This window comes from Camelus bactrianus, chromosome 14 (genome assembly GCF_048773025.1).
Source record: "Camelus bactrianus isolate YW-2024 breed Bactrian camel chromosome 14, ASM4877302v1, whole genome shotgun sequence".
Lineage (NCBI taxonomy): Eukaryota > Metazoa > Chordata > Mammalia > Artiodactyla > Camelidae > Camelus > Camelus bactrianus.
In genome coordinates, this window is record NC_133552.1 from 36,064,114 (window position 1) to 36,208,292 (window position 144,179).

General features: G+C 33.6%; 1 long non-coding RNA gene across 2 annotated transcripts; it reads right to left on the minus strand.

Moving 5' to 3' along the window:
• Positions 1-39,713: 39,713 nt before the first annotated feature.
• LOC141579815 (uncharacterized) lies at positions 39,714-114,259 on the minus strand. 2 transcript variants are annotated; one of them, XR_012511827.1, is made up of 3 exons: positions 114,124-114,259; positions 55,082-55,246; positions 39,714-41,176 (listed from the first exon to the last, which is right to left on the minus strand). It is a non-coding gene; the product is annotated as an uncharacterized LOC141579815 (long non-coding RNA). The 2 variants fall into 2 exon arrangements; XR_012511828.1 differs by lacking the exon at positions 55,082-55,246 and adding an exon at positions 98,190-98,314.
• Between the last annotated feature and the right edge of the window lie 29,920 nt (positions 114,260-144,179).

Consider the following 144,179-nt stretch of genomic DNA (forward strand, 5'->3'; position numbering starts at 1 on the left):
TTGTTCTTCTCTCTGGTTGCTTATCCATTATTGAAAGTTAGGTATTGGTATCCCCTATTATTATTCTGTTACTGTCTGTTTCTCCTATCAATTCTGATATTTGTTTCATATATTTGTGTGTTCTGTTGTTATGTCCATGTGTTTTATAATTATTTTATCGTCCTGGAGACTTGACCTTTTTATCACTATATAATGTTCCTCTTTGTCTCTTGGGACAGGTTTTGATTGACAGCCTATTTTGTCTGATTTAAGTATGGCCATCCATGCTCTCCTTTGAGTGCCATCTTCACAGACTAGCTTTTTCTATCTTTTTCACTGTCAGACTTTGTATTTCCTTATGTCTAAAGTTAGGCTTTTGTAGACAGCAAGTGGTTGGATCTGATTCTTTGTTTGTGTGTTTGTTTTTAATCCATTCAACTGCTCTGTGTCTTTTGTTTGGGGAGCTTAATGCATTAATCAAAAAAATTACTGATAGGTAAGAGATTACTTTTGCCATTTTGTTAATTAACTTCCATTTTGTAGTTATGTCATTCCTTTTTCCTCTTCATGTTGCTTTATTTTGTGTTTCATGATTGTTTTTGTAGTGACATGTTTTGATTCCTTGATCACTTTCCTTTGTATGTCTTCCACAAGCATTTTCATTGTCATTACCATGGGAATTACATGAAACAAGAAATTTTAATTTCAAGCATCATATAGAATTAAAACTTAATATATAATCCTAAGTGTACAAAGTATAGATATGTGTATTACATGTATTTCAAGATTGCAAATTTATACATATACCATTTTATTTAGAAGCCTTTCCTCACTATAAGAAAACCAACATTGTTTGGTGTTGAAGTCTTAGATTTTGGACCAAATTCATACAAACCAAATTTAAGTGTTAATTTCATGCTTTACTAGCTGTTGCACTGGACGTTGATTTAAATATTCTGAGCCTGTTTTTTTTCCTGAAAAATTAGTGAGAATCTCTTCTTTAAAAGAGGATTCTAAAGATCATGGAATAATATATTTCATGGTGAAGAACAATGAAAAAATACATTGGTGATTGTATTTTCTATTTTATTATGGATATATATGTCCTAGATACCATATGTGAAGATCAAGGTGATTTTAATTCATAATGTACATATTTATAGATAAATTACAATAAATTTATATTTAAAAAGGCATTTAAAAAGTTCTTCTTGAATGATCACCCTTCAGAAAATAGTTATGCAGGAAAATAAAATTAGAGATATCTACTTATTCTTACATAATCAATTGAACCATTAAAATTTAAATTTATAATTATAGTGTATATATACCACAGAACTTTTCAAATGTTTGTGACACATAGTGATTTTAATATTTATTAGTTTAGTGCAATGATTAAGTAAACATCAGGAAGTTATATAAATTTAAAATCAGCTAAAACTGATCACAGAGATAACACAGTAGACAAAAATACAGACAGAATTCAACATATATTTTTTAGTAAATTCATGTATGTATGTATGTACATATAAATTAATATAGCCATTGTATTACATGTATAAGAAAATCCTGAGTAAAATAAAACATGATTTCCTCCATTCATTCTTGGAAGCTCTTATACTGAGAAAAAATTAGGCATCTTGCTAATCTCCTAGGCCACATAAATGAAGATAGTTATATTATTTTTGGTATCACTTATGTTCTATATTTTTCATATTATATGAATTATTCATACATTAAAAAACATAATGAAAATTTTATTGATATAATAAAAATGTTTCTAGATTAACCAAATAGAAACATATTTTTCAGAATAGTGAATTACAAAATATACATTTTTATTTTAAGCACTTTTAACAGCAGGCATAAAAGTTCGGTAAAAATTTCCTTAATATTATATTACTGGTTATGTTTTTTTATTGTTCAAGAGAGTTATATAGTTTTTGCTATAGAACATAGGATTATTAAACCTATATCTAAGTCCTATAAGGTCTTTTCTACATTATTATATTCTCTGGTGATTGGCTAGAAATGAAGACAAAGTTAATAAATTATATTAAGCAACTTTATTGGTTTTATCATTGTCTTGATATAGTTATGTCACTTTCTTAAAAATTGTCAGGTTAAAAACAATCATATACTTGTTCAGAAATACAATACAAGTGGAACAGCAAAATATTAAGTGCATATTTACCAAATTCCATTAGTTAAAAATAGCATTGCCTTGATTATTGAACTATATAATCACATTTCTATATCTACATCTCTATTTCTATGTATCCATAAATACATCTATATCTATATAGGTGTCTCAGTCTGAACAAAGCAAGGGATAAAATCAGTAATCCAGAATACTGTGAATGAAACATGAAAAGTACTCATAAGAAAGAAAATACATATACGAATTGATAGGCAAACATTTAAAACTAGCAGATGATTATAGGATAATGGATAACATTTCTCTTACCCTATTTTTTATCCATAAAACCACAGTTTTCATGGATGCCAATGAAGTGTCAGCTGACCTCCATATTTTCATACTTACCATCCCCCAAAGTTCTTCCTCATAAGTTAAAAAAATTATAAAGTTCAAGGTTTAATTTTGTGAGAGAAGTAACATTACACTTGGACTATTATCCCTATTAGTTTTATATCTTATAAAAAAGCCTTTTTAAACTATGAATGAAATTGTTCCTCTAAGGATAAGACTGGAGGAAAGAATTTTCCAGAATGAATAGAGTTTTTCTTTGAAAATTTATGCCCAAAGACTATATTTCTCATTCTTAAAACTGTATTTAAAGGTACGATATGATGAAGACTTAGTAATTGAATTGGAGATGGAAGTTACATATATTACTTCCAAGCCTGCTTCATAAAAATCTTTGGTGCCATCCTCCATACTTGATTTCCCCATTTTCTAGCTGGTTGTAGGCACTCAGTGTTACTTTAAAAATTATGTGTTGCAATGCTGGAGAATTTATCAGCCTGGGTTCCTTACAGACTGACTGAAATAGAGTACCCCTTCTCCTCAACTGAGTGCTTTGTGTTGGGCTACAGGTGAGTTGAAAGAAAACACTTATTATGTTAAAATACTCATGTCTTGAGTTTACTCAAGTACAATAGTAGTGTCATTGAACTAACATAGAACTTAATGCATGTTTGATATTTTAACAGTTTTAAGAATAAAGAATATTAGCAGAGTTATATACAGTAGTCAGATTAGCTGGCTTCAATGCCTAACTCTGCCAATTACTAGTTCTGTAACCCAATACAAATTATGTATCAGCTTCTCATTTATAAAATAGCAATAACAATAATAATATCACAAGCCTGAAAGTAAAATCTTCACAGAAACTTGGTACTAGCAAAGAAAGATGTCACTTGCTATTTCTCTTCTGAGCTTCATAACCATATTTTAAATTCTGGGTAGACATATCTGGAGATGTAATTTTTGTCTAGTATGTCTCCCTATTGCTCAATTTCTTTGCCTGGAAAACTTTATAAAATATCCAGCTCCATCTTACTTTTTCTGTGCCTGTTCTCACTCCTGTAGCTAGAGGTAGCAGGAGGAGCTCCTGGTTGTAAGGAACATAGAATTATTCAAGTTATCCCAGCAGATGAGTAAGAATTGCAGAATAATTGTGTCTGTGCTGGTTTCCATTTTCTCCTAGAATCTAGAAATAACAGAAAATATTTCACTCATCTTTATACTCCCCCAGTGGAATATTATATGGCCCAAAACAAGTTCTTAATGAAGGATCAATTAATCAGTTGATATATTATTTAAACATACTTTTTTATGGCATACTTATTTTAGTTTGGTAAGATTGCTAATATCTCCTAGAGGCTGATCTAAATCCTCAAAAAAAAAAAAAAAAAAGAAGAAATTCAATCTCTGAAATCGTTAAGCCTGACAAATTTTTTAATTTGGTCACATACAAACTTTATTGTTTGTTAATTTTTTCTTCTTTTTAAATTTTGAATTTGTAATGAGATTTTTTAATTCTTAAAGGTAGAAAACATGTTACGTGGCACTCTTTGCCTCTAGGTCCAGCATAACACTTACATTGACTTTTCAATTATAGAAAATAAAAAGAAAAGAGGGAGAGAAAAAAAAGAAAACTGTTGGTGTAAAAGCAAAAGATAGAAAAATGCCAATGTACTGCTTACTTTGATGACCTTGACGTTACTGCAAAATGATACCCCAAATGTTTCTGAATTCATTGGTTGTTGCAGAGACTGTAAAGCATTTGAATAAATATATATCAAAAATATACTATTTATGCATACATATATAGTTATATTTTGTTGTATGTGGTCAAATATGATTATATAAGGATCTCACTTCAGAAGCTATTTCAATGTAGTTATGAAAAGCTCTTATTTTAAAAGATAGCATGATATATGTATCAATATCTATTTTATTTACTTCTTCTTGCTTCCCTATTGGTGTGACCCCAGAAATAAAATAATTTTTATGGAAGAAATAAATTGATTAGAAAATAAGAAATTAAGACAAGAATTTAGCAAAATGTGGCTGAGCCAGGATTCAAACTCAGGCTTGCTTCATCAGTGTTCATGATATTTCTTCTGTCCAGTCTACTGCTTCATATAAAGAGAAAAATATTTGTGTCAACTTATAAAACAGAGTAAATATTCTCTGTGTGATCCTCTGAAACCAATTTCAATTGTAAGCTCAATATGCTACATCTCTATCCAGTCTGATAACTTTATTTTATATGAATAAAGTAGTATTTCTTATTTTCCAGACTCTAAAATTGCTTTTATAAAATCAGTTTCAAGGATACTGGAATTATTAAAAAAACACAAGATCATTTACATAAATAATTTATTGTTGTACCTGGCCTGTAATTAGCACTCAATAAATGCAAACTATTACTATGGTAGTTTTCATCTTTAATATTATTTTTATCATTGCAGCTATCATGACTATCATTTCTTATTTTTAGATTTAATAGTCAATAATTTAAAGAACAAACAAAAATATTCCAAACACAAAGAATGGTTTATTTTGTTCCTTTTTGACACACTACCAACTACATGTTAAGAAGCTTTTGCCTTACAGAGGTACATGGTGCCACATTTGACCTGCCTGCTTCTTAAATATGTTTTCAACCATTTACTAGTGAATAGATTAAAAATTAAATATTGACCATATAGTTTTAAACATTTCTTTTCCTGATAAATAAGGTTGTTTTACATTTGGATTTGGAATTATTTTGCTATAATTCAAATTTTGAAACTATTTTAAAAAGGAAAAAAGCATTGAAGCCAACATGATTCACTCATAATACATTTTGATCCAGGAAACAGAAACAAAGATTATTTTTTTAATTTGAATTCTGACATTAAAGGTAGTGAGTGCTTTTATTTGTGATTTCATACGGTTTCACTGAAAGATAAAAAATGAGTACTACTCCATCATTTTGGCAGACACTTTAATGCCAGCCATTTAACTATCTTTCTGAAATGGAATGCTGCCTGACCTTTACTCCTTCCACCAAAAAGAAATTGTAAAAGCCCAACAAAAATGCAATTTTCTGGCTTTACAATAGGTGAGGAGAGAGAAGAAAAGACTAAGAGTAGAATCTGAAAATACAGTAGGAAAAAGTAGTATGAGGTGGAAGGTGTTTTTAGCTATATCTGAGAGAAAAATATATTTATGATTGATAACACATCTTGTGGTCCAAGCTCAGGGTTTCAGATTTTATATAGCAAGTAACAGTGCTTAAAAGAAAAGTAGAACTAGATGCTGAAAATCCTCATTTTATCAAAGGTATCCACATAATAAAGCAATTAATCAATTATCCCAGGTCATTTCAGTGCCATCTTTTATTAATTAAATGATTTGGTATTTAGAAAATCTTTTCACTTTGGAGGTCATGTGTCAAGTTATAATAGATTATTTTAGATTCTAATTTATTAAAACAATGATAGAGTGCTGCTGCTTCAAAATGCTACTAAATGTCACCATGAATCCTATATCATCACCTATGAAAATTTAAAGCTGTGACTGGGTAAACCATGACCTATTATAGACAATTTGAGTTATTATTAAAACAAAAACTTTTTTTTTTTGTCACTGTGATTTACTTTACTCATTATACACCGATTTTTCAATTTAAACCAGGACACTTGAGGGAAAGTATCTTTGTTCTTGAGAAAAAATATGCTGCAATTTAAATCATTACATTTTTTATTAGGTCAAAGTTACTTAACTACCAATAAGGTAATTCTTCTCTAAAAGTATATCAGTCATTCCTGGGAAATAAGAATAAAACAGGATTAGTGTGTTAATTTCCAAATAAACAAAAGATCAAATCAGATAGTTTTTAAATTGGGCAAACAATTTCCTTATATATAGTCTGGGTTTATTTTTGAAATCCATACTATGGCTGTAACAGCTGAAAGTGGACTTTTAAGTTCTTAATATGTCTTTCAATTTGTATAAATGATGTTAGTAGTTTAAGCATGTTTAACTGTATCTTCACATTCTTAGAGAAAGGTGAGCAATTCTTTTATAAAATTGAAGAGTTGGAGAGGAGAGAGTTCAAAACTGAATAACAATGCATGCGGCTTTCATTTATGATTCAAATTTGTTCTAAATATCTTGAAGTATAATTCCTTAAGTTTTCTCAGTTTACTTCACAATAGCCCAAGTAAAAGAGTTGCCAGCCATTGCCAACATCTCACAGGATGGGAAGTCTGAAACAAAGTTCAGTCATGATTAGTTTGGCTTTAAAAAATAAATTAGACTTCCTTTAATAGATTTGCTTTTACTGGACAAATGACCCTACTGATAACAATAGTAAACTCGAAAAAAAAAAGAAAGAAAGAAAGAAAGAAAGAAAGAAAGAAAATTGAAGGCACTTAATAAGCAGGTCAAAAGCAAGCAGAAAGGTTAGTAAATGTAACCCTTCCAAGAAAGGAACACATTGGATAAGATCCATACTTATATGACTGTTTCCATGAGATCCCTGCTAAGTTCACAATGGGGAACAATAAATAGATTTCAAGTGGAGAGTCAGGGTTGTATCGGTCTGAGAAGTCAGAGGATAGAGACTGAAGTCACCAGAGTTACTGGAAATTAAAATAGAACTGCCAGAAAGGAAGCCACAGTAAAAAGAAGGACCAAAATCTTATAAAACTCCCCTTCATCATTCTCTCATCACTGATCCGGAAATGCAAGGGCCCAGGGAGGAATCAACCAAAAGATTGTAAGAGCAGATGTCCAAGTAGCTGTCCACCATAAAGACATGACACTTGGAAGTTAGTGCTCCATCAAATCAGAAGACTTGGTAACTCAGGCTTTTTACAGAAACATTGAAAAAGTCACAATTTGGAAGTAAGGAACCACATGGTACAACCACCATAAACAAAAATGAATCTAAGCTTACACAAGACAAAGCTGAAATACCAATGAACTACCTTCCAGAATAAACAGGAGTTGCAGCCAAGATGGGGGAGTACAGAGAATCAGCTCACCTTCTCCCACAAATACACCAAGAATTACATCTGCAAGCTCATTGAATAGTGCAGAATACCTACTGGACTCTGGCCATGTCTTTCACTTCAAAATACAGGATGACTCTCACAAAATCCAGTAAGAGAAAAAAGAAAAAACGTAGAAAAAACTCAGTGCAGGACCAGTCTTCAGGGAGGGAGTGGAATAGGAAGAAAGTCACCCTCATGCTAGGATATCCCGTCTCTAGTAGGTAGGTCAGCAGGGACAGAAATGGAGCTTCCAAGGCTTGGAGGAGAAAGTGGAAGCCTCTTGGTAGACAGAACTAAAGGAAATGGAGGATCCCTGCAATCTCCAGCCCTAGATATGAGCTGGCAGGGATAAGCCAGGACTAGCTACTGAAGATCAGTAGGAGCCCAGGCAGAGGGCTAGGGCCATTGCAGAGAGGCAGCCTCAGAGGACTGGAGGGTGGTGTGAACTCTGGCTGGGGTTATGTACAGAACAGAACAGCCTGTGGCCCCCATAAAAAAGCACCACTGCTGTTGTGAGAGTGGGAGGAAAACACAATGCAGCCACACTTTCTCCACATGGCAACATTTTTGTTGTGGTCTTGGAAAAGGGAGATAGGGCTTGGTCATAGCCATCACTGCTGCATGGAGACAGGGCTGAAAGCTGAATCCATTCCTAGTAGCCCTGCAACCTCATAGGCGGGACTGAAATTTGTTTACAGCCTCAAGCAGGGAGAGTGGATTTGATCTCTCTAGACCCATTGTGGACCCACATCTCTGGGACAAACAGGTTGAGAGTGGAGTTCTGGCTCATGGTGGGGGTTGCAGTACAAGTATGGATATTTACAATAGGACAGCATACTTTACCATACAGGGAGGCAGGGCTGAGGGCTGCACTGACCCTGTGATGCATGAAAGATTCAGGTGTGTGACTGCACACTAGCTATAGTGGTTCAAAGGGCTTAACATTGGCAGATCTTCACTGGTGGATCCTGGGACACAGATCCTGGGAGACACCAGAGCAGGTGGGGAACATTTGCACAGCTAAGGTGGGGACAAGAGCGGTGTCAACAAAGAGTACCTTGTAAGCCCACATAACAAGTGACAGACAACGACACAGATGGCACTTCCCAGTGGATATCTCCTGATGAACCTTCTTCCCAGCAGAAGAGCTCCAACACTCCCTACTACACATGACAGGTCAGAAAATGGTCTAGAATCCTCTATTCCAGCAACAGGGGAGCAGACCTGGCCCCTGTCAAGGCTGTGACAACCACAGAACAAAAAAAGGAGGCCCCACTCAACAACAACAATCATGGCAGTCGCTGATCACCACAACATCAACTACACCCCCAATCAAAGGGATAGCAACAAACACACACAAAAGAAAGATGTGGCAACCATCCATACTAAGAATAGCCCTGTCAGCAAATCTATTAGAAGCACACAGTCTACATAGAAATGCTCCCACTTTAAATACACACACACACACACACCAAAAAAACAACCCTTCAGGACCACAGTAGAAAACTAATACTCCTAAATCCATAGAGACAGAGAAATATAAGAAAAGTGAAGAATCAGAGGAACTACTCCCAATTAAAAGAAAAAGAGAAGTTCCCCATAAGAACAAACAATGTGATAGACCTTGACAGTCTACTAGATCACAACTTAAAAAAGGGGGTGATAAAATCAATGAAGTAAATAAGAGACAGTATGAATAGAGACAGAGAATACTATGAAAAGAAAATAGAAACTATAAAAAGGAACCAATTAAAACAGAAAATGTAATGGCTGAGATAAGAGCCAAGCTAAAGGCAGTCAAAAGCAGACTAGATAATGCAGAGGGATGAATAAGTGACTTAGAAGACAGGATAAAAGAAGTCATCCAACCAGAAATGCAGACAGAAAAGCAAGTAAAAACCAGTGAAAGTAATAAAGGGACCTAAGGGATAATATAGAGTGTGCCAGCTAATTTCTCTACGCAAACACTGCTGGCCAGAAGGAAGTGGCAAAATATGTTCAAAGTCTTGAATGAGAAAAAGCTGCAACCTAGGATATACTAACTGGTATGACTGTCTTTTAGAGGAAAATGAAAGATAAAGAATTTCACAGTAAAGTAAAAGCTAAAAGAATACAGTAATACTAAACCTATCCTAAAAGAAATATTGAAATGTCTACTATATTAGAAAATAAATAGATATTGAAAAGAGAAAAACATGATTGGGAGTACAATAACTACAAAGAATTCCAAGAAAATAAACATGAAGATGCAAAACAAAAAAACAAAAACAAAAAACAAAAAAGGACATTAAAATAATGAAATATGGGAGAAGGGAGAAAGAAAATATAGATTTGTTTCTCTCTCTGTTTTTCTTTTTTCTTTTTTTCATTCCTTTTAGAATGTGTTTGAGTCTACATGACTATTAGTCTAAAGCAAAGAGACAGAGTAAAGGGTTAACATAATTGAAAAACAAGGTAACCACAAATTAAAAGCATACAGTGGAGTCAATAACAAACAAAAACCCCAAAAAACAAAACAAAACCCAAGCTAATACAAAAGGAAATTATCAAACAACAAAAAGGAAAGGAAAGGAATGAAGGAGATATACCAAATCAACTGGAAACCAAAGTTCAAAATATTAATAAACACATTTCTGTCAATAATTACTATAAATGTCAAGGAATAAATGCTCCAATCAAAAGACATAGAGTGGCACATTTGGATACAAAAGCTAAAGCCTATCATATGCTGCTTATCAGAGACCCACTTTAGAGTGAAGGACACACACAAATTGAAAATGAGAGGATGGAAAAAGATATTTCATGCAAACGGGAATGACAAGAAAGTGGGAGTACCAATAGTGATTCAGATAAAATAGACTTTAAAACACTGGCCATAAAGACAGTTAAAGATGGACACTACCCAATGATCAAAAGAGCAATACAAGATGAAGATATTACACTCATTAATGTATATGCCCCAATAAAGGAGCACCTAAATACATAAAACAAATACTAACAGACATAAAAGGAGAAATTGATGGGAATACAATACTAGTATGAGACTTTAGCAGCCCACTAACATAATTGGACAGGTCTTCCAGACAGAAAATCAATAAGGCAATGAAGATACTAAATGACACAATCAAACAGTTGGACTTGATTGATATTTTTAGGACATTATATCTCCAAAAAACAGAATATAAATTCTTTTCAAGTACTCATGTGACATTCTCTAGTATAGATGACATACTTGGGCACAAAAAAACCTCAACAAGTTTAAGAGGATTGGAATTATTCCAAGCATCCTCTCTGAAACAATGACATGAAACTAGAAATCAACCACAGAAAAATAGATGAGAAAAAAAGGGCAGCATGGAGACTAAACAACATGCTACTAAAAAGCTAAAGGTCCAACAATAAAATCAAAGACGTTAAAAAAATACAAAACAATTGACAATAAAAACACAAACACACAAAATCAATGAAATCCAGCAAAGCAGTCCTAAAAGGGAAGTTCATAGTGATAAAGGCCTTCCTCAGAAACAAACAAACAAACAAAAACAAATATACCACCTAAAAGAATTAGAAAAAAGAAGAGTAAAGAAAATCTAAAGTTGAAAGAAGGAAAGAAATAATAAAGATCAGGGAGGAAACAAATAAGATAGAGATTAAAAACAATAGAAAAAAAATCAATGAAACAAAGAACTAGGTTTTGAAAGAGTAAACAAAACAGACAAACCTCTAGCTAGGCTCACCAAGAAGAAAAGAGAGAGTACACAAATAAACAAGATAAGAAATGAAAATGGAGAGATCACAACCAACATGACAGAAATATAAAAACTCATAAGAGAATAGTATGAACAATTATACAGCAATAAATTGGACAACTTATCTAGAAACATACAGTCCACTAAAACTGAATCAAGAAGAAATAGATCATTTGAATAGACTTATCACTAAAAGTGAAATAGAATTAGCAATAAAAAAAAAAAAAACCTCCCTGCAAACTATAGTCCAGGAACAGATGGTTTCCCTGAGGAATTCTATCAAATATACAAAGAAGAGCTCATAACAATCTTCTGAAAGATTGAAGAGGAGGGAAGACTCCCAAACCCATTCTATGAAGCCACCATCACCCTGATACCAAAACCAAAGACACTACCAAAAAAGAAAATTACAGGCCAATATCACTGATGAATATAGATGAAAAAATCCTCAAGAAAATATTAGCAAGCAGAATCCAACAGTGCAAAAAAAAAAAAATCATACAACATGATCAAGTTGGATTAATTTCAGGGACACAAGGATGGTTCAACATATGCAAATCAATCAATGTGATAGACCACATCAACAAGAGAAATGACAAAAATCACATGATCATATCAATAGGTGCAGAAACACATTTGTTAAAATTCAACACCTATTAATGATAAAAACTCTGACCACAGTGGGTATAGAAGGGACCTATCTCAACATAAAATATATTTATGACATACCTACATCCAACATAATACTCATGTTGAAAAGCTGAAAGCCTTCCCCATAAAATTTGTAACAAGACAGGGCTATCCACTCTCACTACTCCTATTCAATATAGCATTGGAAGTCCTAGCCATAACAATTAGACAAGAAGAAGAAACCAAAGTGATTCCAAATTGGAAAAGAAGAGGTAAAATTTTCATTATATGTGGATGACATGATACTATATATAGAAATCCCTGAAGTCTCCACACAAAAGTAACTAGAGCTAATAAAATAATTCAGTAAGGTAGCATAACAAAAGATTAACATACAGAAATCACTTGAATCTTTACACTAACAATGAAACATCAGAAACAGAAAGTAAAGTTACAATCCATTTTCAAGTTGCATCCAAAAAAAAAAAAAAATACTTAGGAATAAATCTGACCAAGGAAGTGAAAGACCTATATGAGAACTACAAAACATTGACTAAGGAAATTAAAGATGACTTAAAGCAATGGAAAGATATCCCAAATTCTCTTACTGGTAGAATTAATATTGTTAAAATGGCCATTCTACCTAAAGCAATCTACAGATTTAATGCAATTGCTATCATATTACCCAGGACATTTTTAACAGAACTAGAATGAAGAATACCAAAATTTATATGGAATCACGAAAGATCCAGAATTGCCAGAGCAATACTGAAGAAAAAGAATGAAGTTGGAAGATTAATCCTCCCAGACTTCAGACAATACTACAGACCTATAGTAATCAAAACAACATGATATTGATACAAAAACAGACATATGAATCAGTGGAACAGAATAGAGAACACAGAAATAAACTCACAAACTTTTGGTCAATTAATCTTTGATAAAGGAAACAAGGACATATAATGGAGTAAGGCAGTCTTTTCAGCAAATGATGGAAAAACTGGACAGCTGCATGTAAATCAATGATGTTAGAATACTCCCTCACACCATACACAAAAATAAACTCAAAACGGCTTAAAGACTTAAACATAAGACGGGACATTATAAACCTCTTAGAAGAACACATAGGCAAAACATTATCTAACATAAATCTCAGCAATGTTCTCTTAGGATAGTCTATCCAGGCAATAGAAATAAAAGCAAAAATAAACAGGTGGGATCTAATAAAGCTTATAACCGTTTGCATAGCAAAGGATAGCATAAGCAAAACCAAAAGACCTATGGAAAGGGAGAAAATATTTGCAAAAGATGAGACTTACAAGGCCTCAATTTCCAGGATATATAAACAACTCATATAACTTAAAAAGAAAAAAAAAATCCAAAAATGGACAAAAGACTTAATCAAGCCATTCTCCAATGAAGACATTCAAATGGCCGATAGGCACATGAAAAATTGCTTAATACTGCTAATTATCATAGAAATTCAAATCAAAACTTCAGTGAGGTATCACTTCACACCAGTCAGAATGACCATCATTAAAAAGTCCACAAACAATAAATGCTGGAGAGGGTGTGGAGAAAAGGGAGCCCTCCTACACTGTTGCTGGGTATGCAGTTTGGTGCAGCTGACATGGAAAACAGCATGGAGATTCCTCAAAGGACTAAAAATAGAGTTAGCCTATGATCCAGCACTCCCACTTCTGGGCATATATCCGGAGGGAACCTTACTTCAGAAAGAGACATATACCCTAATATTCATAGCAGCACTATTTACAATAGCCAAGACATGGTAACAACCTAATGTCCATTGACAGATGACTGGATAAGGAAGCTATGGTATACTTATACAATGGAATACAACTCATCCATAAAAAGATAATAAAATAATGCCATTTGAAGCAACATAAAGGGACCTGGAGATTGTCATTACAAGTGAAGTAAGCCAGAAAGAGAAAGAAAAATACCATATGATATCACTTATATGCAGAATCTAAAAAAGAAGAAAAAAGTGAACTTATTTGCAAAACAAAAACAGACTCACAGACATTGGAAACAAATTTATGGTTACCAGGGAGCAAGACAGTGGGATGGGATAAGTTGGGAGTTAGAGATTTGCAGACACTAACCAATATATATAACATAGATAAACAAGTTTATATTGTTCTATAGCACAGGGATCTATATTCAATATCTATAGTAACTTACAGTGAAAAAGAATATGAAAATGAATATATGTATGTTCATGTATGATGGAAGCATTATGCTGTGCACCAGAAATTGATACAACATTGTAAACTGACTATACTGCAATTATATACATATATACTAATATATATATAAAAAAAAATATATATATATATATAGAGAGAGAGAGAGAGAGAACAAACAGAACACTTTGCAGAAGATAACAAAACCCAGGATTCCTATGAATTATCTATTCATAAATGTCAATGGAAAATAACTGTAGAATAAGTCAATAAAAATAGAACCAAAGACAATCCAAATGTTGAAATTTTCAGAAAATGTTTTCTAATAGTTTGAATAGATATTTTTAAATCTATAGAAGGGTATTAAATGGGAAATTCATAAACTGAAAAAATAGAATTGCAGGAAAATCCTCAAAACTGAAAAACTATAAAAAAATATTGATTCACTCACTGAGTAGACTGAAAACAACAGAAGAGAGGATCAGTGAATTTGAGCAGGTCAACAGAAGTCATCCAAACTGAAGTGCAAAAAAAGAGAAAAGAACTATTAATGCATTATATAAGTCAATCTCAGAAACATTATTCTGAACAAAATAAGCAAGATAAAAAAGAATAAAATTACCTCAGTGTTCCAGTTATTTGAATTTCTAGAACTAACCAATGATGTGCTGGAAATGAGAAGAGCGATTGCCTTTGTTGGCAGAAGTTGACTAAAAAGTGGCATGAGGAAACTTTCTGGAGTAACAGAAATGTATATCTTTGTGTATGTACAATAGTGTAGTCACTTGTCAAACTCATAACAATACACTTAAATTTTGTGTCCTTTATTGTATGAAATCATTTCACAACTGAATTTAAAAATGAATTATTGAAGAGATAATACTAGATTTCAAGATATCTTGATTCTCAATATATTTCTATTAAATGAACTGCTTTCTGGAAAATAAATGTGGCCAGAAGTATTGCACAGTGATGTTGAACCACTGATCTGGAAGAGAGAAGAAAAGCTTAAAGTTTCAATTTCTATCATTAATATACTTTAGATGAAACACTTGGCACTTCTCAACTTCAGTCTCCTAATCTGTAAAGGATTTATGTATTTTTGTTGTAAACTCTATATATATTCTAATCATTTCATCTGATTATAGCATTTGTAATAAACTATTAATATTTTCCATCATTTGATTGACACATAGGAAAAACTGAGAGATGAAATGTTGGTCCCCAAATTAACTCAATGTGCTTCATGCCACTGGTGGAAAATTTGAAGAGTCAATATCACTAAACTCATGTTAGTCCATCTAGGAGATATAAATGGACATTCAGATAATCTTCTAACCACTGAAGTCTTTATTATTCTGTAACATTTTAGACTAAGGTATAGATAGATTTGATGTGTCTATAGAAAGTAAATTAAATATGTATAGAAGTTAGAATTGACTAACATCTTATATAGAAAATCATTATTCTAATAATATGGATGAAATCTTCCAGAGTGATGACAGAATCAAATTCATAAAGTTGTACAATCATCCTTATTATTCCTGGATTCTGTATTTTCAACTTTGCCTGCTTGGTAATTTCTTTTTTTTTTTTTTTTTTTTTTTTTGGCTCCAAAATCAATACTCAAGAGCTTTTGTGGTCATGCAGGGACACGTGCAGAGCAATAAAAATTGTGAGTCCCTATACTGGCATATTCCCAGCTCAAGTCTAACAAGGTGCTAGTAGACCTTCAGCTTTCATACAGAGATGATCAGAGGATGGAGTGACAGAGGGGAGTGCAATGGAGTGCAAGAAGCTCTGGCTCTGGGGTCCAGTTGGATAGGGTTTGAATCCTAACTAACTTTGGCTCCAGTTAATGGAATGGCTTCAGGCAAGTCACTTCTGTACTTAATTTTCTCTTTTGTAAAATAAAGAAAATGGAATATACCAGGATGAGTTGATTCCAGGATTTAAGATTATAGATTATAACCTAATAGGAATATATATTTTCCCCCAGGAGCAACAGTTTAGTATTTGCTCATTCAGTATTAGCAGTGATTTTATAGGATATAGTGGCTGTAAATAACAAAAACCCACTGTATTTTAAAAATTCAGTCCATTATTGTCACTCTAGTTTTGAAATGTAGATTTTTCTAATGCTCAATACATGTAAATCTACATAATCATGTGTATGGTAAGACCACTGAAGATGGCTGTTCTCTTGTTCTCTGTATATCCCCTGTTGGACCAGTGCCAACAAGTGCCTGCTTCAACTACACCTTACTCACCTGACTCACCTTCCTACATACTTGCCACAAGCCCACAAGTTAGAATGATTGTTCTAACTTGAAATCAGAACATCTCCTCTATAATTGCTTATCAAAGGGGTGGTGAGGGATGTGCCCCTCTGCTGGTTCCCTCGTAACCTGTGAGCTGACCTGAAGTCAATCCCCACATAACTGGTTACAGACCCCTTCCCGTGGAGTAAAAATGGCCACCATGTCTGGCCCACTATCTGCCACACACATTGGGGTGTTGCTCCAGGACCTTGTTTCAGACATAAAAGATGTCCCTAATCATTAAACTATTGATGTCTCTGTTGCTGACTCTGGGCTCTTTTTTAAATTTTTTAAGCTGGGCAAATACAAGCTTTATAAGCCTCTGGGATGCAGCCAAACAATATGTCTACTTGAGATCCCAAATTTATCGAAAATAAAATTTTCATGTTCTTTCACTTATTTTGCATAAAATAAAACACAGCATGACACAGTAGATACTTAATGAATGTAATTTGTAGGCTATAACAGATATGAAGAAGAGTGTGAATTACCGTGAAAGCACTGAAATAAGTAAAAATGTAATAATATGTGAAAAATAGGCTTCACTTGGGATGATGCATCAGGCATACAAACTGGCCTTCAGATGTTGGTGTAATTGTTCCCAAAGCTACCAAGTATTTGAGTGTACACACTTCCACTTCCTGGAACACAAGTTTACTTTCAGCTAAAAGACTAATATCTATAATCACACCACAAAAAAATAAAATCATTCATTCCATTTAGCTCTCCCTAGGGGACTTTTAATATTGCTTTTACAGGTAGCAGAGTTCATCCTCTACCAAAAATATAGACAGCCATAATTTATCCCAACCAACTTCGTAAAAAGGTTTCCATGGATGCCAAAATTTATTTCTATGAATTTTTTTCAATCATACAAAAACTAAGGCTAGAGAATTAGAACTTTAGGAAGAAAACTTAGAAGGTAATTACAAATTTCAGTTGTATCCCTTTTCTTACATTCTATCCATGGATGAGTAAAGTAAGACACTTTAGAAAGTCCTTGGATTTTCTGCTTCCTCTTACATCTGAAACTTTGATTTGGGTCATGATCTTGAAATTTTATCTCAATACACTTCTCATTTAGTTATTGTCCAATTTTCAGATATTTACAGCTCAAAATTCCAACATACAGAAAGTTCTTGAGAAAATGATAAATTCAAAATGCCTTTCTTCAGTGATTCCAAGTGGTTATAATTCACTGTGTAAAATCTATAATGCTGTTAATCCATATCCTTCAATTATTAGTTTATATAACTACCATAATTTCCAACTACTCATCGTTCACTTCCATTTAGTTCTTCTTTTACTTAAGCCCATATTCACTTACCTTCTGACCCCTGTCTCTTTTTATTTGGATACACTCAGTATCTTTATAATATGGCTATCTCTGTGCTAATATGGGTTCAGATAGATAAGCAATGCAAGCCATTGCCTAGACTTGTGGTGTGCTAGCCTGTGATTCTTTGTGTCAGTTAGTCTAGTGATAGTCATCGAAAGTTTTCTAATTGCCAATTCTATGTTGCTGAAGATAAGGAGATGAGAACAAAAGCTTGTTCTCTGAGTTTACAATTTAGTGGACACCTTCATTAATCAACGAGTTATATCAGTATATGGTGAGAACATTTTCTTATGAGGTGAAGTTGAAGTTATTCCTCTGAGGAAGTAAAGATTGGTGTGAGAGCTGAAGAAAGAGTAGGAATTAACTAGGTAAGAAGGGATTTTAAAAACTTCCTCATAGATGTAGCAACATATATAAATGCCCTGGGGTTGAGGAGATAATTTGAGATTAGTTTAGGCTAGAGAGTTGGGCCAAATCCCATTATTCAGAGAATTGTTCTCCATGTCAAGAATTTATTATGTTTCTCTCAAGTAAAATGGAATGTTAATAAAACATTTTTAGCAGTTTCATATTAGATATATTGAAACTGCTTTGAAATATTTTTATATCTGAGAAAATAAGGCCAAACATACTTTAAAAAGTAGTCTATCCATAAAGGAATTAAAACTTTTATTTCATTTTTAAAATCTACCATGCCAAACACTTTTACTTATCCTTTACTTGCATAAGGCTTAGAGATTGTTAAGAGGAATAGGGCTTTGCTAGTACTTTCCAGACCCTTTTGTGAAGGGATACAGCAGTACATTGTAATTTCTGGTGACTTACTGCCAGGGGATTTGCTTTTCCTAATGTGTGGGGAAAAGAAACAAATTATTGCATCTGAGTAGCTAACAGGCTCAGAATTCTTTATGAAAGTGAAAATGATGCTCCTTATAGTATAAAAGGATCTTGTGGATGCCTAAGTGGGTAAAAGAGAGTACATTAACTTAAAAATGTTTTTATCTGAAAAAGATCTAATGGATTAAAGAGCGATGTGTACATTTTATTTTCTTTAAACCATTTTATTTCAGTTATTATTTATGACTAAACAAATTCTCATTCACAACTGAGCTTGACTTCCAGCAGTGAGGATGTTGCCAATGAAATAATGTCAACACAAGTACTATAGGTAAGAGTAGGATATATACTAAATTGGGGTTGAGGTCAAGATTGCCGCATAAGAGAGAAGAAGAAACCTGATTCCATGTTGGATCTATTTCTTTATCTCTAATCTCTGTGCTCTGTTGCCTGAGCTGAGCCATGCTGACTCTGCATCTTTGTAAAAGAATGTTGCCTATAGCTTGAAGTATACATGGTAACCCATTCTTTAGGCTCTGCTTTCCAGACTTGACTTTTAAAAGTATAAAACTTTTCACTCCTATAGAGATAAAAAACTGCAGAGCAGAAAATAACACTTATCTTGGAGGTTTACAGGAACATCTTGACTAGACTTAAATGGACAGCTTCAAGAAAAAAGGATTATCACCTCCTATGCGGGGTCTGGCTGGCACCAAGAAGTTTGCAACAACCAGTCACATCCTGCCCCCTGTTAGTATAAAAGAAGTCTGAATTCTAACTTGGGTAGGATGTTTCTTTGGGACACTAGTCCACCATCCTATCTACTGACTTTCCAAATAAAGTCCCTATTCATTGTCCCAAGACATCATATCTCAATTTACTAGCCTGCTGTGCAGTGAGAACTAAAGGCTTGAACTCAAAGACAGTAGTGTGGAACTTGAGGAAATGGAATTGGGCTAAATTAAATAAGTTAAAAAAAGATAAAAGTATCTAAAACAAGCTTAACCATAAAAATGATGGGAAAAATCTAAGCAAAGGAAAAAAGCAAGAAAAAGCTCAAAAGAAAAAAAGCATGTACATGGTTCCTGGTGGAAAATTAAAAATAGAACTACTGTATGATCCAGTGATTCCACTCCTGGGTCTCTATCTGAAAAACAAACAACCCCCCATTAACTTGAAAAGATCCATGCACCCCAATGTTCATAGCAACATTTACAATTTGCAATTGCCAAGGTATGGAAGCAGCTTGTGTCCATCAATAGATGAATGGATAAAGAAAATGTGGCATATATATATACAATAAAATATTACTCATAAAAAAGAATAAAAATTTTCCACTTGTAACAACATGGATGAACTTGGAGGGTATTACGCTTAGTGAAGTAAGTCAGACAAAGACAAATACTGTTCGTTTTCACTTATGTGTGGCATCTAAAAAATAAAATGAATAAACATAATAAACAGAAACAGACTCATAGATATAGAGAACAAATTATCAGTTATCAGTCAGGAGATGAGGAGGGGGAGAGCCAGGAAAGGGAAAGGGGACATACACACTACTATGCATAAAATAAATAAGATACAAGGATGTTATGTACAGCACAGGGAATACAATCAGTATTTTATAATCCCTTTAAATTTAGTATAGTCTATAAAATATTAAATCACTATGTTGTACACCTGAAACCAATATAGCCTTGTAAACAAACTATACTTCAATACAAAAGTAAAAGAAAAAGGAAAGAAAAAAAAACTTCAAACACTATAACTCCCTTGACCCTTCTCATTTAAAGCAAAAACAAACTAAAAAACAAACTCTAGTGAGATATAATTTGTCTACAATGGAATGCATATTTTAAGGGCAGAATTATACCTATGTAACTCCCACCACAAACAAGATAAAGAACATTTCCATCAACTCAAAACAATTCTTCATGCCCTATTCCAGTGAGCCTTCATCATACTCCAGACCCAGTCAACATCTGATTTTCTTTCTATTATTATAAATTAGACATTTTATGTTCAAAATGTTATACAATTGAATAATACAGTTTATACTCTTTTAAATTAGACTTCTTGCATTCAGCATGCTTCTGAAATTCAGACACATTGTGTGTATCAGTAACTTATAACTTTTTTTACTGTTTAATACTTTCTAATTATGTGAATACAGCACAATTTGTCTATCCATCTACCGACTGACAGATATTTAGGTTCTTTTTAGTTCAGGGCTACTGTGAATAAAACTACTATAAATATTTGTATACAAATATTTTTATGGACATTTTCATTTTTTGGTGTGTGGGGAGGGTCATAAAACAAAATTTGAATGGCTGAACCCTTTCCTTACATCCGCTTACTTTTGTAAAACTCTAATCTTGGTTATGTTTTTAAAATAAAATTTGACCACATCATTCAAATTCTGTAATTTACAAAATGACTTCATTTTTCACTTAAAATAAAATCAAGCCTTTCCTTCACTTTTTAAATTCTTACACGTTTTGATTCCAACTACGTGTTCAATTTCAGCCCCATCACTATGCCCTCTGTGCATTATGATTCAATGTCATTGCCCCTTTTTATGTTCCTCTAATAAAAGTTATTTCTCATTCATGTCTTTGTGCCAAATGGTCCACTTCCAGGAAAGCTCTGCTATCCTATTGTTGCATGACTGGCATCTTTTTCTTTTTTTTTTCTTTTTTCTATCAAATCTCACTTTAAGTACCATCTCAGCAAAGGGACTTCCCTCTCTTACAGTTTAATTCCTTTTATTGTACTTTTTATGTTCTGATATATTTGTTGTTTGTTTGACTGTGTATTGGTTTACAGCATGTTTTACCTACTAGAATTAAAGCTCCATGAAATAAAATATTATATGAATTGTTTATTGTACCATCTTTAGTGCTCATAATATCCCCTGGTCTATAGTTTCTCTTCAATAAATTATTAAGAGAGCAGCTGAAGAACATAACATAAAATGACTTAATTACAATGATCATGCTCAAAAGGACCCACAGTATGGCTTTATATACCTAATGTTTTCCTTAATATGCTTTTTCTCCACATCCTTTCTAGCATGGATAACTAACTCTCACTGCATGAATTCTTACCATCTTCACTTTTAATATTAGAAACCCCCGTCCTAGAGTTTTAAGTGAAGACAGAGCAGCTTAGCTTCAGATTGTGTTTCTCAGACATCCTTGTGCTAGAAGTAGCCACATTTCAAATTTAAACAGTGAAATATGTGTTACCAAAGGCAAATTTCTGTGCCCAATGTGTAATGTGGACAAACAAACTGAAAGAGAAACAATAGAGCTTGGAGCAGAGAAAGGTTTATTGCAGGGCCGAGGAAGGAGGACAAAGAGACTCACGTCCAAGAAAATCCCATACTCCCCAGAGGGTTTCAGCAAAGCATATTTAAAGGCCAGGTAAGGGAGAGGGTTACAGGGTACATGATCAGCTTGTGCACAATTCTCTGATTGGTTGCTGTTGAGGTAACTAGGTGGTTGGTACTATCAATCCTTAGGTGCCAGGAGGTCTAGATCAAGTAATTAATTTAGATCTAGGTCAAGTAATTAATTTCTAGATCGAGTAATTAATTTCTTCCTTTGGTTTTTAGCATCTGAAAGTTTTTAGCATCTGAAAATCTCAAGAAATACACATGAGATACTGTTATCTGGGTACTTCAGAGAGGAACTACTACAGAGGATATGGGGGAGGGTTCTTTCCTGGGAAGTCCCCACAGGGTCCTGCACAGTTACATGAGCACATCCTCAGAGTCGTGTTATCTACTTTAGACTTTTACTCTAGCCCTTCTGACAGGCTGGAAATTAGTAATGACTGAAAATAATGATTGAAATAATAGCAGAAGCTATGCATTGTCAGTGGTGGAACCACACTTCTAGCCCATGCTCTGAATGACTGCAGGCGTAAGGATCCACCCACTTGCCCAGATATATTACATAGGTTAAAACACATGCACACACATGCACACACACACACACTCACAATTCTATCTTGTGCAAGTCATTGTGTTTTAGGATTTTTGGCACAGCAGCTTAGCCAATATCTGGAGTCATATATTCCAAGAGGACTATTTAATACTGTCTTCCCTCAAACCTCTAGACCCTAGCCACTTTTGCCTAATGACCTATTTTTATTAAAAGTGAGCCCCTTTATCTTCCCCAGCTCAATTCTGTCTATTTACTTCCAACTCTTCCTTCCTATCTGTAGCAAATGAAGAAGAGTTCTGGCTGCAATTAAAGGAATTAAATCATTTCTGATATTCTAGATGCCATCCTATCATGAATTCTTGAGGACATCACTTTTGTACTCATTCTGTTTTATTGTTTCTTTTCCTTCTATCTACTGTATCATCCTAATTAGCATTTACATGTGTCCAATATTTGCCTTGAACCAAAACTCCATTTTTGTTGCAGACCCATTTCTCTGCTTCCCTCTACATGTAAATTTCATGAGAGAATAATGTATATACTCTGTCTATATTCCTTTCCTCTCTGCTGTTTCTTTAACACATATCAATCAGGCTTCTTTCCACTCCATTCTAAATACTATAGTTGAGCCAATAACAAACATCCTTGTGATAAATCTAGTGATCTGTTCTCTGTTCTCCTCTCTCTTAACCCTAAAAATAAGTATTGTTTCTTTAAAAAAAATGACTACACACACATAGGCACACACACACAGGTACACACAGAGACACATAAATGTACATGTGTGTGTGTAAATACATGTATAATTTTTAAACACAATGCACATACGCAGATTTTGTTTTGTGACAGCACACTTCATGAATTCTCAAAACACACTTAATTTTGTCTTCATCTCCTTGCTTCAATTTTTATGCTAAACCTATGAATTTTGGGAGTGATTTGAGGCTGATTTTTCAGCCTTTTTTCTATCCTTTTTATCTAAAATCTGAATAAACTTAACAAAGGAGGTGAAAAATGTGTACATTGAAAACATGTGACATTGAAGAAATAAATTAGATATGACAAAATAAATGTGAAGATAGTCTGTGCCCATTAATCAGAAGCATTAATATTGTCAAAATGTCTATTCTAACCAAAGTAATCTACAGATTTAGTGCAATTCCTTTCAAGAATTCAATGACATTTTTCACTGAAATAGAATGAATAATCCTAAAATTTGTATGAAACCACACACACATAAAAGACTCCCAATAACTAAAGCATACTTGAGAAAAAAATGTGACACTGGAGGCACCACACATCTTGATTTCATAGTACAAAGCTGTAGTAATCAAAACAGTATGGTACTGGCATAAAAACAGACATATAGATCAGTGGAACAGAAGAGAGAGCATAAGCTGATGCATATTTAGAAAAAAGGAGCCAAGAATACCCAGGGGGGAAAGGATAGTCTTTTCAATAAAGAGTGTGAAAAATATCCTTATGGAGTAGATATCCTTATGAATGAAATGACGTTGAACCCTTATATTATACCACTCATAAAAATGATCTTGAAATAGACTAAAAACTTAAATATAACACTTCAAACCATAAACTCCTAGAAAAAAAGTGAAGAAAATTTCCTTGACTTTGGTTTTGGCAATGATTATTTTGGATATGACACCAAAAGTACAAGCAACAAAAGCAAAATAAACAAGTGAAGCTACATCAAACTAAAAGGCTTATGTACAGCAAAAGGAATAATCAACAAAATGAAAAGGCAACCTACATAATGGAGGAAAATATTTGCAAACTATGTATCAGATAAGAGGCTAAAATCCAAAATATGTAAGGAATTCAAACAACTCAATAACAATGAGACTCTAGAAAGCCTGAATAGACAATTTTTTCAAAGAAAGTATTCAAATGATCAACAAGTATATGGAAAGGTGCTCAGCAACACTTATCATCTGGGAAATGCAAATCAAAATGACACCTGTTAGAATGACTATTATAAAAAATGACAAGAGATAGCAGGTGTTGGTGAGGATGTGGAGAAAAGGGAACATGTGCACTGTTGATGGGAATGTAAGTTGGTGCAGCCATGATGAAAAACATCATGGAAGTTTCTCAAGAAATTAAAAATAAAACTACCATATGATCTAGCAACCTCACTTCTGGATATTTATCCAAAGGAAATGAAATCAGGATATCAAAAAGATATCTACACTCCTACATTTACTGCAACATTAATCACAATAGCCAAGACATGGAAACAACCTAAGTGTCCATCTGTGAATGACACACCCACACACAAAAACACACATTCAAAGGAATACATATTATTCAGCTATAAAAATGAAAGCAATCTTGCCATTTGTGACAAAATGAATAGACATTAAGAGTCATAAGTGAAGTAAGTCTGACAGACAGAATGACAAATGCTCTATGATCTCACTGATGTATAAACTCTGAAGAAAGTTGAACTCAAAGAGACAGAGAGTAGAATGGTTGTTGCCAGCAGCTGGGGTGGGGAAATGGCAAAATATTGGTCAAAGGATACAAACTCCTAGTTTTAAGATGAGCAAGTTAACAGTATTGTATATATACTTGAAAGATGCTGAAAGTGTTGCCAACTAAAAATTGTCACTTGCCATCTGGAATGAAGTCACTAGCTCCTGCAGTCACTGATCTTCAACACACCCCATACTGATCAGGAAATTAGACACTCTGTGCTCTGGGAAAAACTGGCAGGACAGACCTTCAGGTAGATTTTTTTCAGAAGAAAGTTTTTTGAACCCAATTTCTTGCATCTCACATATAGTAAAGCACTAAAATCATTAATGAAGACATCTTCTCCTCATGACTAGCAGCAACATTCTTGTCACTAGCAGCAAGCCTCTGCCAAAATGTGTGCTTACTTGCATGTATCCCCCTTCACCCAAAATCACATATAAACTGACCTCTCCCCTCACTTACTTCTTCAGAGCAATTCTTCAGAGCTATCTGAGAGACTGTAGCCAGGGCGATAGTCCTCATTTTGATCCCAATAAAACTTAACTCACAAATCTCATGTTGTGCTTTATTTTTTTTAGTCAACAAAGTAGATCTTAAATGTTCTTACTGCAACAAAAATAATAGTTATGTGAGGCAATGGATGTGTTAACTAACCTTTTATTGTGGTAATCATTTTGAAATATATACATGTGTCAAATCATCAAGTTGTAAGCCTTATTTCACAATGTTATATATCAATTATATCTCAGTAAAGTTGAAGAAAAAATGACATTATACATAAGATTCCTTAGCTTGTAGATGCTAAATCCCAGAAGTGTTTATAGGGTCAACTTAATTGTAGTTTAGATGCACCATGATTTCTGTCATTTATTTTATTACTGATTATCCCAAATTTTTATTCATCAGAGATTTTTTTGAAGATTGCTTATAATATTTGCTCTGCCATGTAGAATACCTCATTTTACAAAGTGAATTTTAAATAAAATAAAAATAAAATTTAAACATCTAAATATTATTGACTTATTTTATTTTAATAGGCTTTATTGGGAATGGCTTTAAAAGAAAGCTAAAAGAGAAAGTTATAATCGTACAGTAGAACATTTAGTAGAGATTCAGAAAAGTCTTTGTATCAAGGAGTGAGCAGGGACTTCTAGGCTGCAGTAAGGGCAGTTCTTTAAAGAAAATGAAGTAAAGAAAATTTAGAAGTTGTCAAAGTGCATTTTGAAGATATCCCCAAATATTGAGAGCATAGATTATGGATAAGGGCTGTGAACCAGTAGTTAGCTTCTTAAAAAATATGGGTCTTAACCTAAGGTCAATTAATGTCAATAAGTAAGTAAAACAATGAGGTGTTAAAGGTAGAAGAGTCATTGCTTAGACTTCAGTGGAACAGTAAAATAGGATGTCTTAAAGGAAGTTTGAAGTAAATATGAAAGGTATGTAGGGGGGTTCTTCAAAGGAAGTTAGCATCAAGAGTGAGCAAGATTTCAGTTAAAGACAGAGAGGCACAGGAAGCTTGTAGAAAAGAGCTTGGAGATAAGGGAAACTTGATTTCTTATGTGGTAATAGTCCTTGAGGACAAAGCCAATGGATTTGAGTTTCGGAAAGAAAGAGGAGGTTGATCAAGGCTAAGGAAGCACACATTAATGCGCAGGAGAAGTCAAGTAGCTCAAGGGTTCACCTTTCAACTTTGACTGATGAAAACAGATTCGAGAGGCACAAAATATTTAGTCTCAATATTTGTTCTTGGCTGTGGTACCAAATATTGCCTGAATATTATCTGAATTGGCTGGATAATGTCATATCCTGAAAACACTACGTAAACTGATAATGGACCCAGAAACTGCAGGTGCTGCTTACTGCATGGGTTGAGTGATACTTGAGAAACTTTTCAACCATGGGATGTATTTAAGTCAGCGATGTATATTTGCTAGGAGTGACTTTAAATCTGAACGTATGAATTATGAATGGATAGGTGCTGCTGTGTGTGCTCTCAGTGTAAGGTTGTCTGTAGATTATATTTGTGAATTTGTCAGGAGCAGCTCAGCTAATTGAAGTAACATACTTCGGAAGCCAAGTCTACAGGTTCATTTCCTGTGGGGCCTTTTAACATCTGCACAGTACACAACACATAATAGGGCCTTAATAAATGTTTGTTCATTAAATGAATAGTGAATAAATAATCCACAGGGTGAAGGGGAGTGTGTCTTTAAAATCATCACCACTGTCTAAGCCTTTATGCACAGCCAGCATGTCCAATAATCCACGCTTGAGTCAGTATGGGAAATTTTGTATGAAAGTGGGACAGGTAAGCAAAATTATCACTGCTCAGACAAACGACCAAAGGATACATTTTTCTAAGAGTGTGAGTAATAACACTTAGTACAGTGAAAAAAGATAATGCTTATGTTTTAAAATTCTCAATCCTCTTGTCAAAAATATGAAGGTTTTCATATGAATGTAAAATAAATATATAAAAATAAAATGAGGCAAACACTTTATTCTTTTCAAATATTTGACTAAAAGGTATGAATTAAATTTGAATAATGATATTCAATTAATTTAATAAATTAAGACAGTTACTTTGATAGCATTTTCTTACTTCCTTACTGTCATGTACTTTGTGACATTCTTGAATACATTTACATGTTTTCTGATAGGATGTGGATTTTATGTAAGCTATACAAAATACAATGAGAGCGTTTTGCTTAAGAGTTACATATTTTTATGTAAACTCTAAAATATTTTTCCTTGGTGGTTTCCTTGAATAGACTAAATATCTCCTTAGGTTGAAAAATATGTATATATAATTTAACATATGTTCTTCACAGAAATGCAAAATTTAAGAAACAATGAAGAAGAAAGAAAAAAATACTATTCTTAATTACCTCAAAGAGAAAACAGTTTTAACTTTCAGGTTTTTTCCTTTCTTACTTTCTGTAAAATATTTTTATCAAGGAATATATAATATATACACTTTTGTATTCCAGACTTCTTTACATTATAACATAAGCAGATTTATATTAATACCTTTTGAATGGTTATCATTTCCATATATTCTTTTAAACAAAAAGTATGCTTAAACACTAATCTCAGTACAGAGATTATAGAGGTAAATAAAACAGACTGTTAAGGAGGGAGGAACTTCCCCCTTACTTTTCTTGAGTTCTTTTGGCTGGTGTAATAATTGAATTGACGTAAGACAGACTAACAGGAGGAAAAAAATACATTTAATCCATACACACAAAAAGGTTTCATAGAAATGGGGACCTAAGAAGTGGTCAAAGCAAAGCAGGTAGCTTTTATACTTTTTAGACAAAGGAAAAATAAATTTTTGAGTAACTGACAGGACAATGAAACTAAGGCTTAGGGGTTGATTAGTGAAGGATCGAAACAGAGTTTGAACTTGGGTAGTAAATTAGTAAAAAGTATCAAGGTTTGTTTATATAGGTTTCAGGGCCTGAATAACCTCTCTGTGATGGTAAGGATGTCTTTTTAACTCCAGATGTGGGTGAGGAGAGCACATTTCACATGGGATATTTATTTCCTGATCTCAGGGAGACAGAGAAGGGGATCAAAGTGTCCCTGTTGAATGGGCTATTATTAAAGTCATTTTAATTCAAAATAATCAATATGCCACTTCAGCATATTTTGGGCTGGCCTGCCCTCAGCCCCAACAGGACTAAATCTCCAACATTATTTTTTATTAACCAGTCCTCTCTTTTTGGAAAATATTTTGGATGATAATTAATCAAAAGAAACTCAAACCTATGAAAGCATTATGTTTGCATTTGAAGACCTGAAGAAAAAAATGTATTTGTCTTATCACTCATATTACAGCTTTTCACTAAGTTTAATGTAACTAATTTAATTATTAGTTTACTTTAAATTTGTTATATTTGGAAGACAAAATTGTATTTTTAAAGAAGCCTATTTCTTAAATCTACAATTAAACAAGTAAAACTAAAATCATAACAGATCCGAAGCAGAGACTTGATTCATAAATATCACTAACAATTTTAAGTTCTAACTTATTTTAAATAAATAATGAGAAAAAGTAGTGCCCTGTGGCTTCCTGTCTAAAATGTTTTTATGTTCATATATCAACCAGACTGTCATTGTCCTACATCTGTTGTATGGCAGCAGTGTAATTTATTGTAATTTCTTTTTTGTTCAACCAAAAGGAACTTTGGGTTTGGTTTTACCCCGTATTTTATCAGATGAACTGTGCTATCTCTGCACAGAAGTTATTTTTACACTTTACTTGTGAAACTTAACTGCTGGCATGTGCAAAAGCAAACAAACTTTTGCATGCTGCCTCAGTGCCGCAAAAAACCAGAACCATCTGCAGCTCATCACTTTCCTGGTCAATTATAGATGAACAAAGACCTGAAATACTGAACAGGTAATCCAAAATTACAACCGTGGGTATGAGGGTGTTCTTAAAGCCATTTCCCAATCAAGATAGTAACTGCTATTGTCTGATCATGCTCCCTGTTTTATTTTCTTGGACATGAAATGGCATGTGGAAAAGACATTAGCCTCCTGAGGGACTCAGTATGGTCATTTCCATTTCTTAATTAGAAGAAGCTGAGAGTTAACTTTTTTTTTTTTTACATTTTTTATTGATTTATAATCATTTTACAATGTTGTGTCAAATTCCAGTGTTCAGCACAATTTTTCAGTTATTCATGGACATATACACACTCATTGTCACATTTTTTTCTTTGTGAGTTATCATAACATTTTGTGTATATTTCCCTGTGCTATACAGTGTAGTCTATTCTACAATTTTGAAATCCCAGTCTATCCCTTCCCACCCTCCACTCCCCTGGTAACCACAAGTCTGTATTCTCTGTGAGTCTATTTCTGTCCTGTATTTATGCTTTGTTTTTGTTTGTTTGTTTGTTTTTGTTTTTGTTTTTTAGATTCCACATATGAGCGATCTCATATGGCATTTTTCTTTCTCTTTCTGGCTTACTTCACTTAGAATGACATTCTCCAGGAGCATCCATGTTCCTGCAAATGGCATTATGCTGTCGGTTTTTATGGCTGAGTAGTATTCCATTGCATAAATATACCACCTCTTCTTTATCCAGTCACCTGTTGATGGACATTTAGGCTGTTTCCATGTCTTGGCTATTGTAAATAGTGCTGCTATGAACATTGGGGTGCAGGTGTCATCCTGAAGTAGATTTCCTTCTGCATACAAGCCCAGGAGTGGGACTCCCGGGTCATATGGTAAGTCTATTCCTAGTCTTTTGAGGAATCTCCACACTGTTTTCCATAGTGGCTGCACCAAACTGCATTCCCACCAGCAGTGTAGGAGGGTTCCCCTTTCTCCACAGCCTCTCCAGCATTTGTCATTTGTGGATTTTTGAATGACGGCCATTCTGACTGGTGTGAGGTGATACCTCATTGTAGTTTTGATTTGCATTTCTCTGATAATTAGTGATATTGAGCATTTTTTCATGTGCTTTTTGATCATTTGTATGTCTTCTTTGGAGAATTGCTTGTTTAGGTCTTCTGCCCATTTTTGGATTGGATTGTTTATTTTTTTCTTGAGTCGTATGAGCTGCTTATATATTCTGGAGATCAAGCCTTTGTCGGTTTCACTTGCAAAAATTTTCTCCCATTCCGTAGGTTTTCTTCTTGTTTTACTTCTGGTTTCCTTTGCTGTGCAGAAGCTTGTAAGTTTCATTAGGTCCCATTTGTTTATTCTTGCTTTTATTTCTTCTAGGAGAAAATTTTTGAGATGTATGTCAGATAATGTTTGCCTATGTTTTCCTCTAGGAGGTTTATTGTATCTTGTCTTATGTTTAAGTCTTTAATCCATTTTGAGTTGATTTTTGTATATGGTGTAAGGGAGTGTTCTAGCTTCATTGTTTTACATGCTGCTGTCCAGTTTTCCCAACACCATTTGCTGAAGAGACTGTCTTTATTCCAATGTATATTCTTGCCTCCTTTGTCAAAGATGAGTTGACCAAAAGTTTGTGGGTTCATTTCTGGGCTCTCTATTCTGTTCCATTGGTCTATATGTCTGTTTTGGTACCAATACCATGCTGTCTTGATGACTGTAGCTCTCTAGTATTGTCTGAAGTCTGGGAGAGTTATTCCTCCAGCCTCTTTCTTTCTCTTCAGTAATGCTTTGGCAATTATAGGTCTTCGATGGTTCCATACGAATTTTATTATGATTTGAGAGTTAACTTTTTTAAAATGCCATGATACACAGTAAAGGTTTTATGATTTCTAATAGAGGGTTTCTTCAGATACTCTGTGATTTCACTTAAAGAAACCTCAACATTGAAAAATTACATTTCATTGATCATTATAAAAACTAAGTAGAACAAATTGGCTTATAAATATAATTGGTTTTACATTATTATTAATATATAGTCTATTGAATTTTTACCAAACTTTTATATATACTATACCATAATAATTTATCACTTATATATATAATATGTATTATATATATATATTTTATATATATATATATAATTGGATTATAATCAGTTACAATGTGTCATTTCTGGTGTACAGCTCAATGTCCCAGTTATGTGTAAACATACATATATTCATTTTCATATTTTTTCATTAAAGTTTATTACAAGATAGTGAATATAGTTCCCTGTGCTATACTAGAAGAAACTCGTTTTTTCTTTTGATCTATTTTTACATATAGTCGCTAACATTTGCAAACATCAAACTCCCAAATTCATCCTTTGCCACCCTCTTTCCCCAGTAACCATAAGATTGTTTACTATGTGTGAGGGTCTGTTTCTGCTTTATAGATGAGTTCATAGTGTCCTTTTTTTTTAGATTCCACATATTAGTGATATCATATGGTATTTTTCTTTCTCTTTCTGGCTTACTTCACTTAGAATGACAATCTCTAGGTCCACCCATGGTGCTGCAAATGGCATTACTGTATTCTTTTTATGGCTGAGTCATATTCCATTGTATAAATATACCACATCTTCTTTATCCAGTCACTTGTTGATGGACATTTACGTTTCTTCTGCGTCTTGGGTATTGTATATACTGCTGCTATGAACATTGAGGTGTATGCAACTTTTCAAATTACAGTTCCCTCCAGATATATACCCAGGAGATTGGGATTGCTGGATCATATGTTAATTCTATTTTTAGTTTTTGGAGGAGTCTCCATACTGTTTTCACAAAAGTTGCACCAAATTAATTCCCACCAGAAGTGTAGGAGTGTTCCCTTTTCTCCACACCCTCTCCAGCAGTTATCATTTGTGGACTTTTGAATGATGGCCATTCTAACTGGTGTGAGGTGATACCTTACTATTGTTTTGATTTGCATTTCTCTGATAATTAGTGATACTGAGCATTTTTTCAGGTGCTTATTGGCAATTTGTATGTCTTCATTGGAGAACTGCTTGCTTAGGTTTTCTGCCCATTTTTGGGTTGGATTGTTTGGGTTTTTTTGTTAGTAAGTTGTATGAGCTGTTTATATATTCTAAAAGTTAAGTCTTTGTCAGTGGCATCATTTGCAAATATTTTCTCCCGTTCTGTAAGTTGACTTTTTGTTTTGCTTATGGTTTCCTTTGCTATGCAAAAGCTTATAAGTTTAATTAGTTCTCATTTCTTAATTTTGACTATTATTTCTATTGCCTATGTAGACTGCCCTAGGAGAATATTGCTAAGATTTATGTCAGAGAATGTTTTGCCTAGGTTTTCTTGTAGGAGGCTTATAGTATTGTGACTTAATGTTTAGTCTTTGATCCATTTTGAGTTTATTTTTGTGAATGGTGTAGGGAGTGTTCTAACTTCATTGATTCACATGTAGCTGTCAAGTTTCCCCAACACCAGTTACTGCAGAGACTGTCTTTTCTCCATTGAATATTCTTGCCTCCTTTATTGAAGATTAATTAACCAAAAATTTGTGGGTTTATTCCTGGGCTCTCTGTTCTGTTCCATTGATCCATATTCCTTTTTTTATACCAATACCATGCTGTTTTGATTACCATAGCTCTGTAGTATTGTCTGAAGTCTGGCAGAGTTATTCCTCCAGCTTTATTTTTTTTTTCTTCAATATTGCTTTGGCAATTCTGGGTCTTTTGTGATTCTATGTAAATTTTAGGATATTTGTTCTAGTTCTGTGAACAATGTCCTGGGTAGTCCAAATGCATTAAATCTATAGATTACGTTGGGCAGAATGACCATTTTAACAATATTGATTCTTCCAGTCCAAGAGCATGGGATATCTTTCCATTTCTTTAAGTCACTATTAATTTCCTTAAACACTATTTTGTACTTCTCCATGTATAAGTCTTTCACCTCCTTGGTCAGATCTATTCCTAAGCTTTTATTGTTTTGGAAACAATTTTAAACAGACTGTTTCTTTACTTTCTTTTCCTGCTAATTCATTTTAGTGTAAAGAAATGCAACTTTTTATTGTAGTTTAATCTTGTATCCTGCTACCTTGCCAAATTCTTTTATCTGCTCTAGTAGGTTTTTGTTTTGTTTTGTTTTTTGGTGGAGCTTTTAGGTTTTTCTATACATAGTATTATGCTATCTTCATATAGTGACAATTTTACCTCTTCTCTTCCAATTTGGATCACTTTTATTTCTTTTTCTTACCTAATTGCTGTGCCTAGACTTCCAAGACTATGTTGAATAGAAGTGGTAAGAGTGGGCATCCTTGTCTTGTTCCAGATTTTAGTGGGAAGGCTTTCAGTTAGTCACTATTAAGTATTATGCTGGCTGTGGGTTTTTCATGAATAGCTTTTATTATGTAGAGATATGTTCCCTCTATACCCACTAGGTAAAAATTTTTATCATAAATGGGTGTTGAATTTTATCAAGTGTTTTTTTTTTTTTGCATCTATTGAGATGATCATGTGATTTTTGTTATTTCTCTTGTTGATGTGGTGTATCACATTGATTGATTTGAATATATTGAAACATCTTTGTGTCCCTGGGGTGAATCCAATTTAATCACGGTGTATGATCTTTTTATGTATGTTGGATTCTCTTTGCTAATATTTTGTTGAGAATTTTTGCATCTATGTTTATCAGTGATATTGGCCTGTAATTTTGTTACTTGGTAGTGTCATTGTCTGGTTTTGGTATCAGGGTGATGGTGGCTTTATAGAATGAGTTTGGGAGTCCTCCCTCTTTTCATTCTTTTAGAAGAGTTTGAGAAGGGCCAGTATGAGTTCTTCTTGGTATGTCTGTTAGAATTCCCAAGTGAAGTCATCTGGTCCTGGACCTTTGTTTGCAGGGAGGTTTTTGCATTGCTAATTCAATTTCATGTCCAGTGATTGGTCTGTTCATGTGGCCTATTTCTTCTTGATTCCATCTTGGTGGACTTTAAGTTTACAGAAGCTTGTCCATTTCTTCTAGGTTGATCAGTTTGTTTCCATATACTGGTTCATAGAAGTCTCTTCTTGGTTTTTGTATTTCTGTGATATTGGTTGTAATTTCTCCATTTTCCTTTCTTATTTTTTTATTTGTGTTCTCTCACTTCTCTTCTTGTTGAGCCTGGCCAGAGGTTTGTCAATTTTGTTTACTCTTTTTAAAAACCAGCTCTTGGTTTTATTGATTTTTTTTTCTATTGTTTTATTTTCTCTCTATTTTATTCATTTTGTCAAAGATCTTTATTATTTTGTTCTTTCTACTAACTTTAGATTTTGTTTTGTCTTCTTTTTCTAATTATATTAAGTGATAGTTTAGGCTATTTACTTGAGATTGTTCTTCTTTTTTGAGGAAGGACTATATTGCTGTGAATTTCTATCTTAGTACTGCTTTTGGTGAATCCCATAGATTTTTGTGTGGTTGTGTTTTCATTGCCATTTGTCTTGAGCTATTTTTTTTTTAATTTCTTCTATGATTTTATCATTGATCCATTGGTTTTTTAGTAGCATATTGTTTATTCTCCATGCTGTCCTTTTTTCTCATTTGTTTTTCTGTGGTTAATTTCTAATTTCATGGCATTGTGGTCAGAGAAGATGCCTGAAATAATTTCTATCCTCTTAATTTTTTTTGAGGCTACTGTTGTGCCCAAGTACACGATCTATCATAGAGAATATTCCATGTGCACTTGAAAAGAATGTATATTCTGTTTTGTGGGGATGTAATGCCCTAAAAATATCAACCAAGTCCAACTGTTCTATTGTGTCATTTAGTTTCTATGTTTCCTCATTGAGTTGCTGTCTGGAAGCTCTGTCCAATGATATTAGTGGGTTATTAAAGTCTCCTACCATTATTATATTCCCATCAATTTCTCCCTTTATTTTTATTAATATTAGTTTTATATATTTAGATGCTCCTATATAGGACACATATATGTTAACAAGTGTAATATCCTCATCTTTTATTGCTCCTTAATCATTACATAGTGTCCTTCCTTATCTGTCTTTATTATCTTTGTTTTAAAGTTTATTTTGTTTGAAATCAGTACTGGCACTCCTGCTTTCTTGTCATTTCCATTTGCATGAAATATATTTTTCCATCCTCTCATTTTCAATCCATGCATGTCCTTCTCCTTAAAGTGAGTCTTTTTAGGCAGCACATTGCAGACTTTTGTTTTATTATCCAATCTGCCACTCTATATTTTTTGATTGGAGCATTTAGTCCATTGACATTTATGGTAATTATTAATAGATATGTGTTTTTTGCCATTTTGAACTTAGTTTTGCAGTTGATTTGGTATGTTCTCTTTGTTCCTTCTTTTTCTTTTTGTGTTTTGATAATTTTCTCTTGTATTATCTTGGTTCTTTTTTGGTTTTTATGATCTATTTTATGCTTTTGATTTGTGGTTTCTCCATTTTTCAAGTATTTTAACCCATTACTATATCTGTTTGCTTTAAGCTGATAGTCATATAGGCTCATACACATCCTGAAAAGGATGAAAAAATGAAAAAAAAGTTACATTTTCTTGCTCCCCTCTCCCACCTTTTATGATTTTGATGTCCTCTTTTACATCTTCATATTTATTTTCTCATTGCATTTATGGCCATTCCAATTATGGTTTATTCCTTTCTACAACATCCTACTTCTTTTCTATTTAGAGTAGACCTTTCAACATTTCTTTTAGCATAGTTTTATTATTGCTGAATTCTTTTAGTTTTTGTTTGTCTGTGAAATTATTTACCTGTCCTTCTATTCTAAAGGATAACTTTGCTGGATAGACTATCCTATGTTGCAGCTTTTTCTCATTCAGGACTTTGAATATATCTTACTACTCCCTTCTGGTCAGCAATGTTTGTGCTGAAAAATCAGCTGAAAGCCTTATGGGGTTTCCCTTGTAACTAAATCTTTGTTTTTCTCTTCCTGCTTTTAGAATTATTTCTTTATCTTTAAACTTGACCATCTTAGTTATAATATGTCTTGGTATAGGTTTATTTGGGTTCTTCTTGTTGGGACCCTCTGTGCTTCCTATATTTAGGTATCTGATTTCTTCTTTAGGTTTGGGAACTTCTCAGTCATGATTTATTCAAATACCTTTTCAATCTTCTTTTCTCTTTCTTCTCCTTCTGGGAACCCCTACTATGCATAGCTTGGAAGGCTTTATATTATCCCATAGGTGCCTTATATTTCTTTCATTAGTTTCTACCTGGTTTTTTGTCTGCTGTTCTGTTTGGGTGAGTTCTGTTATCCTATCTTCTAAGTCACTTATTCATTCCTCTGCATTATCTAGGCTGCTTTTGACTACCTTTAGATCTGATCTTGTCTCAGCCACTGAATTTTCTGTTTTTATTTGATTCCTCTTTATAGTTTCAAGTTCTTTTTCATAGTATTCTCTGTCTCTATTCATAATCTCTCTTATTTCCTTCAGTGTTTTTATCATTCCCTTTTGATGTCATGATATAATAGACTATCAAGATTTATTTCACTGATTATTCTTTCAAGGGATTTCTCCTGTTCTTTTAATTGGTAGTTGTTTCTCTCTCTGGCACTATGGACTATGGAGTATCAGTTTTCTACTATGGTTTTGAAAGGGATTTTTTTTTTAATTTGTTTTGTTTTGTTTTTTAAAGAGGATGCATTCCCATGTGAACTGTGTACCTCTAATTTATTTTCAGGCTGGAGGTGGCTTTATTGACATTCCTGCCTCAGGTCTGCAAATTCTGTCTGTCTGTGATCTGCATGGGATGAGGAGGTGCAGATCTGCAGAGCAGAGGGACCCGGAGTGCTAGGGAGCAGGAGAGGGGTAGCTGAGGAGGGGCCAGCATCAGTTGTGGCCCAAGGCCTTGCACTGAACATGTCCTGGCTAGTTAATCAGAGGACAGGACAGGGTGGCCTCCCCTTTCCTCGGCCAGGGTCCTCCTGCACTTCTGCCACCCCAGCAAGTATACAGCACTGTCCATGCTGCCCTGATGAGGACACTGAGGCTCCTGGAGGGGTCATGAGCCTCATGGGCTGGGGCACAGCTGTCTCCCTATACTTTTTGTTATGAGGTCTGTTTTTAGCATGGATGCTTGCCACATCTTTCTTCCATGTGTGCTTTGGCTGTTATTCCATGATCGAGGGTAGTGTTGTGTTGATCAGAGCCTGTCCTGGTTGTTGAGTGGGGACTCCTTTTTGTTCTCTGATTGTCACAGCCCTGACAGGGGACTGGTCTGTTCCCCTTTTGTTGGAATGGAGGCTACCAGATCTGTGTCTAAGTTGCATTGTGTGGTAGGCATGGTTGAAGTGCTTTAAGTACTCTTTGTTGAGTCTGCCTTTGTTCCTGCTTTAGCTGTGGGAATGGCAGTACTGTGCTCTGGTGTCCCTCAGGTTCTCTGCCTTCAGAGCTACCAGTGTAGTTCCGCTGATTTCGGGTTCCCACACCTAGATCTTGTGCACTATCGGGTCAGCACCATCCTTAGCATCAAATGCTGCTCTTGCACTTGCCCTGCTGAATGAACTCTGCTCTTTTGTCTTAGAGGCCTTCACTGGTAGAGTCCCCAGACCTGCAGTGATTGTGCTGTCACACTACTGGGTCAGCACGGTCCCCAGTGCCATGTCTGTATACAGTAGGCCAGCCCAGGGGAAATGGCTGCAAGAGCCCTTGTCCCCACTGTGTGCCTGAACTCTGCTTCTTGCTCATTTGTCTTGGAGGTGCAGGTCCATGAAGGCACAGGTGGAGCAAATCTGTCCCCTTTGCCTGTGGCTGTAAACAAATTTCAGTCCCACCTATGAAGCTGCAGAGTACCTGGGTACAGATTCATATTTCAACCCCACCTCTACCTGGGAGTTGTGTACCAGCAGATATGGTGGCTATGGCTGAGCCCCAGCTCTATTCTGAGAATGTACCAGTGATGGCACTGTGGGCTTGCGGAAACAGAAGCTAAGGACCAGCTGCATTGCCTCCCTCCCTACAATGTGTACCAGCAGTTTTACTTTCTTTCTTTCCTTTTTTTTATGGAGGACCGAGGCTATTCTGCTCTGTACATACTCCCAGCCATGGCAAACAGCACATTCTACTCCCCTGAGTCTACCTTTGCACAGTTGACCCCAGCCCTCCACCCTGCTCAGGCAACTAGTCCAGGCCCACCCCTGCTGGCTCACGTCTAAGGCTGGGGATCACAGGCACCGTTTGTGCCTGCTTCTCTTAGTTCTGTTGGCCAAGAGCTCTACTGCACTCCTTGGAGCCTCAGAAATTCCCCCTTCATCTCCACCGACTTCATTGGAGAGGGTGTTGTCCCAGCATAAGAGCACTATTCCTCCTTTATCACTCCTTCCCTGTGACACAGGTCCCACACTAATTTCCTTTTTCTTCTTCTTTTTTTTTTTTCTCCTACCAGATTTGTGAGGAATTTTGTCTTTTGAAGAAGGTGATGTTCTTTCAAAGTTCAACAGATATTCTGAGTGAATGAGTGGGTCCATGGATGTCTCTCTTGGTGTGTTCATGGGAGAGGGTGATCTAAGAGTGTCCTTTTACTCCACCATCTTGGCTGCACGCCTCCATATTATATTTTTACTGCTCTAGTTCAACAGAGAAAATATGTGGTTGTGCCTTGTTGAATTTGTAAAATATGTTTAGTGTGAGGATATGTTTTGGAAATTTGCTTGGAAAGGAATCTTCTTGAGATCAAATATGATAGAGAATGAAGATGATTTAAAAAGAATAAAAGGGATTTCTATGTTCCCAAGCCTTTTTCAAAGATAATTCCTGAATGTGGGCCATTTCTGACTCTTTTCATTCTATGCTCCTCAAAACAACCCAGTTGTCTAATCTTTAAGCTTATTTTAGTTTAGTGTTTTTATTTTATTTTTTTCTTGTTCTTTGTACTTTTCCCTCTTTCTGTAATTCTTTGCCCTAGGTATTCTCATTGCTGGTTACTTGTGACACTTAAGACCAAACTTAAAATTAGTTCTTCCCATCACCAGCAAATCAATATTACTCTTTCAACTGCCTCTTCTCAACTGTGGTTTTAAACCACATCAACATGATGGGGAGTCTTCCTTCTTTCCTTTCTTCCTCCTTTCCTCTATTTCTTCTTTTCCTCCCTTTCTTCCCTTCCTTCTTTCAGAATGTGTCACTACTGAACTATCTTATTTATTTGTTTCTATTTGCAGGCCAGTCTTCCTCCAACTCCCACCATGTATACACTCTGCATTTTTTATCACTTTATTCCCAATATATGGAATGGCATTTGGTAAATAAATATTTGTTGAAAAAAAAAGAGGAAAAATGAACAAATAGATTCATGCAGTTTCTTATGCATCTTAAAGTTCCAGTACAAATAATTTATTCAGTTTTTTCATTTTATTAACTTATTTTCTATTAAAACAATATTTGAAAGGGATGAGTAAAAACATACACTAATACTGAATTTCTTTTGGTTTCTTTGTACATTTTCTGCAGGTTTTTTATGATGTATTTTCATACTATGTTATTTGGCTTTTAAACAGTCATGAAATCAAAGTATAATTGTGGACTGTATTTTTGTGCCCTCCTGTGTCTCATTTAACACTTGTCTTGAATTTAAACTTGCCTGATATTTATATGAAAAACCCTAACTTCTTTTTTTAATATTATCCAGGTCTCTTCATTCATTCTTATAATTTTAAACTTCCAAGTCACTATTTTATATCATATATTGCCAATATAGTTCTTTTTTATTGATCCGATAGGTAAGTTTATTCCATCTGCATTTTTACATAAACGTCTTTGTTTAAATTTTGCTTATTTATTTTATTTTTGTGTGAACTCTTGTTTTTAATGCTTTTGTATTTGCTATCTTCTGATATATCATCTGGGTTTTATTGTTTCCCTCTTGTTTTTCATTTGCTTTGTTTTCAGTGCTTTATCATTCAACTTCCTTTGGTAGTTATTTTTCTGCCTTTATAAAATATACTTATAAAACACATTTATTTACTTGTTAATTTTAAGATTATCATTAAAATTGTTATGAATGATGGGAGAATTTTTTTTCTTTTTCTACATTACTTTATCCTTTATACTTTCTATATTATTATTATCTTTATAATTATTGTAAATTTAAGGCTGTATTCTTTCATTATGTTCTACAATCATAATTTTCATAACTAAATGTATATGCATTGGATTATTCAATTATATCAATATTTACTGCCAGTACTGTTCCTATTATATTATATAAACCCTTAGGGAAAATCCCAAATTTAGCATCAGATCTCATTAAGCAGGGTATAATAATGTTTATTTATTAATTAAACAGATAAGCTTAATTGACTAGGTTACAGTTTTTAAGCAAGCCATGACAAAGTCATTGTTCATGGAAAGGTCATTGAGAACCCATTTCTAGACAGACCATGCCATTCAGTTTTCCTGAGACTCTTCTCATTTTATCACTGAAAGTCTCACCTTTGAGGGACATCTTCAGTCTCAAGAAAAACTAGCATCGCTAGTCATCTTACTTTTGCCTCTGTGTTGCTATTACACATTTTGGTGGCGAGCCTGAGGCAGCTGTTGATCATCAGAAATAGCAAACTGGTGAAAGAGTGAACGAGGACAAGTTATCTATCTGTCCATCAGCATTATCTGATGGTAATAATCTTCTGCAAGTAAGATCTATGGCTTCACATCTGTCTTCCAAACCCCACTCAAGTTTCTCCTGATGTCAACTCTACACTAATTCCATACAAGGAAGGAGAAATGGGAAGTGTAGTCCCCAAGTTGACCACATCGACATTGGACAATCCAGCACACCTAGGGAAAAAGACATAGAAAAATGAGATTAAATTAGTATTAGGGAAACAAGGAGAGAGATTTATAATTCTAGAGTTTATTACTTCATAATTTCAGAAGTACAGTGATTAGGACAATAAAAAAAGTCAGCACATGACAGGGAAATTGGGAAGATAATATGTAGTTGAGCTAAAGTTTAGGGGATTGAGAAGTTCAGGGAAGTGGCAGGTAGAAGTGACTCACATGATTACTAATTTCAACTTGAAACAAAAATATTATGACCAATTAAAGAAAACTTTAATGGAAGTGAAGTCCTAGGCCTACTAGATTTGAATCTGAAAGGGTAGAAAAGCCTTTATCTTGGGTAGAGTGACTGTTGAGGTTGTGTGGTAACCTGGTGAAAATAAAAATGATTCCCAAAACGGATGACTTAGGTCAATTTTTTTTTTTTTTTTTACAATATGTGTTGGTATAAAACATAGGTCAGATACAAAGACCATAAGACTGAAGCTAAATAAAGAAAACAGGAACGTATCTGTCACCAAGATTTACATATAAAGCAGTATCAGCAACTCAGAAGACTTCTTTGTGCTTTCTCTCAGTCATTAGTATTTAAAGTAACCAGTCTCCTGACTCTAAAGCAACATCCCTCATAAACATAGGCATAAATATGTTCAATCAAAAATAGTAAATCAAATTCAGCAATATATAAAGAAAATATTTTATGACCAAGCAGGTAAAATATGCAGAAATCCAAAACTTGTTAAATATATGAGTATAAATGTTTATGAAATCATCAACACACTAAGGAAAACAAAATCTGGTTGCGTCAATAGATGCAGAAAAATTTTTCAACAAATTTAAGACTGATTTATGATAACAGACTTTTAACAAATTAAGGATTAAAGGAGAACTTGATAAAAGTTATTTATGAAACCAATTTCATATGATTAAAGCTTAAAATCGCATGCTATATATCAGGAATAAGGCAAAGATATCTTCTTTCACTCTATTTGATAATGTAGTGGAGTTCCTAGCCAATGAAGTAAGGCAGGAAAACACAAGAACACAAAGATTTAAAAGAAATAATAAAAATGTCTAATAACCATAGAAGGTAAGATTTTTCATGTATAAGACCAAAGAATCAACACAAAAGTTAACAGGACTACTAAGTGAGTTAGCAAGGCTAGAGAATATTGATTAATATTCAATAATTAATTGCATTTTTAAATACTGTCAAGGAATAATAAGAAATCATTATATATACATATATATTTCTAATATATAAAAACTGCTTTTATAATAACACTACTAAATATGAAATACTTATTTATAAATCTAATTAAATATTTGCAAGGTATATGTACTATAAACATAAACATTGTTTATTATTAAAGACCTAAAAAAAGTGAAGCCATATACTGTGTTCACAGATTAGAAGACAAAATATTATCATCATGTCAATTTGCTCTAATTTGATGTATAAATTCTTTGCAAACTCAAAGTCACAGCAGGATTTCTATTGTAGGAATCAACAGTCTGATTTGAATTGTACATAGAAAATCAAAGGACAAGAATATGCAAAACAATTTTGTAAACAAAGAATCAAGTTGGAGGACTCTTTTATTCAAACCATTACTATTTGCACTTACTAAAAAGTCACTATCAAGTCAGTTTGGAATTTGTTATATATATATATGAATGAACATATGGATTAGAAATTTCTGGCAAACTTTTTCTGTAAAAGATCAAATAGAAAATATTTTAGATTTTACAAACTCAACTCTGACATGGTAGCTGAAAAGCAGTCATAGATGTTATATAAACAAATAAGCATAGCTTTAATCTAAAAAACTTTACTGACAAAAACCAGTGGCAGGATATAAGTGGCCCATAGGTCATAGTTTTACTAAACTCTAGGATAGATAGTCCAAAAATACATCCACAGGTGTGTGGTCAATTGGTTTTCAACAAAGATGCCAATGTATTTCAATGGGAAATAAACAGCCTTCAACAAATAGTACTTATAAAGTTGGACATCATGTGCAAAAGAGCCCTATAATTTTAACCATAATTTGCACCATATGTATATGTTAACTCAGAATGGATCATAGATAATTCTTTCTCAAAAAGCTGGTACAGATTGGTCAGACTTTAACGGAAAACTGAAAGTATAATATTTCTAGAAGAAAATACAAGAGGAAATATTTGTGATCTGAATAAGCACATACTTGGATAGGAAGTGACACTGTAAAATAAGCCATACAAGAAAATAACTAATTGATTGTATTTTGCAAAAGTAAAATACTTCTGCCCTTTGAAAGACTTTAGTAAGAAATTGTTTACAGGGTCAAAATTGGAAGAAAATATTTGTTGACATATATCTTATCAGTGACTAGTATTAAGAATATATATATTTTTAAATAAAGCAAGATAACTCTTGAAACCCAATTATTAAGAAAACCACCTAAAAAAATTGGCCAAACAACATGAATAGACATTTCAGCAAATAAGATGTATGGGTGGAAAACAAGCACATAAGATTCACCATCATCATTCATCATTAGGGAAATGCAAATTTAAAGCAATATGAAATACCACTATACATCTATTACAGTGGGTAATATTTTTTAAAGACATAAATTATAACACAAAGTATTGGTGGAGATGTGAAGGAACTGAATACTCACACATCGCTAATGAGAATGTAAAAGTGGTGTAGTTTCATAAAATTAGACATACAATTAACAGATATGTAAGCATGAAATTGCCTTGCAAATAGTTTGGGGCAGCTCTATGCTTATCCCCAGGAATATATGGAATCTGGAACTGACCCTAAGCCAAAATAAGCATAAGGGGTAGCTAGTGTTTTTAATGCAATAAAACTCACAGTAGGGGGCCGATGGCCATTTGCATGGGTATGGATAAAATGGACTGAGTATTGTGAAGAAAATTCTTACGGTCTGTTGAATGCTAGTGCTGATCAGCCTAACAAAAGTAGGTGCTAGCAAAAATGGTAAACTCTTTACATAACTTCAGTTGGAGTTAATAGAAACACCCTTTCAACCACAAAAAAACATATTGTCTCTGACAGCTCCAAAGTTACTGAGATGTTTGTTTACTGGAGAAATCACATATCACATCTGGGAATTCTATTAACAGAGGTTCACAACCTTAACAGGAAAATAATTGAATTGAAGGAGGCACTGAACAACAGAAGGCTCTGTTGAAATTTCAAAGAGACATTGCACAACCAATTTCTTTGGTACCTATGGTCCCTTCCTGATCCAATAGTATTGGAAATTTCTGCTATGTTCAGTCATGCTGATGTGAGCCTATGGCAGAAGCCTATTTGACTCACAGTGGAGTATATATTCTCTAATCCTTGTTTTTTTTCATTCTGTTGATTTTCCTTTATAAAATTATATTATTGGGAATATCTCAATTTATAATTATTTTATCTGATTGATGATTTAATAATGTGAAATGTTCTCTTTATAATGGTATGCGTCTTGCCATTTTCTTCATTTATAATGAGATGGGTACATCAATTTTCCTCTGGTCCATTTTTGCATGCTACATAATTTTTCATACTCTAACTTATATCATCTGCTGTTAAGAAATATAGACTTTATTTTATTTTCATGCTAACAATTACTTTTCTATAATACTTAGAATTTTTGGTCTGTTTACACTTCATATAATTATTGCTATATTTAGTTTAAAACTGTCAATTTCCTTTTGGTTTGTATTTGTTGCAGCTTGTCTTCATTGTTTCTATAATTTTTCAAAAAATTTATTCTGGATTAAGCAGGATTTTCTTTTAAAGAATTTCACTTTTCCCACTAGTTTGTTAGACACATGCTAATTTATAATTTTCTAGTATACTGTATAATAGAAGTAGACTTATTAGTGGCTGCTTGAAATTTTTATTCTGAATGTTTTATGAAAAATGGAAAGATAATAAGATGTTTTAGCTTTATTTTCACCCTGAATTTTGTGCTATTATTAATAGATATTTTAATTTCATATATAGTTATAAATATATATTGGACTATTGTTATTAATGTTATGATTAATATTATAGTTTTCAACAGTGATATGTTTTTATAATTATTAACATATCTATATTTTTTGGTCACCATTCCTTTTATTAAAGTCTATCTGAAATCATTTTTCTTTCACCTTGAAAGAATTCTCTTTAGTGTTTCTTTTAGTACAGTTTACTGACAATAAATTCTATCAACTTTTGTTTGTACTAAAACAAAATAGTTTGGTGCTTAATTTATTTTTGAATGGTGAAAGATTCTATGTTGACAAAATTTTCTTCTCTCATTTTAAAGGTTTTTCATTTTTTTCTTGTGTCTTCTATAATTTTTTTTTTTAGTTAACTGTCAGTCTTAATTTTGCTCTTAAAGTAATAATGATATTTTATTCTTTATGATTGCTTTCAGTGTCAAGAACTCTTTAAATATAATGTTCCTCCTTTATCATTGTACATTATATTTAATTATAATCTTACAATTAATAATTTAATTAAATATAAACTATATTTGATTGTTTTTTACCTTGCTTGAATTTTGCTGCAGGGCTCATAACCTCAATCCAATCATGAATTGAATTAGGTGAGGCTTGGTTGATGTTGGAATCACACACATTGCACATCTAGCTTATTTTTTGCTCCTCATGCAGTCCCCTCAGGTTTTTAAATTAGAATCTAACATATTCTAATCTTTAGTTCTCAAATATGTCCTTTTTCTCTCTAGAATATTGGTTAATCTATTTATTTTCCTTGCTTCCACAGATCTCTGGAGTGTTTAAACATACATAAAATATACACACATTTATTAAATATATACATAGAAATATATGTCTTATCATTTATAATTTTAATTATGAGTGTATTTTCTATAATTTTATATACACATGTAATTTATCCATCTTTTTTCTGGTTTTTGCAGTAAAAGTGTTGGTCTATTATACTCAAATATATCGTTCTTATAAGCAGACCACACAATTCTGGGCTAATATTTTGAAAACAACAATATTAACAAACTGACCCTAAATTTTGTGTATAAATACACAGTGGGGTATATTTTGAGTAGCATCTAGTTATTTGCAGCAATTTTACTTTTCTTATTTTTTTGCTTGCTGTTTTTCATGTGCTACTCCTGTTTCACCACTCTTTATACCCTTAATTCCACATTTTTTTTCTCATTTGGCTAGAGTCATCTTGCTGCTAGATAAACTAGACCCACTGTTAGAATACCAGAATTTATTTAAAAGTAATACCATTTTGGAAGTATTATTTTGGTTCATTGCCCAGAATTATATGTGAAATAAAATTATTTAATATATCAAGGAAAATATTTTATAATAATAAGCTTATTTTAAAGTACCATAATTTAATCAGAAATACTAAGAAGCTCTTGAATAATACTAAATTTGTTTCTCTGGAGAGGCAATATGTAAAATAATACAGTATACTATAGTAAAATTGGCATTGCTCAATATTGAAGATGTGATTCTGGGAGAAAAAATCAAGTTGAGTCTATGAGTTTTTAAAATCTGGAGAAATTACCACATGAGACTTTATCATTGGCCTCAGAGAGAAAACTAATGAAAGCCCTATTATCCAGTTTTGCCTTTCCTTACACTAATAAAAGGTAAAATGCTAAAGAAACAGTATGTCAACAGTTGATGTCAAGTAAATTAATATAATCTCCCTCAAGTTATCAACTGTTAGATTTTCTGAAAACTTGAGATAATAGGATCATTTTTAGCTATTCATTCTAATAAAGATAACAATGTGGCTTTAAAAATGTGAAAAGTGAAACTATTGGATCAAACAATAATTCTTATGATTAAAATAGACTGCAGAAGGAAAAAAAGCTTAATCGATGTTACATATGAGAAAATGTGACTGTCAAACATAAATGTTCAAAGATGTCTAATAAAAACATATTTATAGAGAAGCTTTATTAAACTAGAATAAAAACACATGACCCTACAGAAGTTGCTATAGATATGAATTATTAAACTCAAAGAAGCCTCACATACCTTTCAGTTATTTAAAAATTAGTAGTGGTTCAGGGTCATGTAAGGTTGATGTCCTTGTTGTTCAAATTGTTTTCCTTTTTCATATTGACAAATTTCTTTTTTTTTTTACTATTACCTGTCAATGTATCCTAAAAAGAAAGCACCTTTAGTTGAAAATTAATATTAATTATCACTTTTGCTATCTTTCTATTATTACCACATTAATTAATTATATATTTATGTTAAATTCAACATAATACTAATTTTATGAATAGTTTCTCAACAATCAATATTTATTTATATTTACACTCACATTTACCTTTTATCTTGCTTTTTAATTCCTTCTTCCATGCAATATTTTGTTCTGGCATTATTTTCTTTCTTCCTAAAGGACTCTCTTTAGACTGTCTTTTAGTGCAGGTCTACAAGTGTTGTAGGCTTCCAGCTTTTGTTTGGCTAAACATGTCTTTGATCTCATTTTTAAAGGATTTTTTTTTTCTGGGTATACAATTTAAGGATGCCATTCATAGACTTCAGATTTTCAACATTTCTGAAATTTAGTGTTCAATTTTATTTTTGTTCCTTTGAAGGTAACATGATATTTTTTCTTTGATTGCTTGGGAAATATTTCTCTTTGTGTCTGGTTTTCCTTGTTTTTATTCTGATTGATATTTGCACAGCTTCTTGAATCTCTGACTTGAGTCCATTTGTGAATTTTGGAATACTGTCAGCTACTACCTTCTTAAATACTGCTTTGGTCTCATTCTCTCTCTCTTTTTTCCTACTTCTGTGACTTTGTTACTGAACACAAGTTCCTATGCCTGATGCCAAACGATATCGGAATGTCAGAGTTTGGAGCAGAGAAAGGTTTATTGTAGTGCCAAGCAAGGATGTGTGTCTCAGCTTTAGCTTAATTCTCTGATTGGTTGAGGCAACACAGCTGTTAACATTATTAATCCTAATGCACCAGAAGGTCTGGGGGCTATGTGCTCATGATCCTCCAGTAGTTAATTTCTTCTATTAGGTGGTAGTTTTTAGTATCTGAAAAACTTGGGAAATATGCATGAGATATTATCTGGGTACTTCATTGAGGAGCTATTACAGCAGAGGATCTGGGGAGAGATCTGCTCCTGGAAGACCCGATAGGGTCCTGCTTGGTTGCAACTTGATTTAATGATATGAAAGATTTTTTTCACTGTGTCCCTTATACCTCTAACCCACACATCAAAAAAAAATTTCTTCTTATTTGCATCCTTTCCTTATCTGTGCTTCTATCCAGATATTTTTCTGACCTGTCTTTCATTTACTTATATTCTGTTCTGCTACAACTAATTTGCTTTTAAGTCTGTCTATTGAACACTTTATTTTGATTATTGTATTTTCTGATTCTACAATGTACATTTGGATTTGTTTCTGCATATTTTAATTATCTGATGCTATAGTTAATCTTCATGTCTATTTTAACACATTATTCTCTGTTTTTGTTAACAGGTCAACCTTATCCACTTTAAAGATGTCTGAAGTCTAGGTCATCAGGGTAGTTTTTCTGTTTATTTTCTTTTGCCTTTAGGTGAGTTGATATTCTCTCTTGCAATAAGTAGGATGTTTTCATTGAAGGATAAGACTTATGTATAAAATTCTTTGTAGTCTGTGAGTTATTTTTTTTTCTTTTGACATAGACAATTAACCTTTCCCTTTGTTAGGAAGATGGAGTGACTAATTAATCACCTTAATTCAATCCAGACCAAAATAATGAAAAGTTGTATTACACTTTGGATCAGTCTCTAAGCCTTGGTTCATGTCTGGTTCTCAAGCATTGCCATCTAGTAGTTCCATCTGACCCTGGGAAGTTATGCAATTCTGATATGTACCCATACTGCACTGTTACTCAGATCCCTCAAGTATCTGTTACCTTTTGTGTCTGAAAAGTTGCTAAAGATCTTTTTTTCCTCTGTTTCTAAGAATCAGACCATTCCCAGAGACACTTTGCTGAGATCCTTAGCCTTTTGCTCTGTTTTCAGAAATGGAAAATGCCCTGAGGGAAATAGCTGTTGTAGACTATCATACCAAATTTCAGCACAACTCCCATTTTCCTAGAATTCTGTTCTCTCAAGTCCTTGTCACCTTAGAATATCGCTGATGCATTTAAGTAAATTTAATCTGTTTGTTTATTAATTTTTCTTATCAATGGATTTCTCCTACTCTCTTTAAGAGAGTTGATATACTGCAAGATAATCCACCCTTTCCAAAAACAGAATTAAAATATTCTTTTAAGTTGTTCAAACCATTTAAATTATAATTTAAGTAATCTTTTACAAACAAAATTTAATTGTCAACTTTGAGGACAAGATGTTTGGATGTATGTCTGCCATCAGAAGTATATATATCAACTATTCTCACTTGTAAGTGACCAGGTAAGAGGTTTCCACCAAATTTCAGGAAATAAAATAATTATGCAAATTTCTCATGAGATGATTTGCTATGCTGAAAGAAAAGTTCATCACATATTCCTGAATAATTTGTCTTTCTAAATAATAAGTATTCTTTGTAAAGAATAAATGCACACATATATTTAAATAATCTGATAAATAGTAAAAGTAGTCATCATCTAAAGAACCACAAATTTTAAAGAATTATAAAATCTATTTGTAAAAAATAATTTGTGTTAGATCTCTCTGCCTCATATCATATAGAAAAATAAACTTGAGCTATGTGTAATATCTGAAAGTAACAAAAATTAAGTGAAAATAGAGAGGGTTTCAGATAATAGTTTAAGACGTACTGTGTGGAAGTATTCCTGAGTAAGAAAGGAAATCCAGAAACCATCACATACAAAAGTGATAGATGTAAATATACAAATTACCAATATGTTTAACTTTTCCAACACTTGGTGCTATAATTGCTTGATTTCTGAATTTTCAAGAATATTTTTCTCCTCTTTATTACTGACACTCCCAAAGTCACATAATCAAATTGTCAGCACCAAAAGAATAAGTTCCAAAATCTCAAATCCTCTAGTAATCACTGGAAATACAGCTGAAATAATTCCTCAAATTCATTGTGACAGTAAACCTATTCTTAATCAAAATTATTTTTACCATTTGTATAACTTTAACTTTCTTGATATTTCAAGAAAAAAGTATCTGGTCTATCCTGTTTAGATTCTTCTTTGTAAATAATTTCAATACACTTGTGCCACATTACTCTATAATAATCAACTGATTAAATGAATTTACCTGCTTTATGCTATCATTCTTCAGTTTCTCCAAAGTTCAGAAATCTCCAAAGGGAAAAACAGCAACAACAACAACAACAACTGAAACTTAAAAGAGTAGCTCAGTTCTTCGGGCTTTTATTATTAAAAAAATCAGCTGACAAATAGAATTATGAATGTTTTCTCTGTGACTGCACTGATTATCATTAATGGATAAAACTGCATATTCTATATGTAGAATTCATGTTAACTTAGTAAACCCACACCTCAAATGAGTTCTCAATATTGTCTAGTCCTAAAAATGTATAGTCTTACAATAAGTGTGGCTTTCTATGCTTAAAATTATATGTCTGTATCAGTGAAGATTCTCCAGAGAAGCAGAACAATAGGAGATATTCATATATCTGTACTATGTCATCTTATATAAGGGACTTGACCATCTGCAGATTTTGGTATCCTCAGGATCCTAAAATTAATCACCCACAGATACATAAGAATGACTAGAGATAGAGAGAGAAAGAGGACTTATTTTTATTTTTAGAAATTGGCTGATGCAATTGTAAGGGTTGGTAAATTTGAGATTTGTTAAGGCTGGACAACAGGCTAGAAATTCATTATGTTGCAGTCTTGAATATGAAATCTACAGGGAAGACCATCAAGCTGGAAACTCAAGCATGATATTTATGTTTTAGGCTTAAGTCACAATTCCCTCTTTCAGAAACTTCACTTTTTGCTCTAAAAATCATCAACTGATTGAACGAGACCCACCCACTTTATGAAGGATATCCCATTTTACTTGAAGTTGACTGGTTATAAATATTAATCAATTCTACTTACCTTCACAGCAACCTCCAACCTAGTATTTGACCAAAAAACGGCACCACAGCCTAGCCTAGTTGAAATATAAAATTAATCGTCACAATATGTCTTCTCTCTCTCTCTCTGTCTCTTATTTACCCACACACTCACACATGTGCACTTATAATTTATAATTATGTCATGCCTTCTCCTATCACGTACATATGATATATATGATATAAGTATAAATCTGGAAGAATATATTAAATTGTATTTGGTGTGTTTTAATGAGAGAGAGAGATGGGCATATGCATGAAACCAAAGATTACCTGGTAACTGTACATATTCCTAAATTGGGAGAAAAATATATAATGTATGACATATAATCTATAACATAGTAAATATATATAAATATTTGTAATATGATACTCTATAACATATTTCATATAATTGTATACAGTTGTCCTTCAGTATCCACAGGGGATTGGTTCCAGGACCCCATGGATACCAAAATCTGTGAATGTTCAAGTGCCTCATAGAAAATTACAGTATCCACAGGTTCTGCTTCTGGGGTTCTGTGGGTATGGAGGACCAACTACTATATATCAATTTCTTATCCCAAACAGAAATGACGAGTTTTACATTTTCATAAAAATTGCAGATAGATGTTTTTGAGAACTAGATAAATAATGACTCAAAATTTTCTCTTGAAAAATTTTCTGACAAATATCTAAGGGCATTATAAATAAACAAGTGTTATCAATGATTAATTTTCCTGTTAAATATTTAGATGCATTCTAGAATAATCATCATAAAAAAGATGATGTTGATGTAATGGAATATAAGTGTTTTGAAGATTAAAAAATTACTAAGCCCAGTGTTGAAATTATAATTACATTGCATTTGAAAAGCACAGAAATATGGTATTTTTAATGACCTCCTAATTATTCTTTTTCTTAATTTTACCACTTAATTAGCTTCAAAGGGGAAATTAAAAAATATTGTAAAGTAGGTTAAATATAGAATATTTTAGTTGAGTGAGGGTGTGGATCTCTGGTTTCTTGTTAAGCCAATCTAGAGAGTTATATATATTGGAAAATTTAATTGACACATTGCAACCAAATAACATTTAACTGTTTGGCAAAGATTTGTATTTAGAATATTTTTGTGTTTACTTCTAATAATAATCTTTGATCAATAAATTAACTAAAACTACACTAGTAAAATCATGTACACCTTAAAAAATCACTGCTGAAATGAGCCACTATTACTTTGGCTGTGTGTTTGGTTGAAAATCTTCTAGAGCTCACTCACTTATTGGCACAGAGATGCCTATGAAACACAAATTCATGAGTAAAAGAAGGGAATCTAAAATGGAAGTGGGTCAGCAAACAATCAACAGAAGAAATATATACATTTCACTTAGTTTTATATTCTTACATCACTATTCAATCACATTCAGGAGTATATCTAATTCTACATTTTACTACAATAGTGCTACACATTATTTCTATGTTCGTACTGGTATGGAATTTTTGTCATACAATTATGAAGTGAGGGCAATATAAAAACCTTTAAAAAGTATGCCCAGTGATTTTTCCTTAAAGAAAACCTTTCCATGTTTGAAGAAGATAGAAAATGCTAAAATGAGATTTAACTATCATTTTGAAGGGGATGATTATAGAAGCATAATATTGAACTAGAAGGAGGGAAATCAGACAGATTAATCACATTACTAAAAAGTCCACAGGAAAGAATAAATTACATAAACAAAACATCTGGATTATTGAAGAGAAACTAATTAACATAGTAAGAAAAAAGTGCCTGCCGTCTGAATTAGAAAGGAACATTATAAAGGGTATAATCACAACACTGACAATGATTGCCGGCACCTCTAGTAGCAGACACATGTTCTCCCTAAGGAGACATATAATTACAACAAATTGTATCCTAAATATGTGTCTGTAATTTGGTAGGCATGAGATTTCTTGTGAATTCAAGCATTTTTAAGTCACAGAAACATGCCTTTTAAATAAGCCTAACTTATTTTGGAAACGATAGCTTAACATTTTAATCATTGAACAAATCACCAAATAATTACTAAAATAAGTAGTTTAACATTGTTCTTGGTAAGATATATGAAGCACTATTTTACATTATAAAAATATATGTATTAAATTTGGAAGAGTAAAAAACAGTCACATCCTTACATAACCTATTCACACAGTAACCTGAGATGTCTAAATACCCCCTCACATTTTCCTCTTTGGTTGTTAAAGCCAAGAAGTAAAGACCACCAGGAACACTATGTTTAAATAAAATTAGGTTTTATTTTTGCTGTAGAGAGGAGAATATACCCCAGGGGGAATAAGGATGTCTCAAGAGAGTTGGAGTAGGGAAACTTCTAAGATTTAGGATTGCAGTAGAGGGTTTAAGGAGGGATTAAATGAAAGAGAGACAGTTGTGTGTTAAATGTTGTCAAGAAATGAGGGCAGCTCAGTGATTGGACTTCTTCATAAATTTTATTTCCAAGACAGTGGTCTAAAAGTGGGCCTCTTGTATTGGTTAGTCAGAAAAGGGAGATTTTCATCATTTTTGTAGTTGCTGCAGCCTTCTATTATACGTGAATGTGATTCTGATGTAGACTTTTCCGAGCTTCACAGTTTGGCTCCCAGCAATGCTATTGCTTTTTATCTTAGATAAAACCCAAGTTGCCAAAAATCTTCATATCTCTTTGGCTAACTTTTTTGGCAAGATAAATTAAATAGTAAAGTTGCACTATAATTACTACACATTTAAGCACAACAAAAGCATCTACCCTTCTACATTGGATACTAAATTATTTTTCTTTTCAATGTGTATGTAATATCTACTTAAAAATTATGTTAGTGAAGATTATTTTTATGAATGGTGTGATGTAGGCATCAGTTTTCCCACATGGCTGTACAATTTTTATAAGACTGTTTATTGAAGGCACTTCTCTACTTTGCCACTTTTTCTTATAGATAAAATGTCTATGTATGCTTGGGTCCATCTCTGGGCTCTCTAGCCCATTGATCTTTTTGTTTATTCTTGTACCAACACCACACTCTCACAATTAATGTAGCTTTAATATAATTATTGCTGATCACCTTGTATTTCTGTAAATGTGTCCTGGCTATTTTGACATTTACATAAATATTATAACCAGTTTTTTTCAATTTCTAATAATTTTAATTAAAGGTATATTGATTCTATAGATTAATATGAACTGACATCTCTACGCTACTAATTAACTTGGTTAATAACTGATACCTATCAATAAAGGTTAAAAGCATTCTGTACAGGTAAAAGTCAGTAATGGTTAATAATCTATTTTGCACATTTTTACCAGGTTTATTTCTAGATAGTTGATATTTTGATGCCACTACTAGTGATATAGTAAAGTAAGACATCTAAGTAAGCACAACCAAGATGAAGAAGTAATATAGTACTAGGAACTACTAAAGTGTTCTTTTCATTCATTATCTCATATTTTGTACCCAGACTACGCAATGTATTCACTTTTATTCATAATTATTTGATGTTCTTTATACTTTTACCAAATAGGCACACATTCCTAAATACTACAGCTTATTTGGTCTTGTATTTTGCAATTTCTATAAATAGAATTATTCAATGTGAAATATGTTCAGTATTATGTTGAGTCCTATCTATGCTATTGTGTGTTTGCATAGTTTATTTTATTTTCACTGCTGTTTAGTTTCTGGTACACAATTAATTTATTCGTTTTATTCTTGAGTTATATGTGCATTGTTTTTAGTTTGGAGGTAATATAAATAATGCTGCTGTTGTACTTTATGCGTATTTATTTGGATACACATGTGCATGCTTACCTGTTGAGTATATACATAGGAGTGGAATTCCTCTGACTTCTCATATGCTTATCTGCATGTAAATTAGATAATGCCAGTTAGCTCTCCTCACTGGTAGTGCAACTTTATACTCCTCTTTTAATGATGAGATTTCCAGTTTCTCCTCAGTGTCACCATTTCTAGGTCCTGCAATTATGGATGAAGGCATTGATTTGGGTTTTCCTGTTGACTTATTAAGATGGAGAATATTGTTATATGCTTATTGATCATTTGACCATATTCTTTAGTAGTGTGTCTATCCAAGCACTTGTTCAGGGTTTTATTTGATTGCGCATTCTATTATCTTACTGATTTTTAGCATTTTAAACACATATCTTCAGTATACCAGATTTTACGATTTGTTTTTGTTGCAAATATTTTTTCCCGCTGCTGTTTTTTCTTTCTAATCACTTAATAGTGAATTTTGGTGGCATGCAATTCTGTTTAATTTAGCTAGTCTATTAAGGTTTTCATTTATAGATAGCATTTTTATTTTTAAAAACTCATCTTCTAAAAGACAACAAAAATATTCAGCTATACCATACACGAAAAGCTTTATTATTTTGCCTTTTCACATTCAGGTTTACAAATCTGACAAGATTAGGTTTTTCTGTATGGTATGAGGTAAAAACCAAATTTCTTTATTTTCCATGTGGCTATCCAATTCACATACCCAGTGTTATTAACCATTCTTCTCCAATGCATATTATGTTTATTTTTTTCATAAATCAGATATGCAATTATTTGCTTTTGGACTGTACTGTAGCCAAGGCCCTTCTTCCTATCCTTGCAAAATAACCTATACTTTCTTAATAGCAAAAACATAAGAATTTGTGATATTTGGTTAGATTAATTGTTTCATCATTTTGCACAATTATCTTGACTATTCTTTATCCTTTGCATTTACGCATAATTCATATAATCAGATGTCCATTTTAACTGACACAAGCTCATAGAAAAACTTCAATAAATATTGCTCTTCCTTGGTTTTGTAAATTTGTCTAGAACAAGTTGAAATCTTGTAAGTTGAGTGCTCCAAACCATGGATGCTGTATTTTTTTCTATGATTTAGAATGTAGAATTTTTAATAATATTTTATCAAATTCTATGAAAGATTATACACATTTTAAGTTACATTTATTCTTACAGAGTTGATATTTTAATATCAATATAGTATTTTAATGTTATTTTAAATGGAACATTTTTAGTTTTTTGAGGAACCTCCAAACTGTTTTCCACAGTGGCTGCACCAATTTACGTTAACACCAACAGGGTACAAGGGCTCCCTTTTCTCCACATCCTCATCATTGTTTGTTATTTGTGTTCTTTTTGATGATAGCCATTCTGACAGCTGTGAGGTGACATCTCATTGTGGTTTTGATTTGCATTTCCCTGATGATTAGCAATGTTGAGCATCTTTTCATGTACTTGTTGGCCATCTTCATTTCTTCTTTGATAAATGTCTATTCAATTGTGACTATTTTTAATCAGTTCTTTTTTTTGATATTGTGCTGTATGAACTGTTTATATATGCTGGATATATTTTCTCCCATTCAGTAGGTTGTCCTTTTGTCTGGTTGACAATTTCCTTTGTTGTGCAAAGCCTTCATTTTAACCAGGTGACATTTGTTTATTTTGCTTTTATTTCCTTTGTTTTAGGGGATGGATCCAAAAAAATATTGCTATGATTTATGTCAAAAAGTGTTTTGCCTATGTTTTCCCTTAGGAGTCTTATGGTTTCTGGTCTTACAATTAAGTCTTTAATCTATTTTGAATTTATTTTTGTATATACTGTTATAGAATGTTCTAAGTTCATTCTTTTGCATGTAGCTGTCTAGGTTTCCTAGCACCAGGTATTAAAGAAACTGTCTTTTCTCCATTGTGTATTCTTGCCTCCTTTTTTCTAGAGTAATTGTTCCAGCCTAGTTCACTTCTGGGCATATATCCAAAAACACTAATTCAGGAAGATGGATGCACCCCAATATTTATAGCAGCATTATTTACAATTGCCTAGATATGAAAGCAACATAAGTATCCATCAACAGAAGAATGGACAAAAAAGATGTATTATAGATATACAAAGGTATACTACTCATCCATAAAAAAATGAAATTCTGTCATTTACAAGAACATAGATAGGCTTGAAAGGTATTATGCTAAGTGAAATAAGTCAGAGAAAAGTAAATACTGTATGAGATCACCTATGTATGGAATCTAAAAAAAAAAAAAAACACAAACCAGTGAATATAACAAAACAAATAATAAAAATGAATCAGACTCACAGATGTAGAGAACAAACTAATGGTTACCAGTGGGTATAAGGAAGGAAAATAGATTAAGAGGTACCTCATCATATAGGGTTGAGCAATTAAGAGGTACAAACTATTGTGTATCCATAAGCTACAAGGATATATTGTACAACATGGGAATTATAGCCAGTATTTTTTAATGGCTATAAATGGAGAATAACCTTTAAAAATTGTGAATTATTATATTGTGCACCTGTAACTTATATAATATTGCATATCAACTATAATTAAATAAAAATGTTTTTAAAAATTAACTGGTATGTTTTAAATTTTAGTTTTCTAAATCTTTACTGCTATTATTTAAAGTAAAATTTAGGACCAAAGTTTTAACTCTTTTCCACATGTCTATTATATGACTGCAATCAGTCATCTTGGACATTTTCTCATGGTTATCAGTGAAATGAGTTTTGCACCATAGCAAGTGTCTTTTAGATCTCTGATTATGCTACCATTGACAAGTTCTGACTGGGCAAAGCAAATCACACAGAAGAGCCCTCCCACATTCTGAGCCAAACACTTTTCAATGTGTCAGTGAAATGAATTTATCTCAGTCTACCTTCTGGCCAAAATTACTTATCCTTCCCATATGTAATACACGTTAACAACTATCCAAGAACCACAAAAATCTCATCGAATTATAACACTGAACTTGAAGTCCAAGGTCTTGTGATTTACACTTGGTCCAGGTGTAGCACCATGTGTGTTACTTTTCTTGATGTGGACGCTTTTGGATTTCAAAGACCAGTTATCTGCTCTTCACACACCCAAAATGCAATGAGGACTAAGGGAGAGGATAACTTATAAGCACTCCCATTGAGTAGGGGGAAATGGAAGAAAACTACTGTCACTGGTTTGGAGTCATTTTGCAACGCAATAGGAACATTTGGCAGGTACACTAGGTATGGGGCATGGAATGTTCTTTCATTTGGCTTAGCCTCTTAAAGTGGGGCCTCCAGTCCATTTTTCTCTGCAACTTTTGATGCTGTCCTCTAGGAAGCCCTTACTTTTACCCTTCTTGGATACTTCTAAATAAGGTAGTGGGTTATATGCTCTTTAAGCCACATTCTTAGCCTTTTTTCACCCTAGAGAAATTTGGGCCCTAAGATGTATTTCTATCATCAAAATTTTAGCCCCTTTAATCAAGAGTGGAAGCGCATTTGCTAATACAGTCCCATTGAAAACATGTTTCCTATAAATTTGAATGTATTCCATTTCATGTGTCAAAAGCTATTCTAACAAACTTTTTAAAGTCATGATTTTCCTTTTCTATCTACCTTAATCTAAGCTTTTGTGCTGCTGCTGAGAAACAATGCCCTTAAGTCTCCTAGAAGCCATTTTACCTCAGAGGGCATATTTCTTTAACTTTTCCAATGGTATTACCAAAGAGATTACAGTCATGCCTTTGCCCCCAGAATGTATTTTACTTTGAGAAGGCTTTTTGTCTAAAAGGGACTGAGGATAAGAAAAATAACTTCCCCCCACCTCCAGCCAAGAGAATTTTGAGCTGCTTCTATTTTTATCTAAGTTTTGTTTGCAATTTCTTCTATTCTCCCCTTAGTTTTTTCTCTTTCTTCTGGTATCCTATCATATGCACCCAGTAAAATTCATATATGTCAAGATTCTTCTCAGAAATCTCACTGCTCATATTTTAAAGTTCATTAGATACATTTTTTTCTATCCTCTGAAATACCAGAAATATCATTTATGTCACAACTGCATCACGTGGGTTACCATTTTTCCAGGCTTCCCATAATATTTTTATTCACCATATTTTGGCTCCTGCAAATAGTCTCTTCAGTAATTTGCCAGATTCTGTTATTGACCTGGTCTCAGGATCCAAAACTCAAAGTTGCGTGTGTGTTTTTCTTTTTCCAACAGCAGCACAATCCCATAACAAATTTGTCTTATATAGCTACTGTGGCATAAGGAAATACCTCTGTAGTGATTATGTGTCAGCAGTTCTCAGAGTATGTTTTAAGAAGTTTTGTGATTTCCAAGTTTCTCTAGGGTCTGTAATTGTCAAGGTTATTTTTACCATGATTCTAAAATACTATTTTCCTTTTTTAGTCAAAATTGTACAGTAGTGTTTTCCAGATGTCATATGAAATGTTGTGACAAATTTCTAAATGTTAATGGGACGTATAATTGTGTATTTGTGTTTTTGACATAACTTTCTAAGTTAGTATGTTTAGGGTATGAAATATATGCATTTTCTAACTCATTTGTCTTTAGTATCTCTACTGTGTTCTTACTAACTGTTTGGTCATACTTGCTATAAACTTTGTAACCTTATTTTGGTCCAAAACTTTGGTATTTTTAAATCTCCAAATTTTGCCATGGAATACAACAAGAAGTAAGTGTGCTTTTTTTTTTTTTTTTTTTTGCCTTGATTTGTTATAGTATCTTAAACTTTTAAATATATTTACAATTTATCTAAAACAAATATTATCTTAGAATTTAATGACCTAATATTCTACTTTCTTGATAATCTCAGCCTCTTTCATAGCTTCAGTCCACTCCCTGTTTCTGTATTATCCCTGTCTAAAGACAACAGGCCCATGGAGATATATATCATGTTTCCGAATTCTGCAGATTCTAAGGGAAAATAACAAAAAACATGCAAAAGCAGCTTAATACCCCTTTACCTTAGTTTACCTTTTAAATATGAGACTATGAAGTGTTTTGTATCGATAATGGATATATTGATGAAATTATTTTTGGCTCTTTTTTCTTAGGAAAGAGATAGAAGCACTTAAAATTTTTATTAATTGATGAGGCTTTTATGGTTAAAACTTTAAATATTGTTGTGCATTTTCTTTAAATTTTACCTGCTTTTGCATCTCTGTGTATTCTGTATATTAGAGCAAGAGATAAGATGACAGGAAACAGAAATATAAAAGCTGAAATATATTTGTCTCCACGTGTATAAAATGTTAGGTTGATTCCATCCATTCAATTTCATCATAGTATATTTGAAAATGGACAAGACGTTGTTTGCTTTATGTTTACTTTATAGTTTCAACACAAAAATCTCAAAATACCTTGCAACTTTAAATACAGCAGAAAAATGACATTGAAGATAAAATTATATATTTTATGAGATTTGTGACATGAAAATTACCTGAAAATGATTAGTACTTTTAAGAAAATTAGTATGTGTTTGGGTGTCAACATTTGTTCATAAAGAACTGGCTTATAGCTGGAAGGATGTTCATGTAAAATTTCTCTTCAACTCATTCTTAAATCTAATCTATTTTCTCTCTCCATCCACTGATATCTTCAGCCCAAGTAACTGTGACTTCTCATTTAACCATTGTAGTGACTTAGTAACCAGTTTTCAGGAATCTATTCCTACTCTCTTCTACTCTTTTTCCACATATAAGAGTGACATTTACAAACTGTAATTATGTTAATCTCATTGCACCCACATCTCAGATTTCACTTTAAGTCATTTATGTATTGATCAAAATTAGGTTTGGCCAAATATAACCATATTCATAAGTATAGCAGTGTCCAGAGTATCAATTTTCTGTCATAAAATACACTTTGGTAAGGTGTCTGAAATGGCAGAGCAAGCAGCCCTGAGCTTAAACAGACACACCAAAATTACAACTATTTAGAGAGCAACTATCTGTGTAAATGACCTCAAGGCTGGCAAAAACTGACTTTCTATGACTAAAATTTAAAGAAGGAATTACAACTAGATATGTAAGATGGGCAGACACATGGTATAGTCAAGACCCATATGCCTGGGTAGGTGACCTACAAAGAGGAGGATAATCACAATTTCAGAAGTTATCCCCAAGAATGAAGGGCCTGAGCCCTACATTGGACTAAGCCATGAGGTCCTATAACAGGAAGTTGAACCCCAAGAACATCTGACTTTGAATGTCCATGGGGCTTTCATACAGAAGGCTGTAAGGTGTGTGCAGAATCTCACAGGCTCCAAGTACCAGTAAATTAAAAGAAACCTGGGTCAGACCCACTTGCTGACCTTGGAGAACCTCCCAATGGGCATGAGGCAACTGAGACTCCCATAGGGACTTAGATTCTGGCAGCAACCATTTTTGTGAACTTACTCAACTATGAGGACACTGATACTGGCAAGCACTTTATTAGAGTACTTCTAGCCTATTAGCACCAATGGCTTACTTGCCCACTAGTGGGCTGGTACAGATCCAGGGCCACTAAAGCTGTGCAGCCATCTATGCAGGAATTCGACCTGCCCACCAGCAGTTTGACACGAGCCCCAGGCCCTCCAGACTTCACAGTCAGCTGCACTGGGACATGGTCCTACCCACCAGTGAACTAGCACCAGCTCCAGTACTCACTGAACCATTTATCCATCTGCACCATGATATGACCCCACCCACAGCAGGCCCACAATCACCACATGATGCAAGGCCTGGCAGCCAACCAGGCAAGAGCCCAGCCTTGCCTACCAGCATAACCACAATAGTTGGCCTCACCAAAACAGAAGGACCCACAAAGACCAAATACCAGAAACTCCAGAGCATATAGCTTTGGTTACCAGAGGGAAGTGTGCTATTGGGCCCCAAAGAACATCTGCTACATAAGGTCTCTTCTCCAAGATCAGAAAATGTAAACCATCTAAAACATAGAAAAAACAAACAACAAACAAACACAGAGACTTAGGCAAAATAAGGAGACAGAAGAATGTGTACCAATTGAAGGAACAAGATAAAAATCTCAAGTTAAAAAAAAAAAAAAACTAAATGAGATGGAGATAAGCCAATATACAGATACCCAATGTACAGTTCAATATATACCATAATGATGATCAATGATTTCAGGAGAAGAATAGATAAACACAATGAGAAGTTTTCAACAAAGAATTAGAATATATAAAAAACTACCAAACAGAGTTGAAGAGTATAATAAGTGAAATAAAAAAAAAAAAGACGCTAAAAGAAAACAATAGTAGATTAGATGATACAAAGGAACACATCAGCAATTGGAAGACAAAGTAGTGAAAATCACTCAAGCTGAACAGAAAAAAGAAAATGAACCATAAAAAATGTGAACAATTTAAGAGAACTCTGAGACAATTTCAAACATACTAACATTTACATTATAGGCTTCCCAGAAGGAAAAGAGAAAGAAAAACTTGTTTGAAGAATTTGTTTGAAGAAATAGTAGCTGAAACCTTTCATAATCTGAGGAAAGAAAGAGACAGGTCCAGAAACACAAGGAGTCCAAAAGATGAAACCAAACTGGTTCACACCAAGATACATTATAATTAAAATGGAAAAATAAAAATAGAGAATTTTAGAAGCAGTAAGAAAAAAGGTACTTTGGTAGAGGGGAACTCCCATTAGACTATCTGCTGATTTTCAACAGAAACTTTGCAAGCCAGGTGAGCTGGCAGGATAATTCAAAATGATTAAAGAAAAACACACCTACAACCAAGAATACTCTACCCAGCAAGGCTATCATTTGTATTTGAAGGTGAGATCAAAAGTCTTACAGGTAAGCAAAAGCTAAAAATTCAGCATCATTAAGCTGACTTTACAAGAAATGTTAGAGGCTTCTCTAAGTGAAAAAGAAAAGGCCACAACTAGAAATATGAAAATTATAAAATGAAAAGCCTCAATGGTGAAAGCAAGCATACAATAATGATAGCTTATCAACCACTTATAAAATCTAGTAGTAGGATAAAAGCCAAAAGTAGTAAAATCATCTATACCCACAAAAAGCAGTTAAGGAATACACACACATAACAGAAAGATGGAAAATATATCAGAAACAATAAACATGGGGGAAGGAGTAAAAAATGCAAGATTGTTAGAATGTTCTGGGAATTAAGAGATTATCAGCTTAAAATAATCATATGTATGTAGACTTACACATGTATGTATATATATGATGTTCTATATGAATCTCATGGTAACCACAAATACAAAACTTACAGTGGATACATACAGAAAAAAGAAAAAAAAAAGGAATTTAAACATATTACTAAAGATAGTTATCAAATCATCAAGGAAGAGAACAAAATAAGAAAAATCAATTAAAAATTATAAAATAACCAGAAAACAATTAACAAAATGGCAAGAAGTTCATACTTATCAATAATCACTTTAAGTGTAAATGGACTAATGTGCCAATCAAAAGAAATAGAGTGTCTGAATGGATACAAAAATAAGACCAATATATATACTGCCTACAATAAATTCACTTCATATCTAAAGACATATCCAGGCTGAAAAAAAGAAAAGATAGTCCATGTGAATAGAAAAAAAAAAAAAAAAAAAGGAAGAAGAAGTCTGGTGCAGCAATATTTACGGAAGACAAAATTTACTTTAAAACAAGGACTGTAACAAGAGACAAATAAGGACATTGCATAGTGATCAAGTGATCAACCTAACAAGAAAGTAAAATAATTGTAAATATATATGAACCCAACATAAAAGGATCTTAATACATGAAGCAAATGCTGACAAACATAAAGGGTGGAAGTGATAGTAACAATAAAAGTTCAGGTTTTAACACCTTACTTATATCAATGGACAGATTATCCAGTCAAAAAATAAGGGAAAACTCATCCTAAATGACTCTCTAGACCAAATGCTAGATATGCATACATATATATGTTAAGAGAGAGAGAGAATATTTTCACCCAAAAGCAGCAAAATATTTATCCTTTTCAATGGCACTAGAATATTCTTCAGGATTGATGACATGCTAGGCCATAGAAAAAAAGTCTCAATAAACTTAAGAAGACTAAAATCATATCAGTTATCTATTCAAGCATCTATTCAATGTTATGAGGCTAGAAATCAACTACAAAAAAAAAAAACTAAAAAAAAAATATAAACATTTGGAGACTAAACAATATGCTTCTAAACTACCAATGGGCCACTGAAGAAATCAAAGAGGAAATTTTAAAATACCCAGAGACAAATGAAAATGAAAATGGAAATACAATAATCCAAAATCTTTGGGACACAGCAAAAGCAATTGTAAGAGGGAAGTTTATACTGTTATAAGCTTACTTCAAGAAATGAGAAAAAACTCAAATAAACAAACTAACCTTACAAATAATGTAACAAAAAAAAAAAAAAAGAAAAAGAAAACCCAAAGTTAGCAGAAGGAAGTATATGATAAATATCAAAGAGAAAAGAAATTAAATGGATACTAAAAACAATAGAAAAGAGTAATGAAAATCAAGGAAGATTATTTTAAAAGATACATAAAATTAATAAACTTTTAGCCAAACTTACTAAGAAAAATTAGAGGGCTCAAACAAAATAATATTGTAAATAAAAGAAGAGAAGTCACAACTAACACCAGAGAAACAAAAAGGATCATAGAAATTACTATGTAGTATTATAAGCCAATAAAATGGACTAGAAGAACAAGTAAATTATCAGAAACATACAATCTATCATGACTGAATCAGGAAGAAATAGAAAATATGAACATATCAATTACCAGTAATGAAATTAAATCAGTAATAAAAAACTTCCAATATTCAAAAAAGTCCAGGATCAGATGACTTCACAGGTGAATTCTCCCAAACATTTAAAGAACAGTTAACATTTATCCTTCTCAAACATTCTCAAAAATTGAAAAGCAAGGAACACTTTCAAACTAATTCTACAAGGCCAGCATCACCATGGCAACAAAACCAGACAAAGACACCACACACAAACACAAATTACAAGCCAATATCTTTGATGAACATAAATGCAGAAATCCTCAATAAAATATTAGCAAAACAAATTCAAAAATTCACTAAAAGGATTATCATCATGATCAGGAGGGATTTATTCCAACAATACAAGCCTGATCCAATATCCTCAAATCAATGTTATTGCCCATATTAACAAATTAAAGAATAAAAATCATATGATAATCTCAATAGATGCAGAAACAGCTTTTGACAAAATTCAACATCCATTTATGCTAAGAAATCCCAACAAAGTGTGTATAGGGGGAACATACTTCAATATAATTAAAGCCATACATGACAAACCCACAGTCAATATCATGCTCAATTGTGAAAAGCTGAAAACTTTTTTTTAATATCTAGAACAAGACAAAGATATTCACTCTTGCCATTTTTATTCAACATAGTAGTAGAAATCCTACTCACATCAGTCAGAAAAGAAAAATAAATAAATAAAAGGAATCCAAACTAGAAAGGAAGAGGCAAAATTGTCATGGTTTGTAGATGACATAATACTATATATAATTTTAAAGAAATCACCAAAACTCTATTATTCAGCATGAATTCAGCAAAGTTGCAGCATACAAATCTAATATACATAAATTTGTTGGGTTTTTATACACTAACAACATATCATCAGAATAAATTTAAGAAAACAATCCCACTTATGATTTTATTAAGGTGAATAGAATATCTAGCAATAAATCTAACTAAGTAGGTAAAAGATTTGTATTTGGTAAGCAGTAAGACATTGATGAAATAAATTGAAGATTATATAAACAAATGGAAATATATACAGTGCTCATAGATTGCAAGAGTCAAAATTGTGAATATGACCATATTGCCTAAGGAGATATACAGATTCAAAGAAATTTTTGTCAAAATACCAATTGTCATTTTTCACAGAATTAGAACAAATAATTCTAAAATTTGAGTGAAAACACAATAGACACCAAATAGCTCAAAAAAATCTTGAGAAAGAAGTAAAATGCTGGAGATACCACACACTCTGATTTCAAACTATACTACAAAGCTATACAAATCAAAGCAATATGGTACTGGTACAAAAACTGACACTTGCATCAATGGAATAAAATATAGAGCTTGGAAATGAAACCAAAGTTATATGGTCAATTAATCTATGACAAAGAAGGCAAGAATATACAATGGGGAATAGATGGCCTTTTCAATAAATGGTGTTTGGAAAACTGGATAGCTACATGCAAACTAATCCAACTGGATTACCTTCTAATACAATATACAAAAATCAACACAAAGTTCAATTAATGTCTTACATGTAAGAATTGAAATAATAAAACTCCTAGAAGAAAACATGGGCAGTACACCCTTTGACATCAGTCTTAGCAATATGTTTTTGGATCTGTATCCTCAAGGCAACAAAAGCAAAAATAAACAAACCACACTACATCAAACTAAAAAATTTTTGCATAGTGACACTATCAAAATGAAAAGTCCACCAACAGAATGAGAGTAGATATTTGCAAATAATATATCTCATAAAAGATTTTATCTGAAATATACAAAGAACTCATACAACCTAACATTTTTAAAAAGTATTACCAAAGAGCAGAGGACCTGAGCAGATATTTTTCCAAAGAAGACAAAGAGAAGAACAACAGAAAAATGAAAAGATGCTCAACATCACTAATCATCAGGGAAATGCAAGTGAAAACTCTAAGGAAATATTACCTATCATAGCTTATCATAATGGCTATCATCAAAAAGGCAACAGATAAAAAGTGTTGGTGGAAAATAGTACGAATGTTACTCTGAAAAATTAAAAGTGGAACTTCCATATAATCCAGCAATTCCTCTTATAGGTATTTACCCAGAGAATACAAAAACATTAATTTCAAAAGACATATGCATTCCAGTGTTCACTGCAGTATTGTTTACAATGGCCAAGATATGGAAGTACCCTAAGTATTTATTGATAATTAATGGATAAAGATGTTTCATATGTATATACAACACAATATTTATTACTCTGCCATTAAAAATTAAAACTTGCCATTTGTTATGACATTAATAGATCTAGAATGTATTATGGTAAGTAAATTAGACAGACATAGACAAATACCACATAACCTCACTTAATATGTGAAATCTAAAATTTTAAATCAAACAAGTAAACAAACAGAGTGGAAATGATCAGTACTGAATTAATAATTCTGTAGTGTCTTTAAGAAACAAGGTTCTTGAGAAGGAGTTATCAAGATGGCAGAGTAAAGAGACTTAGAGTTCACCGTCCCCCACAGATACACAATCAGTTATATCTACAAACCCACTGAATCAAACAGAAAACCTACTGAACTCTGGCAGAATGTCTCTGGCTTCAAAATATAGGAGGATTTTCACAAAATCCACTAAGAGGAAAAAAATAAAAAGAAAATTGTGTGGGACAGATATTGCAGGCAGGGAGCAGCAAAGGAAGAAAGACATCCTCATGCTGGGAACCATCCTCTCCAGCTAGAAGATCACCAGGGACAGAAGTGGAGCTTCTGAGGCTCAGAGAAGAAAGTGGCAGCTGTTTGGCAGACAGAACTAAGAGAAACTGGCACAGAGAGTCCCTGTGATCCCCAGTCCTAGACTCAAGCCAACAGAGACAAGCTAGAACTGGCTACCAGAGATCGGTGATGAGCCCAGGGAGAGGGCTGGGGCCCATTGCACAGAGGCAGCCTCAGGGAACTGGAGGGCAGTGTAAGCTCTGGCTGAGAGTGTGTGTGGAACAGAACAGCCTAGGACCCCCATAAAAAAGCGTGACTGCTGCTGTGCATAGAGGGTTGCAATGCAACCTCACCATAGCTGCTGTTTCCACTTGGCTCCATTGTTGGTGTGTTCTCATGAGAAGATAGGTGGGTCTCAGTCACAGCCATTGCTACTGCACATTGGTGGGATTGAAAGCTTAGTGTACCCAGGCACTATGAAAGCTGTGATAACCACAGAACAAAAAAGGAGGCACCACTCAACTAAGACAATCTGGGCAGGTACTGTTCACCACAACACCAACCACACTCCCAATCAAAGGGATAACAGCCAACACACATGGAAGAAAGAAGTGCAATCATTGATACTAAGAAGAGCCCTGACAACAAACCTATTAGACACACACATTTGACACAGAAATGCTCCCACTTCAAATAAAAACAAACAAAAAACAACCCTTCAAGACCACAGTCTATACTTCTAAATCCATAAAGACAGAGAAATACAAATAAAATGAAGAAGCATAGGAACCACTCCCAATTAAAAGAACAACAGAAGTCCCTGAAAGAAGAAACAATGAGAGACCTCAACAGTCTTCAAAAAGGGAGTGATAAGAGCACTGAGAAAAATAAGAGAGATGATGAATAGAGACAGAGAATACTACAAAAAAGAAATAGAAACTATAAAAGGAGCCACTTAAAAATGGAAAACTTAATGGCTAAGAGCCGAGATAAAGGCAGTCAAAAGCAGACTAGATAATGCAGAGGGATGAATAAGTGACTTAAAAGACAGGATGACAGAAGTCATTCAGTCAGAACAGCAGACAGAAAAGCAGTTGAAAATCAGTGAAAGACATATAAGGGATAATATAAACTGTGCCAATTTACACATAATATGAGTGCCAGAAGGAGAACAAAGAGAAAAAAGGATTGAAAAGGTATTTGAAGGAATCGTGACTGAAAACTTCCAAAACCTAAAAAGTAAACAGATATCCAAGTTCAGGAAGCACAGAAGGTCCCCAAAAGAAGAAACCAAACAGACCTACACCAAGACATATTAAAATCAAGATGGCCAAAGTTAAAGATAAATAAATTATTCTAAAGGCATCAAGAGAAAAACAAAGAGTTAGTTATAAGGGAAAACCCATAAAGCTTCCAGCTGATTTCTCTACACAAAGACCACTGACCAGAAGGAAGTGGCAAGATATATTTAGTCTTGAATTAGAAAAAGCTGCAACTTAGGATACTCTACCTGGCAAGACTATCCATTAGAGTAGAAGGAGAGATAAAGCATTTCACAGACAAGCAAAAACTAAAATAATTCAGCAATATTAAACCTATCCCAAGGAAATACTGAAAAGTCTACTCTAAATAGATAAGAAGCAGGAAGCTATTGAAATGAAAATAACATAGTCAAAAATGTGATAAATACAATGAGTTGCAAGAAAATAAACATGAAGATGTCAAAAAAAAAGTAAATCAAAATTATAAAAGGTGGGGGAGGGGAGCAGAATATATAGATTAATACTCTCTCTCTCTTTTTTTTTTTTTCCAGTTTTCCTTTTTTTCATTCCTTTTAAGATGTGTTTGAGCCTACATTACTACAAGTCTAAAGCAAACAAATATAGTAATGGGTTAATATACTTGAAAAGCAGGATAACTACAAATCAAAAGCCTACACTAGAGTCATAAAACCAAAAAGAAACCAAGATAATACAAAAGAAAATTATCAAACCACAAAAAGAGAAACACAATAAAAAGAAAGGGACAAGCAAGAAATACCAAATAAACTATAAAACAAAGTACAAAAATGTCAATAAAACACACCTATCAATAATTACTATAATGCCAATGGACTAAATGCTCCAATCAAAAGGCATACAGTGATAGGCTGGATAACAAAACAAGAACCTACAATATGCTGCCTACAAGAGACCCACTTTAGGGAGAAGGACACACATAGATTGAGATTGAGAGGATGGAAAAAGATATTTCATGCAAATTGAAATGATAAGAAAGCATGAGTAGCAATACTGATTTCAGACAAAATTAGACTTTAAAACAAGGATCATAAAGAAGGATAAAGAGGGACACTATATAATGATTAAAGGAGCAATAAAAGATGAGGATATTACACATATTAACATATATGCACCAAAGTTGAGTGTACTTAAATACATAAAAGAAATACCAACAGACATAAAAGGAGAAACTGATGGGAATACAATAATAGTTGGAGACATTAACACCCCACTAACATCATTGGAGAGATCTTCCAGACAGAAAATCAATAAGGCAATGGAGATACTAAATAACACAACAGAGTAGTTGAACTTGGTTGATATGTTTAGGACCTTTCATCTCCAAAAAAGAGAATATGCATTCTTTTCAAGTACTCAGGAAACATTCTCTAGGGTAGATGATATGCTCAGGCACAAAAGAAGCCTCAACAAATTTAAGAGGGTAGAAATTATTTCAAGCATCTTCTCTGACCACAATGATATGAAACTAGAAATCAACCACACACAAAAAAATATGATAAAAAAAAGGCTGCATTGAGACTAAACAATATGTTACTTAAAAACAAACCAATAGGTCAATGATGAATTCAAAGAAATTAAAAAGTATTTTGAGACAAGGGAAATGAAAACACAACCACACAAAATCTATGGGAAGCAGCAAAAGCAGTCCTAAGAGGGAAGTTCATAATGACACAAGCCTTCCTTAAAAACAAGAATAATCTCAAATAAACAACCTAACTTATCACCTAAAAGAATTAGAAAAAGATGGACAAACAAAATCTAAAGTCAGCAGAAGGAAAGAAATAATAAAGGTCAAGGAGGAACTAGAGATTAAAAAACAATAGAAAAAATAAATCAAACCATGAGCTGGTTTTTTGAAAGAGTAAACAAAATTGACAAACCTCTGGCCAGGCTCACAAAGAAGAAAAAAGAGAGGACATAAAGAAAGAAAATAAGAAATGAAGATGGAGAAATAAAAACCGACACCACAGAAATACAAAAAAAAATCATCAGAGAATACTATGAAAAACTATATGGCTATAAGTTGGACAACATTCAAGAAATAGACAAGAAAAAGAAATAAAAGGGATCCAAATTAGAAGAGGTAAACTTTTCACTCTATGTGGATGATATAATACTATATATAGAAAACCCTAAAGGCTTGACACAAAAACTACTAGAGTTGATAAAATAATTTGGCAAGGTAGCAGGATACAAGATTAACACACAGAAATAAGTGACATTTCTTTACACTAACAATAAAACATTAGAAAAGGAAATAAAGAAACAATCTCTTTTAAAATTGAACACAAAACAACGAAATACTTAGGAATAAATCTGAACAGGGAAGTCAAAGACTTTATATGAAGAGAACTATAAAATATTGATTAAGGAAATTAAAAATGACTTAAAGAAATGGAAAGATATCCCATATTCTTGGATTGTAAAAATTAATATCATTAAAATGGCCATACTACACAAAGCAATCTACAGATTTAATGTGATACCGACCAAAATACCCAGGGCATTTTTCACAAAATGAGAACAAAAAAATCCTAAAATTTATATGGAGTTACAAAGACCCAGAATTGCCAAAGCAATATTGAAGAAAATGAATGAAACTGGAGGAGTAACCTTCCCACACTTCAGACAATAATACAAGGCTATGGTAATCAAAACAGCATGATATTGTCACAAAAACAGACTTATGGATCAGTGGAACAGAATAAACCCAGAAACTTTTGGTCAATCAATTTTTGACAAAGAAGGCAAGAACATACAATGGAGTAAAGAAAGTCTTTTCAGTAAATGGTGTTGGGAAAACTGGACAGTTGCATGTAAATCAATGAAGTTAAAATGCTCCTTCACAACATACACAAAAATAAACTCAAAATGGCTTAAAGACTTAAACATAAGAAAAAACAATATAAATCTCTTAGAGAAAAATATAGGCAAAATATTAGCTGACTTAAATCTCACCAATATTCTCCTAGGGCAGTCTACCCAGGCAATAGAAATAAAAGCAAAAGTAAACAAATGGGATCTAATTAAACTTATATGCTTTTGCACAGCAAAAGAATCTATAAGCAAAACAAAATAAAACAAAAATGCAACTTACAGAATGGTGGAAAATATTTGCAAATGATGCAGCTGACAAAGGCTTGATTACCAGAATACAGAAACAGCTTGTATAACTTAATATTTTTTTTTAAAAAAAGAACATTTCAAAAATGGACAGAAAACCTAAACAAGCAATTCTCCAGTGAAGACATACAAATGGCCAATAGGCACATTGCTCAATATTGTTAATTATCAGAGAAATGTAAATCAAAATTTCAATTAGGTATCACCACACACCAGTCAGAATGGCCATCATTCAAAAGTCCACAAACGATTAATGTAGGAGAGGCTATGGAGAAAAGGGAAACTTCCTACACTGTTGGTGGGAATGTAGTTTGGTGCAGTCATTATGGAGAACAGTATGGAGATTCCTCAAAAGACTAAAAATAGACTTACCATATGATCCAGCAATCCTACTTCTGAGTTTATATTCAGATAGAACCTTAATTCAAAAAGATACATTCACCTCAATGTTAATAGCAGCACTATTTACAATAGCCAAGACAAGGAAACAACCTAACTGTCCATCAACAGATGACTGGATGAAGAAGCTGTGGTATATTTACACAATGGAATACTACTTAGCCATAAAAAATAATAAAATAATGTCATTTACAGCAACCTGGGTGGACCTGGAAATTGTCACCCTGAGTGAGGAAAGCCAGAAAGAGAAAGAAAAATACCATATGATATCACTTGTATATGGAATCTAATAACAAAAGACAAGTAAACTTATTTACAAAAGAGAAACAGACTCACAGACATAGAAAACAACCTTATGGTTGCCAGGGCAAAAAGGGAGTGGGAAGGGATAAAATGGGTGTTTGATATTTGCAGATACTAACTAATACATATATATATATAAAATAGGTAAATGACAAGTTCATACTGTATGGCACAGGGAACTATATTCAATATCTTGTAGTAATTTATGATGAAAATAATTATGAAAATAAATATCTGTATATTCATGTATGACTGAAGCATTATGTTGCACACCAGAAACTGACACATTGTAAACTGACTATACTTCAATAAATAAATAAATAAAAAAGAAACAATATTCTTATTTTCTATTCTACCATTTTCAGTACTTTGTGCCTTCCACAAAACCATGATGCAAAATGCCTGATGTAGCACCAGCAATTACATATATTCCAGGGAGTTGATGGAAGAAAATGTGTCCCTCACAGCTAAGTCAGTTTTCAATAAGTTTCTATATTTTGCACATGTACTTTGTCTTACTGTCATTAGCTAGTACTTAGTTCCATGATCAATTCATCCTACAAGAAAAACTGGACAAAGTCTTTACTCTGTTTTGTTATTACAACATAGCCGTAGAATGGATAACTGGCAATCAATGATGGCTGCCACAGTTTCCATTTTTTTCTAAAATGGTTTATGAATCCCTGTATGTCTAGATCTCACCTTATCTCACACATCATACCTTCAGTAGATCCGTGTGTTTTAGCTATGTCTACCTTCCTCCAGCTGTCAAGGATGGCACATTCCCTCCTAACACATTTTCCCACCTATCCATTTAAAATGCACACAGTTTAAAAAGATTTTCTATTCTCCTTTAGATATCATAGGGATTGATTTTCATGAGAACAAAATTCATTCTTTGCTCATCATTGTATTTCCAGGATCAATTAGATTGCCTTGTACTTAAGAAATTTGGTAATAATTACATTGAATGAAGGGCTGAGAAAACAAATGAACAGAGCTTGATTCAGAACTGATAGAGTAAACTGCTTATTTTTGGGCAGAGTGTATATTTTTAATGCTAAACAGGCCTATTTTCTAAATGATGAACAAAGATGATAGTTATTTGACTCTACTCAATTACTAGTGGATTCACCAAAAAAATAATAATGATAAGGCTAAACTTTTTACACACTATGAAGGCCACTTGACAAATAGATTAAAGTCTTAATCAAAATGGGGGAAAATGCTGAAAGTAGAGATAATATTTTCCCTTGAACACTGAATAAGTTATAGATATCAGAATAATAAGTATCCAGATATTTTATAAAATGAGAAATTACCATAAATAAGACAACCACAATTTTATATAATAAATTTTAAATTCATAAATGCATACTGATGAAAACAATTTTGAAATATGAATTATAAAAAATAAAAACACAAATTTCAGACAAATACTTCATGATATTTGAAAATTATAGATACACATATCTTTCAAAAATACCTTAAAAATGAGATAAATATGCCAATTAACACTTAATATCAACAAAAGTAACAATAACAAAATAAATACAAACAAGCAAAAATCAGTAAAATAAACAGAAGACAAAAATTAAAATGCTCCAGAAATTAAAAACATGTTAAAGTCCTGCAACATAAACATTTACCTCAAAAGAAAAAAGTCAGGAAATGTTTAGAAATCTTGGCAAATATTATAAAATGAAAAAAAGGCAAATATAATGTTTTGAAGAATATGAATGATAGAAGATTCAGACTTGAAAAATCTAACTTACAAAAAAAAGAAGATAAGAAAGAAAATTTAAGTATTAAAACACAGACACATATGCACACACACACACACACACACACACAAGAAAAAAATATAACTGATGAAAGCGAGAATAACTAGAACATATAATTAGAAAAAATTAGTATTATAGAATATCTCTTAAAAAAAGACAGACTTTAATCTTGTGATGAAAAGAGCAAGGACACTTGAATAAATTTTACACTGAAAAATTCAAAAAACACACTTTCTGTGTTAAAGAACCTCAAGCACATAAGGTGATTTGATAATATTCCTGTTGTTTTATTCTACCAGCTGTAACTCATCTAATGAAAAGCTCTCAGAGGATGAAAAGCTGCTTGTGTGGGAATATTGTCAGTGAGAATGTTCTTGTCTCATCCCAGAAAGAATTCAGAAATGAGACATGGAGGTCAAGAAAGCACAGCAAGAGTTCAGTAAGGGATAGATAGTATGTCGTCAAGGAAAGAGCAAGCAGACCCAGTTGGGTAGCTGCCCCAAGTGTTACATGGATGTAAAATGAAAGGGCAGAATATTCACTGGCAGGGAGGTGTTTGGGGTCATTTTTTCTGATCTCCATCTCAGCTCCACCTCCCTAGGTAGGGAGGAGGGATTTTTTTGTCCTTATATAGTCTTGATGAGGAGGTTGGATAAGGCCATAATAAACAAAAGGTTACATTTGGATGGAGGTCATAATGAGTGAAAGATTACATTTGGATGGTGGAGATTCCTGTCTGGTCTCAGTTTTTTTCACCTCCTTGGACACTCATCAACCCAAAATGTATGGTTATTTATTAATCCAAAGGTTCCTGTTTTTCTTGGTCTGTCCAAGGTCTCCCATTGTTCAAAAGATGTATGGTTTTCTGCTATTTGGCCCATGTCTCCCTTTGTCTGCTCATATCTAACTACCTGCCTGTTAGCTAGGAAGTCAGGACCCAAATATTTTAACTACACTATTTCTAGTTCTCCTTCTGCTGGCATACCATGAAGGTTACATATGTGTCAAAAAAACAAATCTTCAGGTGTTGGGGAAAGTAGACAGAGTCTAGGGCATCTAAGAATATTTATCTTTAGTCATCCTTTTTCCACATTGTGCCATCATTATTCTGCACTAAAAATTTATAAGTGCATAGAAGGATAGTTTCTTCCTCTTGGATAGATGTTATGGGCTTGTAGAAAACAACTCTAAAGTAAAGGTCAGACCCAAGGGAATGTTGAAGGGACAACTTGGGCACATGATATTGTAGTAAGGATGAGTAAGTCTGACTCCATATTAGATTTATTCCTTTGGCTCTAACCCTGTGCTTTGTTTCCTGTGCTTAGTCATGCTGGTTCCGCACCTTTTGTAAAAGAATGTTGCCTAGAGTCTAAAATATACAGGGTAGCCTATTCTCAAGGCTCTGACTTTAGGGTATAACACTTTCCCTTCATATAAAGATAAAAAAGTTGCAGAGTAGAAAATAATATTTGTTTTATTGGAGGTTTACAGGGACACTGTGATCTGACCTATGTGGACAGCTGCAAGAACAAAAGATTCTGTTACTAAGAAGTTTGCAACAACCAGTCACACCCCTCCCCTTTTTAGTATAAAAGGAGCTTGAATTCTGACTTGGAGAAGATGGTTCTCCAGGACATTAGTCTGCCATCCTCTCAGTCTGCTGGCTTTTCAAATAAAGTTATTATTCCATGCCCCAACACCTTATCTCCTGATTTATTGACCTGCTGTGCAGTGAGCAGAACAAGTTTGGACTCAGTAACAATATGCATTGTGCTCCCAGAAGCATGATGGAGTCCCAATCCCATATAATAAATGGGGTACCTGCTGGTCTATACTCAATCTTTTAGTTGTAAGGGTAACTGAAAATATACTATCATGTTTACCCAGGAGTGTAATATATAGGTTTATAAAGATGAAAAGACATCTACTTCATACCTAAACAGACTTGATGTTTTGAAGAATAATATGCAAAAGCCCATAAACAAAAAGAAAAAAAGAACAAATGAAAGAAAGAAGGAGATGAAAAAGGAGAAAGAAAGAAGGAAAAAAAAAAAGAAGGAAAGAAGGGGGAAAGAAAGAGAGGGAGGATAGAAAAAAAAGGAAGAAAGAAAGAAAAGAAAATCTGAGCATAAAATTACCCCCAATTAAATTTGAGGAAAGCAACAAGGAAATAATAATTTGAGTAAGATGCACAGTATTGTTGTAAAAAAAAAAAAAAACTGACCACTGTACTCTGATATCTGAATTGAGATTTGTAAGCAGAGTTTTGGGAAAATTAAAAAAGAATAGCTTTGTTGCTTTGCAAGGCAAAGGGAGTCACAGTAGGCTAATGCCTTAGAGACTATGACTTCATCTTGCGGTTGGGGTCCTGAGGTTTTATAAAAAAGATAGATGGAACAGAAAGGTGACAACAAGCAGGGTATTTTCCAGAGTGATGTATTTTTCTTAATCTTTGTGAATCCACCTGGTGTCATGGAGAAACTAGATGGTCTTGTTGCCAGTGGATGTAACTGGTGTTCCAGGCTCTTGTCCCATCCCAGAAATAATTCAGAGACAAGACATAGTGGTTAAAAAAGTAAAATGAGAATTTATTAAAAGATGGATAGTACACTCTCAAGGGGAGAGCAGACAGGCTCAGGTGAGTGGCTGCCTTGTGTTTCTTGGCAAGGTAGTTACACAGGGTGTAAAAATGAATAGGCAGAATATTCAGTGGGGAAAGAAGGGTTTGGCATCATATTCCCTGATTATCACCCCAAATCCTCCTTCCCAAAGGGAGGAGGTATTTTTGTCCTTATTTAGTCTGGATCAAAAGTGTTGTGACATCAGTGCATGATGGGTACTTCTAATCTGCAAGGCTAATTTTATTGAAATGAGGACATAATGAGCAAAAGGTTACATTAGGACACTGGAAATTCCTGCCTCTTCTCACTTATCTTTATCAGTCTCCAGGCCGCTCATCACCCCAAAAGGTGTGAACACTTATCAGCCCAAAATGTCCTGCTTTTCTTTCTCTGTCCAGGGATCCCTGGTGCTTACAAGATGTATGGTTCCCTGCATTTGGCCTGTGTCCCTCCCTTCTCTGCTTACATCTAGCTATCTGACTGCTCTAACAGTCTGTTCATTCTTCTGAGGCTATCATCCAATGACCACCTTTCTGGAGCACAGCTTCTGGGTTAAAGGATAAGCTATTCTGTGTAAAGAATGCATAGTGAGTGGAGAGTGTATTGGAAAGTTTGGGGCTGCTCAGCACAAAAGCAGCTGAGCAAGTGAAGGAGAGATGGGAATTTGTCAGAGAAAAGACAAAAAGGAATTTCAAAAATTTTAAGTCAGAATGAATTAGCAAACAGCTTTAGCATCAGAGAAGCCATTTTGTTAGTTTCCTACTCTTTCAGTATCTTGCATGGTATCTTAGTTTTATGTAGGATTAGTGAAGTTTTTTGGTTTATGACTATCAATGTAAGGGGTAAACAGTAAAAGGTATAACCATACAAGAATTTACAAATTAGCATGGGTAAATAGGATGAGTAATAAATTAATCAAAATGACAAAATAAGGAATTTGAATAAAATTTGACCAAACTAGCAAAAAATAAAGGGAAAACATGAAGTAAAATTAATAGTGAAGCAAATTATATTGGAAACAAAAACAATTCATAACTAGAATTAGAAGAAATTTGAGAGGGATAGGTTATCTCATTAAAAGCAATGACAGGTTGTGCTAACATGCAAAACTTGATTATATGATTTTTACAAAAAACTCAGAAAGATGGATACGTAAAAAATAAACAAAGAGTTACTAGAAAGTATAACTAAAAAGAAAGGAGAAAATAAATACAGCAATATTAAATAAATGATATATGTTTTCAAGATAGAATTTGATTACAAAAAATAAACATAATGAGGAGGCATGTAATATAAAAGGTGTATCATATGAAGAAGATATATCAAATATAAAACTATATATACACTAGTGCACATAGAAAGTAATTGAAATAAAATTCCTTAGAAATTAAAGAACTTTCATTTAAGAAAAATAATAAAATTATAAGAGAATATTCAATCAAATTAATTATCAGAGTGATATGGAAGAATGAATAATTAAGTAAAATACTTAAGGTTCTGATTGATATAGAGATTTAATTCAAAGAGTGTATTATATTGCAGACTGTATACACATTTCATATGTACATAGGACACTTATAAAAATTGAGTTTATATACTGACATAAAGGAAAAACACATCTAAAGAAAAGCTATTTTATAAGATAAACCATCTAATCCAACCCAAGTATATAACACTATTACAGAGCAGACACTATTCTAGTCATTGAAAAGATTAAATGCATATATTTGCAACAATTCTATGAAATAAGCATTATTATCACCCCCTATAATGGATTACGAACCTTAGAGAGGTCATGTGACTTGCCCTGATTCACTCAGTCTGCAAATGGTGAAACTGGAGTTCCAACCCAGGTAGTCATACTCCAGACACTTGGCTCCAAATCATAATGAAAACTGAATAATAAGAGGCTACGTCTGCATGGTATTTTTTTGCACAGTTATGTGACAAATCACCTCTTGTGAGAGAGCATGTTGTTCCTCAATAAAATTCATGTTCTACCTTTCCTCCTCAATGCACAACTAGAAGGCATCTTTTCAGCCACTTTTGCATGAGCTGTGTTGCTGTGATCAAACTCTGGCTAATGGAATGTGAGTAAAAGTAGTTTTGTCAATTTTAGGCCAGGCTTGTAAACACCTCCCACTTTGCCATTCACCTGCTGAGTTAGAGAGGATCCTAAAACTTGACAAGAGATTGCAGCTACAGATTGAAGGATTCTGGTCCCAGAACTGTTGTATGAAGCAAAGCCTCAAAAGGTGCCTTTGGCTTCTTCTAAGTAAAAAGTAAATTTTTATTGTGTTAAGGCATTGAAATTTGGAGGTACTGCTAATTGTAGTAGCAATTAACTTATCATAAATAAAATACTTTTTCCCCCATGGTATTTTATTCTTATGAAATTCCTCTGTATGAAAGGAAATTTCAGTAGTAGAATGGAATATTCCCCTAAAACATTCCATGGCTTTTTCTAGTCCAAGCCTATTGACTTAATCATTTTAGACATTATCAATCAGCAATGCAGCCATCTTCATCAGTGGACTCCCACAGCTTATTAGACATATGTTCACTATATTATCCACCGCTCCTTTACTTTTTCTCCTGAGACCACTGGTAAACAGTGGAAATAGTTCTGAAAATAGGTCAGAATAATATGTTAACTAGCTTTTTCTTCAAAGTCAGTATACATCCAAAGCCAAAATTATACATGTTACAATTTCCCACCACAAACTTTTCAAACTGCATTGCTCAGTATAGTCTATCAAAGGAGCTGCAAGGCACCAAATTATAATGTTAAGATATTCCAACAGCAAAATGTCAACCATCAGGTGTCCTCTTATTTTAATTAAAAATCCCTAACCAAATTCCTGGGGAAAAGGAGTCTAAAATGCAATTATCTTGCAGTTCAAAATATAATAATGTCAAACATGAAGGAATTAAAATCTGAAATCAATGTTTAACCATATTTGAGTTAAAAAGGTAAAGAAATTTAAGTATATTATAATTTCACCTTCTGCTCAGTCTTATACTGAGATGTTCTTGTTGGTTAGGGGGACTCAAACTCCTGAAAGTTGCTTCTTCAGCTATTTCCCCTGGAAATTAGTGTGGTTCCCTCAAAAATCTTAAAAGTTTAATCAGTTTAGTAAAAAGTGTCCATTAAGTCTTATGTTTTAAAGAGTTCAAAGAGTTAAAAAGAGACACTTGAATTTTCACCTTCGGCACCACCCCCTTTCAAAGGTTGAAAATAGGTCAGTTTCCAAACCCGAGTGCAGTTATCTCAAGTAGAATTTTTCACTCCCCCCAAAATGTTAACCCAGTATTGCAAAATAACATCAATCCTGCAGATTCCAATGACCACAATAGAGACTCAGAATTTGAAAAAAAACTGTAGATTCAGAGAAAACAAGATGAGATATGTCAATATGAACACAAACTCGACTGGCAGAAATCTCTAAGAGAGTGGTTAATTTTGACTTTACACATTTTTATTTTTTTTATTTTTTTTAACATTTTTTTTATTGATTTATAATCATTTTACAATGTGTCAAATTCCAGTGTTCAGCACAATTTTTCAGTCATTCATGGAAATATACACATTGTCACACTTTTTTCTCTGTGAGTTATCATAATATTTTGTGTATATTTCCCTGTGCTATACAGTGTAATCTTTATCTATTCTACAATTTTGAAATCCGAGTCTATCCCTTCCCACCCTCCACCCCCCGGTAACCACAAGTCTGTATTCTCTGTCTGTGAGTCTATTTCTGTCCTGTATTTATGCTTTGTTTTTGTTTGTTTATTTTTGTTTTTGTTTTTTAGATTCCACATATGAGCAAATCTCATATGGTATTTTTCTTTCTCTTTCTGGCTTACTTCACTTAGAATGACATTCTCCAGGAGCATCCATGTTGCTGCAAATGGCATTATGTTGTTGGTTTTTATGGCTGAGTAGTATTCCATTGTATAAATATACCACCTCTTCTTTATCCAGTCACCTGTTGATGGACATTTAGGCTGTTTCCATGTTTTGGCTATTGTAAATAGTGCTGCTATGAACATTGGGGTGCAGGTGTCATCCTGAAGTAGATTTCCTTCTGCATACAAGCCCAGGAGTGGGATTCCTGGGTCATATGGTAAGTCTATTCCTAGTCTTTTGAGGAATCTCCACACTGTTTTCCATAGTGGCTGCACCAAACTTCATTCCCACCAGCAGTGTAGGAGGGTTCCCCTTTCTCCACAGCCTCTCCAGCATTTGTCATTTGTGGATTTTTGAATGACGGCCATACTGACTGGTGTGAGGTGATACCTCATTGTAGTTTTGATTTGCATTTCTCTGATAATTAGTGATATTGAGCATTTTTTCATGTGCCTTTTGATCATTTGTATGTCTTCTTTGGAGAATTGCTTGTTTAGGTCTTCTGCCCATTTTTGGATTGGGTTGTTTATTTTTTTCTTATTGAGTCGTATGAGCTGCTTATATATTCTGGAGATCAAGCCTTTGTCGGTTTCACTTGCAAAAATTTTCTCCCATTCCGTAGGTTTTCTTCTTGTTTTACTTCTGGTCTCCTTTGCTGTGCAGAAGCTTGTAAGTTTCATTAGGTCCCATTTCCTTATACTTCATTTTATTTCTTCTAGGAAAAAATTCTTGAAATGTATGTCAGATAATGTTTTGCCTATGTTTTCCTCTAGGAGGTTTATTGTATCTTGTCTTATGTTTAAGTCTTTAATCCATTTTGAGTTGATTTTTGTATATGGTGTAAGGGAGTGTTCTAGCTTCATTGTTTTACATGCTGCTGTCCAGTTTTCCCAACACCATTTGCTGAAGAGACTGTCTTTATTCCAATGTATATTCTTGCCTCCTTTGTCAAAGATGAGTTGACCAAAAGTTTGTGGGTTCATTTCTGGGCTCTCTATTCTGTTCCATTGGTCTATATGTCTGTTTTGGTACCAATACCATGCTGTCTTGATGACTGTAGCTCTCTAGAATTGTCTGAAGTCTGGGAGAGTTATTCCTCCAGCCTCTTTCTTTCTCTTCAGTAATGCTTTGGCAATTCTAGGTCTTTGATGGTTTCATGTAAAATTTATTATGATTTGTTCTAGTTCTGTGAAATATGTCCTGGGTAATTGGATAGGGATTGCATTCAATCTGTAGATTGCCTTGGGCAGTGTGACCATTTTAACAATATTGATTCTTCCAATCCAAGAGCATGGGATATCTTTCCATTTTTTAAAGTCTTCTTTAATTTCCTTCATCAATGGTTTATAGTTTTCTGTGTATAATTCTTTCACCTCCTTGGTTAGATTTATTCCCAGATATTTTATTACTTGTGGTGCTATTTTAAAGGGGATTGTTTCTTTACTTTCTTCTTCTGTTGATTTATCGTTAGTGTAAAGAAATGCAACTTATTTTTGAACGTTAATTTTGTAACCTGCTACCTTGCTGAATTCTTCAATCAGTTCGAGTAGCTTTTGTGTGGACCTTTTAGGGTTTTCTATATATAGTAACATGTCATCAGCATATAATGACACTTTTACCTCTTCTTTTCCAATTTGGATCCCTTTTATTTCTTTCTCTTGCCTGACTGCTGTGGCTAGGACTTCCAGGACTATGTTGAATAGGAGTGGTGATAGTGGGCATCCTTGTCTTGTCCCAGATTTTAGTGGGAAGCTTTTGAGTTTTTCACCATTGAGTACTATGCTGGCTGTAGGTTTGTCATATATAGCTTTTATTATGTTGAGATATGTTCCCTCTATACCCACTTTGGCGAGACTTTTTATCATAAATGGGTGTTGAATTTTATCAAATGCTTTTCCTGCATCGATTGAGATGATCATGTGGTTTTTGTCCTTTCTCTTGTTGATGTGATGTATTACATTGATTGATTTGCGTATGTTGAACCAGCCTTGTGTCCCTGGGATGAACCCCACTTGGTCATGATGTATAATCTTTTTTATGTGTTGTTGGATTCTATTTGCTAAACTTTTGGTGAGGATTTTGGCGTCTATGTTCATCAGTGATATTGGCCTATAATTCTCTTTTTTTGTAGTGTCTTTGCCTGGTTTTGGTATCAGGGTGATGGTGGCTTCATAGAATGAGTTTGGGAGTATTCCCTCCTTTTCAATCATCTGGAAGACTTTGAGAAGGACTGGTATGAGTTCTTATTTGTATGTTTGGTAGAATTCCCTGGTGAAGCCGTCCGGTCCTGGACTTTTATTTATAGGGAGGTTTTTAATTGCTATTTCTATTTCCTTTCTAGTGATCGGATTGGTCAAGTGTTCAGATTCTTCTTGATTCAGTTTTGGTGGACAGTATGTTTCCAGAAACTTGTCCATCTCCTCTAGGTTATCCAGTTTGGTTCTATATAGTTTTTCATAATATTCTCGTATGATATTCTGTATTTCTATTTTGTTTGTTGTAATTTCTCCATGTTCCTTTCTTATTTTGCTAATTTGTGCTCTCTCTTTTTTCTTCTTTGTGAGTTTTGCCAGAGGTTTGTCGATTTTATTTACTTTTTCAATAAAACAGCTTTTGGTTTGGTTGATTTTTTCTATGGTCTTGTTAATCTCTATTGTATTTAATTCCTCTCTGATCTTTATTATTTCCTTCCTTCTGCTGCTTTTTGGGGCTTTTTGTTCTTCTTTTTCTAATTCATTCAGGTGGTGGGTTAAATTGTTTATTTGAGATTGTTCTTCTTTTTTGAGGAAGGCCTGTATCGCTATAAACTTCCCACTTAGCACTGCCTTTACTGTGTCCCATAGGTTTTGAGTGGTTGTGCTTTCATTATCATTTGTCTCAATGTATTTTTTAATTTCAGCTTTGATTTCCTCATTGATCCATTGTTTTTTCAATAACATATTGTTTAATCTCCATGCTTTCCTTTTTTTCTCCTTTGTTTCTCTGTTGTTGATTTCCAGTTTCATGGCATTGTGGTCAGTAAAGATGCTTGAGGTAATTTCTATCTTCTTAAAATTGTTGAGGTTTCTTTTGTGCCCGAGTACATGATCGATCCTGGAAAATGTTCCATGTGCACTTGAAAAGAATGTATATCCTATTTTGGGGGGGTGTAATGCTCTGAAAATATCCACCAAATCTAGTTATTTATTGTAGTATTTAATTTCTCTGTTGCCTTGTTTATTTTCTGTCTGGAAGATCTGTCTAGTGATGTTAATGCAGTGTTAAAATCTCCAACTATGATTGTATTCCCATCAATATCCCCCTTTATCTCTGTTAGTAATTCTTGTATGTACTTAGGTGCTCCTATATTGGGTGCATATATATTAACGAGTGTAATATCCTCATCATGTATCACTCCTTTAATCATTATAAAATGTCCTTCTTTATCTTTCTTTATGGCCTTTGTTTTAAAGTCTATTTTGTCTGAAATCAGTACTGCAACACCTGCTTTTTTGGCTTTTCCATTTGCATGGAATATCCTTTTCCATCCTTTCACTCTCAATCTATATGTGTCCTTCTCCCTAAAGTGGGTCTCTTGTATGCAGCATATTGAAGGTTCTTGCTTTATTATCCAGTCTGTCACTCTATGTCTTTTGACTGGAGCATTTAGTCCATTAACATTTACAGTAATTAATGATAGATGTGTGTTTATTGCCATTTTGAACTTATCTTTGCAGTTGAATTGGTATATCCTCTTTGTTCCTTTCTTCTTCCTTTTGTGGTTTGGTAATTTTCCTTTGTATTTTCATGGATTTTATTTAATTTTTGTGACTCCTTTGTAAGTTTTTGGCTTGTGGTTACCCTTTTTTTAAATCTATTAACCCATTACTATAACTGTTTTTATTAAACTGATAGTAACATGATCTCAAACCCATCCTACTGTTAAAAAAATTTAAAAAAGAAAGGAAAAGATATTCTATATTTCCCTGCCTCCCTCTCCCACTCTCAGTGATTTGTATGTCTTCTTTTATAATTTCATGTTTACTTTATTTGTAATTCATGAGTTATCACCTTTCCTGTTGTGAGTTTCTCATTTCTGTAGCATCCTGCTGCTTTTCTATTTAGAATAGCCCTTTCAATATTTCTTTTAGCATGGGTTTAGTGTTGCTAAACTCCTGCAGCTTTTTTTTTGTCTGTGAAACTCTTTATTTCTCCTTCTATCCTAAAGGATAGCCTTGCTGGATAAAGGATCCTAGGCTGCATCTTTTTTTCATTCAGGTCTTTGAATATATCTTGCCACTCCCTTCTGGCCTGTAGTGTTTGTGTAGAGAAGTCAGCTGAGAGCCTTATGGGGGTTCCCTTGTAACTTACTCTTTGCTTTTCTTTTGGTGCCTTTAGAATCCTTTCTTTATGCTTGACTCTGGCCATCTTGATTATGATATGTCTTGGTGTGGGTCTATTTGGGTTCTTCCTGTTTGGGACCCTCTGAGCTTCCTGTACTTGGATATCTGATTCCTTCTTTAAGTTTGGGAAGTTTTCAGTCATGATTTCTTCAAAAACCTTTTCAATCCTCTTTGATCTTTCTTCTCCTTCTGGGACCCCTATTATGCGAAAATTGGGACGCTTTATGTTATCCCATAAGTCCCTTATGCTATTTTCATTATTTTTTATTTGCTTCTCTTGTAGTTCTTCTGAATGGGTGCTTTCTATTGCCCTGTCTTCTAGATCACTAATTCGTTCCTCTGCATTATCTAGTCGGCTTTGCACAGCTATTAGATCATTCCTCATCCCTGTCAATGAGTTTACCCATTCTACTTGGCTCTTCTTTATAGCTTCAATTTCATTTTTGACATATTTTATATCTCTAAACGCTATCTTTTTTATTTCCTTCAGCAATTTGATCACTCCTTTTTTGAAATCTTAAGCTAGTAGGCTATCGATGTCTTTTTATTGATCTTTCTTTCAGGGGATTTCTCTTGTTGTTTTAATTGGGAAAGGTTTTTCTGCTTCTTCATCTTGCTCATACCTCTCTGGCACTGTGGTTTATGAAATATCAGATGTTTATTTTGGCTCTTAAGGATTTTATCTATCTAATGCTTATTTAGGAATAGAACTCAGGAAAAAAAGAGAGGAAAAATAAGAGAGAGAGGTAAAGAATTTTAAAAGGAGGGAGAAAGAGGGTTTGAAAACAGTATATAATGAATAATAGAAGAATGAATTGAAGCAAAGTATTAATCGGGTTAAGACGTCCTTTTAAAACATTTACCTAAAAGAAGGGGGGAGATGAATAGATGTATTTGAAACCTGTGTCTAATCAATAACAGGACATCAAAACCCAAGAGAAATAGAAATGAATTAAGAAGTAAAAATTAAGAGAGTAAAAAAAATAGAACAGGTAAAAACAGATTTAAAAAAAAAGGGGGGGGGGAAGATGAATAGATGTATTTAAAACCTGTGTCTAATCAATAACAGGACATCAAAACCCAAGAGAAATAGAAATTAATTAAGAAGTAAAAATTAAGAGAGTAATAGAAAATAGAACAGGTAAAAAAAGATTTAAAAAAAAAAAAAAGGAGGGGGGTGGGTTTGTCGGTGTTCTCCTGGAGTCTGTGTGCTTTTAATGTGAAGTATTTCTGTCTTCGTCCTGTTTTGGAAGCTCAGCTTGCTGTTTTCAGAGGCCCTCCATTGGCGCCCTCTTCTGTGCTGCTCCCAGCACCTGTCGGCAAGCAGATCGTGCCTCCTCCTAACACTGGGTCTGGTGCAGCTCTCCTCTGCTGCGGGCGGGCGGGTCGCTGCCCCTCCAGATGCCGCAGTCAGATGTTGCAGACTGGCCGGGTAGGAGGGCGGGCCTTGCCCCCTCCCAGCACCTTGGTCAGGGGCTGTGTTCCTGCCCGAAAGGCGGGGGCCGCTCTCTACCTGCGCCGCGGGTAGCTCCGCTGCTCTGTGCGGCTGCGCGCTCCGCCCTGGTCCGCCCTCTGCCCTGGTCGGGGCTCCGCAGGTGGGCTTGGGGAAGACCAAGGGACAGCCTTGTCCCTGCTCCCAGCCAGAACCCAGCTCCTTGTTTGTCTTTGTGGAGCAAGTTCTCTGAGGGACCAGGATGGAAGGATCCTATCTGACCCGGGCTGCAGGCCAGTCTCAGTCTGGCCTTTGAGGCTGCTAAGCCCTTCCGCGCCGATGCAGGTTTCGCCCCCGCCCCCGCCTGGGTGCTCAGCGCCGGAGGATATGGCGGCTGTGCCTGAGCCCCGCCTCTCTTCCCCCGAAAACTTTCCGCGGGTTTTCAGAGATGGGGGTGTGCACCCTTCCTCGGAGAGCACATCAACCTTGCTGTTTTACGGAGGGCCCAGGTTGTTCTGCCCTGTGCACCCACAGCCACGGCGCGCAGCCCCTTGCGTTCTCCAGGGGCTGCCTCTGTGCAGCCGCCCCCGTCCTCCGCCCGGCTTGTGCAGCCTGGCCCTGCCAGCCGCTGCTGGCCGCGTCTCAGGCTGCCTGTCGGGGGGACGCTCTGTGCCCATTTAACTTAGTTCTGTTAGTCAAGGTCTGCTGTGTACAGATCCGAGCCTCGGAGGCTCCCCCTCCGTCCTGCTGGCCTCTCAGTTGGAGAGGGGAGACCCAGCGAGCGAGCGCCAGTCCTCCTTTGCCGCTCCCTCCCCGCGGGACCGTCCGGCGCTGCTTTGCCTTTTGTTCTTTCTTTTTTCCTTTTCTCCTACCAGATTTTTGGCGTCTATCTTTTGGAGAGGGTGATGTTCTGTCGGAGTTCCACAGGTGCTCTGGTTGGCTGAGTGGGTCTGTAGATGTGGGTCTTGGTGTATTTGTGGGAGAGGGTGACCTGCGAGCGTCCTTCTACTCCGCCATCTACTACACATTTTTAAATAACAGTATTAGGAGAATTCCCCTATGCATGTTCTCTCTTCCCTCAGAGAGCAACATTAGATACTTTGCCTCTTTCTCTCAAGTTTTACAAATGAACAGTAGTGATAGCTCCAGTCAATACTTTATATAAGTTCTTTTTATTCCCATCCAGTATATTCAGATTCTTTTTATTTTTATATCCTCTTTATGCTCCCTGTTTTTCCAAGCCCCCATTGTAAATTATAAATGGACATAACTTCCACACTTCATGTGAATATCCATGTTTATTCCTGTGCTATAGTGGCTTTACTCTCTCTGTTTATGAGTTTAACATTAAGAAGATTATCTTTATGCTGTAAAGGATAAGCAATACAGATAAAAATTGAGAATATAGGAAAGGGCATTTAAACATGTGAATCCAGTTAGCTCCATCCAAAGTTCCCTTCTCAGCCCAAACAAAATGGAATTTGAGCAGTAAAAGACGCTTATTTAAGCTAACAATAAAAATTTTCAAGAAGGATTTCCTAATCTTCTTTCCTATGGAAGATTCAGGTATGTTGAGGTTTAAAGGTAAAGATTATGTTCTATCAACCAATATCTAAAGTGATCTAGGTAAGTCTCAGCCTCATCTATAAGGTTAAACCAAATGTTATTCCTGTAGTTCAAGGTCAGCAGCCTGGGAGCTGGACAGGCTATGTCTGCTCAAAATCCATGCTTGTTAAAAATAATTGTCTGCACTGAAATCAATGTCATTGACTTTTGCCTCTTAGGTTTTTGCAACCCAAGCTTCTGCAGTTTGTTTGCTGACTCTGATCAGCCAGCATTCCTGAGAACATCATCTGGCCAACTTTTGGGTAGCCTTCTGTGATCCTTCCTTGGCTGTCTTCCTCAGTTCTTGCAGTGTTACCCAGAAGCAAACAATGTTGTTAGACCCGAAGTCTGTGCTATACCTGAGGCATCCAGCATTTGTTCTAAGTCTGATTGCCACTATAAAAGTCAGCCCCTAACCTTCAGTCAAAATTATAAAAATCTGCACCAAAACACCAAAGACTTTCATATGATCAGAATCTCAGTTATATTGTCAAAGCTTATTGTTACCCATACTTATGTCACCATCTTTAATCAAATCAGGTTAGTGTGTCCCTCAAATTCCACTTTGTCTATTTGCCAACATTTCCTATTCCACACAACAGAATTTAGAGACCTTACTCTGTACCATTACAGTTCCCTACTATGCAAATCAGTACTGAATTAATTAAAAAAAACAATAAATCAAAGTTTATACAGATGAAACACTTTTAGAAGAGGGCTAGTTTCCATGCAGTGTTTTTTTTTTTTTTTTGTCACATTGTTATTTAATGTACAAAAACTCATTCTTATTTTTAGATAGTGGAGTTTATGGTAAGAATGTGAATGTAAGAGGGGGCTGCCAAGATGGCAGAGTAGAAGGATGCATATCTCACTCACTCCCATGAATACACCAAGAATTACATCTACAGACCCATCCATTCACACAGGATGCCTATTGAACTTTGGAAGAATATCTCTTATTCTAAATACAAGAGGATTCCCCACAAAAAAAAAGGGGGGGGGGAAGAAAAGGAAATTGGTGTGGGACTTGTTCTGCAGGGAGAGAGCAGCAAAGGAGGGAAACCACCTTTATTCTGGGATACCCCATCTCCAGTGGGGAAGTCAGAGGGAACAGAAAGGGGGCTTAAAAGACTTGGAGGAGAAAACAACAGCTGCTTGGCACACAGAACTGAGAGAAACTGGTACAAAGTGTCCCTGTGATCTGCAGCCCAAGATGCAAGCTGGCAGGGGTGGTCTGGGACTGACTGCTGGAGCTTGGTGATGAGCTTGGTGACTTATGGAGCCTGGGAAGAGGGCTGTGACTGGCTGCATAGAGGCAGCCTAAAGGGGTTGGAGTGTGGTATGGGCTGTGGCTGGGAATGTATGCAAAACAGAACAGCTTGGGACCCCCCCATAAAAAAGCAACACTGCTGGCGCTTAAGGTAGGGAGGTGCACAATGGAGCTGAGCCATAACTGCTGTCTATCCTAGCCCAGAGGGCTTGCTCAGCACCATTGTTAGTGCATTTTCATGAGAAAAGAAGTGAGGATCAGTCACAGTCATCACAATTCCTGATGTGTGGCTCCCAGTGGAGGCAGGGCTGAAACATGAATTCATACCTAAAAGTCCTACAAATTCATAGGCAAGACTTACTGAGATTTGTTTACAGACCTAGGCAAAGGGGGTGGATTTGCTCAGCTGGTGACTTTGTGGACCTACTCTTCTAAGATGTAGTGGATTCCTAGCACACAATGTGGGCAGGTTTAGAATTTACAGCAGGCCTACATAGCTTATATGGACATGGAGAAGGGGTCTGTGCTGACCCTGTAGCACAACTTAGATCCAGGTGCCATGCATGACTGTACACTTAGTATGGCAGGTTCTGGTGCCTGACATCAGCAGATCTGCACTGGTGACTCAGTGGGCACAGAACATGGGGGACATCAGGCCAGTTGCTGACACTCCCATGGCTGAGAAAGGGACAAGGGCAGTGTGAGCAAACAGTAATGTGTAAGCCCAAAAAACTAGTGACAGAACAACACCACAGAGGGCACCTCCCAGTTGACATCTTCAGCAGAGGAATACTCAGTAGCTCTTCTTCCAGCTGAAGCACTCCAACCATGCCTATCACATAACATACTTCAGAAATAGGTGTGTAAGCCTGTATTCCAACAATTAGAAAGCAGACCCAGCCTCTGCCAGGGCTAAAACAACTACATTAAAAAATGAAGCCCTGTTCAACAACCAGGGCAGTTTCTGGTCACCACAACACCAACCACACTCCTAATCAAAGGGATAACCACCAACACACTTGAAGAAAGATGTGGCAACAATCCATAATTAAAACAGCCCTCATGACATAATTATTAGATGTGCAATGTCTACAAAGGAATGCTCCCACTTTGAAAATAAAAAAGCCCTCAAGACCACAGTAGATAACTGATATTCCTAAATCCATACAGCCAGAGAAATATAAGTAAAATGAAGAACCTGAGGAATCATTCCCAGTTAAATGAACAAGAGAAGTCCCCAGAAATAACAAACAATAAGATAGACCTCAACAATCTCCTAGATCATGATTTCAAAAAAAGGGTGATAAAAACACTGAAGGAAATGAAAAAGACTATGAATAGAGACAGAGAATACTATAAAAATACTATAAAAACAAACTATAAAGAAGAGCCAATTAAGAACAGAAAACTCGATGGCTGAGATAAGGGCTGAGCTAAAGGCAGTCAAAAGCAGACTAGATAATGCAGAGGGATGAATAAGTGGCTTAGAAGACAGGATAACATAAATCATCCAGCCAGAACAGCAGACAGAAAAGCAGTTGAAAATCAGTGAAAGCAATATAAGGGACCTATAGGATAATATAAAGCATACCAAACTATGCATAATAGGGGTCCCAGAAGGAGAAGAAAGAGAAAAAGGGATTGAAAAAGTATTTGAATAAATCATGACTGAAAACCTCCTGAACCTAAAAAGGAAACAGATATCCAAGTACATCAAGCATAGAAAGTCCCAAACAAGAAGAACTCAAACAGACCTACACAGACATATTATAATTAAGATGGCAATGTTAAAGAAAAATAAATTATTCTAAAGGTAGCCAAAAATTTTTAAAAAGGTTAGTTATAAGGGAACCCCATAAAGCTTTTAGCTGACTTCTCTACACAAACACTGGTGGCCAGAAGGGTGCTGCAAGATATATCCAAAGTCCTGAAGAAAGCTACAACCTAGGATGCTCTATCTTGCAAGACTATCCTATAGAGTAGAAGGAAAGGTAAAGAATTTCACAGACAAGCAAAACCTAAAAGAATTCAGCAATACTAAACTTACACTCAAAGAAATATTGAAAGGTCTACTTTAAATAGAAAAGAGCAGGAAACTACAGAAAGGAGAAAACGTAATTGGAAATGTAACTATGATGAGTTGCAACAGAACAAACATGAAGATTTAAAAGAGGACATCAAAATCGTAAAAGGGAGGAGAGAAGAGAAAGAAAAAACAGATTTTTTTTCTTTTTTTCATTCTTTTTAGGATGTGTTTGAGCTTATATTACTACCATTCTAAAGCAAAACAGATATAGTAATCGATTAATATACTTGAAAAACAGGGTAACCACAAGTCAATAGCATACAACAAAAACAAAAAAGAGTAACAAAACCCAAAGAGAAACCAAGCTAATACAAAAGAAATTTATCAAACTACAAAAAGAAACAATAAGAAAAAGAAAGAAACAATGAAGAAATACCAAATCAAATGGAAAACAAATTTCAAAATGGCAATAAACACATATCTATCAATAATTACCATAAATGTCAATGGACTAAATGCTCCTATCAAAAGACATAGAGTGGCAGATTGGATAATAAAATAAGAATGTACTATATGCCCCCTACAAAAGACTCACTTTAGAGTGAAGGACGCACATATATTGAAAGTGAGAGGATGGAAAATATATTTCATGAAAATGGAAATGACAAGAAAGTATGAGTTGCAACACTGATTTCAGACAAAATAAACTTTAAAACAAAGGTCATAAAGAAAGATAAAGAAGGGTATTATTTAACAATCAAAAGAGCTAAACAAGAAGAGACTATTACACTTGTTAACATATATACACCCAATATGGGAACACCTAAATATATAAAACAAATAGTAACAGACATAAAGTGAGAAATAGATGGGAACACAATAATAGTAGAAGTTAACAATCCATTGACATAATTGGAAGATCCTCCAGACAGAAAATCATAAGGCAACAGAGATACTAAATGACAAAATAGAACAGTTAGAATTTGTTGATATATTTAGGACATTACATACCCCCTAAAACAGAATATATGTTCTTTTCAAGGGAGCAAGAAACTTTCTGTAGGATAGACCATATACATGGGAACAAAAGAAGCCCCAACAAATTGAAGAGGATAAAAATTATTTTCAGCATCTTTTCTGACTAAAATGCCATGAAACTAGAAATTAAGCACAGAAAAACAAATAAGAAAAGAATGACAGCATGGAGACTAAACAATATGCTACAAAAATAAAAAAAGGGCCAATGATGAAATCAAAGCTGAAATTAAAAAATACTTTGAGACAAGGGACAATGAAAACACAATTGCACAAAATCAATGGATTGAGCAAAAGAAGTCCTAAGAGGGAAGTTCATAGCAATACAAGCCTACCTCAAAAAACAAGAACAATCTCAAATAAACATCCTAACCTACCACTGAAAAGAATTAGAAGAAGAATAGCAAACAAAAACTAAAGTCAACAGAATGAAAGAAATTATACACATCAGAGAGGAGATAAATAAAATAAAGATTAAAAAAATAGAAAAAAAAATCAAGCAAATCAAGAGCTTATTTTTTGAAAGAATAAACAAAATTGACAAATCTCTGACCAGGCTCACCAAGAAGAAAAGAAAGAGAACACAAATAAACAAAAGAAGAAATGAAATGGAGAAATTAGAACCAATGCCAGAGAATACGAAAAACCATGAGAATACCATGAAATCTATGGCAACAAACTGAGGCAACCTAGAAGAAATGGACAAATTTCTAGAAGCATACAGTCCACCAAGACTGAATCAAGAAGAAATAAATCATTTGAACAGTAAGATCACTACCTGGAAAATAGAATCAGCCACAAAAAACCTCCCTATGAACAAAAGTCCAGGACCAGTTGGCTTCACTGGGGAATTCTACTAGACATATAATGAAGAACTCATACCAATCCTTCTCAATCTCTTCCAAAGATTGAAGAGGAGAGAAGACTCCCAAACTCATTTAAGGAAGCCAGCATCACCCTGATACCAAAGCCAGACAAAGATACAAAAAAGAAAACTATAGGTCAACATCCTTGATGAACATAGATACAAAATCCTCAACAAAATATAAGCAAACAGAATCCAACAACATGTAAAAAAGACCATACACTGGGATTAAGTTAGATTCATCCCAGAGACACAAGGATGATTCAACATAGGTAAATCAATCAATGGGATACACCACATCAATAAAAGAAAGGACAGAAATCACATGATCATCTCAATAGATGCAGAAAAAGCATTCAATAAAATTCAACACGCATTTATGATAAATACTCTTACCAAGGTGGGTATAGAGGAAACATATCTTGACATAATAAAAGCTATTTATGACAAAGCCACAGTCAGCTTAATACTCAAAGGTGAAAAGTTGAAAGCCTTCCCACTGAAATCTGGAACAAGACAAGGATGCCCACTTTCACCACTTCTATTCAACACAGTCTTGGGAATGCTAGCCACAGCTTTCAGAAAAGAAAATATAATTAAAAAGGATCCAAATTGGAAGAGAAGAGACAAAATTGTCACTATATGAGGATGACATGATCCTATATATAGAAAATCCTAAAAACTCCACATAAAAACTACTAGAAGTAATAAAAGAATTTGGCAAGGAAGAAGGATACAAGATTAACATACAAAAATCACTGCATTTATTTATCCTAACAATAAACTATCATCCAAAAAATAAAATATTATGAATAAACCTGACCAGGGAGGTGAAAGATTTTATATGAAGAGAAAAACAAAACATTGATTAAGAAAATTAAAGATGACTTAAAGAAATGGAAAGATACACAATGCTCTTGGATTGGAAGAATCAATATTGTTAAAGTGGCCATGCTGACCAAAGAAATCTACAGATTTAATGTAATCTCTATCAAATTACACAGGACATTTTCCATAGGACTACAACAAATAATCCTAAAATTTATATGGAGTCAAATAGACCCAGAATTGCCAAGTCAATACTGAAGAAAAAGAATGAAACTGGAAGAATAACTCTCCCAGACTTCAGACAATACTACAGATCTACAGTAATCAAAACAACATAGTATTGACACAAAAACAGACATATGGATTGACAGAACAGAATACAGATCCCAGAAATAAACCCACAGACTTAAAACAAATTAATATTCAACAAAGGAGCTAAGAATAATCAATGGAGAAAAGAAAGTATCTTCAGCAAATGGTGTTGGAGAAACTGAACAGCTGCTTGTAAATCAATGAGGTTAGAACACACCCTCACATCATACACAAAAAATAAATTCAAAATGGCTTAAAAACTTAAACATAAGACAAGACACTATAAACTTCTTAGAAGAAAACATAGGCAAAACTTTGTCTGATATAAATCTTAGCAATGTTCTCTTAGGACAGTCTACCCAGGCAATAGAAACAAAAGCAAAAATAAATAAATGGGGCCTAATTAAACTTATAAGTTTTTGTACAGCAAAGGAAATCATAAGCAAAACAAAATGACAGCCTATGGAGTGGGAGAAAATATTTGCAAATGATGTGACTGACAAAGGTTTAATATTCAGAATATGCAAACAGTTCATACAACTTAATAACAAAAACAAACAAACAACCCAATCCAAAAATGGGTAGAAGACCTAAATAAGCAATTCGCAAATGGAGACATACAAATAGCCAATAGGCACATGAAAAGATGCTTAATATCATTAATTATCAGAGAAATGCAAATCAAAACTACAATGAGGCATCACCTCCCACCCACAAAATGGCCATCATTAAAAAGTCCATGAATGATAAATACTGGAGAGGCTGTGGAGAAAAGAGAACCCTCTTACACTGCTGGTGGGGATGTAGTTTGGTGCAGCCATTATGGAAATCAGTATGGAATTTCCTCAAAAAACTAAAAATAGACTTACTATATGATCCAGCAAATCCACTCCTGAGCATATATCCAGAAGGAAGTCTCATTCAAAAAGATACATACATTCCAATGTTCATAGCAGAACTAATGTTTAATAGCCAAGACATGGAAGAAACCTAAATGTCCATCAACAGATGACTGGATAAAGAAGGTGTGGTATATTTATACAGTGGAATTCTACTCAGCTATAAAAAAAGAATAAAATAATGCCATTTGCAGCAACATGGATGGACCTGGAAATTATCATTCTAAGTAAAGTAAACTAAAAAGAGAAAGAAACACCACATAATATCACTCATATATGGAATCTAAAAAAAGAAGGAAAATAGACATTAATGAACTCATGTACAAAACAGAAGCAGATTCACAGACATAGTAAACACTCTTATGGTTACTGGAAAAAATTGAGTGGGATGTGGTAAGTTGGGAGTTCAAGGTTTGCAAGTATGAACTAGTATATATAAAAATAGGTAAAACCAAATTTATTCTCTATTGCACAGGGAACTATATTCAATATCTTGTAGTAACCTTTAATAAAAAGAATATGAAAATCAATATATGTGTGTATATTTATGACTGAAACGTTACGCTGTACACAAGAAATTGACACATTGTAACCAACTATACTTCAATAAAGGGAAAATAACATGAATATAGAAAAAAGAAAGTAATGCTTACATTTATTTTTACTGTTATCATCATAAGACAGAATTCAGGAGCACTCATGCTATTAGTTTTGCTGTGACAAATCATGGTAGCAAATTCTTAGTTTTGCTTTGAACCTTGGACATTAGCCCTTATCTTGAGTATCCTTGACTTCAGGTGTCAATACTTTCAGGAGATGTCTAAGAATATGTGGTCATGTCTTTTTTCAGGTAACTAGAGTTTCCAAAATTATAAGTTTTATTAAAATTATAGAAGCAGTATTTTATAACCATCACCTTGGCCATATTTTACTCTCAGTTTAGCATGTCACTTGATGTAAAAATTGATTTGGTTATTTCTGCTTAGTATGCTCTACCTAAGGAATGGTACCTTATACATATGTAAACCATATTACTTATTTAACTTTTATAGACAATAAAAATATTCCACCTTGGGAATTAAGGTGTTCCACAAAAATATTATTTTAAAGTCACTATACTGAGTCCTGTGAAAAGCAAAATAATTTACATCTTCTCTAACATTCAAAAATGCTTATTTGATTAAAGTTGTTTGTTTTGATATTTTAAGCCAAAATACTTAGCATAAGTTCTGTATTAATTGCCAAACCACATTCTGAGATTTTCTGTTGAACTCCACTGAAGTTTAAAGATTTCACTTTTCCTAATTTAATTTGTTATCATATCATTAATGGTCTCTTTTTGCTCTTCTTTCTTTCAATAGGTACAGAATCGTTTCCTCTTAACAATACAGAATGTATAAATTAAAAAAAAAGCTAATTAATATCTTCAGTTTTTATATTAACTTAATCTTATATTTTCTACATAGCTTTACCCATCAAATAGAAATTTAGCTTCTGTATTCTTGTTTTTTTTTTTTTAATAGACTTTATTCTTTTAGAGTAGTTTCAGGTTCACAACAGAATTGAGCAGAAAATACAGAGTTCATACATAGCCCTCCCCACCCACACATATATACTCAGCATCCTCATCATCCCTCATCAGTGTGGCATATTTGGTACAATTGATGAACCAACATGGGCACACTATTGTTAACCAAAGCTTATAGTTTACACTAAGGCTCATTCTTGATGTTGTACATTCTATGGGCTTTGACAAATGCGTAATAACATGTAGCCACCACTATAGTATTATGTATTCTTGCTAAGCCACTCTTCTAATGAGAACACAATGTGCATATGACAGAAACTTTGGGGAAGTAAAAAAATTATATCTCAGTATCCTCTTCATGGGATTATCTACATCATATGGTTGTTGTGAGAATTAACTTTTGCTCATAAATGTTAGCTTTATTATTATTACTGTAATTATATTTATTACTCTATGTTCCAAAATGCTAAACTGAAGGTCAATAAAATTAAAATTTTTCTCAAGCCAACATTTAAATTAAACATTTTATTTCAAGTATTTATCATTTTCATCTCTTTTGAGAGATGAAAAATTGTCATTACTACAATTTATAAAATAAAATATTTAGTTATCTTCACATTACTGACTGAACAGAGATTTTTCTGAACTCTGTCATGGGAGAAATAGCAGATTTAATCTCATAAAGACATAAGAGAAGGGTACGATATTTAAAGACTTTTCTCTGGTTAGAGAGATTGTTGCACTCCAGTCTTCTTACCATAGTTTCTAATATCTGAAAGCTCACTATCTACAAATTTATAGGTGTCTTTCTGAGATCCTCCTTGCTTACACTCTGCTTTGTACTTTCCTGTTTCCTGGTGATCCCTTGTCTGGTCCTTCTAAAGGAAAACAGGGGTCTTCATTATTCTTCTCTTCTGTATCTTTATCTCCACAGTGCCTATTTCATGGGCAAGTGATGAGAAGAAAGAGAGAAGGAAAAATAACAATAGGCATTTACCTCATCCTCTTGTGATCACATGTCCTCTGAAGGGGAGAGAGGTTCCTCTTCTGTAGTTTTTTTTTTTTTTTTTGCCTTTTTCTCTTCATAGGATTAAGTGGTGGAGTTGATAAAATAAAGGAAATCTTTAAAGTGAAGAAGAAATATGAAAGATTTGCATACTTTCTTTGTGGCTTCTTTCTCATTTCTTAGGTAAACTATTGGGATTCTCCTGTATTCCTTTCTGTCTATGCTAATGTCATCTCTGAATTTTGTGGATGTGATGAGTTCAACATAAGGAATACCAGAGGGGAAAATTTGGAAACTCAAAAATTATTCAGAGGTACTTTTGGAGTAGGCAGATAGCTAGATATGAGCAGATAAAGGGGGACGCAGGCCAAATGACAGGAATTGGGCAGAAAGGAGGGGCACAGGCAAAATACAGGAAACCATACATCATGTAAGCACCAGGGGTCCCTGGGCAGAGAAGGAAAAGCGAGACCTCTGGGCTGATAAGTAGCCAAACATTTTGGGGTGATGAGTGGCCTAGAGGCTGACAAAGAAAGGTGGTAAAAGACAAGAAACCCCAGTGTCTGAATATAGCCTTTTGCTCATTATGCCCTCATTTCAATAAAATTAGCCTTGCAGATTAGAAATATCCATCATGCACGGACTCTATGACACTTCCGATCCAGACTAAATAAGGACAAAAATTTCTCCTCCTTTTGGGAAGGTGGAGTTTGGATGAAAGTCTAGGGAACATGACTCCAAACCCTTCCCTCCCCAATGAATATTCTGTCCATTCCTTTTTACACTGAATGTAACCAACTTCCAAAGAAACACAAGGCAGCCACTCACCTAAGCCTGCCCGCTCTCTGCTTGAGAGTGTACTATATATCTCTTAATAAATCCTCATTTTACTTTCTTAACTTCCTTGACTTATCTCTGAATTCTTTCTAGGATGAGACAAGAACCTAGACATTGGCTAGATCTACCATGAACAGTTCTTTGAATGATTGTCCTTTTTCCCATTTTCTTACTTTTTAGTCCTCAGTTGATATTCCATATATTCTATTCAGGATTAAGTATGAGAAACAAGGTACAGTGTGATGACTCCATCTTATTTGGACCTGGAGCATCATTGTCACACTTTCTTTCTAGCTAGAAGATTTTATTTATTTATTTATTTTAGAACAGTTTCAGGTTCACAACAAAATTTAGAGGAAAGTATAGAGATTTGCTGTATATCCTCTACCCTGATACGTGCATAGCCTCTCCCAACATCCATATCACTCACCAGAATGGTGCATTTGCTACAATTGATGAACCTACACGGACACATCATAGTCACCCAAGTCCATAGTTCACTTTAGAGTTCACATTTGGTGTTTTACATTCTACAGGTCTGGACAAATGTCTGAGGACATACACCCATCATTATATCATACAGAGTATTTCCACTGCTTTAAAAATTCTCTGTGCTTCACCTACTCACATCTTTCCCTAATATCACCACTGGAAATCACTAATTTTCTGTTGTTGTTGTCTCACAGTTTGCCTTTTAAAGTATATCATATAGTTGGAATTATACAGTATGAATTTTTTTTTCAGATTGGCTCTAACTTCACAGTATGCATTTAAGTTTTTTCCATGTCTTGTCATTGCTTGATAGATCATTTCTTTTTAGTGCCCAATAATATTTCATTGTCTGTATGTGCCACTGTTTATTTATGCATTCACCTACTGAAGGACATCTTGGTTCCTTCCAAGTTTTGGAAATTATGAATAACGCTGCTATAAACATGTGTGTGCAGGTTTTGATGTGGACATATGTTTCCAACTCCTATGCATTCATATCAAGGAACATAATTGCTGGAACACATGGTAAAAGTATGTTCAGTGGTTTAGGCATTGCCAAACTGTCTTCCAATGTGGCTACATCATTTTGCATCCCCACCATGAATGAATGAGAGTTAATGTTGCTCCACATCCTCACTAGCATTTGATGTTGTTGGTGTTCTAGATTTTGCTCATACTAGTAGATGTGCAGTGGCTATCATACTTTTAAAAATGAAAAAAAAATCACGTTGTTGAAAATTAATCCAGGTGACAGATGTAACACAGAATTCCCTCTAATAAATATTCATATATGAACATTCACTATGAAAAGTCTTCCTTTAAAACGGTTTTTTAATGTTTCTCATTATTTTGTTTTGATTCTCATTTACACATCAACTTCTTGAAATATTACTTATACCCATTTGACTCCATTGGGACATTCATGAAAATAATTATTTAACTTTGAACAACATATTACGTGACTAACCATTTATTTCTTGACCCACTATCTTTCTTTTACATCAGGGCATGACAAGTCAACAGTCATTCACCTGATTTTTTGGTGTGATTTTTCAGATACCCAGGAGAATCTTCTTCCTCTCCCCCACCCTTCAGTAGGGGTCATGTTCTATTTCTCATTCTACTTAATATTTCTGCATTGATAGTATCCTTTCCAATAGTTTCAATTGATATTTGATTCTTAATGACTCAATTATCATTATCTCCCATTTTAACTTACTACAATCATATTGAAATATAAGAATATTTAATATGCAACTCAAAATTGACAAACTTGAAATATCCCAAATGAAACTCATAATGATTGCCCCAGAATTTTCTTTCCCTGTTGTTTCTGGATTAACAAAAAGTACTACTACCACTTACCAGATGCCTAAATTATAAACTGAGGTATATTCTGAGACCTTTTTTCTGGCTTCAACCAGAAAAAATATTTGTCTTTTGGATACTAACTCATAAATATATTTCATTTCCCCCACTTTTGTAAAAGACTAGTAAGGCTCTTCTGATGTAAGAACCATATTCTCTTCTTGAATAGTTGTGAGAACAGTTTAAGTTTTGTGCCTGATTACAGTTTTGATTTCTTCCAGTTATTTCTCACACTAAAGCCAGAATAATCTTCTTAAAATGCAAATGTGATCATTTGTTTAAAATTTTTATTGGTCACCCATTATTCTTATGATAAAACACAACATTTTTTAACAGGGATTACACGTCTTCTATCCTATGGTTCCAGCTTATCTGTCTAGCCATATCTCTTAATACTTCCTTCAAACCTAAATTCTGATCCATTTTAAGCTTATACCTGTGCTTGTTAATATTCCTCAAGGATACCATGTATAATGTTACTTTTTATTGTTTACATATAGTTTCATTTAATTTCACAGCTGGGCAATATTTTTCAAAATTTAGCTTCAATATCAATTTCTCTATAAATTTTCCATCATGCCTACTAATCTATTTTAGGGATATTGTCTATATTATATATTATTCTGTATTTCCCCTACTCTAGCACTTTTCATATCATTTTGAAATAATTTGGTTATTACTTTTTAGTTCTTAAAATAATATAAACTCTATAAGAATAAGATTCATGTTTACCTTGTTCATTGTTAATATCTTTATCATCAAGTGCACTGCTTGGCACTTATTATTTCAATGGACAAATTAACAGAATAACAAAGAAAAATAATCAAAACTACTGAAAATAAGGCAAAAGGATGTCATCATTTTGATAGCAAGCTAGTTCTCATTTGGGAAATCAAAAAATGTCATGGTTTACTCTGGTTTCTTTTCCATAAAGCAAGAATTTACAAGCCTGGAGGTATATCACTTAACAGAAAAATCAAGAATATACAGTCCATAAAACCAGTGCTGTCTACTGAAACTTGTAGAAATCATGAAATATTCCTAATCATGAAAATTAAGGTTTGTTGATTATTAGAAACAAATTTCAGAGGGCATTATATTCCTTTACCCTCATGTTCTGTATGTGTTTTAGTTGTTGAGTGCAAAGAAACATAATGAGGGAAAAAGAAACCTATATTTCAATGAGAAATATATATATACCCAAGTAGAGAGATAGAGGTATAGATATCTATAGCTATCATGTGATCATTGTATTTGTTAGATAACAAGGGCTAGATGGTAAGATGATTCAGAACATAATTGGAGCCAGACTGTTCTGATTAAATCCAGACATCATAATCATAATAAAAAAACCTGTGTAACCTGTGTCAAGTTACTGACTTTCTCTGCCTAAGTTTCCTCATTTACAAAATAAGCATAGCAATAGTAAATACCTCATAGGTTTGTTTTGAGAACTAAATAAGTTAATATATTCAAAATGCTTAGAATAGTGCCTTCTTTAGTTACATTTTTTAGTACTCTACATTTAGAAAATTATACACACATAAACACACACAAATACATAGCTATTATTGTATTTTTAATTTCCAGATAACATTTTAAAATTGCTAGATGTCCACCAAGTTCTTAATATCACAGAACTGGAGAAGCCCAGGCTTAAATCTATGTCTCTTTGATTTCAAAAATCATAATCTTTCCACTCTCCAACTTTTGATTTAAACAAGCAAACCCAGCAATAGGCATGTGTGTTCTTATGTATTAGAAAAATGATAAACAAGATGTATTTAAAAGAAAAGGTCTGGCTTACTATAACAAATCCATATTTAACCATTATCATCTTTACAAATTTTCAACATATTTTTTAGCATTGATTATTTTGCCATTTAACTCAATCCTCTGATCTACATTATTTAAAGCAAATCTAAGAAGTCATACTACTTCTATACTGTTTATTTTTCAGGTATTCCTAAAAAGACTAGTCTTTAATATAATCACGACAATATTATTAAAGTAAAAAATAATTAAGAGTAATCTCAATATTTAGCTAGTGATCAAATTTTCTTAATTATTACAAAACTACTTCTTAGCATATTATTTGTCAATAATTCCCTTGTTAACTTCATTTTGGATGTCTGCTCTATCATCTCTCTTTGAGTGTCCACTCATTCCTGTAACTTCAATAGCCATACTAAACTAGATTTATTTTATTATTTTCACATTAATGAAGAAAAATACAAAGATATAGAATCATTAGTTTTATTTTTTATTCACTATTCTATTTCATAATGATCCATTATTTATAACAATGCCAACTGAAAGTTGGCACTTAGCATCTGCTTCTACAAGGACTGAATCACATTGACACTTTCATCTACCCCTGCTTATATGAAATCATGAGCCACTGCAGCCACTAACCTTCAACATTTCCTGAAAGGAGTTCATGGTGGAGATCAGGAATGAGGCACTCAGTACTCTGAGAAAAACTGTCAGAACAGGCCTTCAGATAGATGTTCTCAGAAGATTTTATGAACTCAAATTCTTGCATCTCCTTATATCTAGAAAATCACTAAAACCATTAATAGTGACATCTGCTTCTCATGACTAGCAACAATCTTCTGCCAAAATTTGTGCTTGACTGCGTGCTGCATGAAACCCCTCTTCACTAAAATATATATATACACACACACATACATACATAGATTTTTCCCTCAACTTCTTTGGAGTAGTTCTGCAAAGATATCAGATGCTGTCTCCCAGGTCATAGTTCTTATTTTGCCCCAGATAAAACTTAGCTCACAATTCTTACATTGTACATTTTTTTCAGTCCACAAAAGATTATTTCTAAACATAATATGAATAATGCAGCTTTATGTAGTCATTGGTTCTCAATCTGTTGTGATTATATCTGTTTTCACACTGAATTATTGGAATAATATGAGAATAGATTCAACATCTTACTGATTGAAATGGAAAAACAGCAAAAACACTTACTGAAAAATGGTCTGAGAGACTTTACCTTGGTAATGTTTAGTATTGCAACTAAAATGTCAATAGATTCTCATAGTTACATTTGAAATTACTCTACTACTGTAAACATGTTTTAAATAGTTACAGAGTTGCTAGAAATGTTAGAGTACAGAAAACATTAGTCAACTTCCATGTAATATTTTAGGAATAAGAAAGAATGAAATAAAATGGAAATACAGATTAAAATCACAAGTGTTAAAGATAACTAAATTTATCTATGTGACTAGATGAAAATACCAACTTGAGACATACAGCTAGATAAGAAAGATAAAAAATAAATCCCAGATGCACTGTAACCAGCAAGACTGAATAGTATATTCTACCTTATAATTGAGTCTCAGTGGTACAATTTTTATATCATTCACTATGACTGTTCCAATAAGCCCATGTTAAACTTAACAGACTTGAACTGAACTGAAAATTCATCACCTAAAGGTGAGCATTATCTTAGTACAATGAAAGAATATGATTTTTTTTGGTAGAAAGAGAATACTCAAATCTAAAAATTGCACTTAATCAGTATTTTAATGTCAACATGTGGCCTTTAATGTGTTCTAAAGAAAATGAGTGTACCAGTAAAATTAAAAAAAGCCAGAAATCATTTTGTATCCTATATTTATAATACATAAATCACACAACAGAAGTCTATATAAAAGATCATAGTGAAACAAATAATATATATAATTCATTATCCAGTAGGTCATACATTTTGAAACATTTATATTAATGTAAATAAATTCATATTTATATAATAATATTTTAACCTAATGTTCTCTCAGATAAAGATATTACTCAAAATTAAAGAAAACTAAGAATGAGAATAAAATCTTCTGGAGACTGAAAATTTAATAATCCCAAACATTGCAAAAAAATCCTTTCTGTATTGATTACATTTGATTGAAGATAAGGAAATTATGGAAAATGTTACTAGGAAATATAATTTAAATGAGGACTACCTCACTTAAGAAAATGAAAAGAACAGCAGAGATGAAAGGGAAATTTTTTTTTTAAGGGAATAGATAAAAGGTGACTCTGAGTGTTTCTTCCTGAGAATGACTGAAAATAATTTAAAAATCTTTCAGTAAAACTAAAGTTTCTTCCTTTCCTACCTTTCCTAATCTGTAGTAGTATAAGTGACCTGCATTTGTTAATAGCTATGCAGTCATGGAATTCAGCAGGTAGTTATGGAATTCAGCAGGTAGTTGTGGAATAGCCAGCTTTGTGAGCCAAAAACTCAGTTTTAATAGCCTATCCAGAAATAACCATTCTTTAGATGCTAAGCAAACTAACAGGGAATAATGTATTGGGAATCCAATATATTCCTTAGAAATGAAAATGGGTACACACAAGCTGAAAAAAATAGATCCAAATAAAATTAATAAAACAGCATAAAATGAAGGAGTTCTTCCCTTTGTGAGTGAAAAATACAAAGAAAAAATGAAAAATATAAAAATACATTAACTTATATGAATCATTCTACTTAATTGTCAGACAATTATATACGATAATGACAAATTTAGAGGGAAAATAGATATAAAGAAATTACACAGAATGCAGCAAGAGGGAGAAAAAGAGATAAAAATATAAACATTGACTAAGACATATAGGAGAAGTTATTTTTAATTGGAATCACAGTAGGAGGAAAGAGAGAGAGGGGGAGGGAGAGAGAGAGAGAGAAAGAGTGAGGGGAGGCAACAAACATAATTGAAAACATATCAAGGAACTGCATGAAATGCATCAACCCACAAATTCTTGAAGCTCAACCAATTCAGAGGGGAGAAATATAAAGATATTCACAGTAAGTCTCATGATTGCATGTTTGACAAGATGATGCTAATGCTGCTGGTCTGGGATTGACACTTTGAGAACTATTACCATAGAGTCAGTATAGCATGTAAAAGACAAGCTTTAGAGGCGATCTAAAAGACAGCTAGACGAAAGAGTTCTTGTAATAAAGTAACAATTAGAGCTAATGCTGAGTCTCCATTAGCAAAAATGGAAGGCTGAACACAGTTAAATTATTTTTGAACATGCTAAATATAAAGTCAACCTATAATTTTGTACACAAAGAAATGATATTTTGTGAATGAGAATAGTAATAGTAATTTATTGAGAAATTTAAAATTAAACAAAATTAAAGAACACGGTGTCAGTGTACATGTTAGAAAAATGTTGAACTCAAATCTGCCCTTTCACTGTTCATGAAGAAGATGAAGATAATTATTAAATTTGTAGTGTAATAAGTTTATTATACTTGTTACAATTACTGAGCTATTTACTAAATAAATTGAAATAGAAAACATAAAGTTCAATAATGGGAAAAACTGCATCCTTAAAAATTATCAATATGAATGTAAGAAAGAGAAAAATATATAACACAAGAAGAAAAATAGATACTATAAAATAAATTAAATTAAACAAATGTGTTAGTCATTATAAGCATAATTTGATATACTAGATACTCCAGTAGTGAACAAATTTAATAAAATATGTTAAAAATCAAACTATTCACAAGTAATGCAAATAAAATATAATTAATTGTACAGAGAATTTGAATTCAAAGCAATGGATCAAATGGCACCAAGAAAACTGTAACTGAAAGAAAACTGGTATAAATATATTAATCTAAAACAAACACCTAGAAATGTATAAAATATTGTTAGAGAAAAGATAATAATATAAGAAAATACTCAATTTATGAAACATAATCATTTTAGGTTATATTAAATAATTTCAAAATATGAAAGTCTTCATAGAATTACTGGAAGAAAAACAAAAATCTATCTTCAGAGTAAGAGAGCTCTGAATCAGCTCTTTCTCAATAGTTGATAGAAAAAGGACATAAAATGTGTCAGCAAGACTAAAAATAATCTGAGTAACAAGCATAAAAGACTAACACATTTGTTTTAATTGGCTATACAGAGAACATTGCACTCCCCAATAGCAGAATAAACAGTTTTCAATAATGCATAAAACATTTACCAAAATTTACCAATTATTTGAACATAAATTTTGAGCAAACAAATGTCAACAATTTCAAATAAAAAAAACATATTTTGACAAGAATAAAAGAGAATAAAAGTCTCTAGAAATTAATTTCAGAATGTTAACTAGAAATCTCATGTTTGCAAATTGGTTCATCAAAGAAGAAATCATAATGTAATTAGAAAATGTTTTGAATTTAACAATAACAAGAATACCAAAATCAAAAACCTGTGAGATGCAACAAAAAATATATTTAGAGAAAAAGCTAGTCTTTGTGCAGAGATGAGGCTCTCTTTGGCTTCAACAAAGAACATGTTTCTCAATGACCTTCAGCCCTTTCCCTGTGGATTATCTGCCTCAGCACTGCTGTTCAACTGTGATCATTGGATAAATAAGTTTTCTGAAGTTTCTTAACCTAGGCAGCAATCAAGGCTGCCTTAAATTTCCCGTCATCTCATCTAAACTTTCTAAAGACTTCTTCTTGACTATGAGTCCTGACCTCCCCCTTTTTTTTTTTTAACATTTACTTTAGAAAACTTGTAATTGAAAATTCTTCCTCTACCCATTGGAGATGTAAATCTTCTACACTTTGGAATATTTTTGTCAGGACCAGGGTCCTATCCCTTTGAAACTGAATCAATATGAAAGATAACACCCCATCTCCCAGTTTCTATAGGCAGGTAGGAACCTAACTCTGAAAAGGGACAATTAGCAAACATAGATGGCCTTATCACATTGACCAACTGTCCTTCTAATGTTCTCTAGTGTTTTTCCATTTGCTTATCCCAGCATTGAGAAATCCTCCATCCTTTTGTTTTAGTGAATTTGAGTTGAATATCTTGACCCTATTACAATAGCACTGAATGAGGTCTTGTTTGCCTGTTTAACTTGTGTTGGCTGATCAATGGCTGCACATACTCATTTAAAACTTTTGGGAGAACATCCCTTATTAGGGAGACAATAAAAATTATCAGCCCATGGTTTGGAGCGTGCTCCTGAGCCAAGTTCCCTATGACCCAAACTGGTTAGAATCAAATAAGTAAAGACATTATTTCACATAGTGGGATAATTCTTTCAGCCAATTGGCCTGCTTATGTATTTCATTTAACTATGTCTTCACTTCCCCAGAAGTGTATATTCAGAAAGCTTATTTCAGAGAAACTGAAGCTTTGGAAATTATGGAGAAGTTCGTAATAGGCAGAACTACAGGATCATTAGCATCATAGCAAATCAAACAGTTGGTTGAATATTAGATTACCCTCCTTTGAAATTGCCTGAGATATTGAACAATGACATTATCGTTCCAAGACAAAATGTAAACAAAATAATTATAAAGTCCTTCATGGTGTTAGAATAAGGAAAAGGATGGCCAGTGAGAGAAGAAGGAATGAGAATAAATGTTTGTGATCCAATGTTTTAGAATGAAGTGATCTCCCTCAATGTCAGCTATCTCTCTTCTTATAGTCCCTTTGATTTTTAGGTCTCTGGCATTTATACATAACCAGATGTTAGGTGGGGCCTTATACAGTTGTGAAATATGCACACAAGTTTTGATAATTTAATTTGGCAGCAGTGTCGGGGTCAAGGGTACCTGGTAGGATTCTTTCCACGAATCTCACTTTTGCAAAAGCATCACAGTAAAACAATGACTGTTTATAAATGACAAGACTTAAAATGATTAAAGGGCTGAAGAGTGTTCATTATAATGACATTGACAAAAAATTTGATTAGTTCTGTGGCACACAATATTTTGAGATAATAACTGGAATTATGACTGATAATATTGTACCAGGACATACCAGACTGTTAGAAATTTTGTATAATTTCTGAAACGTTTGTATTAATAACATATACTTTTACAAATATGCATTGCTTTTTACTTGACAATGCTTCCTGTGTAACTCAGTCTAATCTCTTTATAATAAAGAGAGAAAACAAACTTTTGAGATGTTCCAGAGGTTCTTTGGAAAATACTGAGGTAAAAAGACTTTATTTAGAATTTGATTTGGGGAAAATTTGTTAAAAATGCCCATTTAACCAATCTGACAGGAACTTTGAAGGTAAATACAGAAAGTTATGAAGCTGTAAAAAACTTAGTTCTTTTAATATTGAGAAGACAGGTTTTCTTAAGTAATCAAAGGTATGATAAGACAAAATGAAGCACAGCAAATTATTTTCATAAGATATAAAATCTTTACTTTCTGGGCAAATTATTCAAAAGATAAAGACAAACCTCTGTTTATAATTTATTATTAAGAGCAGATCAATAATGTAAGAAAACTGTTCTTTCAACACAGAGAAAACCAAATTCTAATTTTGTACCAGTGTTACTACTGACATTAAAACTCACTAAATTTAAAAACTCTAAATGAATTCCTTCCAATCACCACATACAAAATCCTTTCCCAAGATTCCTTTTCACAAAACTTGTATGACTTTTTAATATCCATTTAGATTTTTCCTGTTTTTTCCTTTTCCTCTCTTTCTTTTTATTCTGGAACAACCAATTGTTTTGTTTTAGGACAATATTATTCTACATTTTCCTTAACCAAAACTACATCTGCCTACCTCATACCTTTTCTTACCAAAAACACATCTTATTTTCCTTGCATAGAGTTGTTTCCTTTATTAGTTCTACCAGATTTTATTGCATATATAATTAATCTTTAGAATACTTAATTCCTAACCCAAACTAAGAAGTAATTGTGGACTGTTATACTACCACTCTGTGGGTTAACAAATTTTTAAATACATTTCATTATTTACAGAAATATATTCTCCCTGACAGTAAATTTTTCAATGTGTCACAAGATTACTAACAAATCACATATCTTTAGTTTTTCTGTAATAGGAGGTAAAAAGTGTATAAACTCACATTCAGTAATTAATGTTCCAGTTTTTGTTTTATTTAGAAATGATCTAGTTTTCAACAAATATTCATCATTTAACTTACTTCAGTATAATTTTAACGTTTCAAGTTATCAAAAAGATTTTGGAAACTATTTTAAGTAGACATATCATAAGCATAATTATTGAAAAGTTCATTTAGAAACTTTTACTTTAGCTATATATAATTAATTTATTCATTCTTAACACTTATGCTTAGATTATATGTGAACATTTCACAAGACATTAAAAAACTAAGCATTACCTTATTTTTCTTGCTGACAAATTCTGTAACAGAGATAACATGAGCTTATTTGAATTTTAGTAAACATAAGTAAATTCAAAGTTGAATGTCTGCATTATATTTAACAATGATAGCTCTCAAGACATGCCTTTTTATTGAAGTATAGTCATTTTTAATGTGTTAGTTTTTGTTGTGCAACTTAGTGATTCCATTTTATATAATATATATATTCATTTTCATTTTTTTATTATAGGTTATTACAAGGTATTGAATGTAGTTCCCTGTATTATACACTAAGGCCTTGTTTTGTTTTGTTTTGTTTTGAAATCTATTTTGTATATAGTAGCTTGTATCTGCTAATCTCAAACTCCTAATTTATCCCTCCCCTTTCCTTTCCCCTTTGGTAACCATAAGCTTATTTTCTATGTCTGTGAGTCTCTTTCTGTTTTATAAATATGTTCATTGATATCATTTTTCTTATTCCTAATACAAGTGATATCATCTGATTTTTGTCTTTCTCTGTCTGACTTTCTTCACTTAATAGGATAATCTTTAGGTCTATCCATGTTAGTGCAAATGGTATTATTTCTTTCTTTTTTAATGGCTGAGTAGTATTCCATCATATACATATACCACATTTTTATCCAATCATCTGTTGATGGACATTTAGGTTGCTTCTATGTCTTGGCTATTGTAAATAGTGCTGCAATGAACATTGGGGTGCATGTATATTTTTGAATTAGTGTTTTCTCCAGATATATGCCCAGGAATGGGATTGCTGGATCACATGAAACTTCTATTTTTAGTTTAGTTTTGTTTTTTTTTTTAAGGAATCCCCATACTGTTTTCCATAGTGGCTGCACCAAATTACATTCTCATTGACAGTGTAAGTGGGCTTCATTCTCTCCACATTCTCTCCAATTTTATTATATGTGTACTTTTTAATGATGGCCACTTTTACTGGTATAATGTGATACCTCACTGTAGTTTTAATTTGCATTTATGTATTTGATAATTAGCAATATTTAGCACCTTTCATGTCCCTATTGATCATTTGTATGTCTTTGGAGAAATATTTATTTAGGTCTTCTATTTTTTTATTGGATTGTTTGTTTTTGTTATTAAGTTGTATGATTTCTTTGTATATTCTGAAAGTTAAGCCCTTGTCAGTTGCATTTTGTAGGTTGTCTTTTTGTTTTGTTTATGGTTTCCTTTGCTGTGCAAAAGCTTATAAGTTTGATTAGGTCTCATTTGTTTATTTTTGCTTTTATTTCTTTTGCCTTGGGAGACAGACCTAGGAAAACAGTGATACAATTTATATCAAAGACTGCTTTGCCTATTTTTCTCTCGTAGAAGATCTATGGTGTTCTGTTTTATGTTTAAGTCTTTAAGCCATTTTGAGTTTATTTTTAAGAATAATGTGATGGAATGTTCTAATTTCATTGATTTAAAGGCAGCTGCCCAGCTTTCCGAATGCCACTTGCCAAAGATACTCTTTCCTCCACTGTATATTCTTGTTTCCTTTGTTGAAGATTGATTGACTATAGGTGTGTGGGTTTATTTCTGGGCTCTATGTTATTTTCCATGTATTCAAATGTCTGTTTTTGTGCCAATGCCACACTGTTTTGATTACTGTAGCTTTGTAGTATTGTCTTAAGTCTGGGAAGGTTATTTCTCTAGCTTCATTCCTTTTCTTCAGTATTGCTTTGGCACTAGTTATTGGGTGTAGAGGGAACATATCTCAACCTAAAAACTATTTATGACAGAAGTACAGCAAACAAATACTCAATAGTAAAAAGCTGAAAGCTTTCTCATTAAAATCTGGAACAAGACAAAGATGCCTACTTTCCTGTCTTCTATTCAAGACATGCCTCTTTAAATTAAATCAATAAACTTAAACTTTATTTATTGAAAATTATTGTAGATCATATAAACATGAAAAACATTTGGGTTAGTTTTTATATTTCTGAGAGTATACTTGGTTTATAATATTCTTATTTATCTTTAATTAAATACAACTGTTTACAAATTAATTTTGGCAACACAATCTGAAGGTACAAAAATATTACACATGTATGACACAGACATATATAAACTTACAGACAGATGCAAACAAAGATCTTACAGTTTTCATTTAAAAATTTTAGTCATGAGAAAGTTACAACAATACAAAACTCATTCATTTATAAAGAATAATTGGATAAAAATCATGTTTCTAGCAAATGGGGTAAGTTAAGGTTTTCTTCTCAGATGGCTTAAACTTTTCACTGATATTTGTGCCAAAGATTTTGAAGTTTTATCATAGTCCCAGTCTTCAAATACCCCTTCCATTTTTTTTTTAATTTTCCATCTGATAATATCTACCTCTGTGTTTGCTAGAGAAGATCAGGTAGCATATTTACATATCAAAAGGAAAAAAGAAAAAATATAAGTTCCACTAAGTTTTATTCCCTAAGTTCATATCTTTGACAATACCTACAAGTCTTTTGAAAAATAAGGTAGATCTGGAGACTTGTTAAAAGGATAGTTGGGCTTTTTCTCTTCCTGTACAGACTCAATTTATAAGACAAAAACAGTTGTTTTTAATTTCTCAAATAGTTGGGTGGCATATTACCCAGCAATTCCACTCCTGTGTATATACCCAAAATGAAAACACTAATTTGAAAAGATACATGCACCTCAATGTTCATAGCAGCACTATTTACAGTTGTCAAGATTTGGAATCAAACTAAGTGTCCATCAATAGATGAATGGATAAATTATGTGTATATAGATATAGATATAGATATATATAGATATATAGATACACACACACACACAATAAAATATTACTCAGCCAAAAAAATGAAAATTTGCAGCAACTTAGACAGACTGGAGGGCATTATGCTAAGCGAAATAATTCAGACAGAGAAAGACAAATACTTTACAATATCACTTATATGTAGAATCTAAAAAATAAAACAAATAAGTGAATTAAACAAAAAAGAAGCGGACACAGAGATATAGAGAACAAACCATTGGTTACTAGTGGGGAGAGGAAACAGGGAGGGGCAATATAAGCATAAGCATAGAAAATTTTTTACAAAGGGTAATTATGGGATTATATGAAGCCATGTGTGATCTGAAAGTTATAAAGTGCTATAGAATTTAAAGAGTCTTCCAATTTTTTTCAATTCAGTGGCAACCTGGATGATATCAAGGGGCTGACCCATCTATCTAATTACATTCCCTTGAATTTGCTTCTTTAAATCACGGAGAACTTTCACTAAGATAGAAATTTAAAGTTCCTATATTCTAGACTTAGAGCTATTTGTCTTTGGAATGTTTTTCTTTCCCTCTTGGTGTGTAGTTTCAATTAGCTTAGGGAAGAGGCCTAAAATTTTTTTTCTAGGGGGGAGGGTATATCTCAGTGGTAGAGCATGTACTTAGCAAGCATGAGGTCCTGGGTTCAATCCCCAATACTGCCATTAAAATTAATAAGTAAATAAATAAATCTAATTACCTCCCCTCCCAAAAATCAATCAATCAATCAATCAATATTTTAAAAAATTCTATCAGACTCTGAGTATCACCCTCCAATTTGGCCAACTTCTGATCACAGAACTACTTCAAAGAAAAATCTTTGAAATGTCTAGTTATGTTTCATCCAGAACAGTTAATATTCCTGACAGTACTGAAAACCCTCATGGACACAAGCGGCATCCCCAAGGAGTGTGCAAAAGATACCACTCTCCCTAGATCCATAGCCATTCCCAAGGTTACCTGAAGGAAAGATTTTATAATTCCCTTGAGAGCTGACAATATCCAGTAGGACCCTTGCCACAAATATACCACAACCCACATTTACGTCAGGCCATATTTTTGGGCCCCCATCCTAATCATTGAGCTGTATTCATATGCAAGTATCAACAACCTACATGCTCCAGGCAGGAAGAAACTCAAGCTCAGTTCTCAGGATATTAAATGAGATGAACAAGAAGACAAAGCTGTCCCTGGAACAAAAAAGGATCAATAACCAATGGATACATCAAAAACAAATTCACAAGAGTCTGGATTTGGAAGGGAAGGAACAACTTAAAAATTTACCTTCTTTTCCTGGTCATTGCAGAAATCCAGGAGAGCTAACTTTGGTAAGAATTTTCACCCTTCACTGGTTTCTGCCAGTTTCCCCATGATTCTATCTTCAGGCTCCTGAGAAAGTGGCATTAAAAGTAGACTGTAGTTCTGTTTCTACCACAATATGGCAAAGTTTTCCATTAACTTTAATCTTACGTTCCCCTCAGTTGTTTGAATGAATAACTAGTTGCAGTTTACCAGAACATAACTTGGAGTCCTGTCAACCCTGGGAGGGGACAAAATGGGATCCACTTTTGAGGGTAGTTGTAGGGAGATTCAAGTTGGTGTCAAAGCATTTGCACAAAACTGTCAAGGATAGTATTTTTTCCAGTGTTGCAGTTGATTGCAAATGAAACACCAATTTTTGGGTCAATGTTTAATGATGAACCCCTAAGAGGGTGTAACCAGGTGTTATTTTAGATTTGTGACCTTGGAGCCATTCCAGTTGCAAGGCCATAAACTTGGTAGACTTGTTTACAGTCTTGTGGTCTTTTCAGAGAGGCAATTTGGTTAGATAATTAATAGACTGAGAACTCAAGCAGAAGATGATAGGAATAGTAGGAGTAATGCCAGTCTTACAATCTTCTGTTTTTGTTAATTTTTGTGCCTTAATTGATCATTAATCTTTTCCAATGAACATTTCACTGACATTATTTTGGAATCTTGAAGCCTTTTGGAGCCTTCTGCATGCCAATTAAAACAGAAATTTCATCCTGTCTGTTTAATTTAGAAGACTTGCTTTCAATTGTACTTCTTAAATGAATGATCTTGTCTATTTTGAACATTCCCATAATGGCTACTTTAATTCTAGGCTGTATTACTAAGATTTTGCCATTTTGGTAAATATCTGCAGTTTCTGAGACCACAGTTTTTAAACATAAATTAAGCACGTGTGCCAGAAGGTGGTGTGCTTAATTCTTTGAAACTTGAGGATCCTATTTCTTTAACTAAGCCTTGGGTCTCATGAAGCCAAATTAACACCTAAGAGGGATGTGCAACTGGGATGGGAATTTTGCGTTATTTTACAGTGTACCTTGTTGCATGGAAAAGTTCCTTGAGGTTGGAGTGGGATAGTATATATCTAACTCATTCTATGAATAACTTATCCTAGTAAGGGAGTCTTAAGAGTTAGATGGGAATCACTCTAGTAGCTTTTAACTGCTTGAACCCATGCCCACCAATTTTGCAATTTTGGCTCCTAAGATTCTCACTAGCAATAAATCTATTACTCTTTTCCACAAAAATATATATTTAAAGTGACATACTCCCTAATGGCTAACAGTCCAACTTTTGTGTCTACTTAGATTTTGTTGTGTCACTGGTTAAATAGTCCAAATTTCTTGTCTTGTCAAGACCTTCCAAGGTTTATGCTTTGGACTTACCTTGAGACTATATGAGTTCTTTAATGGCCGCCACCGAGTGCTGACCTCCAATATAACTACCCTGGAAATGTCCAAGGCCTCAGAACCTTTCTGGAAACTTTAAGAAACCCCAGAAGATTTACAAATTCTATCTTTTTGTTTGTTTGTTTGTTTTGAATAAAGTTTGTTTACATTGGAGAGCTGCACACAAGGGAGTAGAATTCAAATATGAGTGAGTTATCCCCATAGCCCTTGGTAACAGTAACCAGAAACAGTGAACTCAAAGAGTTCCTGTACAACTCATTGTCCTTAGGCTGTTAGCAGTAAGTTTCACAGCCCAGTCCTGTAGCCAAAAACTGTTAAAATCTATTTAAAAGGACAAGTTAGGTGATACAAACAAACTTTATTTAACACTTCATTAAGTGGATAGGCTTCATTTGGAGAACTGCAAAGTAAGGGTGGGGGAATGACAGTAAACTCTTATGGGATAAAGATGAAATAACAGAAAGTATAAAGCACAGAGTTGGCTTGGCATTTGGGGACTGACTGACTGGATGGAATGTGTTTCTGTTCAAGCACAGCAATTCCAAGTACAGCAATGACAAGTTTCAGTTTGATGATGTGGCACCCCAGGCAGAAGTGGCTCTGTCTTGGACCTAGAAATTTATTTTAACACTAGTCCAATGTAAATTTTCTTTGACAGCAGCAGCAGCAACACCCAAATATTCTGAAGCACAGTTGCAATGATATCCTTTCTTATTTTTTATTCCATCAGCCCATCAGATAATTTTGTAAATATCTAATTCCCTATGTTAAATCTACTCATTTTTGAAATATCTGGAATATTATTTCTTATTTGAACCACAACTGAATCAATTAAATCAATAATCAAAAAGTGTACAAGATCTTTCTGGATAATACTATAATATTTTATGGAAAGATTAAATAATATCTGAATGGAAATAAATGTTCAATATTTTATCAGTAATCAGTAATACACATAAAAAAATCCATTCAATTGGTAAAAAGTAAAATTCTGAAAATACTAAGTAAAGCAACAGGAAATCTACACTCTTGGTAAGAGTATAAGTTGGTACTATTTTAGAAAATAAGATACTATAACCTATGCTCATTCTTTGAATGCCTTAGCAATTCTACTGCTCGACATTTATAACAGAGAAAAATTGTACTCAAGTGTGCCAGGAGACAAGCAATAAATGTCAAAAATGACTTATCCATAATAGCTAAATATGGAAATAACATAAATTACCATGAACAGAGAGACAATTGGTAAATTGTGACAGATTCATGATATTTGTTCACTATTCGTGATTTTTTTTTCCTATAACAATAATTGTTTGATTAAAAACTCAGTTGGGTGGCCTGAAGTAGTCAAAACAGAGTTTACAACCAAGTAACATGAAGTAAGATGCAATTTGTAATTTGAAAGATATTGATGGGTGTGATTAGAATAGGTGGACACAACAGGAGTAGGGAGGAGACCCATCATTTCAAGGAAGTTAGGGTAGAATATTATCATTTTATAGTTATTGCATCAAGACATTGATGAAACAATAAAAATTATGTTAAAATATGTTTAATTATGAAAAAATTTTATTAAGTATATATTTTCTTTATATAAGTTGTCTATTTGTCTAACCGTCAGTCAAACAGTTTAATATAAGTGTTGGAGATCAGAAGCTGGCATATGTATACTTTGTACTATAGAAACTATAGTTTCTATAGAACTGTGACTCACCCATGATTAACAAAGAAACATTTGTTGAATTTAAACAAAAAGGAGGAAGTCTAGATTTTCCAGAGAGGAGTCAACTTAGATTTTTAAAATAAGAACAAATTAAGAATTAAAATAATCTTATAAAATTTCTCTTTCATCCTTACTAGGAAAAGTGTGTAGAGACTAGCATGAGCATTACTTAATGTGGCCTAAAGTTCTTGAAGGAGTGAAGCATTGAGAGACTGAATGATATATTTCCTACTTTCATTTTCACATGTCCCAGTAAAAATCAGCTTAAATAAAATTTAAAAAAATCAGTTGTGTAAAACCAATCATTCTTCAACCAAAGCATAGGAGTCTCAATATTTTAGTCTTTTTTTAGTCAAAGAAAACATGGATAAAAACATTTCCATTAAGAAAGAAGAATATAATTCAAAAGAGAATTCTTAGTAAGAATGGTTGAGTGTTACCTCTCTTACTTAAAATAGAAATTTGCTATTAAATATACTTTACTAAGTCTTTATGTTAACATCTAAGGGATTATTTCACATTTTTTTCTATCATACTAAATATTTAAAGAATAACTTTTTCCTGTGAAATGTTTACTTTATCCATTTTCTCTCAATAAAACCTGAGTACATCAACATTAGAAAGAGTGCAGTAAATTTATAAAATAAAACAAGACACATATGACCAGTAGTCAAATGTAAGGCCACTATTTTAAAAAATAAATGGCCAAAACTAAAAATTTCATCTTCTTTATCCTGATTTAATATTCTTAAATTTGTTTCGGGCCTAGAATGATTAATTTACAGGATTAACTTACAGATCCTTCCTTACATAGTGTGTTAATCTACACAATTTAAATGTCAGCTATTATTTCTTTTGTTTTTTGTTTTAAACTTCTCATTAAATGCAAATTTCCATAAGCAAACACCAAGAAATCCTTTATTCAATAAACAATTGTCTATTAACATCCTCATGCACGCGCCATCTTACTAATTACTTACAAGATGCACAAAGATGTAAAACTAAAAGGGAATACTAGTTTTATGTCCATTTACTTGAGTCCAGCCTGTTAGAAAGCAATTTCTGATTGTTAAAAGGAGATTATATAGGATAAGCAGAAGTAGAATAAATAGAAGATAGTTTAAAAGAATAATCATTTTTATTTTAGCACAACAAATTGAAACAGTAAATGATATGTTAAAAATAAGTTTTCTGATTAATAAAAAGGCCTGAATGAAAACTTGTTGATAATAAAATCAAATTAAAGCTATTAACAAGTATATATTATATGTCAGACAGTCTGCCAGATACTTTTGATTAGAGATTGGAAAAGGTGTCTCACCTCATAGAAGTGCATTCTAATGAAAGAGAGACACTCATAAAAACTAAAATATAGAGTGACATTTATCATAATGGAGTTATTTATAATGAAGAATACAATTCAACCTTGGATTTTCAAAAATGTTATAAGAAAATGATATTTAAACTGAGATTTAGGTATGAATATATGAATGAAAGGAATTCAACATATGGTGTAAAACTGTGGAAATAAAGGTAGTGGAATTTTTTAAATGCATAGTAAATAAAATTGAAAAATACTTGATACATCTGCTACTGTAGTAGTTGAGACAGGTGCAACATAACTTACGTGATTATCTTATATATGGGTATAGCTGTATGATTTAATTCTAAAACTCTTATCATCCCTGGTGTATTTACGGGTAATATTTTTGTAATCAAGTCATTAATTCTTTTCCTATGATTTAACAATAAAGCAACACATACAGAATTCATTGGCTTACTAGTCAATACTTAGCACCTCCTTTCTTGTGTAAAAACTATAACTATCTTGGTTTGAGGGAGAGGATAAAAGTTTCAGCAGAATTTCAAATGAGGAAAGACATTTAGTTTGGATGAATAGATAAATAAGACCTTTTCATTTAGCAGGAATAACTTTGCAGTTTAAGACAAGATAGACGGTCAGAGTCAAAGGGCAAGAATGGAATCTCTTATGCAGACACAATCCAACTAATCCCAGAAACAGAAAAAGAAGAATGTGAGGACAAGTTAAGAAATGTGCATCTTGTAGCAAAAAGAAACTGCACATATCCATGGCTTCTATTTTCATAGCCAATCTCCAGTGAAATTATAAAACAAATTTGGAGCTCTTATGTTTCATTTCTTCTATTCTTTGAGATAGCAATTTTTCTATTTCCAAATATTTGCCATTCCCATTATGCTTCATCCATTCAATATTTTTTATCTTATTCTTCAATTTGTTTCCCTTCACATATTTCCCAGATCATTAAATAAACAGCTACCCTCATTTAGAGCTAAGTCTGGACCTGCTTGTCTCTATAGACTGTATCTAAGTTCTCAGTCTGAATATTTTTAGTTTTAAATAAAAAATTCTTTGAAGTGAGGCATGATAAATATTTTTGACATCCTTTTGAGAAAATGAGCTACTTTTCTGTATCGGTAACTTTCATCAAGTCGAATTAGTGCTATATTGCATTAGTTCTCTTTCTCACTAGTATAACATGTGAGTTCTTAATAAGATAATTTTGTACTGTATTAGACAAATTTAATATTCATGCATTATGAAGAAACATTGCTAATATGACAGAAAAATGCTAGGAGGAGCAAATAATTTCATTAAAACTTAAATAAAGCTCATTTTGCATTTTTCCCTTCCTTGAATACCTGTCTATACTAATCAGGTGGTAGGAAAGGCAGATTGGACCCTAGAGAACAGGTAGTTCCTAATCCATATTCTTACCACAATCTGATGTCACCTTTCAGGCTCAAAATGTTTCTACTAGATTGTAGTTGAAATTTTTAGTACAGAAATATTTAGAATGTTTTAATTTAAAATGATCATGACTTGCTCTACTTTGTCCTGGCCTTGCTAATTTGTGTCTATTATAAGTGCAGAAAGAAGACATTTGTGAGCAGTACAATAACTAGCTGAATCTTCATGAGCTCTGAGTCAATAAAATGATGACATGGATTTCACATTCCCTTAATGCAACATCTGCTTCATCAGTTGAAAGAATTATAACCCTTGCTTTGAAGGAGTCTTAATGACACAGACCAAATCTTAATAGATAAATAACTAAGATGAAAACAGTCTTACCTCCCATGCAAAAACAGAACACTGTTTGAATTGGAACTGAATTAGAATGTATGCTGGATTTTGTGGAGAGGCAAATATTTAATTTGGGTTTAATAAGATCACACATAATTCTAAAAATGAAAAAAAAATAAGGCAAATTATTGGAAAACCAAAATGAGTAAGTATATGAATTTGTTCCAGATTTTACTGTGGAATATCAAAGATTAAATTATCTTTCTATTTATATTTTTGAAGGCTATGTAGCCCATGTGATTCAGCTATGGCAAAGTCAAAACGCAGGAAAATATATCAAAAATAAGTTCTAGATACTATTTATCACACAGACAGATATTAAGACAAAAACAGAATTGAGAGTAGTCCAAAGGGCAATTGTTCACTTATCTTTTGGAGTATAGAAATTTTTCAGTAGAGAATAAATTAAAAAGTAGTAGGCGTGTGCTAATTCTGGGAACAGTTCTTAATAGATAGACTTTGTGGAAAGTTGCTTTTTAGTATGTATGTATATTTTACAAAAGCATCAATGCATGGAGTTTTTCCAAAATTTAGAGTTACTTAAATTTATTTCTCAACTACAATTTTATGTCAACATATAACCACACTGCTGAAGTTACCAATCAGTAAAGAACAGAGGAAAAGCTAGACTATGCTGCACTCACAATGGTTGTGACCATTTTTAGGGTCTTGGGAACACATTCAAGATGGGCCTTACATTTTTTTCAGATTCAGACTCTCAAAATGTTTTACCTTAAAAAAGAAAAAAGAAAAAAAAAAAGAAAAACAAAGAAAGTACATTATTAGCACAACCTAAGGCTTAGAAATACCAATACAAAAGACATTGCTTATTAAGTACTGGGTGCCAAATTTTCACCAATTACACATTTAAAACATCCTCACACTTGGCCAAGCATTAAAATGTAAAAAATAAATTTACTGATATTGGAAATTTTAAAAATAACTCACAAACATTTTTATTACTATATTATTGCTACTTGGACTTTTCTTCAATATATGGTATCTAAGCTATTCATGTATTCTAGCCAAGGGTAAAATTAAATTGATTATAAAGAGAAACAGAATATTATTACATAACTGTATTTTTAAAAACTCATATAATATTTGAACAACTTCGATTTTATGTTATTTTTTCAAAAGATTCTCTTGAATTTAAACAGATGAGATATTTTCTACACCCTAAATATTCCTGCACACTATGTTTTTCTCACACACAAAGAATTTATTCATCATTGATGCATGATATCCAAACTGCTTACTCTCTTACTCTAAATGCCCCTATACTTTAAAAGAAACTGACAAAGTTATATAAGTCAGAAAATGCACACAAGTACTAATTTTAAACTCTAGAAGACTTTACCAAACAAATTATAGAATTTATTTGATTTACCTGCTGTAGTGTTCAGCTCAAGAAAATAAAATCTGATTAAATTTTAGGAGCATAATATCAAATAGAAATGTTGTAGAAACAGAAGACAATGCCATAAAGAGGAATGTATCTAACATCCATTCAAAATAGAAAAAATGGCAAATCATTAAATTATCATGAAGTTAAATTATAAATTACTCAGCTGACAATAATTTTTAAAACATTGCTACATTTCAGATCTTTTGTAATTTCATTGTTGTGATAAACTCAGTTGCAGTTATATGGTTTGGAAAAATAATGAGGTCAAGGAAAAGTATTTAGTCTATTTTCCTATTTCTTAACAAATAGATGTGATAGGCATCATCTTATCGATTTAGGTAATAATCTTATAATTCTTTTTCAATCCAACCTTTAAAACATGCATATAGTTTATGCATATATTGCTATTTTGATTATTTATTTATGGCAAGCTGCTCCAATTATAGCAAATTGTAGCATCTGTGGTTTCATGGTGCCGAAGGAAAGTGATTACTGTATTATGAGGCAGCCATACTCTAGAGTATAACAAAAATGAAATACAGCTAGGTTGAGCAAGTTCTTATTTGGTAGCGATGTGGCTTTCTCTGAGGAGCCACATCTTGTAGTTACCAGATGTTCCACAATAACTGTAACTCTGGAGTTGCTTAGTTGTTATAACAAGACAATTTTACTACTTAGGAAAAGATTGGCATTTTCTCTGCTGGAAGAAAATGAAATTAGCAATTTGAAATGCAGTTTGAACCGAGCTATGTGGTTTACATTGATTAATCTATCTCATCAGAACCCATTCCTACTCATTTTCTAATCTATGCCATATGTCTAGGTCATAAAAAAGCATTTTCTTTAATTCTGGCTACAGTGGAATCTGCATTAGAAAAGAAGCTGACCTTTTCTCTTAGACTCCAAAAGCTTGGAAAATGAGTTTTATTATTTTATGAAAAGTTTTTGTTCTGATTTGAGGCACTTAGGAAGACAAGAATAAAGATAATTGTGATAAATAATTTGATTCTTCTATCTTGTTTCCACTACTACCTCTTCTTATTCCTTGGTGGCAATTTGAAATGACGTAAGCTGTTCATCGACATCTACGGCCTGTCTTACTCATCACAGAAATTTGAATGCATGTCACATACCAAACTATGAGTAAGAGAAACTACAAATAGATTTATATGGATAAAAATGTATTATGTAACTTATATAGTGGACAAATATCATAGACATGAAAAGGAAGAGTTCTCACATTTTATTCTTGTAAATAGTTTCCTTTAATGACATTGCGGTATGACAAAAGTAGGATTCTTATTACCTTGGGAAAAAATAGACTAGAAAAGGCCAGGAAAGACTTTTCTTGGAGATTTTCAGAGAAGGTTCTTCTACCAGTGGGTATATGTCATGTCCCAGTTGTTTTATGAAGGATACAGGTAATATCTATTTAAACCACAAAGACATATACAGGTTGATCCATGAAAAACCTTTGTGGATAGATCTCATAAAAATAAGCAAAAGCATGAATACCTATAGTTCATTAAAAATGTTTGATACACTAATTTTCTCTTATTCACAAAAGCTGAAAGTAAGTGCCTGCCAGCAGGGAAATGATGGACATTTTTTCATACTATGGAATATTACACATTCATTAAAATGAATAGGTTGGAATTATGCAATTTAAGCTAGAAAGATTTTTTTCCAAGGCATTTTAAAACAAGAGCCTGATAAGTGAAATAATATAATCATTTTTAAAAGTTATGACATGTATATATCTGTATTGATTACCATATTTAAAATTGTCTTTTCCATTAGTGTCTTTCACAGCATCCAGATATTTTCCATTACAACTCTCTTCACAATGTTTAAATTTTATTGTTATCTACCCTTCTCCCTCACTACACTTTCAGTTCAGAAAGGACAGTGACAGTTTTGTTTAATTCAGCACCTGGTGCAGCTTATAAATACTTGTTTCATGAATATTGTATGATTGAATGAAGGGAAATATAGTCATTATGTATTATGAATGGTAGATAAATAGTTAATAATATTAATGCATGTCATGAGGTAACTCAAAAATTGGAGATCAAGAAAAAGAGAATCTACTGACACACCTTATGAGGAAACCTAGAAGAGTGTGGTGTAATAACAGCTTAGAAGGCAGACAACCTCAAGACAGAGTAGATAGCCAATGTGTCAAACACTGTTGAAAGGACAGGTTAGAGTGGGAAAGAAAACAACCCATAAATTTGGCATCATGGACACAGCTGGTGACATGGATATAAGCCAAAATAACATCCTACATAATTAACACCAGATTAGCAGTATTAGCAATCAATCAGAACAGACAGTATCCTGGTCCCTGAACAGGGTCATGGAGACCTTCTATTATGCCAAGTATTAACCCTTTAAGTGCTAGATTTAGAAGAGGTCTGGTACCTTGAGAGGAGGGCTGGGACAACCCACAGAGTGGTAGGGGACTCAGGAGCTCATGGCAGCAAATATTTACCAGAATGGAAGTCTTTTAATATTTTAGCAAACTGTAGGGACATAATGATGCAAGCAGATGAATAACAGTCTGGTATTAAGCAAGCATAACAGAGTGAAAAATGTAAAAGGATGCAGAAGCCAGACTGAAGTCAGTTATAAAGTAAACATGGGACTTTCTCTTCTGATAATATAGCAGATGAATAGCATAAAGATTAATAATAAAATGGATAACATAGAACCATCTCCCAAATTAAGAAATAGAACTTTAGAACCTTGCCAATAGTTTCAAAACTATCTTGTGTAGCCCCAAATATCTCATATTCCCTTCCCTTTCCACTACCTTTTCTTGATTTTTGTGGGTTTTTTCTTTTTATTTCTTTAAAGATTTGCTTAATTTGTAAGTATCATTAAATAGTAGTTTTTTGTGGGGGGTAGAAGAAGTAGGGATTTTTAAACTTAATACAAATAGAATCATAATGTATAACTATTTTTAAATATATTATTAAAAATAATTTTATTCTTTCTTTCTCAAGAAGTTCCTGAATTTATTGCACTACAATAGAGTAGATAACACATTCTCAGTATAAAAAAAATCATTCCCAAGTGGGTGAAAAATAGTTCACATGGGGTAGGAAAAAAATCACTCTTTTTATAATTAAAATACACTATATCTATAGTATTAATACTATAGTATAGTATAGTATAGTATTATAGTTCCATGTGTTGGGGGAAGATTAGGGGAAAATGTTTAAAACATGCTTCTTAGGTGAGCAAATAATGAAAACAATATTACAAGACACTTATGTGGATATATAACAGTGGGTAGATTGAGAATTAAAAAGAAATAGGTGAGCAAATAATGAAAACAATGTTACAAGACACTTATGTGGATATGTAACAGTGGGTAGATTGAGAATTAAAAAAGAAACTTCTCTTGTTTGTCTCTTCAAAAAGAAAGAAAAAGAGAAAGAAAATAAGGAAGACCAAGGAATAACAGACTTGTAGCAGGCCTTTAGGCCAGACAATTCAGACTAGAGTTGGGCTTGGAGGGGGTAGGGAGCTCAGAATTCACACTGCCAAAAAAAAATACCACCTGTTGCCAAGAAAAATAAAAACAAACAATTACTTGATGACAGAACACATTGAGAGACAAGAGTTGGGAAAAGCTAATGTATATAGAAAAATATGCACGTTAAAATATAATGCCAAACTAAGACAAATGGAAGCAAATTAAGTGTTGAGGAATTATAGCATTTAGGAAACTTTCTTGGAAGAAAACGAAACAAAACAAAATGCAATACAATTCTATGACAACTATCTGGAAAGGATCCAAGAAATTTGTAATCATAATATGCATAATATGCCAGCACCATTAAAAGGATTAGTAGTGATCTTTGCATTTATTTAAACATACAACTGAGGCAAACAGAATTATGGAGAAAAATCAGAATGTGTAGGTTATAAAGCTCAAACAAATACACAAAATTATTCTTAACAAAAATCCAGTGTTCAAAAAGCTAGATGGTAATTTGCTATCCTAAATTTCCAATCAAGAAGACAATTGAAATGCTTTTTTAAAATTACATATTTATAGCAAAAAAGGAAACACTTATCTCTCTATCTCTCTATCATGTTGCAGGTTGTGCTGGAAGGTTTGGACTTTGACATCTGAGATCTGGCAGGTATCATATGGCCTAACTGTAAGCTTTCTCTCCCACTGAATGCTCATAGATAAGGACCCTTAGCCAAATAACCCTCTTTATAGTAGGCACCAGCATGGTGCCTTGTTTATTGCTGAATAGAGAGTTCATTCAGTTCCCTGCCAGCCTGCTGAATTATTCAAAGAAGTCAACCACAATTTCCCACGGGAACCCAAAATCATCCCACTTCTTGTTACTATAAAGCATGTTCCCACAGCTCCTGCTCATTCTGTCTGTTCCAGAATGCAACTCCCATGTGGCCCTGAATGGTGTACGGTGTCTTCCACCCAGGGCTCTGTGTACATGTGACTGTAAACTGTCATCCATCTCATCTGTCTGGTGCTGAGTGTCATGTGTTTGGCCTGTGGGTGTAGAATGTCACCTGCCATTCAGTAAACACAGGACATTGAGGCCATCAAGCCATCAGCCACTGCAAACACCCCCAACTGTGTACCTTGAGGGGATTCAGAATAGGAAAAAAAAAAAGTAGAATACTGGCCCTAAAGAGTTTACATGTCAAAGAAATGATTTCAGTGAGCCCAGACCTTTACATCTTCCCATACATAGAAAAGCACTAAATTCATGACCTTGGGATATCTGTCTTTCTTTAATTAGTAGTAATATTTTGATGTTCCAACTATCTGGTTTTTGTTGCAAAACTTCTATATATCTTGGCTCCTCCCTCACCTCTGGGAAACAGTCCCTCAGAACTATTTGAGAGGCTGTCTCCCAGGCTTCAGTTCTCAGAAAGTCTGAGAAATTAAAACATAATTCTCAACTTTTAGGTTATGCATTTTTTTCAGTCCACAGGCCATCCCCTAACCCTAGGGCAGAAATCCCTCTGTCATCAGCAGAGTGAAGAGCTAATCAAAATTCAAGTTATGATCAGTAAAACTATCATGCTCAGTCTATGAGCTTGAGAGAAACACCTGTTTTCTTTATTTGCCAAATTTAAAGTGTATGTCGTACAGCTTTTTCCAAGAATTTGGTTCTCCATGAGGAAAAAAAGATATTTTGCTCTTTCCATTTAAGCTGAATATGAATAACTGAGTAACTAAACATATGATCTCATAATAGCCATGAAAGACTTTTAAACTGAAGAATTTTAAAGGGTACAAAGAAGTTCTTCATTAAATTTTTATTAATTTAGATTTCAATATGTGTACTAACCAGACAATTCCAAAAACAATTATTTTGGAAGTTTGCCTGTATAAATTGAGTGAATACACAAAATTGATTTCCCACTGCTTATATTTTTAAATTATCACAAAATTGTATTTTCTCCCAAATTATTGAAAAAATCAATAGTCTTGATTTGAAATGGAAGAAGAGAAATGGTTTGCTAATAATTGTATTCATATATTTTCCATTTTATTGAAAGAGGAAAGTAGATTCCTCATTTTATCCTTTAGAGACAGAGAAAGGAGGGGACAGGAAGGGAGGAGGGAAGGGAGAGGGGAGAGAGAGATTGAGAGAGATGGGGGGCAGAGAAAATAAGATTCTACTTATTGCAATTTTATTCATGAATTTCAAAAATTAAAACTAATGAGAAGGCCACAGTGTTTTTTTTTTTTTTTAGTAATAAAACTTTCAGTTTGTGAGAGTCACTTAAAAATATTTTCAGTCTCAAGTAAGGGCATTTCACAAAGACTACAGAATTGATTTACAATTTCCTATTGATCTTGCTGTCAGTCAATCCCTGCACTAAACACAGAAGAAACAGGCCTTATGAGATGGGCCAATGGCAACTAAATTTATAATTGAAGTGTGGTTGTACACGTTTGACCAGAAAATATAAGCAGAGTCACCAAGGGAACACTAGCAGGTGATTGATACGGTTTACATTAGCATGCAATTTGGAAATAAGAGGTTTGAATAGGGCATGCCCACAAGGAAATGAATAGACAGATGGATGTTACAAATAAGACACAAATCTCACAGAGCCCAAGTATTCAAGAATTAAGATGAAGAACAAATTCATAATATTGATGTAGAAACCACATTCTACAGGAAGAAATAAAATACTGTAGAAATCTAATCTGAACATATCAGAAGACTGACATTACACTTCATATCCAAAACCACAGAAATCTCTTTACAACAATCAGTGAGTGAGTCAAGATTTGTCAATGAGCCACTTATTCTGGGATACTTCCAGGTACTTACCATAGATTTTATGGGAAAGCAAGCACTTGTTTTGCCTATGTGGTAAGAGTGACACCCCAGTCACACAACATAGGACACTGGGACATCTCAGAATGTGTAATACCCCAGATAAGAACATTTGAAGGCTGTCAGGAGAGCAGATGCTGCTAATAATAAAAGCACTCCATTAATTTGTATTTAGGTAGCCATACAGGAACTATTTTGTTTATAATGTTATCAACTATTTTGTTTATAATGTTATCAACTCACATTTACCACTGTGAAGGAAATGACAGATCTTTGATGACCACATTATAATTAAAAGTTAATGTTATTGCTTGAAAAGTCCCAGAAAGTTTTATAATTTATGACTATAGCTTATTATAAATCTCTTGCTGAGCTAACCAAGAAAAAAGGATAGACCAAAATTGTCAATATTAGTAATGAAAGAGAAGATACCACATCAATACTACCAATAGAAGAAAACAGAAGTACTTCTTAACTCATGCTCTGAGGCCAGCTTTATCCTGGTACCATAACCACACACATCTCACTCCCTCTCTCTCTCTCTCTCTCTCTCACACACACACACACACACACACACACACACACACATGCACACAAACACACAAGTTGATTCCTCTACTAAGCATTTGAAAAAGGGCTGATGCAGTTGAGGTGGATGACTTGTGTCTGGGTTACCTGCCCATGTAGCTCACATGTAATGTTTGCTGCTCATGCCTGATCCTGACAGATCATTTCTCTTTTCCTATAGATGGTTGCTGGGTTAGTCCAACTTTATGATTCTAGTGTCTAAATGATCCCAGTTCATCATGTCCAGTTTTGGATGCATGAAGGCTTCACATCCCCCATTCAAGTTCCCCTTGTCTGCCAGAACCTAGTATCAGGTCAACCAATGTTTTTTAAAGGTTGTTAATTCTCCACCTCAGATAACAAGCCTTGGAGTTTACACTGTGATTTTTCTGTTGGAACTTGACATAAATTCTTCAAGTTATCTTAATATATACACTAGAAGTTTACCTTCTAGAACCTTAAAATGTGCCAGGTAATATTGCCCAGGTGGAGTGGTTTCTTGTCTCACGATTTGGTCATGCTCAGGTGCCTTTTCACATAATAAGTAAAATTCAAAATTGGCAGCTTTGCTTGTCACTTTGTAGATAAGTAAGAAGAATTTTCTCTTGTGTCGTGCATGCTGCCTCAAAAAGTCAAAGATGTCCAGGTTTGTGCTAAACTCTTCACAGTTGGAGGGAGAAGTTCAATATTTTTTAAATTAAAATAAAAATATTTTAGATGATTAAATTAATATTTTTGTTGCATATGCCTATGGGTTTTAGTATTTGTGTAATGAACATCAAAGTCAGGTTACAGAAAAATTCCATCACTTGCTCCAAAACCTTCACTACACTCTCTCATGATCCATAATCCCTAGCAGTCACTGACCTGTTCTTCAGTACTGTAATTTTGTCTTCTTGAGAATGTCATGTAATTGGAATCATATAGCATGTAACCTTTTGAGATTGGCTTCTTTCACTCATGCCTTTGAGACTAATCCAAATTCTCACGTATATTAATAATTCATTCCACTTAACTGCCAAGAAAATTCCACTGTATGGTTACATTACAGTTTATTTATTCATCACCAATTGGGGGACACTTGGGCAATTTCCAGTAAATTTGTTACAGCTAATAGAGCTGCTATAAATATTTTTTACAGGTTTTGTGTGAATATATGTTTTCATTTCTCTAGAGTAAATGCCCAGGAGTGGGATTTCTAGGTCAAGTAAGAAGTATATTTATAAGAAATGTGATCCATTTTTCAGGGTTTTGTACCAACTCACAATCCCACCAGCAAAATCTATCTAGTTCTTCAATCTTGCCAGCAGTGAATGTTTGACATGGCCTACACCACTAACTTCTAAAAACTTCACTGATATGACATTGTCTTAAATCATTTATAGTTTTATTTCCCATCCCATATGTTTTCAATAGGGCTTCCAAGCCTAATTTTCACTCTTGCTCTTGGCTAATTAACATGGTGCCATCAGAATATGCAAATGTTTCACATCTCTTTGGATAATAATTTGCAGAGGATGAAAGATAATATAGCCCTAGGGTAAGACTATTAATACTACTATCTGTCTTTTGTTAATAAAAACTGTTTTTTGTCCTTCTTCATTATGAAATATTATAGGACACATTTGTTTAATAAAGACCTCTTATCTGTACCTGTTATCAAGTTGGTCAACTGGACCCAGGCCAGGGTCCTAGACTGGACTGAGACCCCTTGTCTTGGCCAGGGAGGTTCTTTCTCCAATTAGATTCATGTAGCCAATAACAAAACTGATACTAACTTTATTCAATGGCCAAAGTATGAAGAAGAGGGAACCTAGTTCTTAAACCAACTTCTTAACCCAATTTGGGCAGAGATGCCAAATATATAGGAGGGTTGAAGTAAAAGGGAGGGAGTTGGAAAGAGTGAGAAGAATATTCATGAGTTATCTGAGAACAGGGGTGTGGTTTGGACCCAGGACTGACTCAACACTTCTTTTCAGTCCTTGTATGGTTTTTCCCAGCTGTCGCCATGGCAATTGTCAACTGTCATGGTGTTGGTAGGTATATGATTGTGCATGCTAATGTATTACAATGAGTGTATAATGAGGCTCAAGGTGTACTGTAAGTCAAATCCTCTACCATCTTGGGCTTAATTGTCTCTAACTAGATCTCATTTTTTCCTCTTTGCAGCTACCTCCTGAAACTTAAATAAGAGTAATTGGTTTCCATTCAAGGGAGGGGCAGAGGAGTGATTCTGGGGCAATAGCTTTGGTAACACACCTGAGGCCATGTTATTCTGTTCTAACAAAGATAATGTATTTATCATTGCAGCAGTAATTAGGATTACTACTTAGTTGAGTTTCCAGAAGTCAACTGTTGTCTTTCAGTATCCATCTTGCTTTTTGGGGGGACAGACAATCATGAAATGTGGTTATGATAGGAAACATGGAGCCTGCATCTTATAGATATTCAAAGATGGCAGTAATCAGTGTCATTCATCCTGAGATATTATTTTTGATTCAAGATCCTGACCAGGATGAGAGAAGTACCGTAGGCTTCCATGTTGCCACCTCTGTTGTAGGAATTCTTACTCCATAGGCCAAGTAATCAATGTGGGAATTCTTCCAACCCTCAAGTATTTCCATTGCATTTATACATTTAGGAACTATGGAAATGAATACTAGATGTGTCAGTGACCCAGAGAATCTACTGTGTGTTATAACTTAGCCATGTCATGCCCTTACCCTAACAGGGAAATTTAATAACATTATAAAATTAAATAGTGAGGGAAACACAGTAAGTGCTTAATACATGTGTATTATTTCAGTGGCATTTGTCACAAGGTATCCCATACACATCTCACATTCTAATTCAAGAGCTATAATGGCAGAATGAAAACAAAGATGACTCCAGATGTGTATAAAACCAATTATCACTGTGTAATTTAAGTTAGTTGATAAATGCTTCTAATTGCAGTCTTCAGTTTACTTTTAGTCACTGTTGCTATTTTGCGCTTAAATTTTAGGTTTATGTTTCTGTTAGTTGTTTTTACTCTCTATATTTCCTATTTAGTTTCACTTTATATTCTTCACTTTAAATTTTAAGTGTATTTCAAAACCATGAGTAATCAAAATTTAAAGGATGTCACTGCTAGTGGTATAATTATGAGAGTACACAGATGGCTTATTAAGAGAGTGGGGGAAAAAAGCCTGAGCAAAGCTGCAAATGCTAACTTTCAACCTGGGAATCTTTCATTCTATAACATAAATTCACTGCCAGCAAGCTGCGCATACAGAAACCACACTAACAGTTGTAAATGAGAATCAGCAGATTTTAATCTGAGACTAGTATCCAAAATGTATTGATCCTCAAGTATAGTTACATATTTCTTTTCCACTGAGATAATTTCAAAGTTTTAATTTGACTTTAAAGTCTATTTTATAGAAATCAATGTACTAAATAGCAAGAGCCAAAACAAACAATCCTGATATTAACAGATGTTCTTAAGAAATATTTGAGAAAATATAACACAAAAATATTTTATTCTTAATTCTGAAATAAAGATGATAGTGAAATAAGGATGGAATCTCATGTTTATTATTTATGTACATAATCCTTAAATAGGTATTAGTCTGATTTTAATAAATGTTCACTGTCTACAAAGGCAATCATGGGACTTAAATTCTGTTTTGTTTCTTTTTTAATCAAACTTGACCAAGTTGATACAAAAAAAGTCAGTCAATTTGGCTCTCATTTGCCTTCTTTTCTAATAACACAATCATGTACCAAAACAGTAAACAATCTTTGCAGGGGTAAATGTTATTTCAAAGAGTAAATAATTACTCTTTAAAATTTAAGCAATTATCTTTTTCTCTTTGGTATTATTAATTAAATAGAAAGAAGAATCGAGGTGCGTTTTCAAGTGATATGAAAAGCAAGAAGTTTTGACATATTTGGAAGTAAGGGAATAAATATACACAAGAATATGATTGTTGAGCATTATACTTTACAGAATTAAACTGATAAAACACTTTAATAAAGTGTTCTAATTATTTTTACTTATATATCCCCTAAGTGCATTTAATTCTGTCTTCTCTCTTTAATGATAATCCAAATATATACATATTCATATATGAAATTCATCAGATTGCTGCTTCATAACTGAAGTGTGCCATGAAATTTCACCATTCAAATCTACATTTCTATTATCATAGCTTGGCTTCTTATACACTACCTTAATTGTGAAGATAATTATAAGGACAATAAAATCATTCTAAATAGGCTACTCAGAAATAACATGATAATACTTTATCAATGCTTTGTCCGTGACATTTCCACAAGTGGGATAATCTTCTGATAAAGCAAATGTATATAACAGTCGAACAACTGAGGTCTCAGGGCAGATTCAAGAAAGAAAGTTGTTGTTTTTCTTTCTTGTTTTGCTTTCTGTTAACTTGCTCATGACTTCTGTTATCTGCCATTAGGTATTTGTGGTGCTTCGTTAAAGTAGATTAACCAAATTCTCATATAATTTTCAACTCTCTCAGAAAAGAACATGCTCTTCTATCCCCAGATATTTTTTTTTTTGAATGTTGAGAAAAATGTCAAGCCTATCAAACCCAGCATAATAAGTTTTAAAGAAAATGGGTTATCTTCTGGTTTTCACTTACTGTTAAAAGTATCCATAAAAGTTGAGGAAAACCAAAAGATTTGGCTCATGTTTCTTGAAAGGCCAACTAAATTTCCCTTGACAAGTCAAATGATTTCTAACGAATGACTTCAAAATAAATGACAATTTTTTCCAAAAAGAAATACAACTTAAATCATATAAATTCTTTTAAAGGTAAAGTTTCAACCTTAAATGTGATCATGTAGAAATACACCAGATAATGATAGCAATGTATAAGGAGTTAATATTTACCAGATAACATCAAGAGTAAATTGGAATACACATTTTAAAGAGTTTTAACAACCTTCAATGTCCTTCATAGTTTCTTTATACACAATCTTTATTCTAAAATATATTGGTCAAAATTTTTTATTAATTTATACATCTTTTTTATAATACATATTATTTCCATATAGCCCTCTCAGTGTTTTATTATCACTTATAATAATATTCACATTTTATTCAATTATCACCAGCATTTTTCTCATATTATCTAGCATTTCTCACTTCTTTCCAAGCTTCCTATCTTTGTTTAACCATAATATGAAAAATATCTCACCATTTTCTCTAGCTTTGCTATTATTCCTTACCTTTATTTAAGCTAAAATCACACATTCTTTCCAATTGTTATCTTTCATATGACAGCCTTCCCATTTTTTCCATTGTCCCTGGCATATTTTTCTTTGCAATTATTCATTTGCTATGCTAGCTACTATCTTCATGAAAAGATTTAGGTTGTGGTGTCCTACATTTTTAGAAAGCTTTTTTCCAATCATCAGTTCTTCTGATAATTAGTACAAAACACTTACCAGCATTTTCTGCTGCTTTGAGTCCTGAAAATGAATTATTTCTGCAGCACATGTAAGATGACTTGGGTTTTCACCTATTCTTTTACCAACCAGAGTTGCTATTCAGATACTACATTAAATATGTAGTTCAAAATTTGTCACATAATTAAAAGGTGAAATGGAATCTCAGAGGAAAAAAAAATCATTTTCCCCAAGAATATAGTATGTTCCAGAAGAATTAAAGAAGACAAAAATCATAGATATAGCAAAATTAACTTCATGCCTTTCAAAAGACATTACTAATCCTTATTTTTAAAAAATACTTCAGGCCTCTACCATTGTTACAGAGAAATTGTTGTTTAAACTAATTGTGTGTCTGAATAAATAATATATATAGTATTCTACTATATCAGATATTACTTATTTTTTTTTTCCTTTGCAAAATATTTCCTTTCTTTTAAAAGTCAGGTTTCAATTTCCTGGGAAAATTCCTGAAAAAAAAACCAAAAAACTTCTCCTCAAAAGAATTAAGCATGATGCGCTAATAGCAACTAGAAATGCTAGCAGTAACTAGAAATGAAAGAACAGAGACACAAGACAAAAGGAGAGTGTAAGTATGTCAACCCAACCACCACCACACCACTGTGCACACACACCCTGCTATTACTACTAACACAGCTACCACTAGCAAATACTCTTTAGATGTATAGAATTTAAGAAATTGAGTTGAGACACATCTCAGCACTTAGTTAAGTAATAACATAATGATTAACACTTGCATTTTAATTGTATGTTTTGTGGGAAAATAAATGCTAGGATAATTGGGAAATAAGTATCTAAAAAAAGAGACAAAAATGAAATGAATGAAATGAAAGAGAAGACAGATTTCTCACAAAACTTATGTTTTCACACCTGGAAGTTTTATTTGACTTTTTAATCACTTGGCTCCTAAATTTAGAAATTAATTAAATTTATATTTTCATATTCATGCACAATTAATTTTGAAAAATACATATGAAAGTGGCATATATTTTAAAGAATAATCTTATACATATATTAAAATGAGCCATTATTATTAAAACAAAACAAATAAACAGATGACACCTACCAGGTGAACACGAGGAAGCAGAAATAATTGCCAGCAGCTGTTTAGAATAATAGGTAAAATATGAAGTTTCTAACCAGCTGATGTTGTTTTTGAGCCCTGAGTCACTTACTGAATTTATTTTGAACATATTACATCACTATAAATTAATGTTAGTAATTTCACATTTAAAATGGTGATGAAAAAGTAGCACCCAGCCCATACTGCTGTTACAAGCGTGATGCTTTTGTCCTAATAAATAAAAAGTATTTAGTCTGTATAGTATAAGAACTGAATAAAGACAAAACTATTTTATTAATAATGTTTCTAAGACCTTCTTTAAACTGTCAATCAAAACTCTAACCATGATACTCTAACTTAAACCATGAAAATTTCAATAATGCTCCTTGAGTTCTTTCAAGAAAAGAGGGTTTAAAGATGAGGCAGGTTACATTCTAAGGCCTTTCACCCCAGGGCTGTGCCTTTGTCTTTCCTAGCAGCTGGTGGAATCTAACATAATGCTTAACATGCAATAAGTACTAAATTATTTCTTGTAGGATGAATGAACTCTTTCACATGAAAGGCAACCCAAGTTATAAAGATTTATGCTTAATAGGGTATGCTTTGAATAATAGATTATCTGAAACAAAGCAATACAATAAAACTGCATATTTTAAAAGGAAAGACTTTTTATTGAATTAAGAGAGGAGTGAACTAATATCAATGGAAATATATACAATTCAACTCAAATTTTATCCTCTGTTAAAAATATAAGCCTGAAAGCAAAGTTTTCTCTAAGGTTTTAAATAGTGGATAGAAAAACATGACAACCTAAATAGCAAACTTGGTAAAATGAACAAAGTATGCTCTTTATTCAAATGCAGTTTACAAGATGAAACATATTGATAGATATTCTCAACTCTAAATATAATATAGAGTAAGTAGAAAAAAATGATAAGCATTTCTTACAACGCTTTCAGTGGAAACTGTCTTTTATATCTTAAGTATCTCAAAGCCAATAGTTGTCTTCTTTGGCCTTAGTTATTACACCCAAATGATTTCTCCACTCCATCCTGCAAAACTGTGTGCTTAGAATATCATTTCCCCTCCCTCTCCAATGCTGTAATATGCAGATCTACTGATCTTCCTGTGATCTTTATATTAAAGACTTAGGACTCCCTTATTCATTATTCTCCCATTCCACTCATCCTGTGACATCATTCTCAAAGTCTTCAACATGATATGAAGGATTCATCCAAGAATTTTTATTTTTCATCTCCAACTTTTCCTCAGCACTATCTCAACCACTCACATTCAGTTATAAACCACAGACTCCATGATCACTAACAGTACCATCAGGAGTATATTTAAATATTTCACTCTTTGAGAACCATCATTCGGTTTTCTAGTTCATGTGCTTTGAATTTTCAATGCCACGGTCCTTTTAATTCATCAATATCTAATCCATAGAGCCCATCATTTCCTTCACTTTATATGTCAAGTTCATCAGCTTAACTTCACTCTTTTGTAGCATGGGTTCTATGTTCCATGATAATTCTGTGTTGCAAGTATACTTAATTCCTTACACCCCTATGCTTTAATTAATGCATGATTGAAAATATTCCAACACTCATTAAATTCAAATATCTTTCTTTTCATAGCATTCTTATCTATCTTTACAGTGCCAAATATTGTTAATACTTGTGGAAACTCAAAACTTGAAGAGCTAAATTTTTTTAGGACAAGGTAATTACACAGATGAATAGATTCCCATTAATTCCATGAACACAAAATATAGCCTTTATATTAGCTGAAACAAACACTTCAGTATATATTTTCCTCTCACGTATGACCCATCTACTCATGTTTGGGTCTTCTCCACTTTTGCCCTCCTTTAAACGATTCTCCTCAAAATACCAAAACAGGATGTCATGCCACATTTCTGCCCAACATCTCTCAGTGAGCTCTCAATGACTTTACACTAAAATAGACAATGAGACTAATTCTTGTCTGACCCACTTCTGCTTCTCTAATGTCACTTTACTTCACTCCATTGCTCATTATGTTCTAGAATCATTGGTTCTCTGATTGATCCTAGAGCAGGCAATGTTCATTCCCATTTCAGGCACTTTATGGTTGACTTTCTCTGTGCCTTTTGGAGCGGCCAACTTCTTCCTTTCTTTCAGGTCATAATGTAAGTTATCTTTATAGGAAGTTATTCCTTATCTACTGTCACCTTAATATTGCTCTTACACTCAATAATTTATATTGAATTTTCTATTTAATTTCATTTGAGAAAAATTATTTTGTTTCTATGCTTATTATTTCTAAGTCCTACTTCATTATGTGAATAGAAACTCCAAGAACAAAAATGATGTCTATTTTGTTTACCAATATAGGGCCAGTAATGACAAGGAATATTTGATTAATACATGAAAACTGAATGGAAGCAAGAGGGATAGATGGTTCCTGCAAATTCAAAGATCATGTAAAAGAATAGAGAAAAGCAAATAATATATTTTCTAGAAACTGAAATTCTTTAAAGTTTATATATGAATATGAAATATATTAACTAGAGATCCCAATAAAGGTCACATAAAATGTGCATATATAAGACATAATATATCTTGCCTTTAACCAAGGATATGGGAATCATTTTTATGCAAGGTAAGCAGAGATCAAAGTGTTGTTTTTGAACTGATTATGGAGAATGAGTTGGAGATATTCTAGATTAATTATAATGAATTGGGATGGAGAAAACCTGAGTATAAGTCTAAGGTTATTATACATACATATAATCTCATTTGGGTCACACCATAATATTTCATAATCAGTATGAAGATTATATGGAAATACATATGTATATATGGAAATACAAATGCATATTAACATTTCACATTAATTGACACTACATACATTGAAATAACTACCTTTGAAGTATTGCCTTAATTATTTTATAAATAGTGAGACTGAGTTTAGCAAAAGTTAAATAACTTTTTCAAGGCTCTGTATATAATAAAAGATAAATTTAGACATCCCACAAAAACATTAGGCAGAGTCAGATGATTTTTATTTAATACATGTTCTACAGTTCTGTAAATCAACATATAACTATGTAACTTGGCTGCCTAAAACCAAGACTGCATTTCCTAGGAGCTCTTAACAGCTATGAGTAGTGATAACACCAACTTCTTTCAATGGGGCTATAAGCAAAATAGTGTATATAAGTTTCTGCAATTGTTTTTGAAGAAAGTGTTGTGTCTTGTACCTCAGTCAGCAATCTTAAAGACTGAGATAATCATTGTGAAGCATGTCATGTACAGAAAAACAAGAAAATTGAAAAAAAAATTAAGAATACCTAATTCAAGATATTTGTGTGAGAAAGAAATAAACTTCATCTAGTTTAATGCTGTTATTTGGGGATTTATGTCATTTGAAGCCTAATTGTTAAAGAATTTGGTCTTGAATTGCTTTCTTGTTTCTATCAGAATCAAGTGCATGTCGTAGATTCAGTGGAAGAGGCCAGCAAGTGAGTACAAAGGCTCAAATATCACATGCTAAAAACACTGGCTACCTTTGTTAGTATGTGACAAAACAGTTGGAAAATTTTCCTTCTGCTCTTTTTTAAGAGACTGCCACTTGTCAACTAAAGCTGTATTGTTAAGACATTTTCAGAAGCTTTGAGTGTGTTGCTTGTTTCAGCAGTTTCCTGAAGTAGGTAGTTTTGAAGTATTAGGAACTCAGGTTATTTCTAGTCTATTCAGGTTATTCATGTTTATAAAGAATAACATGAACTCAAACTAGAGCTAGCCACTCTAAAAAGGAGAATTCACCTTTTCTAAGACCATCATAATATATAAGTTGACTAAAAGTTCGGCTATTTACAAACTTGTAGGGCTGAAAGAAATTTTTTTTCTGTTTTCTTTATTGGATATGTTACAACCAGTGACTGAAAAAAGCAATCTTAGCTGGTGATGGAGACCACAGCCTCAAAATTTTGAAGAAATTTCCCTTTAAAATTTTTGTACCAGCAAAGAAAACATGCCTAATAACTGCATGCAATGATGAAAGTCAAAGTGTTGCCTTCCATGTAATTTTTTTTTTTTTTTTAGCTACAGGATCAGTGTAGCTTCCATTAAAAGAAGAGGAGACGTGGGGAAGGGCATAATATAGAGGTCAAATGTAAAAGACCAGAGGCTGTTTTAAGTCTTTTGGCTTAAAAAACTTACTTCTAAATAAGATAAAGGTTCTGGTTACCGATTCCAAAATGTGTAGGGGGAAGGGTTTCCCTCAAAACATCAAGCAATTCTTGATCACCAACTGAGTGTCCAATAATTTAACTCAATTCTGATGCTGTCTATCCAGAGATGGTGTTACGTTCCACAGTTAAAGGCTCAGTCCCCCAAAATCACTTTCCTACCCCACACTTAGGATGCTGACCACAAATGCTGTTTGTCATGTATACTTCTGGAAAATGGCTATAGATTGGATGTTCCAGTTAATCCCTAACTGGGTTCAATTAACTTGCTGGAAAGGCTCGCAGAACCCAGAGAAACATTTTACTAACTAGATTGACAATTTAGTATGAAAGAAAATAACTCAGGAATGGCCTGATGGAAGAGATGCTTAGGACAAGCTGTGGGGAAAGTGTACAGAGGTTCCATTCTCTGAGGGTGACACTTTCCCAATTCAATGCACTTTCACCAGCCCAGAAACCTCAATCCCAGTACTTTAGTGTTTTTATGGAAGCTTCATTACATAAGCATGATTGGTTAAATCATTGGCCACTGAAGATTGATTAAAACTCCAGCCCCTCTCCCCTCCTAGAGTTCAGCGGGTATAGGACTGAAAGTTCCAATCCTCTAATCACATGGTTGATTTTCCTGATAACCAGCTCCCATACTCAGGTGCTTTCCAAAATTAATCTCATTTTTATAAACCCAGTTATGGTGGCAAGGGGCTGATTTTGAATAACATTCATTTCACCTTTTTGGCTCTGAAGCAATTTCAGGAACTGAAAACAAAAGACCAAATTTTATATGAAGGATGATCCTATTGCTCAGGTAATTCCAAGGTTTTGGAAGCTGTGTGCCAGGAAACATGGATGAAGAGAAAGTATATATTTCTTACTCTAAACCACAATATCCCACAAAGTACATAGATCAGAGGGAGAAGAGAGAAGGTCAGTGGTTCTAAGGCTTGAGGAAACTTACCCAGGATTCTGCTCTTGAGGACAGTTTTAAAAGGTAGAAGGGGTTAATGGTAAGGATGACGTACACAAGGAAGTGAAAAGAATGTGAAGTTTAGACTGGATAGGAATGGAAGATAATTTGTTAATGAAATGGATAACAGTGAAAAATGTAGTATTATCAGCTTCTGCAGGTTGTTAGGAGTGAGTAATCAGGGTACTAGAGGGACATGATAGACAGAGAGATGAGCATGGCTTTCAGGTGATTTGTGGCTTGTAGTTATCAATGATAAACTTGAAATTCAATGCTGGAAGTTGGAGAATGGAAGGAAGAAGAATGTTCTAGAAGTAATAAAGGAGGGGAACCAGTAGACTACTTAAACTCTAAGTATGGCTGGAGCTAGAGTAAATAGGCACCTCCTGAGAAAATTGAAGGGGATAATCACAGATCTCAGAGGAGAGTGAGGTTTCTGTGTGATAAAGAAGGTGATGGTAGTGTTCAGACAAGACTCTAGAGATATGGGGATAATTTATGATGTACTGTTATTCCATGATTAGAAGGAGATGAAAAAAGGCAAATAGAGAAGGAGCCATGCCAATTTTGTATGGAAATTAGTTTGTGGAAGATTATAGATCCCTGTGAGTCTGGATTTTTTGTGATGATTAGACAAAATAAGGCTAATAGTGGTGTATAGGAAACTGTGTTTCTATGACTTGCAAGTAGAAGCAGCATCCTGAAGTGCTGCTGCCTTGCCTTCAAACAAACAGGATTTCCTCTTGACCCATATAATGGGGAGATGAAACAACTTAGTCCCATGATGGTTTGTTCTTCAACTCTGGTAGAGTGCGTGATTTGGAGACTTTCTCATTTTGAGTATTTGGGGCTTTCTTGAATCCTGTTTTCAAGGTCAAAGAAGTCAATATTGACAAATGTACTAAAAAACCCCTCTTTGTTCATGATGAAATTAAGTTAGCATTGAAACTTAAAGGGCCCTTATTGAAAATTTAGTAACTTCAATTATCAGCAGTTGTTCATGAGCCATAGAGTATTTGCAGCTTTGAGTGGTAACCAGGTTTACTAGTAGAACATGAAATTAGAGTCCTTGATAAACCTTATTTACATAATAATTTTAATTTTTAGGCACCAGAGTTTAATAATCATAATTGAATGTGGAAAATATACCCTTCCCATAAAACAAGTGGGAAAGTAAAAACAATAAAAAGTATATAATTTTCTATCAGTTCTTATAAAAGAGAGGGATTTTATATGCCTACATTATATTATTAATGATCTAGAGTTTGAATATTACCAAAGAAGATTCCATATAAATGAAGTCACCAAGCTGATTATTTTGGTGTCTTTATACCCAATTCTGAATTTTGTATGAGATTTTATTGTTATTTACTTTACTTTTATCAAATTGAAAGTTATCTAATGTACATTACTGCAATTGTATGTTGCCAGTAGGGCTTAAAAATGGATGAACCATGAAGGGGAGAGACCAAGATGGCAGAATAGGAGGAGCCAGAGCTCACCTCCTCTTATGAACACATCAAAATCACAACTAACTACAGAACAACTATCAATAAAAAAGACTAGAACTTAACAGAAAAGATCTTCCATAACTGAAAACATAAAGAAGAAACCACAATGAAACAGTAGGGGGAGCCAATTCACAATAAAATCAAATCATATGCCCCCAGGTGAGCAACCCAAAAGCTGGAGAATAATTACATTGTATTCTCTCATAGGAGAATGCGTTGAGGTTTTCCCACAGGAGTGACTTCTGAGGCCCACATTAAGATCTCCAGTCTGGGGGTCTGGTAATGGGAAGAGGAGCCTCCAGAATATTTGACTTTGAAGGCCAGAAGGGCATAACTGCAGGAGCTCAACAGGATTGGGGGAGGTAGATTTTACTCTTAAGGAATGTGCACAAATCTAGTGCTCACTGGGACCAAGGGCAAAATCAGTAATCTCATAGAAGCCTAGGCCAGACCTACCTGCTGCTCTCAGAGGGTCTCTGGTGGTGAAAGGCAGCTATGTTTCACCCTGGGGACATAGACATGGTGGCAGACAGATCAGAGAGTATTCACCTACATGAACTCTCCTGCCTGGAGGTAGACATCTTGCTTGGGTCATTAGTACCAAGACCTGGCTGCACCCAACAGCCTATAGGATTGAGGCTGTGACACCACAGGCCACACAACTAACTAGGTTGGGACGCATACTCACCCATCAGCAGACAGGCTGCCTAAAGACTTCATGAGCCCACAGGTGCCTCTAGACATGCACCTAGACACAGCCCTCCCACCAGAGGTCCAAGAACCAGCTTCACCCTCCATGGGTAGACTTTAGCCCCCTCCCACCAGGAAACCTGCACAAGAATCTAGATCAGCCTCACCCACCAGGGAACAGACATCAGAAGCAGGAAAACTATCATATTGAAGCCTGTGAAATGTATCCAGAAAGGTAGACCAGTCTTTACCCTGGGACCAGCTGGCCCCTGGCATTGGGTGAAAAAGAGGAGTGCACTGCTGTGATGTATAGGATGTCTCTTACAGAGAATCACTTCTCCAAGGTGGAGAAATGTAACTAACTAACAACATACATAAAAATACAAATAAAACTTTAGACAAAATGAGGCAGCAGAGAAATATGTTTCAGATAAAGGAATAAGATAAAATCCCAGAAGAATATAGTGATGTGGAGATAAGCAATCTACCCAAGAAAGAGTTCAGAGTAACAATTGTAAAGATGACCAGAGAATCTGGGAGGTGAATGGATGCACAGAATGAGAAATTGCAAGTTTTTAGCAGAGTTAGAAAATATAAAGAACAATCAAATAGATTTGAAGAATAAAATAACTGAAATGAATAATACACTAGAATGAACCAATAGTAGATTAAATGAGGCAGAAAACTGGATCAGTGAGCTAGAAGACAGAGAAGTGGAAATTACATTCTTTTAATAGGGAATAAAAAGAAATGAGGGCAGTTTAAGAGACTTCTGGGACAAAATCAAGTGCATTAATATTCACATTATAGGGATCCCAGCAGGAGAAGAGAGAAAGGGCCTGAGGAAATATTTGAAGATATAATAGCTAAAAACTTCCCTAACTTAGGAAATAAAACAGTCACCCGAGTCCAGGAAGCAGAGAATCCCACACAGGATTAAGCCTCAGAGGGACACATCTATGCATAATGAAATTAAAATGACAGAAATTAAAGATAGAGAGCATTAAAAGCAACAAATAACATCAAGGGAACTCCCATAAGATTATCAGCTGATTTTTCAGCAGAAACTCTTCAGGCCAGAAAAGAGTGGCATGGAATATTTAAAGCAATGAAAGAGAAAAACCTGCAACCAAAAATACTCTACCAAGCAAGTCTCTCATTTAAGTTTGATGGGCTCTCCTTCAGATTTGATGGAGAAACCAAAAGCTTTACAGACAAGTAAAAGCTAAAAGAATTCAGCACCACTAAACCAGCTTTACAACAAATGTTAAAGGAACTTCTCTAGGTGGAAAAGAAAATAGCACAACTAGACACAGGAAAATTATGAAGTAGAAAAGCTCACTAGTAAAGTCAAACATACAGTAAAGTAAAGAAATAGTTCACACACAAACTAGGATGAAGATGAAAAGACAAAGGTAGTAAAATCACCTGTATCCACAATAAGCAGTTATGGGATACACAAAAATGTAAAATATGATATAAAAAACAGTAATAGTGAGGGGAGG